Raw genomic sequence first — 144,179 nt, 5'->3', positions numbered from 1 at the left:
TCCTTCCAAAGAAATCCCAGGGCTGATCTCCTTCAGAATGGACTGGTTGGATCTCCTTGCAGTCCAAGGGACTCTCAAGAGTCTTCTCCAACACCACAGTTCAAAAGCATCAATTCTTCGGTGCTCAGCCTTCTTCACAGTCCAACTCTCACATCCATACATGACCACAGGAAAAACCATAGCCTTGACTAGCCAAACCTTTGTTGGCAAAGTAATGTCTCTGCTTTTGAATATGCTATCTAGGTTGGTCATAACTTTCCTTCCAAGGAGTAAGCGTCTTTTAATTTCATGGCTGCAGTCACCATCTGCCCTGATTTTGGAGCCCAGAAAAATAAAGTCTGACACTGTTTCCACTGTTTCCCCATCTATTTCCCATGAAATGATGGGACCGGATGCCATGATCTTCGTTTTCTGAATGTTGAGCTTTAAGCCAACTTTTTCACTCTCCACTTTCACTTTCATCAAGAGGCTTTTGAGTTCCTCTTCACTTTCTGCCATAAGGGTGGTGTCATCTGCATATCTGAAGTTATTGATATTTCTCCCGGCAATCTTGATTCCAGCTTGTGTTTCTTCCAGTCCAGCGTTTCTCATGATGTACTCTGCATATAAGTTAAATAAGCAGGGTGACAATATACAGCCTTGATGAACTCCTTTTCCTATTTGGAACCAGTCTGTTGTTCCCTGTCCAGTTCTAACTGTTGCTTCCTGACCTGCAAACAAATTTCTCAAGAGGCAGATCAGGTGGTCTGGTATTCCCATCTCTTTCAGAATTTTCCACAGTTTATTGTGATCCACACAGTCAAAGGCTTTGGCATAGTCAATAAAGCAGAAATAGATGTTTTTCTGGAACTCTCTTGCTTTTTCCATGATCCAGCGGATGTTGGCAATTTGATCTCTGGTTCCTCTGCCTTTTCTAAAACCAGCTTGAATATCAGGAAGTTCACGGTTCACGTATTGCTGAAGCCTGGCTTGGAGAATTTTGAGCATTACTTTACTAGCGTGTGAGATGAGTGCAATTGTGCGGTAGTTTGAGCATTCTTTGGCATTGCCTTTCTTTGGGATTGAAATGAAAATTGACCTTTTCCAGTCCTGTGGCCACTGCTGAGTTTTCCAGAAAGAATGAAGGGATGGAGCCAAAGCAAAAAGAATACCCAGCTGTGGATGTGTCTGGTGATAGAAGCAAGGTCCGATGTTGTAAAGAGCAATATTGCATAGGAACCTGGAATGTCAGATCCATGAATCAAGGCAAATTGGAAGTGGTCAAACAAGAGTTGGCAAGAGTGAATGTCAACATTCTAGGAATCAGCGAACTGAAATGGACTGGAATGGGTGAATTTAACTCAGATGACCATTATATCTACTACTGTGGGCAGGAATCCCTCAGAAGAACTGGAGTAGCCATCATGGTCAACAAAAGAGTCCTAAATGCAGTACTTGGATGCAATCTCAAAAACGACAGAATGATCTCTGTTCGTTTCCAAGGCAAACCATTCAGTATCACAGTAATCCAAGTCTATGCCCCAGCCAGTAACGGAAATCAGTCCTGAATATTCATTGGAAGGACTGATGCTGAGGCTGAAGCACCAATATTTTGGCCAGCTGATTGGAAGAACTGACTCACTTGGAAAGACCCTGATGCTCGGAAAGATTGAAGGTGGGAGGAGAAGGGGATGACAGAGGATGAGATGGTTGGATGGCATCACCAACTCTATGGGCATGAGTTTGAGTAAGCTCCAGGACCTGGTGATGGACAGGGAAGCCTGGGATGCTGTAGTCCATGGAGTCACAGAGTTGGACACGACTGAGCGACTAAACTGAACTGAATTTGCTTTATAAAGTTGTGTTAGTTTCTGCTGTACAACAATGTGAATCAGCATCATTTTAGGCATTTTAAATATACAGTTCAGTGACATCAGGCTTCCTTGGTGGTTCAGGTAATAAAGAATCTACCTGCGATGCAGAAGACCTGGGTTGAGAAGATCCCCTGGGGAAGGAAATAGCAACCAACTCCAGTATTCTTGCCTGAAGAATTCCATGGACAGAGGAGCCTGGAGGGCTACAGTCCATGGGGTCACAAAGAGTCAGACACAACTGAGTGACCAACACATTGCACATCAGTGACAGTAAATATATTCACATTGTTGTACTTAATGTTGTGCTTAATTGTTGTACTATCACCACCATCCATCTCCAGAGCTAAACAACAACTCCTTAAACACTAATGCCTCCTCCTGGCAACCCCCATTCTACTTTTTGTCTCTATGCAGGTCAATCCTTTGTAATTCTACTTTTTGTCTCTATGCAGGTTTATCCTATGTAAGAAAGTGAATGGTTTTTTTTTAAGAGACTCTTTACAAGGTGTGGATAGGATTTAGAAGCAGTGAGGCATGGGCCATGGCCTGGGGCTGGTAAATCAAATACTGTTTTCTCTTTGAGAGGTGATGGCTGGAACTACCCTTGGCTCAGGGAAAGGGTGGAGGGTGGAGGTAGAGGATCTATGCAAGATGCTGAGCTCAAAGCCTGGGGAAAGCCTCCAAGCTGTTCATAAAGACACAAAAATAAATCACAGAGGCAGTTTGTATATTGTTGGAGAATGACAATGGGAAGGTGTAATGAGTTCCCATTTCCTGCCCAATGCACCCTACCCATTTCTCTCACTCAGTGATTTGCTGGCAAATTTGTTTTGCTTTGTGGCAGTTGATTTGCAGGATGAGAGGTGCTCCCCTGCCCCCCAGTGTCGGATACTTCACTCCAATCACCAGCGCCTCTCTCAATTCACAGCAGCAACTTTGCCAACTTCAGCCTGCCCCGTCCTTCACCCTCCCAGAGAAGCAGAGACACTGGGATATTGGTGAAGAACAAGCAGAGTAGAGGAGGTGTTTCCTAATTACCCTCACTTGGGCTGTGGAGTCTTAGCTCTGCCCACATGACTGACTCCTCACTGAAACCTCTGCGCCACCTCTGTATGTGTGTATGTGTATGTGTGTATGTGTTTCTCTCTCCATCACCTCTGTATGTGTATGTATATGTGTGTGTCTCCATCACCTCTGAATGTGCGTGTGTATGTATATATGCATTTTTCTCTCCTCCTCTCTTTCTCCTCTCATTTTCTTCTTCCATCCTTCCATATTCTAGGCTCAGCATATCCATCAGTGAACTCTCCTCCCCCTCGGACACTGTGTTGCCCAGTGCCTTCCTGCATCCACCCCTGAGCTGATGGGTGAACTCTGACTTCTTATGTCTGGGGAGAAACCTCAAGAAATCCCAATCCCTTACACCCCTAACTGGGACATGGGAATAGGGGATGCTTAGGAGGGAAGCAGTCAGTGTCAGAGGCAGGAATTCCTGTGTTCCACCCGGTTTTCACTTTCTGCTTATGTTAAAAAAAAAAAAAACTGTCATTGTGTTGATTACTCTCTGGGAATTTTGCACATATTTATAAACTCACTTAATTATCACAACAACCCTGCCCGGAGGCTTTATTCCCATTTTTCAGAGGAGAACTTTGAGGATTAGAGGTCAAATGACTTCTCAAAGGTTGCACAGTTGTCTGTCACAGAGACTTGAATGTAGGTAGATCTGTCTCCAAAATGCTTTTCAACCAGTTCAGGAGGTAGTGAGTTCCTGGTCTCTGGAAGCATGTAAGAAGTGTTGGAATTGCCCCCTGTCATGGAGAGAGCACATCCAGGAGGGTTTTCCTTCCTGTCCTGAGACGCTGACACTGTGACTAGATTTAGGTTCTGACTTGGATTTCCTCTAATTGACACGCGTCTCTTGGGAAGCAGTGTTGGGCCAGGCACCTCAGTGGGGTCTGGTCACACAGGGAGACAGGCATCCTGGGTAAAGGGGCAGGGAGAAGGGGCGGGAGGGCAGAGTGCTTGCGAGCAGTAATTGCGGAAATAAGTTCTCTCTCCTTCCTGTCCTTGCTTGTTGCCCTGGGCTGATTTTGGAGTCCAAGAAGGGCAAAATTTAAAAATCTATTTAGTTTTGAACCAAAGTGTCACCAGGATTGCGATGTGCTCTTTATGTGTTGGAAAGAAACAAGCCCAGGGCAGGGAGCAGAAGTGCTGGCTTTGATCCTGCTGCTGCTGCAGGTTTGTGGTGTGATTTTGGGCAAGCTTCGCCATGTATTTAACGAGGACTTGGGGAGGCAGATGGCTGAGGACCCTCTGGAGTCTGATGCTCAGTCCCTGGGAGGGAAGCAGCCTTGCAGGTGTGCCGAGCGGGGGCTGTACTGAGGGGCTCCATAGCATGCAGAGTGTGGTCAGTGTTGACTCAGTTTCCCCTGCTCTTGCCAGCCCCCAGATTCCCATTCCAGCTAAGATCCTCAAAAACTGAGATGATAAATGTGGTTTTAAGCTTTTTTGGGGGTAACTTGTTATGCAGCAATAAACAACTGAAACACTCACACATCTGTGATCATATGGCAAAGATGGTCTTACTTACATGCCTGGTGGGTGGCTGGCTGGCTGGCTGATGGCCTGGGATTCTTCACGAGGGGCAGTCCCAGGCTTCCCAGAGCAGTGAGAGAGGCCAAGTCACAATATGTAAGTGCTTTTTAAGCCTCTGCTTGCATCACATTTGCTAACAGCCACTGGCCAAAGCAGATCACTTGGTCAACTCATGTTCAGAGGGTGAGGAAAACAGTCTCCATCTCCTGCAGGTTGGGGAGGAACTTGTGGCCATTTTGTGAAACTGCAGAACATGAAGCTCCTGTACTAAATATCCCTTCCTTCTCCACTTGCTCACTTTTGAACAGACTGTGTTTTGTAAGACTGAGTCTAAATCAACTCTTCCTGAGCATCCGTGATGTGGCAGGTGTTTTCACCATCATGGCCTTAATTAATCCCAGACAATAGCCCTTAAAAGGTAACCCACTGTGTGGATGAGGAACGCAGGTTCAGAAAGGCAAGGTGGTGGCCTGCAAAAAGCTGGTTAACTGGCAGAGCCAGGATCCAGTCCACATCTAGGAAGTCCAAGTTTGGCATTAGTTTTACTTTCTCTGTCAAGATGCCCAGAACTTTCCATTTAACTTGGTCTTTTCAGGTATACACAGGCAAAATATGTGGAGACTTGTCCTGGTTGGGTTCTCCCCAGGAATCCCTGTTCTGTGATGACTGGTCAGGGCTGAAGGTGAAAAGTCTGTCTGGGGCAGAAGTTTGGGCAAAATGAACAGACTCTAGGGGGCGACAAAGGCCAAGTCGCCTTCTCATTGCTACCCTATGCTCCATTCCTTGGAGGAGAGAGACGCTGGCAGTTAGGAGAGAAAACTGTCATCTTTAGGCTTTAAGAAACCATGAGAGGGATGGGAGGAAGGAGGAAAGGAGAGAAAAGAAGAGGAGGAAGAAAGAGGAGGGAGTAGAGAGAGGTATAAGAAGGTAAAAATGGAGGGAAAATAATAAAAACACATAAAGAGAATGAGGAATAAGACAGGGACCTGGTGAAAAAGAGCAAAAAGCGACGGGCAGATAGAAAAACTCCTAAGAATGGGGATGGAGAGAAACAGAGACAGGGAGACAGAGATGCATGGAGAGATAAGGGAAATAGAGAAAGGGCAAAGGGAGAGAGAAAGGAAGTCGGCAGGGTGGTGGAAGAGGGAGGAGGCGGGAGAGGGGAGGAGAAGGCTTTAGTCATGCCGTGTGACCTTGGCTAGGTCAGGTCAGCTCTCTGCGTCTGATAAAAAAGGACTGACTGCAGAAGTAGTGGCGCGAATGACCTGAGCAAATACTCATGAAGACTTCAGAAACTCTAAAGTGCTAACAAACCTACACTGCTCCTACTGGAGTATTATCATTCTCATGCTATGGTGGGAGATGCTAGAAAAGAGTCAAAACAGGGGACATGTTTCCCGCCTCTTCTCTAATGAGAGGCTTGGTGTCAAGGGAACACTGGAGCTTCTTGATACTAAACACTACTGCATGTAAGATGTTATGGTGGGAGAATGCAATGCTAGAAAAGAGTGTCAAAACAGGGGACATGTTTCCCGTCTCTTCTGTAATGAAAAGCTCGGTGTCAAGGGAAAACTGGAGCTTCCTGATACTAAGACACTACTGCATATAGGACGCCAGATCGATTTAAGTCCAATTTAGGGTGGTGGGAGAGTTGTCGCATTATAGGTACATAATTAAGAAAAATAACTGAGAGCACATAGTTGTTCCTACAACTGCTCGCTTTTGTTTTTCAGGATCATAGTCGACATTTGAGTGGACACTAGAACTTCTATATGATACACTGTAGATCCCCTTTAGGTCATCAATAATTACGCAGAATGTCATGGTGATGATGCTGCCTTTTTGCTCATGTAAATAGACTTAATTTTCTTTTTAAAAGATTAGCAGTATAGGGACTTCCTTGGTGGTCCAGTGGTTAAGATTTTGCCCAAGCAGGGGGTGCAGGTTAGATCCCTGGCTGGGGAGCTAAGATCCTGCATGCTTTGTGGCCAAAAAGCCAAAACATAAAACAGAGGCAATATTGTAACAAATTCAATAAAGACTTAAAAATGGTCCATATTAAAAAAATCTTTTAAAAAATGATTAACAGTATAATGTCAGGACATATTGAAGACCACTGGTGTTTCACATGAATTTCTGCTTTGGATAAATACACAATGTCCCTCCCCTCTCCATGAGCTGCGCCGCATGTTGCTGGAGGTAAAACAGCTTTTTTTGAGATTTAACTGGAAGCTTTTGACAGGTAGGTGTTTAGTGTCTACGTTATAGGACTTGATGGATCAATTTGTCAGACCCACCTCACACCACTCAGAAAATGCTCTGATTTATTTGGGAAGACTGGGCAATTTTTATTGCCGGTAACTGCACTGACTGGGGGGTGGCAGGCCATTTCTTGCATAAACAGTAACTTTAAAAAAAAATCACCATGAAATCTTTTTGAGGACATTTAAAGCAGTATTTAGGGATCCAAATTTAAGTTAATAACCAACTCTTTCATTGAAAATTACACATCTGAAGTAACACTGCATAAACATGTCAACTACCTGACTACTTATTCCTCCTCTTGAAGGTTGACCCATTATTATAACACACATTCTGATTTCAGAAATTCTAAAGTGTAAAGAAGAACAAATGTAGGAAATGCTAGTGGTTAAGAACAATGGAAATGACCTAATATAGCTTATTGATAAGAGAGAACCAAATGTGTTGACAATGTCCTGATTATATCTAATGTATTAATTCAAAATGGCATACTTCTGCCTCTTTTGAGTGAATGAGATACTATGCCTGCAATACTCAATGCTGCCACTAGGTAGTGGTATTGTCTTCAATGGCCTTAAGTATCTGAACTTCCTCCATGCGGTCTAAGTGTCAGAGACTTCTGGCACTCATCTAGCCAATCACCTCCCCGCCCCCACCCCCCAGCCCCCATCCCCCAACCTAAAATAAGTCTGGTTTGAGTTATGGTTCTGGCACTAACTAGCCATGAGGCCTTAGGTAAGTCAGCTTTATCACTGGAGAGGAGGGGGATAAAGTAGTGCCATCCAGGCCTTCGGCATTTTATATCTGTAGAGCACTTCTCATCTTGCCAAGAACCCTCAGACCATGTCCCTCTAGGTGCCTAGACAACCTGGCATGAGGTTGATGGTTACAGCTGTGAGCTGTGTAGGGCAGGGAGCATAATTTATAACTGGACTAAGCCCTTACCTTGGTACATGTATCAATTCATACTTACACAATAGCAGTGTCATGTACTGAGTGCCCATCTCGATACCAGTTCTTTTAATCCTCACAGCAACCCTATGAGGTCAGTATCATTGTTATGCCCATTTCATGGAGGAGGAAATCCCCAGGGTTGTAGGAAGATTAAATGACTTAATGCATGAAACTTGCTAGCATAGTTCCAGGACACAGTGCTTAGGATTTACAGGGATTACTATTAGCAGATGAGGGGATCAGGCTCATAAACTGGGGCATATAAAGCAACAGTGTACAAGGGGCTGTAGAAGCAGAGAGGAGGGGACAATTGATTCTTCTTGGGAAGGGATCCAGGAAGGTTTTGCTGAGGAGGCAACATGCAAGCTGGATGGTAAAGGACAAGGAGGGATGGCAGAGTATGTTACTTGTTTTCCCAGTTCTGTTTATCTCCTCTTCCTTTTGGTAATAGAAATACCCTTCCTAGTGAAGTTGCTTCCCATGGCTGGAATGAGGATGTGGTGTAGATAGATGAGTTGGGCCATGAAGGGATGGCAGAGCAATACAATAGAAGGAACCTGGGTCCCTAAAGCACAGCTGCCTCATTCACCTTGGATCACACACCTATCTCCAAACCACTGCGAGAGAGAGACATGAACTTCTATCTTGTTTGGACCACTGTATTGTTGGTTCTTTTATCTAAAGCCTATTACTTTGTCTGAAGCCTAAATTGTGCAGGTAAAAACAGAGGAATATTTACAAGGCAGAAGGAATCGCATGTGCCAAGACATGAAATATGAAAGAAGTTAGAAAGCTTTAGGAAACCATCTCAGAGTATTTCTGTGGCTCAAGTAAGATAAATGTATATACTTTGTATAGTACATTCTAATTGCTCACTAAGTGAAAGCTGCATAATGATGTAAATGTACATCTGATGTAAATGACTTCTCAGGGCTTCAGCTGTAAAATAGGAGTAATGCCACCTGTAGGATGAAAACAGAGGTCTGGACCTTTCTGTTCTAAGAGGGTATGAATAACATGGAGAAACTGTATTGGGAATAAGATTTAAAAGAAAAACAATTACTAAAGGGTAATGAGTACCCTGCGTTCCCACTGGTTTAAATAATTTACTAAACAAAACCTCTGATGCTGTCTCATCATTCCAGTTAACACCTGTCCTGCTCAGTCAGTCAGTCAGTTCAGTGGCTCAGTCGTGTCTGACTCTTTGTGACCCCATGAATCGCAGCATGCCAGGCCTCCCTGTCCATCACCATCTCCCGGAGTTCACTCAGACTCATGTCCATCAAGTCAGTGATGCCATCCAGCCATCTCATCCTCTGTCATCCCCTTCTCCTCCTGCCCCCAATCCCTCCCAGCATCAGAGTCTTTTCCAATGAGTCAACTCTTCGCATGAGGTGGCCAAAGTACTGGAGTTTCAGCTTTAGCATCATTCCTTCCAAAGAACACCCAGGGCTGATCTCCTTCAGAATGGACTGGTTGGATCTCCTTGCAGTCCAAGGGACCCTCAAGAGTCTTCTCCAACACCACAGTTCAAAAGCATCAGTTCTTCGGTGCTCGGCTTTCTTCACAGTCCAACTCTCACATCCATACATGACCACTGGAAAAACCATAGTCTTGACTAGATGGACAGTGGGCCCTAAAAAGTATAAGCAGCTCCTTGAAGGGGTTCTGGATGGCCAGTGCTCCATACTTTTCACAGGCAGGTTTCTCAGTTCTTTCTCCTCCCAGGTAACTCCTTTACTTTACTTCAGAAGACTCTGTACCAACATTACATCTATTGAGACCTACCTTGACCTTCCCTTCTGGGAAGATCTGCTTGATTCTCTGCCTCAACATAATAAGCATCTCTATTGTGGTTTTATTCCTTTATTATTGGTTCAGCTGCCACTTTCCCCTGCTGGGTTGTGAGCTCTCCCAGGGCAGAAAACATGAGTGTTTCACTTTTGTTTCCTCAACACCCAGCCAGAGTAGAAGCTCCATTCACATTCACTGAATGAATGAGGTGTTCTTGGGTAGATATGCAGGGTCAGTTGAGGGGGTGGATTTAAGGGATGTTAGAAAGTCAGATGTGAAAAACAGAACAGGTTTCTCATCTACACAATAACATATGAGCATTGCTGTTTAGGCATTGCTATTGCTTTCGTGGTATTCTTAAAATGCTGTTTACAGGTGGTGAGAAGTCTGCTGTCTAAGAGGTGGTTTGGAAGAGTGAGGGAACATTGACTTGGCCGTCAGATCTAGGTTCTAACTATGGCTCTGCACTGACCTGCTGAATAAACTTGGGCAAGGGCCTTTACCTCCGGGATTCAGCTTCCTCAGCTGTAAAATGAAGCAATGAAACCTATCACAAGAGTGTTGAGAGAAGTAAATAAATGTGTAATAGCAGCTCATAGGTTTTTGTAGGCATATTAGTGCTATTAATCACATCCCTTAAGTTGCCTTCATCCTTGCCTTCTCCCTGTGAACTCCAGATTGTATGGTGATCATCAGTACTGTGGAGTTTTGAACCAAACTGCGTAGGTTACCTATCACTTCCTAGCCACTGACTTCAACAAATCAGTTCACTTCTCTGGGGTCGTTTCCTCATCTAAAAAATGATAAGCACGGACCTTAAAGAGTTCCTATAAAGATTATATGTGGCTTCCTGGATGGTACGGTGGTGAAGAATCTGCCCTCCAATGCAGGAGGTGCAAGAGACATGGGTTCACACTCTGGGTTGGGAAGATCCCCTGGAAGAGGAAATGGCAACCCACTCCAGTATTCTGGCCTGGAGAATTCCATAGACAGAGGAGCCAGGCGGGCTACAATCCTTGGGGTTGCAAAGAGTTGGACATGACTGAGCAACTGAGTGCACACATACACACACCCAAAGATCAAATAAGCATTATTTTATTTGTATTTCAAATAGTTCATTATCTATTAACATAGTTCATTATTATCTATTAATAGTGAGTGTATATTAATAGTTCATTATTATCTATTAATATAATATCTCAGAAGGCAATGGCAACCTACTCCAGTACTCTTGCCTGGAAAATCCCATGGACGGAGGAGCCTGGTAGGCTGCAGTCCATGGGGTCACACAGAGTCGGACACGACTGAAGCAACTTAGCAGTATATATATATATATATATATATATATATATATAAAAATATATATATAACATACTAGTGCCTGGCATGAGGGAACCACTGCCTAAGTGTGTGTCAGTATTTTCTCTCCTTGTAGAAGGTAGGAAGCTCCAGGCAGCTGAGAAGATGGGGGGAGGGGTTCAGCAGAGAGGGAGGCTAAATGGGAGTTGGGGTCACTGAGGGCAAACTCCCTCCAACAGATCTTACTTCGGAATCTGCATGTTGGACTCACATGCAATCTGCTGCTAAAAACCAATGAAAGAACCAAAGTTCACAATTTTCCTTTTTCTTTTAAGAAACCCAGAGGAATTCCAGGTCACCTCTCTGAAATAATGCTCTGCAACTCCCCCCAACCCCTCCCCCCGGCCGCCGTGTACAGTGCTTGCTTGGGCCTCGGGAACAGGCCTGGGGCCCTGTACACACTAGCCATGCAGCCCGGGGTTACCTGCTACAGCGCCTCACTCTGGACCCTCCTGAAGCAGTCAACCATTGCTTTGTTTGTGCTGAGGGAGAAAAATGGCTGAGAACTCCTTGAATGGATAATGCCAATCCCCAGATAATCCCAAATTCCATATTAGCCAGTAATTTTCACTTCCTTCTCTGCAGCTGAACCTTTACCAGAGCTTCCTGAAGGGGGTCGGGTTACCTTGCCTGCCTTTTCCTGGCAAGGACATCAGCCTGCACGTTCCCTGGCACCAGGTGGGTACTCGGGAACCATTTGCTGAATGACTGACAGGACAAGTTGATGCAGCACTGAATCCTGCAGGTGTCATTGCAGACAGGACTACACCCTCTCTCTCATGTTCTCATTTCATCTGTACCATAATCCAAGGAGATGGAGATTGTTCTCCCGGTTATACAGATAAGGAAACTGATTCTCAGAGAGGCCAGCAGCCTAGTCATGGCAATGGCAGGCTCAGAAAACTGTGCAAAGCTTGGAAAGTACTGGGCCAATTAGGGCAGAGGACTTCAGGGATGTCAGAGTGTCAGATGTAAAAAAAGAAGCTTTTCACCCACAAAATTATGCCGGGACTGCCATTTAGGCATCATTAGAGGGACAAGAAAAGGCAGTTTGGTAGAATGTAAACTACCCAGTTTGGAGAAGGCAATGGCAACCCAGTCCAGTACTCTTGCCTGGAAAATCTCATGGATGGAGGAGCCTGGTGGGCTGCAGTCCATGAGGTCGCTAAGAGTCGGACAGGACTGAGCGATTTCACTTTCTCTTTTCACCTTCATGCATTGGAGAAGGAAATGGCAACCCGCTCCAGTGTTCTTGCCTGCAGAATCCCAGGGACGGGGGAGCCTGGTGGGCTGCCATCTATAGGGTCGCACAGAGTCGGACACGACTGAAGCGATTTAGCAGCAGCAGCAGCAAACTACCCAGTTTAGGAAACAGGAGGCCTGGCCTCCCAGCAATCTTGCCCAGGATGCATCTGTGTGACCCTCTTAAGTGTCTTTACCTCTCTGAGCCTTAGTTTTGGCCATTCCCTTTCCTGTCTTTTATGAACCTGAGTCTTTTAAGTCACTAAGACTAAGTGACTAAGTCTTCTAAGTCTCACGTCTAAGATTCCTAGAGCCCGCAGTGGAAAAAAAAAGGCTTGGCTCTCTCAGGGGCCCAAAGGATGACTTGCTACCTTCCGTTAGCCCGAGATGGCGCTGCCCACCGACCACTGTCCCTCCCCTTCCTCTGTATTCCTCGTCTTCCTCCTACTCCTTCCTCGCCACCCTCCCCTCTCCTTCCCCCGCCGACCTCCCCTTCTTCCGTACCTCTTCCCTCTTCCTCCCCTCGCTCCTCCTCCCCTCCTTCCCCGATCCGCGGCCGGGGCGCGGGCCGGGCGCGCGCTGGGTGGTCCGGCGGCCGGGGGCGGGCGGTAGCCTGCAGGCGTAATTGGCATGCACGCCGTTGTAGCTGAGACCGCTTAATAAAGCATTACATATCTCACCGCTTCCATATTTCATTACCTCACGCGGAGCCTGTGAGAGGGCCCTAATGGGAGTCAGCTGTGTTTTTACTTTCTGTTGTCGGCCGGGGACGGGTTTCTCTGCGGATTCTTTGAAATGAAATAATGTGATGCACGCCGCGATAAGGGCCGGCCCTGTAATGAGGCCCAGGCCGCGGGGCGGCTGCTATTGCTCCAGGTGTCGCGTATTTGGGCTCCGAGGACAAGGAGGAGGAGGGGGCGGCGCCGAGGAGGAAGGGGAGGGGAAAACGGGGGGCGGGTGGGGAGGGGAAAACGGCGGGGGGAGGTGGGGAGAGGAAGGGAGGAGAGGGGAGGGGGTTGAGGGCGGTGGGGCTGGGGCCCCCACTGGCGGAAGCCAGTGAAGGCGGAGACAGCAGCGGGATGTGGGCCAACGGACTGATTCTGGGAGAGAGAGCGTGCTGGGGGCCCGGGTTCAAATCCTGATTAGCTTTTGGCCGTCAGTGCGAGTCAGTCTTTTGCCCCATAATGCTCATCTCATAGTGTTGTGCTGACAAATATGAAAGGGATTTGTAAATTGCAAAGGGAAGTCTCACGTGGAAGAAGTGGAATCGTTTATTGAGAAAGGATCTGATGCCCTTTGAGCAGTTCCTCTGGGCATGGCACCTGCCAACAATTTCAGCAGCCTTGCTCCCCTTCACGGAGGAGACTGAGGGTCAGAGAGGTTAGGGACTGGCTCCAAGGCACCTCATAATAGGCTGGGGGCAGCCCTGGGCATGGAGCCAGAGGAGACAGCAAGAAAGGAGGAAGGAGATAAAGCTGGAAGAAAGCTGGGCAACTGCCCTATGATTTGTCTAAGCCCCTCCCCACCCAGGGAGCAGGGCTTTCTCCTCCAGCCTGTCCTGTGGGTCTCCTTGCTGGGCCTGAGACCTTTGCTTTCCTCACTGGGAGGGAGAGGAGGATGGGCAGGCTTATGGGAAGGGGACCCGGGTGGAGAGCTTTGTAGTTGGGGCAGCAGCTGGGTGTGATGGGTGGGACCTCAGGAAGCCCCTCTGTTCTGAGTTCTCTGCTCTGTTGAAAATCCCATAACTACAGTCCTTTGAGTTAAAGATGGCTCTTTGTGCTTTGGTCATCCAGGTTTAAAGTCATCAAAACTGTCTAGTTCTTCCAGGTCCACTCTCTTCATCTCCGTTTTCTTCTCTAAAAAGTGAAGGCTCTTTGAAGAGTCTCCTTGGTGTCTCTCACACCCACCCACTTCTCCCTGTCCCTCCTGGCATGGGGCTCAGTTTACTTGCGCCTGGGTTAAGCCCACAGCCTGGCCTCTTGCCCTGTAGGACTCTTCCTAAGATGCTGATCCAATGCTGCTGCTGCCCTGCGGGGCTCCCTGCTAGTCAAGAGCTTCCCTGACGCGCCCCATACATCCTCCCCTCCCTCATCTTGAAGACCTGCCTCCACCTCCCAGCTCCCAGTCTGCCACACTCCAGCACAGACCCTGACAGACCAGGTGACTTGTCTTCTTCTACGTTCATCAGTGACATCTGGGCACTTGCTCATGCTGTCCCTCTGCTCGATATGCCCTTCCCATCCAGACCCATCTTCGCAGTCCTGCTCACTCTCCAAGCAAGGCTCAGCACAATGGCTGGGCATTCCAGGAAGGCTTCTCTCCAAGAACTCTCTCTGCCCTCTGCTTCCAAGCTGGTCGTGATCTCTTCCTTCCTGAGCCTGCATTTCCCCGTATGTACAATGATGGGCTAGGGGCCTGATCCCTGGGCCTCATGGTCTCATGAAATGACCTTTACTGGGTGGTGAAAAGAAAGTGAAAGTGACTCAGTTATGTCCAACTCTTTGAGACCCCATGAACTGTAGCCTGCCAGGGTCCTCTGTCCATGAGATGCTCCAGGCAAGAGTACTGGAGTGGGCATCATTCCCTTCTCCAGGGGATCTTCCCAACCCAGGGATCGAACCCAGGTCTCTTGCATTGCAGGCAGATTCCTTAGCAGCTGAGCTACCAGGGAAGCCCCTATTGGGTGGTAGTTTCTTCTTAAAGACAGCTTGAGTGTGTTGATGTGTTGGATGATGATAACCGTATTTTGTGTGTCTACTACATGCCGGGCACTTTGTATGCAATAGGTACCTGCTTTGCTCAGGCTCCTGCAACAGCAAATGGAAAAGCTGGGGTCTGAAGCCAAATCTCTCCGATCCCTGAACATGTGCACACTTGCACATATGGATGTGTCTGTGTACATGTAAAACAATGGCATACAGTATTGGTGGAGCACTTTAACTTTCTCAAAAGTTTCTTACCTCCAAGAGGGAGCCCTTGGAGGCAGCTAGGGAAGGGACAAGAGGGATATATAGACACACAGAGATGGGGCAATTGCCTGAGTTACACAGCTGTTGGGAGGAGACCCAGGGAGCAGGAGACCTGCCCTGGCCCCGGGAACTGAGCTGGACCCTCTCGGGACAGGATTCTTCAAGCTTTGACTTCAACTTGACTTTGCCAGTATTGTTTCCCAAATGTTTCTGTACATCCCACCTTTCTGCATACAGGGCTTGCTTTAGAGCCTTTGCTTGAGCTGGTCTGTCCATCTGGAAAGCTTTTCCCTGGTGCCTGCCTGTGGACATTTTATTCATCCTTCAAAACCTGGATTATATCTCTCCTCTCCACAGAACCCGCTAGAATCTCTAGGCAGGACCATCTCTCTCTCTGTGTGTCTGTTCCAGGCTGTGTACACACTTCTCTGGCCCAGCTTATGGTCTCTCAGCTCAGAGCTTCTTCGTTTCAGGACCCTGAGTTCCTAGGTCAAGGGTTGAGCCCCACTCTTGATCAAGAGAGAAGTAGCTGGGAATGAGCACAGAGAATAGGCTGTGAATGCCTGGCTAAGCAGGGTGTGCTTTGAGGATGGCTGAGAATGTCTGCAAGTCTCCACTCATAGAAAACCCTTGATAAATGGCAGCTCGTGATATTGTCATGATTTATCCCTGGGCTCTTGCTTTGGGTCAGGTTTTATGTCACAATCTGTATTTTATTTAAATCTCACAGCATCTTGATGAGACTGCTGTTATTACCCCATTTTACCAATGAGAAAACCGAGGCTCAGTCAAGCTAAATAAGTTACCCAAGACTATAGAGCTAACCAGGGGCAGAGCCAGAGCTCACGTCCAGTTCTGAGTGCCTCCCATTCCGTCCTTTCTGCATGCCTCACACACATCGTATTGTGAGCTGCTTGAGTTCTCTGTGCCTGTCAGACAGGCTGCTCTCCTGATTAACATGCAAATGGTTTTTGGAGAGAGGGCTTAAGTGTAGTTGGTCCCAGCCAGCCACAACTGAGCTTTGCAACCCAAGCTCCAGTCCTCACCAAGGGCTCTGCTATCAGGTTTTCATCTCTAGAGTGATTGACGGGTATTTTTTTCCTTCCATGACCCAGAACGCCAGGCCTCCAATACTACTGAAATGTTTGCACAATCTTGAAGCATTTATTTAAAAGTTGCTTTTCCCCAAAGGGCCCGGCCTCAGCCAGATCCTGAGCCAGATCCAAAAAAACAAACAAATCCTATCTTTACAAGCTCCTCAGCTGGGCTGCGTGGGGAGGGTGGGGGCGGGGGTCCCCTGGGTCCTACCTTTCCCTTGGCTGGCTGACAGACCCGCCTCGGGGGCAAGGAGCCCGCTCTGGCCTGTTTATAGCCCTTTCCAATTCACAGGCCAAACAGGAAAGGGTGGGGACTTGGGGAGAGGGCGAATGTCAGAAATTACAAATAACACAGTTGCTCCTCAAAGCAACAGGAGGTAGAGATGTGATGGGAACGTGACTGGGTGGCTTTTTTGAATGTTCATAGGGCCAGAATGAGATCCTGTCCACACTTTGTAGGTCCCAGCTCCAAGTGCTCAGCTCCCCACCCCAACCCTGTCCCAGCATCATGATCAGGGCAGAGGTCCTGAGTGGGTGTCAGAGAACTTCAGTGGTCTGCCTGGCTGGGTCTGCATCACACTCTGCGGGCTTGGAAGAGCCCCCTTTTCTCTGGCTTCCACCATCCTAGGACCACATCTGGGATCAGAGGTGGCTGATCTGCAGCCCCGAACTCTCTGCTGCTGAATACTACCCGTTTGAGACTTTTCTCGTGGGCAGAGCAAGGGGAAGAGGACAAAACCCCCATTTACAGAGGGCATTTTATGTGCCTGGCACTAGGCTTGGCACTTTTTGGAGATGGTCTCATTTACTTGTCACAGCTACCCTGAGAGGTTTTTGCTGTTAACCCTTTCTGCAGGTGAGAACTCCAGGCCAGGACTGGAAAGCCAGGTCTGTCTCTGACTCCCTCCTTTCAGCTCCTGGTACCTCCCGGCAGAGCACTGGAGCCAGGCTGGGTGGCAGGTGTTGTCTGTGTAGAGTGTGGTGGGGCGGCCTTTGTGTGTCCTGTGATGGGACCAAGGGGGCGGTAGTACTCTGCAGAAGGGCACGCTGAGGTCTGGGGGAGTGGCATCTCTCACCCAACTTCTCATCATCATAGAGAGGCCCTCTGGCCACAGATGGTTGCACTGAGGCCTGTGACTGGGAGGGCTCAAGTCAATCCGCTGAGGTTCTGTCAAAGAAGTGGGGCTCAAACATTTTGGTTGTTTTTTCCAAAGCCCCCCTAATGTGTAGTCCTCAGGGTGCCCAGTGGGTATTAGCCACACCTGAGGTTGGCTCTGTGCTGCTGACTGGAAAAAAACAAGTCTTTAATGGCCTCCATGCACACCTCCTTGCTATAGCCAAGGCCCACTACTTAAGCTTTGGGCCATTTCTCACGTAGACTGGGCATTCGTATATTTCTAGTTCTGCTTTCTAGAATATTTCATGTCTCATCCTGGTCAAGTGACTTCAGTTTTCTCATCTTCAAAAGGGGGATCTTATGTAGGAGTGGATATCACAGTGCTTTGTGACCACGAGTCCAGGCTAATGTCTGAGGGCTCGCGGTCACTAATGCTGTTTTCAGTATGCTGTTCTAAGTCTGACCAGGAACTGCTGTTGAATGACTGCTGAATTGATTGGCTTCTTCTCACTCCAGCCAGCTGCTTTATGAGCAGTTTGTGCCTGAGTTCAGTCCTTAAAGATGCTCTGGAACAATTATGGGCACAGACAGGGTACTCTGGGAAGAGGAAAAACAAAGAAATATTTTGCTATCGTTTCCCTATAGCTGGTCCCCAAACTGTGAACATGTGCCATGGGAGCATCCTGGAGGAGTGGAATGAGCAGATCAGGCTCCACCTCTCCCCAGATGGGAACCCTGAAGGGGGACCATTCTGATTTCTCCTTGTATCTGCAGAGTCCAGGACAGAGCCTGAGACTGAACAGGCATCCACTAGATACGTGTTTACAAATGAACAGAAACTCGGGCTAGTTAGCTCAGAGCCTCAGTTTCCACATCTGTAAAGTGGGGATAATATTCTGAGTTAACTCATAGGTTCATTGTAAGGATTAAGAATAACAATCCATAAAACGTACTTAGGATATTGACTTGTGATCATAAGGATCTGATGTGCATGGAGAAGGCAATTGCTTTGCTCAGTATTACACAGCTAGAAAGCACAGATCTAGGAATGGAACTCAGGGTTGTCTGATTCCAGAATTGGAGATATTGGCCACTGTTGTGTATCACCTGAGGTAGAGATTACTGGTTGACCCACAGCACCCTTTCTTTCCCTATTTCCAATGAATAGAACCTCCAAGTTTTAGTTGAGCACATGGCCAGCTAGCATAGACTACGTTTTCCAGTCTCCCTTTCAGAGACTGGGTTGTGTGATCAAGTTCTGGTCAGTTAACTGCAGTTACATGTGGAAGTTACCAAGAAGTGTCCTGAAAAGGGGGGGGGCATGTGCATCCCCTTCCCTTCCGCTTCTTTGATGCTTGGGATTGTGACCTAACAGCTGTAGCACCCGCCATCAGGCATCTCAGATTATGAAATGACAGAGAACAAAGCCATACGTGGTGGAAGGAAGGAACCTGGATCCCTGACAATATAGGAGTCATCACAGCAGCCTGTTCTGTAAGTCAGAGAGAAACATTAATCTGTTTCAGCCACCATTATTTTGGGTATGAAGATAATCCTAACTAATGCTTCTCCATGGTAGACCATCAATAACTGTGCCTTACCATCACATCGATCAGACTGTGGCATTAAAAAATTTTTCTGTCTGTCTTTGGCAGAAGATTAAACTCTGTGATGACAGGGACCCTGGTTTCTCTCTGCTGGATCTCTACTGACTGGTTCCCTGCCAGGCACCCAGCAGATTTGGTGGTTTCTATCATGTCAGCTCAGCTAAGCTGGAACCCTATTTCCCAGAATGCCTTTCCCTCCATAATTCTAGGTTAGCAAGGGTTGCTTGCGGAAGTCTTTTGCTTGAGATCTGGAACGTGGCAGGGAAGCAGCAGTCATGTTCCTTTCATGCTGGAAGATCAGGGATGGGCCTGAGGTCATGTTCTTTGTAATGTCTCTGCTGGCTCACCTGTTGACGTGCGGCCACAGCCAGGGCCCTGGGCTCTTACTGCATCTCTTCCTTCACCTTCCCTGAGTTCTGGCCCCAGTATGTATGCAGCTCCATAACAAAGGGACCAGATTCTCCTGGAGAACATTCAGTCATCAAAGTTAGAGGCTTAGAGTAGGGAGAAGCCTTGTGGTTCCAGTTTGTCCTTCCTTCTGTACATTATCTTCTCTTCCTCACTGCCTGGCCTATGGACTTTTAAGACCAGACACGGAAGCCTGCAGAATATCTCATTCCCACTATTGCATAAGATCAAATCCCTATAATAAACCCATCATTCTACATATCACCTGGTGGTTCCACTTCTCTGATCAAATCCTGATTGACCCAGAGATATTCTATGAATACTTAGAAAGGGCTTATACAATTGGCCCTCTGGTAAGTGGTAACTGCCAATGGGCATCTAGTTCTACCTGCTTGGAGGCTGGAACAGGTGGGAGAAGGACTTGGGGTCTATCTCTAAGACCACAAGTTTCCCAGTCCTTGTGGACACAGCATGTCCAAGTGGAGTTAGAGGGGGCAGAGAACTGTTGAGAGCTGGCAGAGAATTTAAGAGGGGATTTGGGGTAATTTCTTGGGAGGCCTGGATGCTGGTCCCAGTCACCAGACAATACTTACCTCTGTCCCGGAATGGGGACCTAAGGTCTCGGGAACCTTTCGTTTTTCTGATCAGCCTTTTCACAGTAGACAGGGAGGAATACCTAAGGTCAATACCCCAACTCTTCCATCTCCTTTTCACTTAGAGCACTCAAGATGTTGGTGGCTCCTTTTGATGCCAGAGAACCCTCTACCCGCTCTTTGTCAGGCTCACGATAAAGGTCAAACCTCTTAAATCTGTGCAAGACTCTCTGTGACCTGATTACTGCCAACTGGAGTTCTCCTAGAGCCCAGCCTGTATAATAATGTCCCTCATCTGGGCTTTACCTCAGTGAAATTGAAAGAGTCAAGATTTTCAGGTCTGTGCACCTATAATTTATTGTCTGGGTCATCAAGAGCCTCAGTTTTTTAAAACTTATTTTTTTTTTTTTCCCAGGTCAGAAGATTCTTCCTAGAGGTGGGTTCCAAAATTTATTTTCCTTAAAGGAGAGATACTGTTTGTCCATTCATTCATCATCCATCCATTCATGTAACTACTTACCATCTATCCGTCCATCCAACCACTTATCTATCTTTCCAGAATGCTCTGATTCTACTCTGGACCAGGTCCTGTGCTGAGAGCTAAGGATCCAGAGATGAATCAGATATATTCCCTGCTCTCCCAACAGCCCACAAGAGGATAGACAGAGATGATGCAAATAGACCATAAAACAATAAACATCTGAGTGCCATCTTGAGAACACTCAGGAGCTGTAGGAGCACAGAGGAGGCCTTCTGAGTCCCGAGCCATGGGATTCAGAGAAGGCTTCCTGGAAGAGAGGACACCAAAATTGGCCTTCGAGGACAAGATGGCCTTAGCTAGTCAGAAAAAGAATGGAAGTCATGCAGAAGGAAGAGCATGTGCAAAGGTCAACTGTGTGTAGTAGGGATGGTGGAGGAGGGTAGGAGAGACATCAGAGCTACAACCAATCCACATCTCTGAATCTGTTCCAGATTCTTCTGGAAAAAGTGGGCAGCTGACAGGGAGGAAGGTAGGAGAGAGGTCAGAGCTACAACTAGTCCAGATCTCTGAATCTGTTCCAGGTTCCTCTGGAAAAAGTGGGCAGCTGACAGGGAGGAGATGCAGATGGAGGCCCCACAGAGCTAGTGTGGCCAATACTTGGCAACTGAAACCAGATGTGAGTGAGTGCTCACAAAGGGTGGGGTCCTTGGGCAAGAGGGCTGAGGAGGCTCAGTTTCAGGCCATCCCACCAGTCAGATGTGCATGAGGCATAAATTGTAGAGACAGGCAGAAGGGGCCAACTCTTGACTCTTTGCAGACAAGTAACCTTGGACAGATCTCTTTTCTGAGCCTCATTTTCCCATAACTTGCTAGGGTTATATCCTTAACCCATAGGGCTGCTGACACTCAATAAACATTGCTTTTCTTCCTTTTCTTTTCCTTTCAAGATGACTCCACATTATAGTTTTCTAGTTGAGCACCAGGCAGATCCCCTTCGGTACCCAGACTTATTTTCAATAACCAGTTCATCTTGGTCAGAATGCTTTTTTAAAATACAGCTTTGAATGTGTCATCTGCTCCTCAAGGGCATTTCGGAGCTCCTCAGTCACACTGCTTGTGGAATAAAACATAAATTTAGTAGGTCAGTTCAGAAATCCCAGACTTCTTGATAATCTGTCTCCTCTCCATCCATCCATCCATCCGTCTGTCTGTCCATCCATCTCTCCATCTAGCTACTTGTTCACTCGGTAAACACCCACTTCTTGCCTTGCCCTCCTCTATTCATTTTTTCTCCTTATGCTCAGTTTCTGAAAATGGTCAGCTTCTTTTCTTTCATGCCTGTGTGGACAGGTTCTTGCCCCTGTTCAAGGGGTGGGGGCTGTTGATCCCTTTCTTTGCCTCTCACTTCATACTTTTTCTTCAAGGCCAAACTCAAAGGTAACTTCCTCCATGAAGTCTCCTAGCCTGCCAGTGGTCCTCTCTCTGGGCTTGCACTTCCAATAGCTTGTCTTTTTATGGGACGTGTATTCATATCACTGTTTCTGGGTGTCTGTTACCCACTGGCTTGCACCCCTACCTCAACCCTCTATGTACAGTTGTTTAGGTTGTACACTGCATAAGAACCACCAGGGAGCTGCCTCTGCCCAGAGAAAAGAGTGCTTTTTTTTCCTTTCTAATTCATACCAAGGCACCAACTCCAAGTGATAGGGTCAAGTGGCTGAACCCACCTGGAGGGGACACATTTTTTCCATTTTCAACACAGGAGTTATTAGAGCTAGTGGTGGCCCTGTCCTGATTCTAAGTTCTTGGAGGTCAGAACCATGTTGGGTTCATCCCTGTCCCCTCAGCTCCTAGCACAGCAGCACCAGAGACCTCTGTCAATGCTCTTGAGAAGAAAGAAGGAGAGAAGGAAGGAGAAAGGAGAAGGCTATCAGTAGCAAATTTTATTTCTTTGGCCTCAGAGGGACAGGACTCATGCTTACCTCGCTGAGAGAGGAGGCTTCTGGGCTGACACAGTGGAGGCGGCAGGTTTGTTTGGAAATTCCCCAGTAAGTGGAGTTCTTGGGCCCGTCACCCAGGGACACAAGAGCTTGTTGGAGGACCTGCAGACCAGGGCTCCTCCAAATATTGTTTTAAACTGATTGATACCATGCCAGGCAGGGAAGGGGCGGGCATTTTTCATACATGAAAACCAATACATTCTAGGGCCAAAGTGAAATTATTTTACATTTATGCAATCACAGGCAGGGAGACAAAGACGATGTGTGAGGACGTCTAAACCCTCAAATCATTAGTCACTGTCCCGGCGGGCTGCACAAATGAACGATCAACGCACAGAAAAACAAGGCCCCCGAGGCGTTTGCCCAAGACCACTTATGTGTCAAACAGGCTTATTAGATGTGGAGGGAACGGTTATTTGTACAAAGTGAGATGAACATGTGCAATAATACTGTAAAATGTTTATTAGTCTAGAGTGTGCTGAATGTTCCTAAAATATATCAGGTTCTCAGCTTGCATTTAATGTACTGTTATAAATGATATCACATCCTTCCAAGCCGATTTTCCGCTTAACGCTAAGCTTCTTTGCTGGGGAAATCGTGTTTTCAGATCTCAAGTATGAAAACACTGTGGGGTTAAACTCTTCCAACTACTCCCCACCCCCAACCCAATCAGTTCCCTCCCTGTGAAACCTGTCCTGGGTCTGGCTGGGAGGGATGGGACAGTTGGTCAGGCCAGATGTCAGCTGAAAAAGGGTGAGTGAGCTGTCATGGCTGGAACAATGCCAGAGACTCAGATTTCAGAATCTGCTCACTGAACCCCTGCTGTATGACCTTGGGAAAGTCCCTTTCCATCTCCCATCATCTCAATCAGAAAATGAGAATAATATCTAAAGAGACTTCCAGAACTAAACATTTGCATGTTCTAAATCCCCTGCTTGTTGAGTTATGAGTCTGGAAGGCCAAACGAAACATGGAAGTGAATAAATAAAGAGCTATAGAAAAATTGTTAGTTTTTCCCTGATGTTGGCAAACTTCTACTCATCCTTCAAGGCCCTGCCCAAATGTCCCTCCTCTGACCCCTAAGAAGTCTGTCAGTATGTCTTTTTTGCTCTTAACAGCACCTAATCCTTGTGTTCTCTATTGATTTCTCACCTCATCAGCCTGGGGTGTCTCCGTATCTCTGCCACCCAGGCCAGGCATAGAGTCAGTGCTCAGGGAATGGTTAGTGGATGCCAGACAAGGGGGAGCAGAGCTGGGGTGGCCTTTAGAGGTGATCCCTCACCCGCCCTGCACTTTCAAGTAGGAGTCTCAGCCCTGAGTAGGGGGGGTACTGGCCCAGTTTGTCCCTCAGCACTGTCAGAATCCTAGGGAGGGAGAGGGGCTGCACAGCCTTTCTGGAGAAGAATCAGGTGGAACATTTCCTACAACTGTCACACCCCACCTGTTGTGGACTGCATGTCTGTGTTCCCCAGATCATGTGTTGAAATGCTAATGCCCAGGGGGATGGTATTAAAGGTGGGGCCTTTGGGATGTGATGAGGTCGTGAGAGTGGAGCCCTCATGTTGGGATTAGTGCCCTTCTAAGACACACCAGAGAGCTGGTTTCCCCACCCCATCCCCACCAGGTGAGGACACAGGAAGAAGGTCCTGCCTGTAAGTCAGGAAGAGGGTACTCGCAGAATCTGGTCAGGCAGGCACCCTGATCTTGGACTTCCCAGTCTCCAGAACTGTGAAAGATACGTTTCTGTTGTTTCACCTCCCCAGTCTGTGGCAGTTTGGTATAGCAGCCCAAGCTGACAAGAGACCCCAAGAATGGGGGGCACAGAGGAGCCCCCACAAGGAACTGGAGTCCTTTGTACTTGACCGGCTGATGGGGGCAGAGGTATAGGGGAGAGTGTGAGGTGAGTTTCCTGGCACAGGCCTGTGGGTGCAAGAGGCAAATTAGCACCCTTATTTTGAAGGCTCAGAAAGGCTGCCCTCCTTGCCTGGGGTCACGCAGCAAGTGGGTAGCCCAAAACCTGTGTTTTGGCTTAGAGCCTATGCCTCCCATCAGGAAGCAGCCCAGCAGTATCAGCCTTACCCTCCATCCCTTCCCAGCCCAGGATTCCTTCAGACCCTTCCAGTCTCCACCTGGTGTTAGAGGTCACCAGGGACCTGCTTGTTGCTGTCAGATGGTGGTGCCTGGAGGGTGAAGCCAGGTCTCTGCATCTCTGCATCTGCCTCAGTGGACAGATGGAGCATGGTCTGGGCCTGGCACAGGGGACTGAACCCATGAAGGCTGAGAGAAGGGGAGTGGAGGACAGAAGGAGTAAGTGAGTGAGTGCGTGACTGAATGTGGGCATCTCCTGAATGAAAGGATGAACTTCCCATGCCATTGCCAACTGAGCTCCTGAAAGAGTAGCCAGCCCCCACCATGCTCCTGATGATTCCCTCCAGTGGCCTCCCACTGCAGGCAGAATAAATCCCAGTTTGTTACCTCAGTCCAGACACACTGGCTGACTCTGACCACTGTGCTGACCTGTGTACCCCTCCAGATGCTCTCTGCCCCTGAGGCTCACTGACCTGTGTGCAGTCCGTCAGTGCTTCCCTTACAGTCTGGTCTCCAGCTGGCTTGGTCCCTGGGAGGCACCTGCAGGAGATCAGATGGGGTGAGCAGAGTGGGGTCTGGGTGTTTATTCCCACGGCTCTCTCCCTGCGAGTGTCCTGGACTGGTTGTGTCCCTGACTGGAGGCCATCCCTTGTCCCAGGGACCTGCCTCTAAGTTCCTGCAGCACTGCCCCTTCTTCCTCGTAGGATGGTAACATCTTTGCTGTTCCTGGCCCCGGCTTCTGCTCTGCTCTGCTCCTGTGTTTCCCTATATCCTCTCCTTTCATGGTAACTTCTCTGCAAAGAAAATCTCCTTGAATCCTGCTTCCCCCCTTTTATGAATATTTATTTACTTGGTTGCGCAGGGCCTTAGTCGCGACCCTCGGGTTCTTTTAGTTGCAGCATGTGGGATCTAGTTCCCTGACCAGGCCCCCTGCATTGAGACCGTGGAGTCGTAGCCACTGGGCCACCAGAGAAGTCCCTGAATCGCCCTGTTTTGTGTGTGCTCCCTGTTTCCTGTTGGGATGCTAACGGATGCAGCACCCGTCTCAGGACCTCCGTTCTTGCTGTTCCCACTGCCTCGTATGTTCTTCCCCCAGGTTTCTACATGAGCAACTACAGTACTTTTCTGACTGGTACCTTCTCAGAGAAGCTTTCCTGGAGAGGGGTCTCTTCCAGCCGAAGGGGCCTCCTCACCCTGGTCAACTTCAATCCCTTTACCCGGAATACTTTTCTCCATTGAACTCACAGTGCTTGAAATGTTTGTCTAGCCTCCTCCTCTGGAATGGAAGCTCAGAGAGCAGAGGCTTTAGCTGCTTTGTCTCCTTCTGTGTCCCCTGAGCCTCAGACAGTGCCTAGGACATAGTAGGTGCTTATTACAAATGTTTACTGAGTTTATAAGTGAAATGGATTTAATGTTCAAACCAGTGAGTAGCATGAATGAATGAATGCATGGATTGGCAAGTAAATAATCTGAATTTGAAGATGAATGAATTGGGCAAATGTGTGACGAATGAATGGATTGTGCAGACATGTGAGGGAAGGAAGGAGTCAGTGAATGATACAAGAATGAGTGAGTGGATTTGTCTGGGGAGTCAGTGAGGAACCCAGTGTTTCTGTCCCCTTGGCAGCAGGACAGTGGCATTTCGGAACCCAGGAGGTGAGGTGGAGTCCTTGATATGTATGTGTGTGGGGTGGAGCTCTGTGGGGGATAGACCCCATATTTCCTGATGAAGGTCAGCGTGGATGACCTCCTGTGCCCTGTGAGCGGTGCCTGCCAGTTTTAATTTCGGGCCCTTGCTTCCCTGCCTCAAAGTGGCTCCTTTTCCCATGTCAGACCTTCTCATGGAGATAGGGTCTTTAAAAAAATTCTATTATTTTATTTTAAAAATATTCATTTATTTTTGCCATACTGCACAGCGTACAGGGTCTTAGATCCCCAACCAGGGGTCATACTTGTGCCCCTTGCAGTGAAAGCACAACTCTTAACCACTGTGCTGTCAGGGAAGTCCTGGAGATAGGGTCTCTATAGATGCAACTCAGTGAAAATGAAGTCTTTAGTGAAAAAAAAGTGAAGTTGCTCAGTCGTGTCTGACTCTTTGCAACCCCGTGGACTGTAGCCTACCAGGCTCCTCCATCCATGGGATTCTCCAGGCAAGAATACTGGAGTAGGGTGCCATTTCCTTCTCCAGGGGATCTTCCCGACCCAGGGATTGAACCTGGATCTCCTGCATAGTGAGCAGACGCTTTAACCTCTGAGCCACCAGGGAAGCCCAAGTCTTTAGAGTGGGTCCTAATTCAACATGACTGACATCCTTGTAAGAGGGAAACTTGGAGATACGTACACACACACATACACACTGAATGTCACGTGAAGGGGAAGGTGGAAATGGAGGGTTGGCTTCTAAAAGCCAAGGAATGTCCAAGGTTACCAGTAAACCCCCAGAAGCCAGGAGAGAGGTGTGGAACACATTCTTACTCAGCCTTTGGAAGAACCAATCCTGTGACGTCTTGACCTTGGACTTGCAGCCTCCACAAACTGTGAGACGATAAAGTTCTGTAGTTTAAGCTCCCCCCTGCCCTCAGTTAATGGTATGCTATTACAGCAGCCCGAGACAACTAATGAAGCATCTCTGGGCTGCAAGGTTCTATTTAGAGGTGATGACCTACTACGTGTAGGCTTGGAGAGGCAGCACCATGTGGTGGAAAGAGTGAGTCGCGGCTGGGGACAGGGACTAAGCCCACATCTGCCATTGATTGTTGGGCTCAGTCTTCCTGCCTATGAATCAAAGACATTAGGGCCCCAAGATTTGTGGGGTCCCTCCTAGCCTTGACTTTCCCTCCTTGAGGAGTGGTCAAGAGGAGGCCCGGTGAGATCAGGGGCCCAACTGGGGTCTCCCAGTGTGTTAGCAGGGAGTGGGCCCAGGCACTCAGTCTCCGCCTCTTGCATGGTGATGGGTCCTTTGACCTCAATGCCTCTTAGCAGAGTCCCTGGTGAGCTGAACCTTCTCCCTGGACATCTCTTCTGAGACCCTGGGTGGCCTTCATGATGTGTGTGTGTGGTGAGGCCCTGGCTGTTTGGAAAGGCAGCCTCCTGCAGGAGGGGGTAGTGTGTGCCCTGCTGGTGCCCTGAGTTCCAGCACTGCATGCGCATGCTGCCTGGATGCAAGGCCTGGGTAGGCTGCAACCCTTGAACTCACTGTGCAGAAGCATAATATGTCTTTGTCTGGCCAGGGCTTCTGAGGACCATGGAGTCTGATCACATGCCCCACCAATATTTTCTTGGGGTCCCTAGTGGGAAGCTTGATGCCCTGACTGTCTTTCTGACTTCCCTTCCTGTCTGCCTCCAGTGTCTTCTGAGAGCTAGCCTTGGGACTCAAGCCACTCAGTGCCAAAGGGACAGCAGCATTCTAAAGCCAGCAATTTGCAGTTGTAGATCATTACACAGTGGTTCTCTGCCTCTTTGTCATTCAGGGCTTGAAAGGCTATAACCAAGAAAGGTCTCCAGTGAGGTCCTGCACGTCTCTGCCCTTATCCAGGGCTGCTTAGTATACTCTCAGCTGGTAATGTTAATTTCATGGAGCTGGAAAGGAGAGTGGAGATGCTGGCTGGCAGAACGAGAATTTACAAAGGTTCAGTGTTTGAAAACATCGGTTTGAAAAGTGACAGCCTGAGTGTAGGGTAATGGGGTTTGTTTCAGAGTTCTTTGTATGAAAAGAGTCTGGAGGTCACAGTGGTACCCAAGTTCAGTATAAGTTGACAATGCCAGGCAAGGGAACACACTTGAGGCTATATTCATGAAGGTATGGCTTCCTGAGCAAGGCGGTAACAAGTCTGTTGTTTCTGACTCATCTGACTCCCTGTTCCTTAAACATGGGAATTCTGCCTAGAAGCCTCCAATGACAAGTTGTCTCTCTCTCTTGAGGTGGCTCTGTCTTTTAGGAAGTTTTTTTTTTTTCCTGTATTCTATCTTTTGTAATTTTATTCAGTAATATTTGTCAAGTACCTATTGGGTGCCATACTATTTTTTTTCTCTGTTCTCTGACACTCATTTAGTTTATCTGCTCTCTTATCCTCTGAAGGTCTTCTGCATTTTCCAGACATTAACCCCATCTTTCATGTCTTCTCTTCTCTGGGGAGAACAGTCCTTCTTCCTTCATCAGTTTTTCCCAGGACATGGCTCTCAGAACCTTTTCTTCTTGATTGTGACCCACTTTATCATTTGCCCCTTAACCTTGATCTTGAACTCCTTGTGGAGCCTAGTGAGACCATCACTCCCTTGTTCTGATGATAATACTCCTACTGATGCAGCCAGGGATGGGAGGCCCTGTACTGCTCAGACTCAGTGACCAGAGCTTGTGACCCTGAATGTTTCTTCAGCAATGATTCACTCATCCTCTCCTGAAGGGACCTGCGTTAAGTCACACAGTGAGTTCAAGAGCTGTTTCAGATGCATCCTGGCTGCAGCCTTTCCTTTCCCTCCTCCCCTTACTATCGCACCAGAATGGACATCTTCCCTAAACTCCCTGATCAGGCTTTCCAATTTCAACCTGTCTACACTGAGAAGGGTTAATTACTTGGCATGCCTTATGGCCCAGCTCATAAAGTCCTTGTCTCTCTCTAGAACTCAGTTTACCCTCTATGAAATGAGATCAGTCCAGCTCCCTTCTAGAGGCCCCCCTCCCCCGCCCCCCCAGCAACCCGGCCCCGATATCCAGTGTGCTGAGTACATAATATGGGCACTTCCGCTCCCATGACCCGCCAGCAAGATCAAGGCTTTGTTGGCGCCACTCACATCACACATGGTGTAGGCGGTTCAGCTGAAGCCTCCTTCAGGAAGCCAACGGGGAGAAAAGTCCTCCCTCAGTCATCCGTGGATTTTAGGGAGAAGCCCCCACCCACCGGGAGAATAGACATTAGTATCCGTGTGGTCACTAGTTGGAGGTACACAGATTAGGGCTAATCAAAGGCAGGGAGATGTGTGCTTTTGTCAGTGAATCCCCGTGGTCTGGGAGCAAATCTCCATCTTGGCAGGAGGGACTCTTACTTGATGGGGCTGAGTTCTACGAGCGACTGTAAATTCTCAGTAAAACAGCCCCATTGGGCCTAATTTCAACCACTTAACCCAGAGGTTGCATTCTTGAAGTGTTCTGCCAAATGCATTCATCTCCTGGCTCGGGAGAGCACAGCTCCTGAGCACTCTCGCACGCAGCAGCTGCATTGCCACCAGCCTTTCTGTTCTCACCTGTCTGAGCCCAAGCTCGAGACTCAGGGTCCCCCAAGTCCCTTTTCCACATGAGGGAGTCTTCCAGAGTGGCTCCTCTGAAAATGCAGGTCTGTGTTGCCCACTGCTGCTCCTGTCTGTTTGAGACCAAACAGTTGGGCAGCTCAGTGAAAACCTGGTCAGCTTAAGAGACCCTGTCTGAATGCCTATTTCAGTGAGCCACAGAGTCAAGTTGGTCAAATGACAGCTGAAACGATCAAGAAGAGCCCAAATGCCTGGTCAACTCAGTTAAATCAGTCACTGGCCCCAGTAGTGCCAAACAAGCCACCATCGTGGCCCAGGAAATGGGTATTTTCAAAACAACTGGGTTAAACCTTGACAACACATTGCCTCAGTTTGAATAATGACTCAACTTGTTCAAATAATACAAAAGCAATTGTTCAACTTAGCCAAACAAGCAATCAGCTTGATCAAACAATTCACAAACAACCTGTCTTTAGAGTTAAACAAAGCGAAAACACCGAACCAACTCAACAACTAGCCATTAGGTCAGACAATGCCAGAACGACGGGTCAGCCGGGTCAGATGATAGCAACACACCCAGTCTGTTGTAAACAGCCAATCGACTGCCTCAAACAATGTCAAAATATTTGGATTAATTCACTCAAACATCCAGTCAGTTCAATCAAACCCAGCCCGCCTGGTTAATGAATGCCAAAACACCCACCCAACTTAAACAGCCAGTCAAATGGGTCTAACTGTGATGGAACAACTGGTCAACCTGGTGAAACCACCAATCACCGCAGCCAAACAAGCAGTCAGCCGGATCAAACTAAGCAAAAGCCACAGGTCACCCTGGTCACCAAGCCGTAACAAAACACCCACTCCGTTCTGTCAAACAACCTCTCAAGCAGGAGAGGCTGTGTCTAAACATTCAGTCACTTCTATGAAGAGCCAGTTGCCTCGATAACCGTGAAACCAAAACAACCACTTAACTTGGTTGAATTAATGACAGGGCCAAGTACTTAGAGAGCACCTCTGCTCTGTCCAGCCTTCCTAGGCAAGCGACGCCAGAAGAGGTGGTCGACACAGCCCAGAGAACTGTTCGCCTCTTTATACTTCACCAAATGCCCATCAGTTCAGTCTCAAATACCCAGAAAGAAATCAGACCTGCCACTCGGTTGGATAAATAAACTCTCCAACTTGGAGATTGGGTTTCTTGGAGAGCATGGTTGAGGGTGGAGGGGGAGAAGATTTGTGAGAGCTGTTTCTGTCCCTTCCCCCAGCCTGAGGCTGAGCGGGAGGAAGACCCCTCCAGTGTCCCTCATTGCAGAGTATTTGGGATGGAGATCCTTTACTCCAGAGGCCAGACTGTGAGGGGTGAGGCTGCTCATTGCCTGCAATGACCTGGTGGTTAGCCTACTGAACTGTGTGTTGGGTCAGTTAATTCTTAGAGCAAGGCACTAGCCCCACAGCACAAGCCTGATATCTGAGGCCTGAGGCCCTCACTGGAACTAGAACTCTCCTAAAGTGCAGGAGCTCTGGTTGTCATCATAGCACCATTGTTCAGAGCTTGATAATGACAGTGACCTTACTGAGCTTTTACTGTGTACTAAGGACTGGGCTAAGAAGCCCTTTTCGTACTTCATCACGTTATCTTTCAAAACTCGACGAGGTCAGCACTATTATTATCTCCATTTAATAAGTGAGGTTTATGGGGACTCACAGAGGTGAAGAGAGTTATCTAATATCACAGGAGTATTAAGTAAGAGGCAGGGCCAGGGTTCAAAATCAGCTCTAACCTTAGGAGCCAACTGTGTCTTCAAAATACTTATTGATAGAAAGGATGAAGTAACGAACTGGCCTGAGCCGCAGTGCACTGGGTGCAATGGTGCATAAGGAGCCTCTGTGTGTGTCTGCTTTGTGGTGGCTCTGAGAGAAGAGGCACTTCATTCTGGTGGAAACTCAGGTGTAGACAGGTTGGAAGCCTAAATTTCAGTAAAGCACACTCTCAACTTAGATTTCACCTTGGTGCTAAGCCCTCTTGCCCAGGAATGCCAAACAGGCGTTACTCATTCCCCCAGAGGCTAGTGGGCTCTGGGGTACCTGGACCGACAGGCCACCTCGAGGTCTGGCTTACAGGACAAAGGTTCAGGCGACTTCCTGAGCTCTGCCCAATCCTCCCCACTAAAAGCCCCCTAGGCGCCTACCTCCTGGACCAGCAGTGGGTCTGAGCCACCATTGACCACAGTCGACACCCTCCCTTCATTCAAGGAACGGTTGGCGTGGACTCACTCCCGACGTTCGGCACAGACCATTTTATTGAACGCTAACGCAAATCACCGGGGCAGGAAATGTCGTAAAGAGAAAAGTAATCTTCTGACGGAAAAATAAATTATCAGCCGTGTTCCGAAGGAAAAGAAACATTCTTAAATAATTTCTCTTGCTGTTGGTATTGGCTGGCAGTGTGGGCCAGCCAAGCAAATGGTAATTTCCAAATTAGATTATACATTATGTCATATTAGTTTTATGTTAGAAAAACAAACGGGATCAGAGGAGAAGTGCCAAGGTTGGCGGGCCATGCTTGCCACGTGACCGGCTGCGTTTCCACTGCAGAATGTTTAATGATTCCGGGGGAGGTTGGGAGAACAAACATTTGAACCAGAATGGGGCGGGCGCGATTGGCTGCAAGGAGGGAAGGGACCTCTGTGAGTGTGGGTAGCCGCTGGGGTGGGAGGCAGGGAGTACGTTCAGAGCACATCCCCTACTCTCTGGGGATCTGGCCCCTCCCCAAGGGGCACTGTGGGCAGTAAATGTTCATGGGAGCGGCAGGTGGAGGTGCCAGTGTGGGGTCCCAAGAGGGGACGACCTGGTGGGGCCCTGTTGCTGTCCCCACTTTCCTATAGAGCTGTCCTTGGGCCAGAGGACAGATATGTCTGTGTCTCCCAGAGCACAAAGCCAAGGTAACCTGAGGCGGTGGACTTTGGCTTGGAGTCATCCTGCAGTTCACCTTCATGGGGGCCTACTATGTACGGGGTGATTTACCTGTACTCACTTTACTCCTCACGTACAGGTAGAAATGGAGAGCTGTAGAGGTTAAATTGCCTGGGATTACATGACTGGGAAGTGGCAGAGCCTGCAGGGCCTGAAGCCTTAACCACCAACCACTGGGTGATACTTTTGCCAACAAGAAACATGATGCCTCCCTGATGGGAATGCCTGTGAGGGGTGGGGAGGGGGGATAACGATCGGTCAAGGGTCCCCACAGGTGTTGAAGCACCACACCCCTGACCTCTGAAGCCCCCTTTGTTTCTAAGACTGTAGCTGAGACTTCTCCCATTGTTTGCCTGGGAATTTGGGCAAGCAGCTTTCACCAAACTGTGAGCTTCTTGAGGGCAAGGATCTTGTTTGATTATCTAATGATACTTTGTACACAGCACAGAGCTTTGTACTGCTGTCAGTGTTCACAGAGGAGGCAGGAAAAACAGGAAACTTAGATGGCTAGAACCGGAAAGGAGTCAGGGGCTGTAGGAGCCTGGGTCCAGGTCTCTGACCTCTGCTGTCCCCCAGGTTGCCTCCCGGCCCGTGACAAGCATCACTTATCAGTTATAGGTCTCCCGCCCTTATAGTTCTTCTCAAGCAGTCACTACCAGGTCATCAATGTTGGCACTGAGAGGAAGCCTGTTTGCCCTCTTGAAATAGCCCACCTTCTAGTCTGCAGTTGAGAACACTGACAGCATAGGAAGGGAGAGATAACACAGCCAGTCATGGACAGGGCAAGATTCGAGGCCACCGTCCAGAGCATGCAACGAAGACTTAGAATGGATTAATTGGCAAGTATCCGACAAGTAAGAGCACATGGAGTCTGGGTGAAGAGATAAGACAGAATGTGGGGAACCAATCAGGCAGCAATGCAGTTCATCAGTTTGGACCCTCTCATTCTCAAAATATTTTCCATCTTCCTCAGGGCATCTGGGTTCTGCTTCCAGCTCTTTCCTTTGGCAGAGCTGGAAGGAAGCCTACGTCTTGTCTCTGAACCTCAATTTTTCCATCTGTTAAATAAGGGCAGGCATGGTGCTCAAGCTCCCTAAGATGTAAAATCTTTCTGGCTGTAACTTGCCAGGATTCTGTACTCCCAAATTCATCTCAGATTCTCCCATGACTTACTTGAGGTGAATCAGGGCCACAGGAAGCTGCAGTAACTTGCTCAGACCACGGAGGGGAGAAGGAGGGTTCTGCATGATTCCTGCTTAACTTCGGTACTGACCCCCTGGTAGCCTGGAGGTTAACTGCAATTCCTGACTTGCTCCCTGTGTCTTCCTGGAGTTCTCAGCTCCTGAGGATCATCTGATGTAAAAACATGTGTATTTACTCATCAAATAGCATTCGAGTCTCTCCTCTGGACTGGGCTCCTTCTTACTGAGTGCTGGGGATCCCATCTCTGCCCTTGGAAGAGCTCACAGTCCAGTGGTGGAGCAGTGGTGGAAATGCATGGAGACCACCCCAAAGCACCATGTGCTGTGACTAGGGTATGTGTGTCCCGTGGGAGTACAAAGGCACCTTCCTGGTAAGTCTTCATGGAAGGAGGGGTGTCTAAGCCAAATTATGAGGGATGAGGCAGACTTTGGCAAGAAGGGTGGGGGTGGGGGGAGGAGGAGTGGAGGGGGGGCGCTGTGCTCCCAATATAAGGAACAGCACAAGGGAAGGTCAAATTAGAGGAGAAAGAGTGAGTCACAGGTAGAGAATGGGGTGGTGCTGTGGACTGGAGGCCAGACTGTGAGTGTGAGCTGCAGGGGAGGTGAGCAGGGACAAGCATTCTTTTGCTCAAAAGCATTTATTGACTATCTACTGAACACCAGGTTAAATTGTGAAAGGCCTTGAATGACATTTCCCAATCCCAAATTTCCCTTCCTGGTCCCTGACCTGTGTGCCCACAACATTTATGATAAGAATTTGTTTCTAAATTTACTTAATTATGTTTGGCTTCCTCTGTCTCCCCTTGGGGATAGATAGCTGCGCTAGAGGGAGTTGGGACAGGAAACTGGCCTCGAGACTGGGACCAGCACAGGGACAGTGCAGTTCAGGACAGGTGAGATAACAAGGGCAGGAGCCAAGGTCACACCCTGGCCAGCTGGCCTCTCTACCTAGCCTTCTCTCTTTCCTTGGCTTCCCATGTCTCCCTAAGGGCACGAGATCCAGGAACCTCACTCTGCTCAGAGCTGCCCTCTTCATCAGTCTCTGAGGTTGGTCCCACATCTGGACATATTTGTTCCTGAGGCAACACTGTTCAGAGGTTTGGAGCCAGGGTCGTTCTCAGGAGTGCATGGGGTGGAGAGCAGGGGTTGGCTGAGTGCAGAGGCTGGAGGGGAGTGGCTGGAGGAGCTGGAGGGCAGAGAGGACCCCTGGGGCAAGAACTTTGTGAAGGAAAGTCCTACAAGAGGAGGGAGGTGGTGTTTCAGCCAGGAGGCAGCCCCAGAAGTGCAGGGCCCAGACTCTGGGAGAAGCAGCCCTGGTGGAAGGGAAACAGGAGGGAGTCCTCATTAATAGCAAGATTCCAGTGGGCTGGGAGCTTTGCTCACATTCTCTCATAAGATGTTCCAGTTACCTTGTGAGGGAGGGTCATGTCTGCATAGCAGGGTTGGATTTGATAGAAATGGCATAAGCACAGAGAGGTTAACCAAATTGCCCAAGGTCACACCGTCAGAAAGTGGTGCCACTGGGATCAGAACTCAGTCTGCCTGGGTCCTGGATCACTTCTTTTGGTGGTGCACACTGTGATCTGCATTTCTTCTTTCCTCTTTCTGCCTCTCTCCTTTCCTAGATTCAGTGAATCTCATCCCTCCCTATCTTCACATGCTGTTCTCCTGTCTGGAACACCATCTCTTTTGTTCATCTATCTTACCTGGTGATATTCTCATATTTTTTAGGTCTGGTTCTTTTGTCCTTTGTAAAAGTTCCTTGATACTTCCAGACAGATTTTTATTTTTTTATTCTTTTTTTTTTTTTTTTTTTTTTTTGCCTCACCATGTGGCTTGTGAGATCTTAGTTCCCTGACCAGGGAACTAACCTGGGTCACCGCAGAGAACGTGCTGAGTCCTAACCATTGGGCTGCCAGGGAATTCCTAGATTTAATCATATTTTATCCACCTATCTACCATTCATCCATCACTTTATCTCGTCACTTGTTGCAGAAGGATTTATGGCCTTCTGGATAGAGTCAGTGGCTGCCTCCTCTTGTGATTCCACAGCACTTTATCAAACAGGTGAGCACCACCATACTTGACTGCGTATGTTTGTTCACGTGTCTGTCTTTCCACCAGCCTGGGAGCTCCCTGGGGGCAAGAGTGGTCTGACTCTGCTCTCAGCATTGCCCAGCAGACTCTGCTTCCTGTCCACCTCACCCTGACTCTTCTTTTGCACAAAGGCTTTCTCAAATTTGGTCTGTTCCTCAAAGAGAGAACAATGTCTGCAGTGACTTTGGGTTGAAATGGAGAGTTTTTGTTGTTGTTTTTGTTTTTCTGATGTCAAGAGAGATTCTTTCAAAGCACTGCTGTGAGATGGGAGAACTGAATGGGAGGTGCTACTGAGAAATGGTTTCCTTTGCTTTTTCGTAGAACCATGGGATGACACTAGAATTGTAGAGAATTTTGGACATTTTAGGGACCCTACGCTTCCCTAAGCAGCCTGGGTTGGGCAAATCTTTGCTCAGAAGTGGGGGAGGCCTGGTGGCTCCGTGAGTCCCTGGGGGCTCAAGGCGGGATGCTGGGGTATGAGCCAGTTCTGGATGGGGATGGACTGAACATTAGTCAGTTTTTTCTTGGTTATGTTGTGGTAACAGACACACCATAGCAGGCCCCAAATAGGGGCTTTACAATAACAAGTTTACTTTTCGCCTACATTATACTTTGTCTGTGGTGGCTGTGGGTTGACTGTGGCTCTGCTCCATGCATCCTCTTTATCCCAGGATCCTTGCAAAGGAGCTGTGACATACTCAGGACAGAGAGCAAAAAGAGAAAGGGCTGAGCCACACACTAGCTCTTCACTCATATCTCAGGACAACGGCTGAGTGCAGTGAAAACTCTTCCTGCAGGAGGTGCTGGAAGCTGCTTGGCAGTGGGTAGGTACATAGAAGCCTCTTACAGGGAAGGGGAGTGAATAACCAGGACCAATAGCACAATCCATCAGAGCAGAACCATCTGGGGACTCAAGCCAGATCCCATGCAGAGAGCTTTCTCATTTCAGAGTCCAGTTCTAAAAGTCACCTCCTCTAAGAAGCCCTCTGGGACTGACCCTCTGAGTCAGGATTGGTGCTTTTCCTCTGTGCCCACATGCCGCTTTGTGTTTCTCACTCCACACCAGTCACTTTGTGCGTGATGTCTGTTACTGTGTATGAACCTCCAGGCAGCAGTGGATGCTGGAACTGGCTCTTGAAAGTTGATGGCATGCATCTCTTCCCAGCGGCATGGTCAGAGGCATCATGTGAGCAACTCGAAATTGGCCAGGTTAGAGTATTTACATCACAAAAAGTAGCTGCTGCTGCTGCTGCTAAGTCACTTCAGTCGTGTCCGACTCTGTGCGACCCCATAGACAGCAGCCCACCAGGCTCCCCCGTCCCTGGGATTCTCCAGGCAAGAACACTGGAGTGGGTTGCCATTTCCTTCTCCAATGCATGAAAGTGAAAAGTGAAAGTGAAGTCGCTCAGTCGCGTCCGACTCCTAGCGACCCCATGGACTGCAGTCCACCAGGCTCCTCTGTCCGTGGGATTTTCCAGGCAGGAGTACTGGAGTGGGGTGCCATTGCCTTCTCCACAGAAAGTAGCAAGTGCTACAAATAAGAACTATTTTTCTTCTGCAGAGGTAGCTAAACACTGGCCATTGGCCACTGTCCTGGAGCACGGACAGACGGAGGGCCAGGTGTGCCGTACTCACCTCTACCTTCTGATAGGGCCTGGCGGGGCGTCAGCTGTTCACAAATGATGACCGACAGCCTGAGTGGAGGAATGAGTGGGCTCACGTTTGGGTAGTGAGACAGAGCAGTGAGTGAATGCATGTCTGTCTGCACCGGAGTTCCTGTCTGTGCCTCTCTGCTCTTCCCTGGATCTCCTTCTCCTCCCAGTGCTCATTGCCCCAGGGAAGGTATGCGACAGGCAGAACACCAAAAGCCTGCAAACCTTCCTGGTCTTTGTTCTCCAAGTCTCTGAGCTTGTGGAATTGAGAGAGTTTACAGAAGAAGTAAAGGGATCAACTGAGTGTCTTGAAGAAAGATAAAGAGGAGAAGTGCAGCCTGGCCTGTATGTCGTAAATGACTTTGCTGGGAGGTGATAAGAGTCTCAAGAGGAAGGGCTGTGGGGTGCAGCCAGGACACAGTGCCATGCAGGGGGTAGAGGGTGGCCAGACATGCAGTGTCACCTCAGGGGTCTCAGATGCAATCAGTGCGGGCCAGTGCCCTGTCCTTACCCCACACCTTGATACCATGTAAGATCCCCAAATTGCGGAATGACCCCAGAAATGTGGGATAAGAAATTAAGTTATAGGAAACAAAGAAAGTGACATTTCTTGCCCCCTTACTCCCATGCTCATTCCCAAGATTGAGACCTGAGGGTTATACTTGCTGCTCATGAATGATGTAGATCAGAGGTTGGCAAGCATTTTGTTTTAGAGGACCATATAGTAAATAATCTCAGCTCTGCGGGCCCCACAATCTCCATCACAGCTGTTTAACTCCGCCCTCGCAGTGAGAACACAACTATAGGCATATATAAATGAACAATGTGGCTGTGTTCCAGTAAAACTTCATTTATAGATGCAAATTTGAATTTCATATAATTCTCATGTGTCTTAAAATATTCTTCTGACATTTTTTCCCCAACCATTTAAAAATGCAAAAGACAGGGGACTTCCTTGGCAGTCCAGTGGTTAAGACCTCGCCTTCCAATGCAGGGGGTGCAGGGTCGATCCCTGGTCAGGAATTTAATATCCCACATGATGTGCAGGTGAAAAATCAAAACATTGAAAAAAAAAAAAGCAATATTGTAACTAATTCAATAAAGACTTTAAAAGTGGTCCACATCCAAAAAGATCTTGAGGAAAAAAAATGTAAGAGTCAATGTTCATTTATAGGCGGTGCCTGGATTTGGCCTGTGAACCATAGTGGACTCTGATCCAGACTGACTAAGTGCTGTGAGGAGTCAGTTGTCCATCATAAGTCGGTAGGGTGGACACACCTGGGCAGAGGGGGTGGAAAGCAGACTTGTTTGGAGGTCATAGCATGAACCTGTTTGGAGGCAGGACACCCCGTCTTCTCTTTCTCTGCACCCCACCTCCCCTCAGCCCTGCTCTGGGTCATTCTGCAGCCTTCCATGGCGCCTGCCTGCAAGAAGCTGGGCCCTCCTTGGGCGGGTAGCCTGACAGCTGGACTCAGCAAGGCGGGCGGGCCGGCCATGTTCAGTCTCTGGGAAATGAGTGTGGACACGGCTTGGGCCCCATGGGGCAGCCCACCCTGATCTACCCAGATCAGGTTCCCGGCGGCGTCTGAACGCTGTAAACACAGCGGCTGGACAGGCCACCTCTCCAGAGGCCCACTGAAGGCGGCCCTGCCCAGGAGGAAAGGATTGGGGCTGACAATTTGACATAAACCACGGGGCAGTGTCCGGCGGCTGGGGAAGCTGGGCGACTCCCTCCCCAATGCTCCCACGCTCGCTCTAGTGGCAGCTGCTCCCAATTACCGTCTCCTGTGGAGCAAGGGGTCTGTAGAGTGGGGTGGCCCTTGAGAGATCCCCCTAGCTACCCCTTCTGGCAGAGGTAGGGAAACTGAGGCCCACAGACACTTGCTTAAGGCCAGGCAGTCATTGACAGACAGAGGCTAGAAACTTGGTCCTCCCAAGACAGGGCTCTGGATCTCTCCCAGGGTGATCTAGAGAAGAAAGAAAGTCTCTTGAGGGGCACCTGGGACCCTGTCCCTTAGCTTTCAGCTGCCCCCTGGTGGGGAGGGTGTTTTCCTTTGGACCCATCCAGAACACTGGAGTAGGAGTCGGGGACCTGACCATCACGCCCAGCACTGACCCTAGAGGTTTAGAGTGCTCATTTCCAGCTGAGGAAACAGCCTAGGAGTGTTGAAGTGACTTGCCCAAGGTCACCCATCTAGTCAAAGGGAGAGCTGTGATTTGAACCCGGGCTGTCAGATTTCTAAGTCTGTGCTCTTTGTCAAGATGCCTTGCTCCATCCCCAGCCCTCAACTTGTGGGGCCATGCAGGCAGGTCTCTGCCTCTTCGGATGCTGTGGGTGGTCTTCAAGGGCTCTCCAAACTCGGGATGCTGAGTTTGCTTCCCATCTGAGGGTACCTCTGCAGCGGCTGAGCCGGTTATCCAGATGCCCTTAAACAGACCCCCACCCCTCTCCTAGTCCCTCTGACATCGTGGGAATCTCATGTCTTGGGCCCCAACCTTCCGCCCAGGACCAAGTGGACTCAAACAGGGCAAGGCTTAGTTCCCTTTCCTGTCCTGCCCCAGATCCAGCGACTGTCATGGTACCTCAGTCAGACACAGTCAAAGCAGACACATGGGCAAGTATAGTCCATCCATTGACACCTACAGGGGAGTGTATGTGGGAAGTACAGGTGATGGGCACCTACTGTGTGTCAGGCTGGTAAATGCTTAACCCATGCCATCTCTCAAGCATCTTATAGCTGGGCAGCTGTTCCCATGGAACCCATCCATGGTAGATGGAGGCATGTGCATGCTGACCTGAGTGTGCAATCACGTGCATGGAGACACAGGCACGTGTCAACGCTCCTGACCGCTAGACATGCACACCAGCTCTTGGGTCCAGGTATGAGGATGCACAGCACCACATTGTGCTCTTTCTCATCCCTTTCCACAGGCAACTCTGGCAGGCACGGCTCTACTCAGACCTGGGATTCACAGTCTTCTCTGGGGTCCCTCACCATCTTGTTCTTGACATGTTTCAAAGTTCTATTCAGAGTTAGTTCTGAGGGCAAGGGGGCTGGGAGCCCTGAGAGTGGAAAAACAGGCGATTTGGAAAATTCCTGTCATTTTTGAGCTCTGTCCAAAAACACCCGTGGGAGCCACAGTGGAGTCTGCCGACATCCAGCCTTGGGTGGGCCCAGTGCCCCAGGGCAGGCCTCCTGCCTCCCCCAGCCCAGCCCAGCCTGTTTGCTGACACCAAGCCTACCAGACTCTAGTTGCCTCACCTCCATCAAGGGTTCCTGCTGGAGAGCCCTGTGCATGCCCTCCTTGGACCAGGTCTTCCTATCCATGCACGCCCTCCTGTAGGCTGACAGTAACAGCAAGTGACTCCTGGTGCCAGCTGACTATGCACTTTATTTTTATAACAAATCTATACAGTATGAACTATGGCTATGTCCATTTTATCAACAAAAAAGCGGAGGCACAGAGAGGTTAGGCGGTAAAGCAGCTGGCCGTTAGTCACACAGCAGGAAGTGGAAGAGCTAGGCTCTACATCCCAGTGAGCTGGCTCCAGCATTAGCGTCTTGTCCGCTCTACTCCATGGTGCTGCCTCTTGAGACACAAGGTAGGTTCACCTGGAGAAGTGCCAGGACCTCAGAAGCTCAGGGAGGACCAGAAGGAGAGGACTCACACCTCTTGTGGGCTCACTGTGTGCCAGGCCTGTGCTGGGAGTGCCCACTGGCCTCCCTGCCCCCAGACTCCCCCCACAAGCTGTCCTGGACACAGCAGTTGGAGGATCTTTCTTAAAGCCCAGGTTGGTCCCGGCTGGCCCAGCCCCTCTGGACGCTGTGGTCTCCTTCAGGGTGCCGGGCTCCCCATTACAAGTTTCCATGGGCAGGGCTGTGAGTGAGAAGGCAGTGCTGACAGTCAGTCCTCTCAGGTCCTTCAGCAGCATAGCAGCAGCCCCAGGAGCAGGCGCATCTTTGTCTCCGACCCTGCCTGCCTGCCCTCCCGCCTGCCATCCACATGGTGGAAACGCCAAGGAACAAGGGCCTTCCTGTCTTCCTCTCGATCCCCCTTTTCTAAAAATAAGCTGGAACCTTCCCTTCATCTGCCCCCAATTTTCTCCTGCTTGACCCCCATGACCCTACACCCTCAGAAGAGGCCACATGTGTGCCCACTGCTGGACAGATAGGCCAACACTGCAGTGCAGATGGTGGGAGCGGGGAGCCCGCCCTGGCCTCTGCCCCAGTCCAGTTAGCCCCTCCAGCTATGCCCAGAACAAAGCACTGAGCCAGCCCCTGATCTGCAGGGTGGGGTAAGGGAGACCTTGTTTATAACAGGAAGTTCCACCAGGGTTTTATGAGCTGTCATGATAATAATAATCAACGCCCACATTTGTATACACTAAGCACTTTCACATCTGTTATCTCCTTTAGTGCGTGTGGCGAGTCCTTGAGATTGGTATTATTGTTACTACTTAGGTGGAACAGATGAAGAGACCAGAGAGGCTAACTGACTTCCCTAAGGTGGCACAGCTGGGAAAGAGCAGGGCCAGGATTCAAGTCTAGATCCTCAGATTTGAAACTCTGCCCCTTGATACTTCCCTCCTGCTTGCTGACATCTGTACCAGGCAGCAGCTTTGGTGCTTTGTGCCCAAGGATCTTCACACTTTCCTTTTAGCTGTCACTTATGAGGGTCTTTGTGTGTGCTGGCCATTGCGTTCGGAACTCCACCACAACTAGGGAGGAAGGAATTATGGAACCTCATTCTGAGGAGGAGGAGGAGGCTGAGACTCAGAGACGTAACTCAGCTTGCCAAGGCCCTTCTGCAGTAAGAGCTGGCATCAGAGTTAGGATTGAAGGCTGCCTGACCCCGAAGTTTTTCTTCTGCAAAATAGTTCACAGTAGCTGGTACCATGTCTTTCATTTTAATTAATTAATTCAATAGAACATCTTCCAGGTGTCTGCTCTATGCTAAGCCTAGGGACACAAGGGTGAACACAAGACACACAGGTCCTACCCTCGTTGGCTTCGTGATCTAGTGGGAGATGGACGTGAAAACGGCAATTATGGCGCAGGGCGATAAACCATTATTAGCCATAATAGCTAGCTTTGCACAGTGTTTATAGCTCACTGAGGGCCCCAAATGGAAATCTGGTCATTTCCATGTCTGCTAAAAATGGCCTAAAGGCTTCCCTGCTGCTGTAGCATCACATCTGAGCCTCCTGGCCTGGGACTCAAGGTCCCTGTGATGGGGTGGAACCCACCTCCACACCCCGGTCCCTGGAGAGCCCCCTGCCCCACTTTGTGTTCCAGCACCAGCAACTGCTAGAAGTTCCTCCCACATGAGGGTGTTTCTCCCCTCCACGGCTTTGTCACTCAGAATCTCTGCATTCTTCCCTACTCCCAACCTTCTCCTGGTTAACTCCTATCCTGCAAAACTCAGCTCAGATGGTACCGCCTCCTCAGGCTGGGTGGAAGGGAGTTTCTTGTTATTGGAGATGTCTGAGCCAAGGATGGAAGATCAGGGCAGGGAGGCAAATCACTTAACCTCTGTGGGCCTCAGTTTTTCTCTGGAAAATGGGCCCCCAAATAAGCCTAACTATAGGAGGATAAAGGCCTTGTTAGAGGGGGAAGCACACAGCCTGTGGGGGCTAAGAGAAGGAATAAAAACAGCCTGTGGGGTCAGAAAAGCTTCCTGGAGGACTCAAACAAGGGGAAGACTCAGATGGGGATATTTTTATTTGTAGCGAATACGCACATGGTGTGTTTTTATGCAGAGAGCTGCTCTAGGCCCTTCCTATGTGTAACGTCATTGAATCCTTGTGATGGCAATATGAGGTGGCCACTGTCATTATCCCCATTCTACACGTTAAGAAACTGAGGCACTGGGAGATTAGGCAAAATGTTTGGGGGCATCCAGCTAAGAGGGGCAAAGCCTGAATTCTAATCCAAGCATGTGGCTCCAGTGTTCACTCTCAAATCACCTTGTCATTACAAGGAGAGCAACAGGAGTGGAGGATGGGGGTCCACTTAAACTCTGGGGCAAGCATCACTGTACTTGGTAACACAGAGTAGCGTGAATGTCTTTGTCCTCCAGGAAACAGGCATGCCCTCTGGACCCTCACAGGCCAGGGAACTCTTGCTTTGACTCCACTCACCCAAGGGAAGGGAAGGCCTCTCAGTAAGGTGTTCACCCAGGTGTCTCCTGCTCTGCCTGGATAATGAGGCTTCGTCTGGGGGGCAGTGGCTGGACTGGCACTGCCTCCTGGTAATAACCACCCAACGCAGGCAGAAGAAACATTTTTCTCCTCCTTTCACAGGTGAAGAAACTGAGGCCCAGCGAGACAGGAAAGGATGGGGAAGTCTCTAAAAAGGCAACTCGAAGCTGAGATTCTGGCCTCGGAGGCCAGAGGATCTCCTTAGCAACGGTGGTACCCAACATCGCCATTTGTGGGGGATTGCTACGTGGTGTGCATCAGATGGGAAAACCTTTGTCAGACGTCTAGTGCTAGACCTGCCCGTGACACCTGCTCAGTCCCTGGACATTCCCCTTCCTTCCCTCAGGAAATGAGTGAATAGATGAGTGAAAGATTGTAGAAGTCACCTAGAAACTGGCAGGAGGTGGGGGAAGCTTTCTTGCTGCTGTGAACTCTTCTGGCTTCTGCCCCACTTGCTGACCTGGGCAGCTAGAGCTGGTGGCATCTGCTTAGCTCTGCCCACTCTCCTTGCTGCCTCAGAGGCAAGCCCTGCATGTTTATTCTTATTCATCTCACACTCCATCCCCCTCCCCTCAACCTGGCAGCTCACGCTGATGTGGGCATCCGGGAGTCAATGGGGATCGTTCTTCTGATCTGACTGAAGACCAGTTCTTCATTTCTGGCTGGAAGCTAGGGGGCAATGCTCAATCTGTGCAGATCCGTGAAAAAGCTGACTCCCCATCCCCCTCCTCCCATTTGTAGGGGCTTTTCCTACTTTCTCATCACTTTTCCTACCTGTGACCTAGGGATATTTTCACAGCCCATTTTATCAGAGAAAAAGGCCAAGGAAAAGGAAATGATTTGATCAAGATCACAGGCCATAACTCAGGATCTTTGCCGCAAAATCATGATGGTTCCCTGTCTCCCTGTCATTCTCCCTCCCCCTCCTCTGTCTCCTTTCTTTTCTTCTTAACACAAACACTTATGTGGAGGAGGAAGGGAAATAGGAGAAGAGAATAGGTGGGCATGATGGAGTGGAAAGAGTACTGGATAGGAGTCAGGGGCCTTCAATTCTGGTCCACACTAATTTACTATGTCACCTGAATAAGCCGCTTTCTCTCTCTCAGCCTCAGGTGTTTATATTAATCATCTGGGGCAATGTCACTTCCATCCTTATCCTTGGGAGAATTGTTGTAAGAATAGATTCAATGAAGCAGTATTTTGTTCTCACATCTGCTCACCCACCTGACTAACCAACATCCATTCATCCATCTATCCTTCCACTCACTAATCCACTTATCCATCCATCCACTCCCCCATTTACCACCCATCCACCCATCCATCCATCCTTTGTGTCCCTACTGTGTGGCACGTACAATAAGAGAAAGACCATGCTCTTTATGGCCTGGCACAACCGCCATCTCCTCCAGGTGATTTCCCACCTGTGAAAACTGACTGCCCACCCCTATTTCGTCCTGGACGGTGCCTGTCTGTTTGTCACAGTGAGTCCTTAACCAGACAGGGAGGCCTCTCCAGAGTCACCAGACCTGGCTGACTGGGCTGGCGCTTTCTTTCCTGGTTCTGGCCTGCTGCGGCAGTCCCCAGCGCCACTCTGAGTCAAGCATCCCCTCAGTGCCTGCAGCATGTCACTGGTACCTGTGAGCCCCGCCCCTGCCCCCACTCCTCAACCAGCCTCTCTGCACCCAGGGTGGGTTCCTGCAGGGAAAGTGGGCTTGCTGTGTGGGCTGTCAGCAGAGGTGGTCTCACTTTTCCCCGCTCCCTCCCTAAGAGTCTCTCCCAAGCTGTCAGCCACATTGGAAGAATTAGGGGCCTCTGGCAGAGGGAGGTGGCTGGTCCCCGTGGTGGGGACGGTACATAAGTCCTGACACATTGGCACTGTGTGTGCACTGGCTGTGGGCAGTGAGCTCTATCCATGTGGACGCTGTCTCACGAACTGTGTGCAGGGCCTGCCCAGAAAGTCTTTCTCCCTGATTGGCCCTATGACTTTTTTGGACCAGGGAAGGGCCTCCACTATTTTTTTATTTTTGCGTTTGTTGTAGATCCTGCTTATCACACATGGAAGGCTCTCCTCTGGGACCTCATTGTTGGGTCCCGGGTTAATGATTCTCTGTGTGACTTTGCGGGTGCCCGTTCCTCTTTGGGTTTCCATTTGCTTGTGGGGCTGCTGTGCTCCTAAAAGCCATTGAGTGGACTGCCCGGGACTCAGATCTTCATGTTTATGAGGGTCTGCTGTATACCTGATCCTGTGGGGCTGTGGGATTAAGTGGGGCCCATGGTTCTTGCCCTCATTGAACAGGGTCCAACGAGTAGTGAGTGCCGCCAGATGGGGTCTCCTGTACCTACAGGAGTGATCTGGGCTGCTGGGACCTGGGGAATGGGCACAGCCTGAATCCCTAAGGACTGCACTGCCAGGGATGGGGGCTCCAGACAAGGACAAGACAAGGGACAGTGCTGAGGGTGACCATGATCGTGTTGACGCCCCTCTGTCTGCAAAACTCCAGGAACAGACTTGCTGCCCCCCTCCCCTTTTGTGATAACTAAACAAGACATCTGTCCCTCTCTTTATATCATTAAGAAGTAATAGTAACTAAAAATGTCCAGCATGCCAGGTCCTTGCTGTGTCCTGTGCAAAGCCTTTTATACACATGTTGTTGTTGAAACCTCACAACCAACTATTATTAGTGGTTATGACAACTGACAACAAAATCCTATTATTATCTATAATATAGAGAGGAGGGGATGGACTGCGTGGGGTGGAGGCCCTGGCTTGAGGTCTTAGAGCTAGAAGTGGCCAAACAGGGATTTGATCCTGTGTCTGTGGGGCTGTGTTACTTTCTCAGCACCAGGCCACTTCCTGGGGCAAGCAGGAAGAGCAGAACCGGTTTGTCCCAGCTCAGCTCAGGCAGGAAGCAATCAGATGGGCCTTGTGGGGCCTGGGAGAGCCTGGGCCAGGACATCAGGCATGCCCGCACTTCTCTCGGGTTCTCAGTCAGGGTTCTTAGTCGGGTTCTCAGTTCTCTAGTCCAGTAGGCTAATTTCTAGTGCTTCCTGGGAGGCATGGAAGGGCTCTGAGGCATCTAGAGTCTGGCTCACGAGAGAGTGAGGCAGGCAATTATGGGTCCAGCCCATCAGGAGAGGCAGGACCGCTCCAGTCTGGGCGGGGTCTGCATCCTTTGGTGGCATCAGGGCATCCAGCGTTCACCTCACAAAGCGCCAGGCCCGGAACTGGCGACATATGGATTTGATTGTTTGGGAAATCTGCTTGGGGGGCCTAGGGTAGGGGAGCAGGGGTGGAACAGCTGATCGGCCTAAAAATAGCACAGCCTGGAATGCTGAGGGGCTTGAGGGTGCCCCATTCCAAATTTGGAAGTGGCCCAGAGTGTTCTTGGTCGCCGGCACCCTACGTGGGTGGCTCGTCAGTGCTTCAGCAGCAAGCACTGGGGAAGGGACATCAGAGGTCGGTCCTGGCATGGCCTCTCGCTGGCTGAGCAACCTGGGCAGAGAAACCCCTACTGCGCCTCGACTTTGGCTACCTGATAATCCCTGCCTGGCCACCTGGCAAGCTGGTTAGGAGGGTGTATTTGGACAAATGTAAAATGGTTGAGTGTTGTATATGTGTCCGCTCTCACTGTGAAAGGGGAGGGAACCCTGGGGGAGGGCTGATTTCACAACAGTCTCTGGGTGTTGACAAGTCTAAGCTCTCTCTGATGAGGTTCACAGCTTCCAGAGCTTTCCCATGGCTCCCAGCCTCTTCTCATAGATGTGTCTTGTTGCTTCTTCATAGAAAATGCTTCCTTTGCATGAGCTAAAATTTGGAGCATTCCAACCATCCGATGAGCTGTATTGATAGGAGGTGAGCTTTCTGTCACAGGAGGTATTCAAGACAAAGCCAGACAACACCTGGCAGGGAAACCATCTATGACTTAGACGAGATGCTGCTGAACTCCCTCTGACCCTCAGAGTGCAGCCATTTGTCCACAGGGACTACACTCCACCCTCAGCCACAGAAGCGCCTCGTCCAGATCTGAGGCAGACACTCTACCCCTGGCCCTTCTGCACTGTGTCACCCCAAACTCAGCACCCTCACTGACTCTCACTGCTCAGCGTCCAGTCCTTGCCACGCCTGAGCCTCCTTATCTGGGCATGTTCTAGTTCTCTGGTCATGTTATCCCCAGGGCCTCAGTCTCCCCATTTGCAAAATGGAGATGCTGATGTTTGGCACTTCTGCTTTGCAGGGCTGAGCAGGGACAAGATGACATCAATTCACAGGCACCTCATATACCACACAATCCGATTCCCCTTCAGGGAGTCTCCTCGTCTCTAGAGGACAGACCGGGGCCTTGGGAGAAGGGACTGCTTGAGGTCACAGGTGAGACAGCCCTTGAATCTGGTTTCTCAGTGTCTAGCACTGTCCTCGGAGCTCACTTGAGCACGAACGGGTCTGATGTCACCACTGTGAACCCGAGTTTGAGTCCTGCCACTTGCTGGCTGTGAGGCTTGGGGTAAACGACACCCCTCTGTGCTTTAGTTTCCTGTCAGTACATTATCGTGACACCTTGCACAGTTGCTGAGGGGATTGGATGTGATCACATGGGGGAGGAGGCCAGACTCTAAGGCAGGGGCTGAGGGAGGCAGCGCAGCACGGCTGGCTGGGAGTTCCCGAGTGCTCGGACACGGGAGTAGAGGAGGGTGGGGTGTCAGCAAGGCTTCTTGGACGGAGAGGGAACAATGTCTTCAGCACGCCTCCTTGTCCATTTCCTACTCATCCCGCAGGTCTCAGCTCAAAGGGGCCTCTTCCAGAAGTCCTCCTTGAGCCATGAGCAGAGCTGGCGCCCAGGCTCCCTCGCACTTTGTGATTCCAGTTGACAGTTTCTTGACATTGTGTGGGAGACAAACGAACTTGGATTGGAATGCCTTATTAGCCGAATGAACTTGAGCCTTGTTTTCTCAGCTGTGAAATGGGCACCGACGGTCAGCCTCATAGATGTGCTGTGCATATGAAGTGTTTGGTTTAATATTGAGGATGTGCTTTTGCACAAAGATGATGATGATGGCCTTTGTTCATTTATTAATTCACTCATTCATGTGTTCAAAAGCCTTGGATACATCCTTCTCTGAGCTCCAGCTGGGCATTAGAGACACAGCAGGTGATCAAATAGTCCCTGACTCCTGGTGGCTCAGAATCTAGGTGAACAAGCTGCACACTCACCATTCTAAACCTAGTACAGTGACAGTTGCTGTAGGTCCTCTAAGACTCAGAAGAAACACAGAAGGAGCCTGCCTCCCCTGCAGGCTACTAGCAGGAGTCAGGGAAAGCGTCACAGGGAAGGAAGCACTTGAGCTGAGATTGAAGGGTGAGTTGAATTTGGTCAGGTAGGCAAGCTGGGGAAAGGCTGCCCAGGCCTAGGGCACAGCATATGCAGCAACCCAGAGGTGGGAGAGGTGATGGGGACCCCTAGGCAGACCATGGTATCCAGAGCATCAAGTGAAACCCTGGGCCCAAGATGGATCCGAAGTCGTGGGACCATCTCCTCACTCAGTCATCCATAGAGAGTAATGACCACAAGGACCCTTAGGAGAGGCAGGTTTTGACTGATGATGCTGATGGGGAAGAGGACAGCATCTTCATCATTGATGAAGTGATTGATCATTAATGAAGTGACAGTGATTGATTTTGTGGCTGGCACTGTTCAGGCCCTGTTCCCCACAGACTGCTGCTTGTCAAGGGCTGGCACACACTCCCTCCGGTCAGGGTGTACAGGCACTGGGAAGTGATGACACTCAAGGCTCCAGGTAAGCGGGAAGAAGCTCTACAAGCAATGACGCTCCCTCCCCGCATTCCAGCCTGGAAAGGCCCTGAGTTTGCTGACTTCTCCACCGTGGGGCTGTGTCCACCTCTGCGTCCCCTGTGCCTAGCACAAGGTGGCCCCAAGCAGGTATTCACAGGTGTCAAAGAATCGCGTCCCCGCATGGCCATTCAGATGGAGACTGGGAGGGTCACAGCGAGACAAAGGGTCTCCTGTTGGCCTGCACCTACTGGCCTTCTCCATTCCATCCACTCGATCAGTCCTGTTCCCCTCCAGTCTGATGCTCGGAGTCCGTCCTGGGAAGACCCTGGACAGGCTGGGCTGGCAGTCACTCTGCCCTTCCCAGGATCTGAGCCCTGACCCCGGGCACCGCCCGTGGGCAGGCGGCAACCTTCCGAGGGCTCCTCGAAGCCATCCTGTCTTCTTGACGAAAGGCATCTGGGGCCTGCCAGCCCCTCCTCCGCCCAGGCGGGAAACACAATACGCCGATAATGATCTAATATTTATACAACGCCTTTCTACCAGATGCATCCCAACAAAGTTTACAAGCTGTCCCCGCTGACGGCACAATGTATTCCAGATCCTCCCCCGGGCCCCTGCCCGCCCCCAGCCTCCCGCCCCGCTCATCCGGGCGTCCCAAAGGCCAGCAGAGCTTCCTTCATCCACCTGAGGGATGGAGAATCCAGCTGGCTGGAGGGACCGCCACTCCCATACCCTCTCTGGGCACTGCCCTGCGGGGCGATGATCTGTGCTCATAACCGGGGGTGTGGAAATAAGCTGTCCAGAGGAAGGCAGGGCTACCCCAAGGGTTTTGAAGTTTGGCCAAAACTCACAGCACCCCTCGAGCCTCCCCCTAGCCCTCCACAGCCTCAGACCCGCGGGAGGGACAGGGGAGGGCCCGGCTGCCCGCGAGAATGTGCCTCCTCAGTCACTTCCTCCGCGGTGGCTCCATGAATGAGGACTTGTGTTCATTCCCTCCCATAAATTGCCCCTGGTCACCAGGGCCATGTACTGTGTCAGAGTCCCTGACCACCGGCCTCGGACAAAACCTGCTTTGTGAAGTCCGGGTGGAAGACAAACAAATGCTTATTACCTTCATGTATCCCCTCCCCCACCTTCTTTTCTTGGCCTGGAGTTAAGACCTTTTTTCTCTGTCAACAATCTTGACTTTGTTCCCTGAGAAGGAAACAGCTCCGGGAGGGACTTGCAGAGATGCTGCTTGCAAGAAAACCGTTTGGGAGGGAGGGTGAAACAAGACAGAGGTTACAGGAAATGGCAGACATTTTTTGTTGAATTAAACCATTAGGAGTGACCCCCAAACCAGAGTGAGGCAGAGGGAACAACTGGATACATTTAGGTCAGGACAAGCAGCCAAGTGAGGAGCTGAAACCAATTACCATAAATGAATGTTTCTCTTTTATTCACGACCACCGTGCCTGTTCCCAGGATGCTCTTGGGCCTCTTATAAAAACAGATGAACTCTCTGGTTTTGTTCGGGGAGTTATTAGCTAATGCAACTGTTGGGCAATTTATCAAACATTAGCACATGCTACGATTAATGACCAAAAGAAGTCGTCACTGGCTGGTCCGAAGCCACTGGGGCTGCCCGGACTTCAGGGCAGAGAAGGGTCTTCTCCTTGGTGCGGCCATTTACTTAAGATGCTCGTAACATCTTAAAAAGTTAACAGTCATTCTCAAAACCTGCCCCTCCTGAGGGTCCTTGTGGCCATGACTCGCTATGGACAATTGGGTGAGGAGATGGTCCCTAGATTTTGGTTCCATTTTGGGCCCAGGCTTTCACTCGATGCTCTGGACACCACAGTCTGCCTAGCAGTCCACATCACCGCTCCCACCTCTGGGCTGCAGCATATGCTGTGCCCTGGGTCTGGGCAACCTTTCCCCAGCTTGGCCACCTGACCAAAGTCAACTCATCCTTCAGCTCAACTCAAGTGCTTCTTTCTCTTGTGAAGCCTCCCCTGACTCCTGCTGGCAGTCTGGGGTGGTGGTGGGGTGCTCCTTCGATGTGTCCTCTGGGTCTTAGAGGACCTATTGCAGCTTGCACTGTACTGGGTTTAGAATAGTGGGTATGTAGCTCGTTCACCTAGATTCTGAGCTGCTAGGAGTCAGGGACTGTTTGATCCTCTCCTGTGTCTCTAGTGCCCAGCCGGAGCTCAGAGCAGGGTGTGTCCAGGATTTGCGAGCAAATGAATGAACGATTCCATGTATAGCAGTGCCCTTCTGTGACTCCTGTGGTCTTAGGCTGTCTCTCTGTCCACTGAAGGAACAGGATCGTGATTCTTCCAGAGGTGGACTCTGGGAGAGCGCACCGTGGAGTGCAACTCCAGTGTGGGGTTGCAGGAAGCTGGCTTCTAGCTGAGCCACACAGAGGATCACATGGGGAGGGGGAAGACCTGGGCTGTGGCTTGGTCTTTCTCTCTGCAGTCCTCAGTATTCTCATCTGTGAAATGGGCTAATTAACTCATCTCCGAAGCTTCTGGAAAGAAAAGCTCCAGAGGATTACATGTCCTTGGGGGCATTTCCAATCCCAAAGGGGAGAGAAGGCAGCAAAGGGAATTGAACCTGCCCTCCCACTTCCCCTGAATAACTCTGACTTGAGGAAAGAAAGGGTTTAACTTCTTTACAGACTTTTGGCTAAAAAGACCTTCTGTGTGTGGGGTGGAGGGAAAGAGCTCATCTTCAGAATCAGAAGGAGCTGGGTCCAGTCCTGCTCAACTGTGTCTTTGCTGTGTGACCTAGGGCAATTCACACCATCTCTTGGAACCTTGGTTTTGGTTCTGAAAAATGGGACAATAATGCTTGCCACCCTGGGGTGTGTCAGTGCCTGACAAGTACTGAGTCTGGCTCCTGGCCCAGAGCAGGGACTTACTACATAGTAGCTTCTCTTATTGTCATTAATTCCATTAACAAATGCCATCAGCAGGAGAGAGGCGTGGAGGAGCAGACCTCAGCCTGTTGTCTTCTCTGTTTTTTTTTTTCTTGCCGGCAGTCTTAGTGTTGCAGAATTAACATTCTTCCTTTCTGCTAATTCCACTAAAATGTGTTTCCAACCTAGCAGCTACCCTGTCCCCGGCTGGCTGGGGCTGACATCTGCCAGAGAAGCAGACCACCTTCTCGGATTTTCCATTTGCAGCTGGGAGGGCGGGCTGGCAGAGCAAATTACAAAGCAGGCTCCGGCTCCAGCTCCTGCTTGGGCGGGGCTGGCCCCTCGTGTGGTGGGTGAGGCCTTGCCAGCAGCTGGCTCAAGATGGGCCTGGAGCAGCAGGCGCCCACACGTCTGGGCGAACAGGAGTCCCCATGTGTCCGTGGGCCAAAAAGGAGAGCAGGAAAGGATTCGGGCAAGGTGATGAGGGTCTTCCTGGCTGTAAGGAAGGATTCGGGTAGGAGTCCTCTCTCTGGGATTCATGCAGGTTGTTTTACCCTTTTCAGACTTAGTTTCCTAGATGGTGAAGGACAGGGAAGCCTGTTGTGCTGCAGTCCATGGGGTCATAAAGAGTCGGACACAACTGAGTGACTGAACAACAACCAGTAAAGTGGGAAAAAATGGAGGTGCACCATCCCTTATCTGAGCTGCTTGGGTCCAGATCTGGTTTGGAGTTCAGAATTTTTCAGATTTTTAGAATGTGACGTTGTTTTAATATTATACTTTATTAAGCTTTTCACTTTCATGCATTGGAGAAGGAAATGGCAACCCACTCCAGTGTTCTTGCCTGGAGAATCCCAGGGATGGGGGAGCCTGGTGGGCTGCCGTCTACGGGTTTCGCCCAGAGTCGGACATGACTGAAGTGACTTAGCAGCAAACACCCCCAGCAGGGTAAGCAGAGCTGCTTATAAGCAAACAGGTGATTTCTGGAGTGGAATGTGTGAATATTCATATTAAGTGGGAATAATAAAGACCATAAATTGTATCATGTAGGTTCAGCTTGAGTTTTTTGACGCCAAATGAATTTCTGCCAATTTATGGAAAAGCTCTCCTTTTTCAGAACTTCTTGGACTTCAGAGTTACGGATAAAAGACTGTTGCAACTGTCATATTCTGTGGGCTAGAGTTGTAAAAACGGTGCGAGGTAGTGAAAATAAGGTGGCTTGTGGATTTTCAGTAAGTGGGAGGTACTGGTTCTCCTGGACCAATACCTCCAGTGATTCTCAGCGTTGGCTACATATTGGAACCACCCAGGGGACTTTAAAACTACTGATGCCCAGACCCCACCCCAGGCAGCTTTAAATCCAAACCTATGGGGCTGGAGCCCTGGCAGCTATGTTTCAGAATATACCTTGGGTGATTCCTTTTTGTTAATAGCTTTACTGAAATACAACTCATGTATCAAATAATTCATTCATTTACAGGATACCATCCAGTGGTTTTTAGTATATTCACAGAGTGATGTAACCATCACCACAATCAATTTCAGAACATTTCATTATCTCACTCAACCCTCCAGTCCTAAAAACCACAAATCTACTTTCTGGATCTGTGTATGTGGGTGTGAAAGCACTTCAGTTGTGTCTGACTCTTTGTGACCCCATGAACCGTAGCCCACCAGGCTCCTCTGTCCATGGGATTCTCCAGGAGAATACTGGAGTGGGTTGCCATGCCCTTCTCCAGAGGATTGTCCTGACCTAGGGATTGAACCCAGGTCTCCTGCATTGCAGGCAGATTCTTTACCACTGAGCCACCAGGGAAGCAGCACTTTCTATCCCTATTCATTGCTTATTCTGGATATTGCATATATATGGAGTCATAGAATATGTTGTCCTTTGATTCTGGCTTCTTTCACTTTGCATAAAGCTTTCAAGGATCATCTTATGTTGTTGGGTGTACCAGTACTTCATTACTTTTTATGGCCAAATAATATTCCATTGAATAGGTATACCATATTTTGTTTATCTACTCACCTACTGATGTAAATTTGATGTAATACTGCTATGAACATTCATGTACAAGCTTTTGTGATGACATATGTTTTCATTTATCTTGGATCTATGCTTAGGAGTGGATTTATTGGGTCAAATGAGAATCCTATGTTTAACTTTGTGAAGAAATGCCATACTGCTTTCTATACTGGCTACACTATTTTATATTTCTACCTGTAGCAGATAAGGGTTCTGATTTCTCCACATCCTTTCCAACACTTGTTAGTATCTGACTTTTTCATGATGGGCCTGATATTGGGTAAGAAGTGGGTGGTATCTCATTATGGTTTTGATTTGCATTTCCCTGAAGACTAATGATGTTGAAAGTCTTTCTAAGTGCTCATTGGCCATTTGTATATGTTGTTTGGAGAAATGTCTTTTCAGATCCTTCACTGATTTTAAAATGAGTTATTTATTTATTTATTTAGAGTTTCAAGTGTCTTTATGTGTTCTAGATACTAGTGCCTTATCGGTTATATGATTTTCAAATATTTTCTCCCATTCTGTGGGTTGTCTTTTCACTTTTGATGGTGTCCTTTGAAGCACAAAAGTTTTAAATTTTGATGAAACCTAGCTTATTTATTTATTTATTGTTTATTGCTCGTGTTTTTGGTTTCATATCTGAGAAATCATTGCCAAATCCAAGGTCAGGAAGATTTGCCCTATGTTTCTTTCTAAGAGTTTTATAGTTTTGCCTTTTACATTTAGATCTTTTTGTATCCTATTTGAGTTAATTTTTATGTATGATGTGAAGTAAGGGTCCAACTACATTCTTTGCAGGTGGCTATTCAAATTGTCCATTCTTGAGTAATATGTATAGAGTTTGAGAGTCACTTCTGTGGGATGTAAGCCCCAGAAAGGCTGAGTTCATGCTTGCTATGTCCTTGGTATTGACCAAAGACATATCAGTTCAGTTCAGTTCAGTCGCTCAGTCGTGTCCGACTCTTTGCAACCCCATCAATCGCAGCACACCAGGCCTCCCTGTCCATCACCAACTCCCGGAGTTCACCCAGACTCACGTCCATCGAGTCAGTGATGCCATCCAGCCATCTCATCCTCTGTCGTCCCCTTCTCCTCCTGCCCCCAATCCCTCCCAGCATCAGAGTCTTTTCCAATGAGTCAACTCTTCGCATGAGGTGGCCAAAGTACTGGAGTTTCAGCTTTAGCATCATTCCTTCCAAAGAAATCCCAGGGCTGATCTCCTTCAGAATGGACTGGTTAGATCTCCTTGCAGTCCAAGGGACTCTCAAGAGTCTTCTCCAACACCACAGTTCAAAAGCATCAATTTTTTGGCACTCAGCCTTCTTCACAGTCCAACTCTCACATCCATACATGACCACAGGAAAAACCATAGCCTTGACTAGCCAAACCTTTGTTGGCAAAGGAATGTCTGTGCTTTTGAATATGCTATCTAGGTTGGTCATAACTTTCCTTCCAAGGAGTAAGCGTCTTTTAATTTCATGGCTACAGTCACCATCTGCAGTGATTTTGAAGCCCAAAAAAATAAAGTCTGACACTATTTCCACTGTTTCCCCATCTATTTCCCATGAAGTGATGGGACCGGATGCCATGATCTTGGTTTTCTGAATGTTGAGCTTTAAGCCAACTTTTTCACTCTCCACTTTCACTTTCATCAAGAGGCTTTTGAGTTCCTCTTCACTTTCTGCCATAAGGGTGGTGTCATCTGCATATCTGAGGTTATTGATATTTCTCCCAGCAATCTTGATTCCAGCTTGTGTTTCTTCCAGTCCAGCGTTTCTCATGATGTACTCTGCATATAAGTTAAATAAGCAGGGTGACAATATACAGCCTTGATGTACTCCTTTTCCTATTTGGAACCAGTCTGTTGTTCCATGTCCAGTTCTAACTGTTGCTTCCTGACCTGCATACAAATTTCTCAAGAGGCAGATCAGGTGGCCTGGTATTCCCATCTCTTTTAGAATTTTCCACAGTTTGCTGTGATCCACACAGTCAAAGGCTTTGGTATAGTCAATAAAGCAGAAATAGATGTTTTTCTGGAACTCTCTTGCTTTTTCCATGATCCAGCGGATGTTGGCAATTTGATCTCTGGTTCCTCTGCCTTTTCTAAAACCAGCTTGAACATCAGGAAGTTCACGGTTCACATATTGCTGAAGCCTGGCTTGGAGAATTTTGAGCATTACTTTACCAGCGTGTGAGATGAGTGCAATTGTGCGGTAGTTTGAGCATTCTTTGGCTTTGCCTTTCTTTCGGATTGGAATGAAAACTGACCTTTTCCAGTCCTGTGGCCCCTGCTGAGTTTTCCAAATTCGCTGGCATATTGAGTGCAGCATTTTCACAGCATCATCTTTCAGGATTTGAAATAGCTCAACTGGAATTCCATCACCTCCACTAGCTTTGTTTGTAGTGATGCTTTCTAAGGCCCACTTGACTTCACATTCCAGGATATCTGGCTCTAGGTCAGTGATCACACCATCGTGATTATCTGGGTTGTGAAGATCTTTTTTGTACAGTTCTTCTGTGTATTCTTGCCATCTCTTCTTAATATCTTCTGCTTCTGTTAGGTCCATACCAAAGACATATAGGAGTGAATAAATGGATAAATTAATGAATGGATGGTTGGATGTGTAACGTCTATACCCTCAAGACTGCAATGACGGCTGATGTGTCATGACTCAGAGACTGTCAGGTCTGGCTAGGTACTGATGGAGACCAACCACTCTCCTGGGGAGAACCCCCTCTTGGAAAGGCATGGCTTATCTTGGCCTCTTTTGACATAGCTTTGGTGTTGGGAGCTCTTTCCTTACAGAGCTGGTCTCTGGGGAGAGATCTCTTTGGCCTGAAGGAAAGTTCTTCCTCATACAAGTGGAAACTTGCCTTCTCATAGCTTCCTCTTTGTCCCCAGCCCCAGATCTGCCTTCTGGGACTCACCTGGGGTTTCAGTCTCATCTGCTCTAGGCTAGCCCTGGGGATTGTGTGAGGATGAGGATGGCTGCAGCTTCCTCTCCTGCTGACTGAGCAGCCCCTGCTCCCCACAGGAAAGGATCCCAGCCTCTCACATTCCAGCTGCCTCCTCTGTGTCCATCTCAGCTACCTCTGTTCTGCCAAGGAGCAGGCCAGGACTGGACACGGTCCACCAACTGGGGTCTAACCAACCAGCTCAAAGGAAAGCCGGTCCAGTTCCTCCCTTCTTTTGTACCCTTGACCTCTATTAATTCAATCTGGGCTCACATTAGCTCTTTTTAGTTAGACCCAACACATTGCTTACTCAGATAATTATTAACATAATATAGTATGTATTGTTATTTATTAATAATATATTAGTATTATCGATAACATATTGGAATATATTCATGATGATGAGTATCACCTACTGAAAGCTTGCTGTGCACCAGTATTATGCTCATGCTTTATAAACATTGTCTCACTTGATCCTCTATTAGTCATCACTGGACCCATTTTAGAGAAAGCTGAAGTTTGGAGAGGTTAAGTAGTTCATTCAAAGCCACGAAGCTTGAATTTGAACCTGTGTTTGTCTGACTTCAAAGCCCCCGATCATAAGCTCTGTTAGTCTGCCTCCAGGTGACTGTCCTCTCTGGGGGTGGGGGTGGGGGTGCAGCCCTGCTCTGCCCTCGTATGGCTGGTGCCGAGCCTGGGCTACACCGCATCCTAGTCCTTGCTCTGTCCTTGGATTCTGCCATCCCACATTCTTGCTGTCCTCTCTGTAACTCTGGGCCTCCCTCCACGTCTCCAGTCTGCCCTTTATGTTCTTATTGACAAAATTCTGACCAGGCACGGATGTGCAGAGGCAGAATCCTTCATACTCACTTGTGACCCTGCCCAGCTTAAGAAATAATCCCTCTGCTGTCAACTGGGAGCCCCGCTGATGTGCATCGTCACACCTCCCCTTGGGATGAAAGAAGCGATCCCTGCAGCGCTTTCCCTTTCCTGGAGTTTGGTGTATCTTAGAGCATGACCACCTGGTTGAGGGCATGTGGGGTTCACTTCTGCATTCTGAGGAGGAACAGGCTGGGAGTATTATAGACTCTGAGACCGGCTGGAGAAGGAGCTGGTCACGGCCCTGCAGGCTTGCCTTATGCTCTCCTCCAAGAAGGCACTCCCTGGTCCCACCCCATCAGCCTGGCCAAGCCCCTGTGGCTGTGAGGGAGTTGAGTGCAACCTGCAGAACCCTTGCTGCTGCTGCTGCTGCTAAGTCGCTTCAGTCGTGTCCGACTCTGTGTGACCCCATAGACGTCAGCCCACCAGGCTCCCCCATCCCTGGGATTCTCCAGGAAAGAACCCTTAGGGACCTCTAAAAAGAAGGGAGGCCCTTGAAACCACCCCGCAAAGTTCATTAGACACATTTTCAAGCTACTAAATGGGCTCTAGGAAGTCATAGAAATAGCTGGTGGTTTCTTACCAGCCAGTATAGTTTGACCACTTCATTTCACTTCACCTCACTTTACTTCAATTCATTATAACAGATAAACTAGTCACAATCCTCATGTTCTTGTCCACTCATTCATTCATTCATTCAGTGATTCCTCATTCATTAATTGCTGTATTCATTGAATTATGATTAATTATTATTCATGTGGTCTGATTGTGCCAAGCACCAGGAGAAGAAGTCATTTGGCTTCCTTATCCATCTCTGCTGTCTTACATCCTGGGTGTTTGTGAGATGTGGCTTCTTTGTGTGGATGTAGAAAAGGTGAAACAATGAAAGACCCACCCATGAGCCTTTTATTTATTTATTTATTTTGGCTATGGTTAGCATGGCTGTGGTTAGACCAGACTGAGAGATAAAGTATTAGTGTTTGACACTTGGGCCTGATTGCCTCCAAGTGAGTATCTGCCTTTTGAAAATTATAGATAAGCCTGCCCTGGAATTTTGAGCAAACTTCAATCACAGCATCAAAGCTTTGGATTTTATGCAAAATTATAGCCAGAAGAGGAGGAAGAGGGAGAGGAGCAGCTGGGAAGACTTCCTGGAGGAGGAGTCTTTGAAGGACCCTTCCCTGGTAGAGGGAGCAGGCCTACCCTGCAGGGCCCCAGTGGGAGAGAATAGGGAGGCTGTTCTAAAGCATGAGGAAGGACCCTCTTAGAGTCAGATTTTTCCAAGGATGGGATGGTTCGACTTGGAAAGTAGTGAGCTTCTTAATCCATGAGGTGTGTGAGCAGCTGCTGAACAGCCAACTAATAGGAAGACTGCACAGGGGCTTCCTGTTCTGGGTGGGTAGTTGGAGTGAACTTCACCTTTGAGGTGCTTCCATGATTTGTATCCTAAGCTACTAAAGAAATGTCGAGATTAAACATGTCACATCATTGCCCCTCCCTAATGCTGAGATGCTCATCCCCCAAGGACCCAAAGTCATGACTTTAAGGATGGAAATTATTCATAGGTCATAATAATAGTGTTCCAACTAATGAATTTACAATAAAAAGACAGAGTCTGGTATCACCCACCATTTTGTAATATCCAACAAATGAATGGATCTCGGCATTGAGGATCAGTGGGTGCTGACCATCCCAGAAAGAAACGCAGCCAGACTTTATATATTTCTGGCAAAACAGGACAGCCCCGTCTGTCATCTTGTCAAAGGGGTTTGAGCCAGAGCCTGATCTACTCTCTGGATCCAGCCACCGATTTGAAGGAAGGGCAAAGAACAAACATACATGGTGAATGGTGCTGTGAATATTCAATCAGCAAAGTCCAGAGTGTGGATTCTCTGCAGGTCACGGAGCTGGGGTTCTTCAGCTGACAGATAAACTGTCCGGAAAAGTAAGAGATGGAGGTGGAAAGCTGGGGAGTAGGAGAGATCTAAAGGATGTACCAAATATAGAAAATGGGCACAACTATATGGCAGTGTCTAGAGACGTACATTTGAGTGATAAAATTATCAGGAAAAGCAAGAGGGCAATAATTACAAAAGTTAGGATTATGGTTAGTTTTAGGGAAGGGAGAGGACTGTGAGTGGGATGGGTTGCCCAGAGGGGCTCCTAGAGGGGGCTGGCCCTGCTCTACTTGATTTTGTTAATCTTACAGGCACGTTCACCTTACAATGATTCATTATGCTGTCTGTTTGCTTTGTGTGGTTTCCTGTTATTTTATAATAAAAAGGTTAAAAAAAGAATAAGTCACATATGTACTATTTTGGTAATCCTCCTTACATGCCAATATGTTGGCAGCATCTCTTCTGCTCTCAGTTAGGTGACCTTGATTGGTGGTGGGCCTCTTACTTCCAGCCTCCCAGATGTGCTGAAATGTAGAGATAAAAAAAGAATGAGAATGGAGAAAAATGGCTGAGATGGAGAAAAACCATTGCTTAAAAACACCAGTGACAGCCAGAACAAGAAAGAGGCCCATCTGCAGAGCTGTAGGTCTCCAGTTAAGCAGATGGGTCCCTTCCTAATTAATCCCTATTTGGTTGAGAACTGGTGTGGGTCCAGGTTGGGGAGGGGGGAGATGGTGGTGGGAGCTGGAGGCCTGTGAGAAACCTAAGGCTGTCTCGTCCTTTCCATCCCAGGGGACCCCCATGCTTTGAACAGTTGCCCTGGGAAGCTCGGCAGGTCCCCTGGGCCCCTCAGCCTCCTGGGACAGGTGCTAATCCATTTCCTGTGAGATAAGCCAGAGGAACATATTTAGATAAGAACAAAATCAAACTGAAACTTCCTTAGGGGGTGGTGTAGAAGGTTCTGGTTTACAGTCTGGTGAGCAGGGAGCCTGATCCTTGTCCTGTGCTGGAGGCAGCATCAGGCCACCAAAATAATGTGTGTGTGTGTGTGTGTGTGTGTGTGCATGCTTGTGTGTTAATGAGTGTGTGTGCCTGTACTGGGAGCCCTGGAAGAGATGGACCTGACTCCTGCCCCCAAGGGCTCAAATAAGGGTTCCCTGGGATGGGCCAGGCAGGGGGTGCCATGGAGAAACTCAATTCTGGAAGTTGGAAGGTCTAGCGCTGTCCTCAACACTGTCCTCAATACCACGGAAACTACACAACTCCTCCGGTCCTCTGATGTCTCACACGAAAAATAGGGGGTTGTAATAAGACGACCTAGTGGTCCCCCCTAGTTTTAACAGTGAGGGACTCTAAATTGGAGGATTTCTCAGGCTCATATTTCTTCGATCTTCATCCTGGGCACCAAAGAGCTTTCTTTCTATGAAAAGCCTCCAGCCTGTGCTTACACCTCCCTCCTGGGGGAGTGGCTGAGCTGCCTTGACACCCAACCTTCTCATTTCTTAGGATCTTTGAAAATAAGGCACATCTCAGCTTTCTTGACTTGTTCCCAAAGTCAGTGGTGCCCACACACCTTGTGAGAGTTAGAGAAGGTACCCTAGAGCGGGCACAGCCCAGGGTGCTCATCGTTCAGTTGATGGAGAGGGGGTAGTATAGCTATGCAAATTGGACAGGGGAGCTCTTTTTTCCCCTAGAAGATACAGCCTCATGGCAGCACACACAGCTTGGAGAACAGAGCAAGGGCTGAATTTCAGCCTCCACTCATCCCCTTGGCAGGGTGTCTTGGTCAGTGAATGACCTGTACAACTGTACATGGTAGACCGTTTTACTCTCTTGTATTCCTGAAGGGGCCAGACCTTCAATCTTACTCCCCAAAAAGAAAACAAACAAGCAGAGAGGAATCTCTAAAGAACTTCCCACGTGAGCTTCAGTGCTCAGCAGAAGGCTTGGGAGAGAGTAGAAAGCAAAGGGTTTCATGGAACCCTGGTTCAGTGACCCATTGGCAGGCTGAAGTCCTAGCAGCGGACTGCTCCTAACCTCCTATTCATGGAGAAACAAGAGTCCAGCACATCGGGTCTCCCTCAGCTTCCTGCCCCCAGAGCTAGGAATCTAGTTACATCCCACCCCAACCACACTCCTCCATTCTCACCCTCTCCAGCTATGCAGCCCTTCTCTGCGTTTTCTGGATTTCTTCCCCTGCCCCATTTCTCCCTCAATCTAAGTCATCTATATTCACTTTCAAGTCTTCTTGAGCATATCTTCCAGGGCCAAGGGGAGGCTGAGACAGGACTTCCCTGACCCCCAACATGGGAAAGGTCTTCCTGTTACAAATTCCCATCACTTTCTGCACTTCTTCATGGCACTCCATGGATTGCTAATTTACTTCTTCAGTTTCTCTTCTTGCCTGATAGACCACAGGCTGTTATGGGCAGGGGTGGTGCCCACTGTGTTCATTTGCTGCAGCCTCAGTGCCTGGGCCCTAGCCTGCACGTGGACAGGGTGTGGGGGTGGGCAGTTGTGGTCTATGACTGAATGGATCAGTGTCCTTGCAAGGGAACAGAGGGATAACTGAATTTGTGAGTGAATACTTCAAGCTCCTGTGTCTTGCTTACCTGCAGCGTGGATCCCTGGATTCCTCAAAGGTGAGAAATGGGAGAAGATACAGCTCATCTAGGTTTATCCTGCTACTCTACAGCTTAGGAAACTGAGACCCCAAGAGTGTAAAGGAGGAGGAGCCTGCCTAAAGTCACTCAGCCAGGGAATGGCAGAGCCTGGGTTTCATCCTGGCTCAAGGCCTGTGGGAGAGAGTGTCTAAGTGACAAGATCTTACCAGCAGCTCCCCCAACATGCACAGCACTTTACAGTTTTCAGAAAGCCATCACACCAGGTCTGTAAGGCAGGCAGGCCACGCACGCTGGGTTATCCTCAGTGTTCAGGTGGAGAGCCTGAGCTCAGTGTCTCCTGTGTGTGACTGGGGTTGCTTCTTCCCTCCCAGCTCCCTGGAGAAGAGCATCTCAGAGGACAGTGTGAGCAAGGGGCTGTGAGACCTAGGCATCACCAACCTAGTGCTAAATCTGCTTTTGAAAATGTGTGTGGTGTGGGTGCATGTGTGCCTGTGTGTGTGCATGTGTGCGTTTGTGTGTGTGTGTGAGCGCGTGTGAAATGGGGGCAGCGACCGCCTCAGCTGAGGTGGAAGGGGGAGGTTGAGCCAGGCATGGTGGGACTTAGAATCCAGGAGAGGAGGCTGGGTTTCCCCAGCAACCGAAGGGAAGCCATGGATGGCGTTTGACCCAGGGGGTGACACGCTCAGAGTGGGTTTTAGGAGCAACATCCCACTGGTACAAGTGAGGACTGGTGGGTGTGAGTCTGAGGCAAGTGCTGGGGGAGATGTGAGGATGGTTTCTCTCTTTTGTTGGGTGGGCGCTGGCAGGTTGCCAGGCAGGACAGGAGGAGGGGTGGCATCTCCGAACACCACCAGCCTTTGGCTTGTGGAGGAACAGTGAGCTCCTATTTTGGAGCCATGAAGCAGCAGGCCAGCATCTGGCCTGGGACCGGGCTGCGCAGCTGCACACTCTGCTCCCGCATCAGTGGCAGCCGTATCCACCAGGGGCAGCCCCTGCAAAGAGAAGAAGGCCAGGCAGGGCCAGGGGCAGGGAGGGCACGGCTGGAACACATGTGGAGGCTGCGGAGAGGTCTCCAGGGTCACCCTTATCAGTGCTGGCCATGGGCACCCACGGAAGGTGAGACAGAGGGGTGCCCAGAAGAGGTGTGTGAACAAGAGGATGTGTGTGACACTGAGTGTAGCTGAGTGGGAGATTATGAGACCACACATGCACAAGCATGAAACTGTGTAGTGATTGTGTGTGTGTGTGTGTGGTGAATGTGAGCACGTGTGTGACACCCTGTGTGGGCAGCTGTGAGACTCTGTGTTGTGTGTGTACACCCAGGAGCAATGCAGGGGCTGGGCGGGATGGAGGTGAGGGGCCAGCTCTGAGCCCAGAGGCCCCTCTTAGGGGTCAGAGAGTGTCAGTGCTGTCAAAGCCCTCAGAACTCCTTCCTCCTAGACTAACGCTGACCTCAGTCTGCAGCAGGACCATGGGGGTCCGAGTCAGCCCTGTGGCGCTGCCTCCCTGCCAGGACTCTGTCCTCTGCACAGGCTGCCAACCTATGCTGCTGCCACCAGCAGCTGGACCCAGGATGGGGGCAAAGGGACTCCAGAAAGCCTCGCCAAGCCAGCGACTTCAGGAGCTGGCGGCAGCTCTGGCTGTTGGCTTGGGCAGGGACTTCAATTCCAATTTGGCTCTCTGAGTGAAGGAGACAGCCCAGTGCTCATAGCAAAACAAAACAAAACAAAGCCTTGACTGGAGGGCAGGAGGCATGGTCCTAGAGGCCCAGCTCTGTCACAGACCTGCTGTGTGACCTTGAGGAGGCCCTTTGCCCTCTCTGGATGATGGATTAACATGAATGCCTCTCACTTTGAGCTCAGAATGAACAAAGGTTTATCTGATCCCCAAACTCCGGAGGAAAAATCCTGTGATTCAGTTGAACAAGATTATCTCTAAGCTCCTGAGGACAGAGGAGCCTGTCCAGGCTACAGTCCATGGGGTCGCAAAGAGTCGGACACGACTGAGCAACTAAGCACAGCACAGAGGGCAGGTACTGAGTGGGGCCGGCACACAACAGGGCCTCAAGAAGTGCCTGATGAGCTGGAGTGGTGAGTCCCGCCCTCTCGGGGAAGGCCGCTGGGTCTGCGCTCCAGGGGCAAGGGCTGGGGACAGACCTCCACCCCAGGCTGTGGGGAGTCAGGGAGACGGGGAGGCCACTCCCCTGCGAGCCCTAGGGTATCTTTGTGCCAGCTAGAAAAGACGCCCCCTAGGGTTGGCGCATCATAGCAACAAAGGGACCCGTGAAGGTTCTGCTAGCACCTGCCAGGTGTCAGGGAAGGCCCGGGGCGCTTTCCATTAAACCCCCACCACGGCCCTCTGATCCAAGCGTGGGGGGGCATGATCAGCCCCCGGCGGAGGGATGAGGGAGTGGAGGCTCCTCCGGGAGGAGCGCGAAGGAGCCGGCCTCACACCGCACACCCCGGCGGCCGGCGAGCAGCCGCAAGCCAGCGCCCTCCCGCCCCGCGTGCGGCCGCCAGCCCAGCGCTGAGCTGCCCGGGCAGGGCCGAGGATTTTCACAGCGCAGTTTCACGAGAGAGAGAGCGAGAGCGAGCGAGCGAGCGCGGGATTAAGAGGAACTCCTCGGGTGGGCCCTAGCCAGGGGCCAGGGGGAGGCCGGGCGGAAACCCAAAACCTCCGCAGCTGTTTCCAGTTTGCCGCGCGGCCGGGCGGAGTGGGGCGCAGGGAGGACGGCGCGCACCTCCGAGCCGCTCCCGACCGTCACTGAGGGTCCCTCTCTTGTCCTCCGTCTCCGTGACTCTCAGGCTGTCCCCCGTTTTCTCTCACGTTTCTTTCCCTCGCGGAATCCAGGAAATCATTGAGGGCTCTGGTCCCTCCTTGCTCTCCCCCTCCTTGCTCCCGGCTCCTCCATGGTTCATGCCCGGCCTGCCCGAGCAGGCTCTGCTGCCAGGTACGAAGTGGCTGAGAAAGCCCAGGGCTCAGATCCCAGCGTCAGGACGGTAGAGTGGTAGAGTGCCTGCACCGGAAGACATGCCAAGGGCTCTGGGGACATGCTTCACATCCTGGCCTCGCTCTGCTCCTCCATGCCCCACACCTTCCTTTCCCGGTCATCTCCACCACCTTCTTCCATCCTCCCCACCCCCCTACCTACCAGCCTCACAGCCTGGGAGTGTCCATGAGGGATGAGGTTCCAGCGCTGACTTCACACTCCAGGCAGAAGGCAGGAAACCTCTGCTTCCCAACGATCTCGAGGCCTGGTGTTCAAGAGTCCATCTGTGGAGACATGTCAGATAGTGATGAAGGCAGTAGGGGAGGAGTGAGAACCTGGGCTCTGGGGTTGGGACAGAGCTGGGCATAAATGCAGCTTCACTGCTTCCTAGCTGCTCTCCCTTGAGCAGGACACCCTGAGCCTCAGCTGTAAAATGAGTAGTCCTGGGCAGGGAGCAGGCACAGCGCCTGGTGCTGAATAGAATTTAGGTTATAGGATCTGGTGCTCCATCCCTCTCCAGCCCGGTACTCCATATGATCTCAGCACCACTCTCATGTTCTAACACTCTCTGTGGCTCCCCAGCACCTATAGAATCAACCTCACCCTCCTGCCCCACCTTTTGCAGTCTAAGCTTTCCATGATGACTGCCAAACCTACCTTTGAAGTTCTTATCTTGTAAGCACTTGAGAGAAGCTGAAACAACATATTCGCAGTCTCCCACTGCCTCCCCCCGACCCCCACTGCAGCCTTCCCTGGGAGCCCTTTCCACTGCCTCCCACTGTCCTCATATTTATGTCACTTAAGTTCTGTAACGCCTTCCATGATGTCTTCTGTTGCCATTCAGCCAGAAGAGGGGCATTTAGTCACTGCTTCACTTGACCTTTTTGGGGCTTCCCTGCTGGCTCAGACGGCAAAGAATCTTCCCACAATGCGGGAGACCTGGGTTGGATCGCTGAGCTGGGAAGATCCCCTGGAGAAGGGAATGGCTACCCATTCCAGCATTCTTGCCTGGAGAATCCCATGGGCAGAGGAGCCTGGTGGGCTACAGTCCACAGGGTCGCAAAAGGTCAGACATGACTGAGCGCCTAACAGTTTTTCTTCACTTTTCACTTGACCATGCAGCTTCACAGAGAACCAACTTGGTGCCAGGCCCTGGGCACAGAGAAAAGAGCCAAAACAGCCATGCTCCAGTGTGGGGGCTGGGGATGAGCTTCACTTGTGGCATTTGAATGGGAGCAGAAGATGTGCCAGGAGAGGAGCACCAGGGAAGGTAGAGCTGAGGGCAGTTAACAGGGGCTCCCAGTGGGTCCACTTCTTTCCCCTGCAGGCCTGCCCACCCAGCCCTCATCACTTTTCAGCTAACTGACAGTGTACTTCCCTGGGTAAGCTTAGAGTTTAGATTCTAAGCTACAGGTCAGGTGCCGAGGCCTCCAGTCACCACTTGGAAGGCTTATCACAGGCAGGGGTCACCAGCTCTCACTTGCCAACCTCCAAGTCAAGGAACTCAACATTACCAAAGGAATAGGGAAGAGTCAGTTGCAGCTGTATTGGAGTGTTGCTTTTATCACTTCCTAGCTTTTAAACCTTAATCAGTTCTTCTTCTTTTTTTTTTTTTTTTTTTTTGCTGTACTGGGTCTTCACCTAGAGCCAGACATCCTGGAATGTGAAGTCAAGTGGGTCTTAGGAGGCATCACTACGAACAAAGCTAGTGGAGGCGATGGAATTCCAGTTGAACTATTTCAAATCCTAAAAGATGATGCTGTGAAAGTGCTGCATTCAGTATGCCAGCAAATTTGGAAAACTCAGCAGTGGCCACAGGACTGGAAAAGGTCAGTTTTCATTCCAATCCCTAAAAAGGCAATGCCAAAGAATGCTTTTGAGCATTCACAATTGCACTCACCTCACACTCTAGTAAAGTAATGCTCAAAATTCTCCAAGCCAGGCTTCAGCAATACGTGAACCGTGAACTACCAGATGTTGAAGCTGGTTTTAGAAAAGGCAGAGGAACCAGAGATCAAATTGCCAACATCCATTGGATCATCGAAAAAGCAAGAGAGTTCCAGAAAAACATCTATTTCTGTTTTATTGACTATGCCAAAGCCTTTGACTGTGTGGATCACAGCAAACTGTGAAAAATTCTGAAGGAGATGGGAATACCAGACCACCTGACCTGCCTCTTGAGAAACCTATATGCAGGTTAGGAAGCAACAGTTAGAACTGGACATGGAACAACAGACTGGTTCCAAATAGGAAAAGGAGTACGTCAAGGCTGTATATTGTCACCCTGCTTATTTAACTTATATGCAGAGTATATCATGAGAAACACTGGGCTGGAAGAAGCACAAGCTGGAATCAAGATTGCCGGGAGAAATATCAATAACCTCAGATATGCAGATGACACCACCCTTATGGCAGAAAGTGAAGAACTAAAAAGCCTCTTGATGAAAGTGAAAGTGGAGAGTGAAAAAGTTGGCTTAAAGCTCAACATTCAGAAAACTAAGATCATGGCATCCAGTCCCATCACTTCATGGCAAATAGATGGAGAAACAGTGGAAACAGTGGCAGACTTTATTTTGGGGGGCTCCAAAATCACTGAAGATGGTGACTGCAGCCATGAAGTAAAAGGACGCTTACTCCTTGGAAGAAAAGTTATGACCAACCTAGACAGCATATTAAAAAGCAGAGACATTGCTTTGTTGACAAAGGTCCATCTACTCAAGGCTATGGTTTTTCCAGTGGTCATGTATGGATGTGAGAGTTGGACTGTGAAGAAAGCTGAGCACCAAAGAATTGATGCTTTTGAACTGTGGTGTTGGAGAAGACTCTTGAGAGTCCCTTGGACTGCAAGGAGATCCAACCAGTCCATCCTAAAGGAGATCAGTCCTGGGTGTTCATTGGAAGGACTGATGTTGAAGCTGAAACTCCAATACTTCGGCCACCTCATGCGAAGAGCTGACTCCTTGGAAAAGACCCTGGTGCTGGGAAAGATTGAAGGTGGGAGAAGGGAACAATGGAGGATGAGATGGTTGTATAGCATCACTGACTCAGTGGACTTGAGTTTGAGTAAACTCTGGGAGTTGGTGATGGACAGGCAGGCCTGGTGTGCTGTGGTCCATGGGGTTGCAAAGAGTCAGACACGACTGAGCGACCGAACTGAACTGAGGTCTTCATTGCAGCCCAAGGGCTTTCTCTAGTTGGTGCTCTCAGGCTTTGTTGCCCTGAAGCATGTCAAATCTTTTTAGTTCCCTTGCCTGGGATTGAGCCCACGTCCCCTGCACTGGAAGGTGGATTCTTTACCATGGGGCCACCAGAGAAGTCCCCTTAATCTCTTTAAGTTGAAGTTTATTCTTTTTGGAAAATAGGGATAAAAGAGATAATAAAGAACAACAGTTCTGAAACTCTAGTGTGCATCCCCCTGGGTGGGAGGGGAGCATATTAAAACAAACTATTGGGCCCCACCACACAAATCCTGATCTGGTCAGTTCAGTTCAGTCACTCAGTCATGTCCGACTCTTTGTGACCCCCTGGACTGCAGTACACCAGGCTTCCCTGTCCATCACCACCTCCTGGAGCTTACTCAAACTCATGTCCATTGAGTTGGTGATGCCATCCAACTATCTCATCCTCTGTTGTCCCCTTCTCCTCCCACCTTCAGTCTTTCCCAGCACCAGGGTCTTTTCCAAGGAGTCAGTTCTTCACATCAGCTGGCCAAAGTATTGGAGCTTCAGCTTCAGCATCAGTCCTTCCAATAAGTATTTAGGACTGATTTCCTTTAGGATGGACTGGTTTGATCTCCTTGCAATCCAAGGGACTCTCAAGAGTCTTCTCCAACACAACAGTTCAAAGCACCAATTTTTCAGCTCTCAGCTTTCTTTATAGTCCAACTCTCACATCCATACATGACTACTGGAAAAACCATAGTTTTGACTAAACAGATCTTTGTTGGCAAAGAAATGTCTCTGCTTTCTAATATGCTGTCTAGGTTGGTCATAACTTTTCTTCCAAGGAGTAAGTGTCTTTTAATTTCATGGCTGCAGTCACCATCTGCAGTGATTTTGGAGCCCTGATCTGGTAGGTCTAGGGTAAATCATTTGCTTTTCTAATACACTCTCAGGTGATGGCTGTTGCTGCCAGTCCACAGCCTGTGCAGCCCTGCCTGGCACTGATATGGAAAGCATGGGCCAGCACTGTCATAGTTGCTGTTTTAGTGTTACAGGTGTCTGGTGCTCTCACTCAGCTGCCCTCCTTGGGGCAACCCTGGTTTGTCTCTTTCATTCTGACTTGGCCCGTATTACCTGGCTGGGCTCTGGGCAGCAGACACTCTGCCAGCGCCAGAATAAAAAAAAAAATATTTTATATGGCTACACTGTGCAGCATGTAGGATCTTAGTTCCCAGGCCAGGGATCAAACTCACACCCCCTGCATTGGAAGATGAAGTCTTAACCACTGGACCACTAGGTGAGTCTGTTTTTAAGATTTTTTTTTAAAGCAAAATCTTTTGTCCCTGAAGCACCTTTATTCTGTGAAGCTGTGAAAATTGCATGGATGTTTATTTAAAATTTGGCAAAGGAAATACTGTATGTCCCCAGTATGTGAACGTTCAAGTTGCGAGCTTTGAGAGATGCGATCGTGTTTGCCCTCTGTCTCCTATTGCTGATGAGCCTTCAGCTCCACCATCTCCCACCTCCTCTGCCTCCTCCAGTTAGTAACTCTTCTTGCTGTTTTCTTGATGCCAGTCCCTGTTGCCACTTGTTGTACTGTACTACTGTACTATTCAAGGTACGGCACTATAAAATTTAAAATGTTTCCATTTTTTGTGTTTATTAGTTTTATGTATTATTTGTGTGAAAAGTATTACAAAGCTATTACGGTACAGTACCATGTCATCAATTGTGTTAATTGGGCACCTAGGCTAACTTTGTTGGGTTTGCTAACAGATTGAACTTGCAAATGCCCTCTTGAAATGGAACTCGTTCATATGTAGGGGACTTAAAGAAGACTCCGTTTTTGTTCAGAAAAATATGACCCCAAAATGTCTACAACAAAAGACATTTCAGTTCAGTTCAGCTCAGTCGCTCAGTCACGTCCGACTCTTTGCGACCCATGAACTGCAGCACGCCAGGCCTCCCTGTTTATCATCAACTCCTGGAGTTACTCAAACTCACATCCGTTGAGTTGGTGATGCCATCCAACCACCTCATCCTCTGTCATCCCCTTCTCCTGCCTTCAATCTTTCCCAGCATCAGGGTCTTTTCAAATGAGTCAGCTCTTCCATCAGGTGGCCAAAGTATTGGAGTTTCAGCTTCAGCATCAATCCTTCCAATGAACACCCAGGACTGATCTCCTTTAGGATGGACTGGTTGGACCTCCTTGCAGTAAGCATCAATTCTTCAGCTCTCAGCTTTCTTCACAGTCCAACTCTCATATCCATACATGACTACTAAAGTCACTGTTAAGCTTATAAGTTTCCCTGTCTCAAAGGCCAGGCAGAAAAATGTGTCCTCAGGGCTCAGGGATGGGTGAAGCCTACCTAGGTGCTCCCCTCCCAGGGAGTTTCTAGATTAGGGTTCAAGGCCTATGGCTCTTGTTCCTGTGTTTTTATTAATTGAGGGAAATGTGTATAAGAATGGTGTTGCCTTGTGTGTTTGTGAGTCAGAGTGTGAGTGGGTGTGTGCCATCGTGAGTATGCATGTGTTTGTGTGTGTGAGATACCTGGTGGGTGTATCTGACTTTATGCAGCATATGCAGGGTTGACGTGGGTCCTGAGAGCCTTTGGAAAGTCGTGAAGCCCTGTGTGGGTTACAGGCCTCTTTTGGGAGTTTGTTGTGGGTTTGTGGGAGGCTCTGTGAGTTGGGACTCTGTTGCAAAGCTGACTGGGTCCTGATTAGCATGCTAAACAAATTTAAGAAACATCTGATCCTCTTATGACCCCAGAGTTGAGGTTTGGGTTGATTAAAAAGGCAACAGTTGGAAAACAGACCATCAAATGAGGCCATCTCTGACCACTTTTTCTTTAAAAAGAATCCAGGCCCAAACGACAGTGCAATTAATGGGAAAGTTCTAGCTTTCACAGGGGACATCTCTCTCCAGGGAGACAAGCACTCAGAGCTGGCCCCAGAGTTAGGCTCCGCTCTGGTCTCAGCCTAGCAGCCCCCATGGTCAGGCTTTGCTGTGATGCCCTCATGTGCTGGAAAGAGCATGGGCCCTCGTGCAACACAGATCCGGGTTCAAACCCCAGCTGTGTTGTTCACTTGCTATGCGACTTTGGGCAGGTATATTCCTCCTTGGCCTTAGTTTCCTACCTGCAGGCTGGGCAAGGATATCATCTTGCAGGGTTATTAAGGGAATGAAGGACCCAAAGTGTGTGCAGCACAGTTTCTGGAACATAGCAGGCATTTAATAAATAGATGCTCACTCACTGAGCTAGCTATTTTTTTCCCCCCACCCTCTCTATGACTCTTCCCAGTCCATCCTCTCCTTTGTTCTGTGCCCCAGGAGTTTGATGTTACCAACTGTATTACCTGAACTGCCTTGTCTCAGGACTTCCTGTTGTATTCAACCCATGGAAGACTCCAGCAAGAATTGGAGGGCTGGGGAGAGAAGGCCAAGGTATTCATTGCTTCCCTCCCTGTCAAGCAACCCCTCTCTCATGCCTGTATCTCTCACTGGTACCTCCTTTGAGGGAATAGAAATGGTCAAGTCTGGTCCCTGGAGACTTCACCATATCATATTGGTTCCTTGACACCTGCCCACACCTCTGTAAACAGACCTTCATTAAATCCCCAACAGTTAACCCTCTGGTTGAGCCATCTATTTCCTGCAGGGAACTTAATGGACACATTCACTCATCATTCATCCTGGTTTGGTCTGTACTTTATCCCTTAAGGAGCTGCAGAAGAGATAAAAATGAATTCAGTGGATTTGTGTGAGCTCAGATCATCATGATTGAAATCTGGCTTCTCATTTTGCCAGTGGGAGAAAAAGAGGCCCAAAGCAGGACAGGACAAAGTCATATCTCAGAGAAAGAGAGTGACCAAATGGAGTGAGAACTTAGGACTCTTATCTCCCTAACCCCACGGACCCACTGATAATAGCTTCAGTCTTTTATTAGAAGGCAATGGCACCCCACTCCAGTACTCTTGCCTGGAAAATCCCATGGACGGAGGAGCCTGCTAGGCTACAGTCCATGGGGCCACTAAGAGTTGGACACGACTGATCGACTTTACTTTCACTTTTCACTTTTATGCACTGGAGAAGGAAATGGCAACCCACTCCAGTGTTCTTTCCTGGAGAATCCCAGGGACGGGGGAGCCTGGTTGGCTGCCGTCTATGGGGTCGCACAGAACTGGACACGACTGATGTGACTTAGCAGCAGTAGCAGCAGCAGCATATGTATTACTGCTTACTTGTGTCATGAGTTTAGTCTCTGACAATATTGCAACTCATTTAGGGCAGAAATATTGACATATATTCTAAATAAAACCAAAGCCTCACAGTGCTCCCTTCATGCAGTGACACTCAATGCATGTTTTGTTTAATTAACAAATACCTCTGAGTATTGTATTATAATAGCTATCATTTGTTGAGCACTTCCTATGGGTCAAATATTAAGTTAACTATTTTATGGAGAAGGCAATGGCACCCCACTCCAGTACTCTTGCCTGGAAAATCCCATGGACGGAGGAGCCTGGTGGGCTGCAGTCCATGGGGTCCCTAAGAGTCAGACACGACTGACTCTTTCACTCTTTGACTTCACTTTCACTTTTCACTTTCATGCGTTGGAGAAGGAAATGGCAACCCACTCCAGTGTTCTTGCCTGGAGAATCCCAGGGATGGGAGAGCCTGGAGAGCTGCCGTCTATGTGGTCTCACAGAGTCGGACACAACTGAAGTGACTTAGCAGCAGCAACTATTTTATATACATGTTCTCATCTAAGTCTCATTTTGTAGACAGGAATTCTGAAGCACAGAGAAGTAAACTAGAAGTAAACTAACTTCCTGAAGTCCTGGAGTTAGTAAGTGGCAGACATGGGGCTGTTCAAAGCACTTTCCTCCCCTATCTCCTTACGATATGTCAAAGTCTATGTCAGATGTGAGAATTCAAGGCCTTGTCAGACGTGGCCTCTGTTCTCAGGGAGTTCATGACTGAATGGGGGAGGTGTTTGAGTAGATATCCTGGGAACAAACCAAACACACAAACCCAAACACACCTGATATCTGACAAGAGGACCAAATAAGGCCAGATGCTGCATCCTCCCCCAAACTGAGCCTTGAAAAGGCCACAGATTCATCGAGATATGGATAGTTTTCAGATGATAAAAACTGTGAGAACCCCCTGGGGATATATTAAGAGAAGGTGGTAGGTCTTGGAGGTGTGAGGGGTGGGTAGAATCCTGAAGCAGGGGAGTGCAGGGGCCATGGATGGGGGCAGGCTGGGGAGAAGATTACATAGCATCCTCGAGTCGCTCTCGCTGGGACCATGTCCCGGATGGTCACTGCCCATCCTGTTGCCACTGCAGAATAGAAAACACCAGTGACAGTGATAACAACACGTTTCAGGATTGGCCCCTGAACACTCCTTCTCCTTAGTCGCTGCCAGGCCTAACCCTGAGATGTAGATGATTGCACCAGAGGAAGACAGTAAATGGACCAGAAGGATCAAGAATTTAAAATAAACATGTAAGTGTCCCCAAAGAGATAAATTAGGATATAGGGGACATGGGGTAGGTTCAAGTAGTTGTTAGAGGAGAAACAAGGGGAGATCCTAGATATGAGGAAGTTTATCACCAAAAATCTTCTGCAACACCTTCTAAAGGAAATATTTGGGAAGAAAGATATTGAACCCAGAAGGAAGGAATGTGTTGGGAAAAAAAAAGCTGGAAAAAGAAAAGTAAATATGAATTTATACACTGTCAAATAATAATTGTATAAAGTTAAAGTTATTACCAATTTAGGGGTAAAATAAAGGTAGAACACAAATTCTATATAGTAATATCATTTAAGAAAGGAGAAAGAGTGATTTAAGTTGAAGCAGTCTAAAGTCTTTGTAACTAGAGGGGAGGGAAAAAACTTCAATATAAAATTTTTTAAAATAATTTTAGCTTTTAAAAAGTATGCATATTAAAATTTTAAGAGTGACTAATAAAAAAAAAAGTTGGAGAAGGCAATGGCAAGCCACTCCAGTACTCTTGCCTAGAAAATCCCACGGATGGAGGAGCCTGGTAGGCTGCAGTCCATGGGGTCGCTACCAGTCGGATGCAACTGAGTGACTTCAATTTCACTTTTCACTTTCACGCAATGAAGAAGGAAATGGCAACCCATTCCAGTGTTCTTGCCTGGAGAATCCCAGGGACGGCAGAGCCAGATGGGCTGCTGTCTATGGGGTCGCACAGAGTCGGACACGACTGAAGCGACTTAGCAGCAGCAGCAGTAAAAACAGTAAAAATAAAAAACCTATTAATCAGTAAAGAAAAAAAACAAAGAAAAGCATTGATTAATTCTAAAGAAGAAAGAGAAAATTTTAAAAGAAGCAGAGGAGAAACAAGGAAAGCAGGAAGCAGAAAATAATGTTGTAGACATAAACCCAAATATAGCAGGAACCCCAGTAAATGAACTAAAATCTCAATTAAAAGGTAAGGATTTCATGTTAGGCAAAAATGAAGAAAACAACTCCCTGGCCATACCCTGGCTGTGTGCTATTTATCCAAGATACCTTTAAAACATGCAGACTCAGAAATAGTGAAAATAAAAGGTATTAAAAAGATGTTGTGAAGATAGATAAGATTGATGAATGGTTCCTGAATTGCCAAATCCATCAATATTTATTAATGACACATTGTAATCAGTTGTGTCGACTTCATTAATGCAAAGATGGTATAGCATTTTTAAATCTACTAACTCAATCTCAAATATTAGGAAATTAAAAGTGAAAATAATGATCTTAATGGACTTAGAAAAAGCATTTGGTAAAATTTTGTACCTATTTATGATAAGAATCTCACTAAACTATTATAGGAAGGGGTATTTCTTAACAGATAAATGACTTCTACCAGGAATTAGGCAAGGATGTTTGCTCTACAACTTCTATTCAACATTGTACTAGAAGTCCTAGGCAGAACATTAAGGCAAGACAAAGAACTATAAACCAGACCGTGAGTGATTACGGTAGAACATAATGATCTATATAGGAATCTAGAACATCTGCAGACAAACTATTAAAATGAACAGGAGCTCAGCAGAGTTTCTGAATAAAAATAACACCAATATACAAAAATCAGTTGTGTCCTTATATGCCACAACAAACTATTAAAGATGAAATTTTAAAAAGGTTGCATTTATGATGTGAACAAAAAACAAGGTACTTAGGAATAAATCTAACAAAAGATATAAGAGATACTTTAGTAGATAATTATGAAATTGAATTTTGAGGTAATAAAATCCAACTAAATGGCTTCCCAGGTGGCTCAGTGGTAAAGAACCCACCTGCCAATGCAGGAGATGCAGGAGACATGGGTTCAATCCCTGGGTCAGAAAGATCCCCTTGGAGGAGGAAATGGCAACCCACTCCAGTATTCTTGTTGAGATAACCCATGGACAGAGGAGCCTGGTGGGCTATAGTGCATGGGGTCGCAAAGAGTTGGACACAACCGAGAGACTGAGCACACACACACACACACACAAATGGAGAGTTATGGAAACAACCCCAGGGTCCATCAATGGATGAATGGATAAATAAAAGGTAGTGTGATATGTGTGTGTGTGTGCTGCTGCTGCTAAGTCGCTTCAGTCGTGTCAGACTCTGTGCGACCCCATAGACAGCAGCCCATCAGGCTCCTCCGTCCCTGGGATTCTCCAGCCAAGAACACTGGAGTGGGTTGCCATTTCCTTCTCCAATGCATGAAAGTGAAAAGTGAAAGTGAAGTTGCTCAGTTGTGTCTGAATCTTAGGGACCCCATGGACTCCAGCCCACCAGGCTCCTCCATCCATGGGATTTTCCAGGCAAGAACACTGGAGTGGGTCGCCATTTCCTTCTGCAATGCATGCATGCATATGCTAAGTTGCTTCAGTCGTGTCCGACTCTGTTCGATGCTATGGACAGCAGCCCACCAGGCTCCTCTGTCCACAGGATTCTCTAGGCAAGAATATTGGAGGGGGTTGTTATTTCCTTCTCCAGTGTGTGTGTATACATACATTAAAAGAAAAAGTAATCTTGACATTTGTGACAGCATGGGTGGCATTATGCTAAGTGAAATAAGTCAGATAGAGAAAGACAAATACTGTGTATGTGTAGTCCAAACAAAACACAAACAAACTCAGAGATACAGAGAACAGACTGGTGTTTGCCAGAGGTGGGGAGTTGGGGAGGAGTGCAGTGGGTGAAGAGGATCAAAGACACAAACTTCTGGCTATAAAATAAATGTTATGGGGATTTAATGTACTCCATGGTGTCTATAGTTAATAGTACTATATTACATGTAGTAATATATTACATTATATTACCAGAGCTTCCCTGGTGGCTCAGTGGTAAAGAATCTGCCTGCCAAGCAGAAGATGCCGGTTTTATCTCTGAGTCAGGAGGATCCCCTGGAGAAGGAAATGGCAACCCATTCCTGTATTCTTGCGTAGGAAATCCCATGGGTAGAGGAGCCTGGTGGGCTATAGTATGTGGGGTCGCAAAAGAGCTGGACATGACTTGCTGACTAAACAGCAGCAGCAGCACTATATTACATATTTGAAAGTTGCTAAGAAAATAGATCTTAAAAGTTCTTCAGTTCAGTTCAGTCGCTCAGTCGTGTCCGACTCTTTGTGACCCCGTGAACTGCAGCACACCAGGCCTCCCTGTCTGACACCAACTCCCAGAGTTTACCCAAACTCATGTCCATCGAGTCAGTGATGCCATCCAACCATCTCATCCTCTGTCATCCCCTTCTCCTCCTGCCTTCAATCTTTCCCAGCATCAGGGTCTTTTCAAATGAGTCAGCTCTTTGCATCAGGTGGCCAAAGTATTGGAGTTTCAGCTTCAGCATCAGTCCTTCCAATGAACACCCAGGACTGATCTCCTTTAGGATGGACTGGTTGGATCTCCTTGCAGTCCAAGGGACTCTCAAGAGTCTTCTCCAACACCACAGTTCAAAAGCATCAATTAAATTCTTCAGCTCTCAGCTTTCTTTATAGTCCAACTCTCACATCCATACACGACCACTGGAAAAACCATAGCCTTCACTAGATGGACCTTCGTTGGCAAAGTAACGTCTCTGCTTTTTAATATGCTGTCTAGGTTGGTCATAACTTTCCCTTCCAAGGAGTAAGCGTCTTTTAATTTCATGGCTGCAGTCACCATCTGCAGTGATTTTGGAGCCCAAAAGGATAAAGTCAGCCACTGTTTCCACTGTTTCCCCATTTTTTGCCCTGAAGTGATGTGACTGGATGCCATGATCTTAGTTTTCTGGATGTTGAGCTTTAAGCCAACTTTTTCACTCCCTCTTTCACTTTCATCAAGAGGCTCTTTAGTTCTCCTTTTTTGTAACTATGTATGTGACTGATGTTAACTAGTCATATTGTGACTATTTCACAATGTACACAAATAACAAATCACTGGACCTAAAAATAATATAATGTCATGTGTCAATTATATTTCAATTTGAGAAACATAAGTTTGGAAGAACAACATATAAAACAGACAAACCACTTTCTAAAGCTGCCCAAATTTTATTTTAAGGTATTAAGATAAATAAATGAAAAGACATATCATATTAATGGATACGAAGAGTCAATGCTATAAAAATATCAGTTTTCTCTAAATTAATAATAAATTTGTTGAAATTAAACCCCAAAGCTCAACATCGTGTGTGCATGTGTGTTTTAATTTTTTGGCTGTGCCACGTGGCATGTGGGATCTTAGTTCCCCGACTAGGGATTGAACCTGCTCCTCCTGTACTGAAAGCATGGGGTCTTAACCGCTGGACCACCAGGGAAGTCCCTGTGTGTGGAATTTTTTAAAAGCTTGCTCTAAAACACATATGGAAAGTTGAGATTTAGAAACAGTTAAGAAACAATTGAAGAAAATGAAAAGGCAGCTAAGTTTTCCCTAGCAAAAAGTAAAACTTATTTTAAAACCTTTGTAATTAAGACATTGTGTCCATCTGGAATAGATATGGCTGTGTAAAGCAGCATTTTTTCTCCTTCTCCTAGAAACCATCCAAAATCAACAAAAAGAGTGAAAAAATAAACACTATTTTTGGCAAAACTTGAGGACAGGTATTATCCAAGACTCCAAAATATGTGTAAGAACAGTCCAAAGAAGCTGAGATTAGGAAGAAAATAAATAGGAGGAAATGAAGAGAAAGCAGCTCCGAGGAAGATTCCTTTGATGAGATAGCCAGGCAAACATATCCTTCTGAAAAGTAAGGGATATATCCAGAGAGGGAAAAACTGTATCTCCTGCTTTCAGGTGCAATGACAGGAGTAAAACGGGACGGGGGAAAGCCTTCTTGGACCTGAGTTAGTTTAGAAAAGCTAAGAAGCCAGAGCTACCCAAGAAGCATAAGGATGAACTCCTTTGTGGAAGCAATTTGGCTTTGTGGCAGCAGAGAAGAGACTGTTTCTTGTGAAAGCCAGCCATGCTGGGATTCTATCTTGCTACCTCCTTTCTTCCCCTGACCAAAGCATCTTTCTGTTCATGGAAAGTCCAAGCAAGCTGACTCCAACTCATCTAGTTCTAACAAGGATTTTTGGTGCTATAATAAGGAGGAATTAAAAAAAAAAAGTCTAACAAAGTATCACTAAAATGATATTATAGGAAAAGAAGAGAAAAAACTCAGAAAAGTTTATTAAATGGCAAAGACTTCTCCCTAGAGAAAGTTACTGCAGAGCAGATGAAAACTGGGAGCAAACATTTTATCATGAATTTTAAAATCGTGATAAAGCAATTATTTCTATGAAATATAACAGCAAAGCAAAGATGAAAGAAGCTGGAGAAGAAAGGACAAAGTCATAGGAGAAAATAACACATGAACTGGCAAAATTCAAGAAAGGAATAGAAGAAAAAAAAAAGTCATTCAGAAATGAAGACAGCTTAGAAAAAGCACAAAGGAGAATAGATGTTGAAAAAAATACAGTAAGTGACCTAGGGAATAAAGAAGAGAAAAAGTAAACAAAATTAAACAGAGATATATTTTTTAAAAAGGATTTAGAGAAAATGACTAATATAGAAAATAGACAATGAAGATCCAATTTATGTACTTTTGGAGTCCCCAGAGCTGAAGAATTTCTTGATGAGAGTAAAAGAAGAGAGTAAAAAAACTAGCTTGAAACTCAACATTAAAAAAACTAAGATCATGGAATCTGGTCCCATCACTTCATGGCAAATAAAAGGGGAAAAAAGTGGAAGCAGTGACAGATTTCATTTTCTTGGGCTCCAAAAATCACTGCAGATGGTGACTGCAGCCATGAAATTAAAAGACACTTGTTCCTTGGAAGGAAAGCCATGAGAAACATATGACAAACACAGCATGTTAAAAAGCAGAGACATCACTTTGCTGCCGAAGTCCATTTAGTCAAAGCTATGGTTTTTTTCAGTAGTCATGTACGGATGTGAGAGTTGGACCATAAAGAAAGCTGATGCTTTCAAATTGTGGTGCTGGAGAAGACTCTTGAGAGTCCCTTGGACTACAAGGAGATCCAACCAGTCCATCCTAAAGGAAATCAACTCTGAATATTCACTGGAAGGACTGATGCCGAAGCTCCAATACTTTGGCCACCTGTTGTGAAAAGCCGACTCATTGTAAAAGACCCGGATGCTGAGAAACATTGAGGGAAAGAGGAGAAGAGAGAAATAAAGGATGAAATGATAGGATGGCATCATCAACACAATGGACTTGAGTTTGAGCAAATTCCAGGAGATAGTGAAAGACAGGTAAGCTTGGCATGCTGCAGTCCATGGGGTCACAAAGAATCGGACACTTAGGAACTGAACAACAACAAAGCAAGCAACCAAATTAATTGCACCTAATAAATAATTAAAAGTTTAACTCAAGAAAATTTTTCATAAGATAAAGTCAATTTGATTCTATATTTTTATCGAGAATGAGAAAATCAGGGCATAGCTTAGTAAGTTTATTCTACTTATAAAGATAAAGAGGATTTGGTAACCCAGGTAAGTTTGGGTCATGTATAAGAGGAAAAAAGATCTGAATAGACTGAGACTTATTCAAGTTAACTTTTCATGGTGTCAGGCAGTGGAATGATATCTACAGAAAAGAAAATAACACCTTCAAAGAAAGAAAACGAGGCCCCCAAATTGTTTTATACATCCCAGCTAACCTTCAATTAATAGTTCTTTAATTTTAAAGGCTACACAAGCAATTTAAATGTGCATGATTTCAGGATGACCAACCAATGGTAAATTAAAACTATAAAACTAAAAACTGTGACGATTAGGCCAAAGAACAAAATACACTGCATTCTAAAATTATAGAAATGACACAACTTTACTGTTTGTAAACTGTGCAGAGAATAGGAGTAAAAGGATTGGAGGCAAAGTATTTGCTGTTTGTCTCTACTTTTATAAATGACAGTAAAAAAGCATATATTCTTTAGCTGAAAAATCTAATAATTGAAGTATATGCATATTTAACTGCACAGAAAATGATAATATTATTAACAAAAATTGAGGAGAAGAGAAGAGGAGGGAAGAGGGGAAGAAAGCAACACACAATTTTTTACCATTGTTCATAGGAAACAGCTGGTAGATGCTGTATAAAGAGACAAAGAACCACAGGAGTTACGTAAGAAGAGGTGGCAAGAATACACAGAATAACTATACTAAAAAGATCTTCATGACCCAGATAACCACGACGGTGTGATCACTCACCTAGAGCCAGACATCCTGGAGTGCGAAGTCAAGTGGGCCTTAGGAAGCATCACTACGAACAAAGCTAGTGGAGGTGATGGAATTCCAGCTGAGCTATTTGAATCCTAAAAGATGAAGCCGTTAAATTGCTGCACTCAATATGCCAGCAAATTTGGAAAACTCAGCAGTGGCCACAGGACTGGAAAAGAAACACAATGCCAAAGAATGTTCAAACTACTGCACAACTGCACACATCTCAGTTCAGTTCAGTTCAGTTCAGTTGCTCAGTCGTGTCCGACTCTTTCTGACCCCATGAACTGCAGCACGCCAGGCCTCTCAGTCCATCACCAACTCCCAGAGTTTTCACAAACTCATGTCCATTAGGTCGGTGATGTCTTCCAACCATCTCATCCTCTGTTGTCCCCTTCTCCTCCTGCCCTCAATCTTTCCCAGCATCAGGGTCTTTTCAAATGAGTCAGCTCTTTGCATCAGGTGACCAAAGTATTGGAGTTTCAGCTTCAATATCAGTCCTTCCAATGAACACCCAGGACTGATCTTCTTTAGGATGGATTGGATCTCCCTGGTTGGATCTCCCTGCAGTCCAAGGGACTCTCAAGAGTCTTCTCCAACACCACAGTTCAAAAGCATCAATTCTTCAGCGCTCAGCTTTCTTTATAGTCCAACTCTCACATCCATCCATGACCACTGGAAAAACCATAGCCTTCACTAGACGGACCTTTGTTGACAAAGTAATGTCTCTGCTTTTTAATATGCTATCTAGGTTGTCCATAACTTTCCTTCCAAGGAGTAAGCATCTTTTAATTTCATGGCTGCAATCACCATCTGCCCTGATTTTGGAGCCCAAAAGAATAAAGTCAGCCACTGTTTCCACTGTTTCCCCATCTATTTGCCATGAAGTGATGGGACCAGATGCCATGATCTTCGTTTTCTGAATGTTGAGCGTTAAGCCAACTTTTTCACTCTCCTCTTTCACTTTCATCAAGAGGCTTTTTAGTTCTTCTTCACTTTCTGCCATAAGGGTGGTGTCATCTGCTTATCTGAGGTTATTGATCTTTCTCCCGGCAATCTTAATTCCACATTGTGCTTCATCCATCCCAGCGTTTCTCATGATGTACTCTGCATATAACTTGAATAAGCAGGGTGACAGTATACAGCCTTGACGTACTCCTTTTCCTATTTGGAACCAGTCTGTTGTTCCGTGACCAGTTCTAACTGATGCTTCCTGACCTACATTCAGGCTTCTCAAGAGGCAGGTCAGGTGGTCTGGTCTTCCCATCTCTTTCAGAATTTTCCACAGCTTGTTGTGATCCACACAGTCAAAAGCTTTGGTATAGTCAATAAAGCAGAAATAGATGTTTTTCTGGAACTCTCTTGCTTTTTTGATGATCCAGCGGATGTTGGCAATTTGATCTCTGGTTCCTCTGCCTTTTCTAAAACCAGCTTGAACATCTGGAAGTTCGTAGTTCACGTATTGTTGAAACCTGGCTTGGAGAATTTTGAGCATTACTTTACTAGCATGTAAGATGAGTGCAATTGTGCGATAGTTTGAACATTCTTTGGCATTGCCTTTCTTTGGGATTGGAATGAAAACTGACCTTTTCCAGTCCTGTGGCCACTGCTGAGTTTTCCAAATTTGCTGACATATTGAGTGCAGCACTTTCACAGCATCATCTTTTAGGATTTGAAATAGCTCAACTGGAATTCCATCGCCTCCACTCACTTTGTTCGTAGTGATGCTTCCTAAGGCCCACTTGACTTCACATTCCAGGATGTCTCGCTCTAGGTGAGTGATCACACCATCATGATTATCTGGGTCATGAAGATCTTTTTTTGTATAGTTCTTCTGTGTATTCTTGTCACCTCTTCTTAATATTTTCTGCTTCTGTTAGGTCCATACCATTTCTGTCCTTTATCGAGCCCATCTTTGCATGAAATATTCCCTTGGTATCTCTAATTTTCTTGAAGAGATCTCTAGTCTTTTCCATTCTATTGTTTCCCTCTATTTCTTTGCATTGATTACTGAGGAAGGCTTTTTTATCTCTCCTTGCTATTCTTTGGAACTCTGCATTCAAATGGGTATATCTTTCTTTTCTCCTTTGCTTTTTGCTTTTCTTCTTTTCACAGCTATTTGTGAGGCCTCCTCAAACAGCCATTTTGCTTTTTTACATTTCTTTTTCTTGAGGATGGTCTTGCTCCCTGTCTCCTGTACAATGTCACAAACCTCCGTCCATAGTTCATCAGGCACTCTGTCTATCAGATCTAGTCCCTTAAATCTATTTCTCACTTCCACTGTATAATCATAAGGGATTCAATTTAGGTCATACCTGAATGTTCTAGTGGTTTTCCCCATTTTCTTCAATTTAAGTCTGAAATTGGCAATAAGGAGTTCATGATCTGAACCACAGTCAACTCCTGGTCTTGTTTTTGCTGACTGTATAGAGCTTCTCCATCTTTGGCTGCAAAGAATATAATCAATCTGATTTTGGTGTTGGCCATCTGGTGATGGCCATGTGTAGAGTCTTCTCTTGTGTTGTTGGAAAAGGGTGTTTTCTATAAGTGCTTTCTCTTGGCAAAGCTCTATTAGTCTTTGTCCTGCTTCATTCTGTACTCCAAGGCCAAATTTGCCCATTACTCCAGGTGTTTCTTGACCTCCTACTTTTGCATTCCAGTCCCCTATAATGAAAAGGACATCTTTTTTTGGATGTTAGTTCTAAAAGGTCTTGTAGGTCTTCATAGAACCATTCAACGTCCGCTTCTTCAGCATTACTGGTCGGGATATAGACTTGGATTACTGTGATATTGAATGGTTTGCCTTGGAAATGAACAGAGATCATTCTGTGATTTCAGAGACTGCATCCAAGTACTGCATTTCAGAGTCTTTTGTTGACTATAATGGCTACTCCATTTCTTCTAAGGGATTCCTGCCCACAGTAGTAGATATAATGGTCATCTGAGTTAAATTCACCCATTCCAGTCCATTTTAGTTCACTGATTCCTTCTTTCTTGCCATCTCCTGTTTGACCACTTCCAATTTGCCTTGATTCATGGACCTAACATTCCAGGTTCCTATGAAATAATGCTCTTTACAGCATCGGACCTTGCTTTTATCACCAGTCACATCCACAACTGGGTGTTTTTTCTTTGGCTCCATCCCTTCATTCTTTCTGGAGTTATTTCTCCACTGATCTCCAGTAGCATATTGGGCACCTACTGACCTGGGGAGTTCATCTTTCAGTGTCCTATCTTTTTGCCTTTTCATACTGTTCATGGGGTTCTCAACGCAAGAATACTGAAGTGGTTTGCCATTCCCTTCTCCAGTGGACCACATTCTGTCAGACCTCTCAACCATGACCAGTCCGTCTTGGGTGGCCCCACAGGCATGGCTGAGTTTCATTGGCTTAATTTCATTGGCACTCATCTCACACGCTAGCAAAATAATGCTGAAAATTCTCCAAGCTAGGCTTCAACAGTACATGAACCGAGAATTTCCATATGTTCAAGCTGGATTTAGAAAACGCAGAGGAACCAGAGATCAAAATGCCAACATCTGTTGGATCATAGAAAAAGCAAGAGAATTCCAGGAAAACATCCACTTCTGCTTCATTGAAGCTTTGACTAAAGCCTTTGACTGTGTGGATCACAACAAACTGTGGAAAATTCTTAAAGAGATGGGAATACCAGACCACCTTACCTGCCTCCAGGGCTTCCCTGATAGCTCAGTTGGTAAAGAATCCACCTACAATGCAGAAGACCCCAGTTTGATTCCTGGATCAGGAAGATCCACTGGAGAAGGGATAGGCTACCCACTCTAGTAATCTTAGGCTTCACTTGTGGCTCAGCTGGTAAAGAATCCGCCTGCAATGTGGGAGACCTGAGTTCGATCCCTGGGTTGTGAAGATCCCCTGGAGAAGGGAAAGGCTATCCACTCCAGTATTCTGGCTTGGAGAATTTCATGACCAAGTGACTTTCACTTTACCTGCCTCCTGAGAAATCTGTATGCAGGTCAAGAAGCAACAGTTAGAACTGGACATGGAACAACAGACTGGTTCCAAATTGGGAAAGGGGTACATCAAGGCCGTATATTGTCACCCTGCTTGTTTAACTTATATGCAGAGTACATCTTGCAAAATGCTGGGCTGGATGAAGCACAAGCTGGAAGCAAGATTGCAGGAAGAAATATCAATAACCCCAGATATGCAGATGATACCACTCATGGCAGTAAGTGAAGAGGAACTAAAGAGCCTCTTGATGAAAGTGAAAGAGGAGAGTGAAAAAGCTGGCTTAAGGCTCAACATTCAGAAAATTAAGACCATGGCATCTGGTCCCATCACTTCATGGCAAATAGATGGAGAAACAATGGAAACAGTGACAGACTGTTTTCTTGGGCTCCCAAATCACTGCAGATGGTGACTGCAGCCATGAAAGTAAAAGACACTTGCTCCTTGGAAGAAAAGCTATGACCAAACTAGACAGCATATTAAAAAGAGACATTACTTTGTTGACAAAGGTCCATCTAGTCAAAGCTATGGTTTTTCCAGTAGTCATGGATGTGAAAGTTGTACCATAAAGCCAGCTGAGTGCCAAAGAATTGATGCTTTTGAACTGTGGTATTGGAGAAGACTCTTGGAGAGTCCCTTGGACAGCAAGGGGATCCAACCAGTCAATCCTAAGGAAATCAGTTCTGAATATTCATTGGAAGGACTCATGCTGAAGCTGAAGCTCATCAATATTTTGGCCAGCTGATTAGAAGAACTGACTCATTTGCAAAGACCCTGATGCTGGTAAAGATTGAAGATGGGAGGAGAGGGGGACGACAGAGGATGATATGGTTGGATGGCCTCACTGTTTCGATGGACGTGAGTTTGAGCAAGCTCCAGAAGTTGGTGATGGACAGGGAAGCCTGGTGTGCTGCAGTCCATGTGGTTGCAAAGAATCGGACACAACTGAGCAACTGGAATGAATGGAACTGAACTGGTGAGTGTAATCACAAATACAAAAATAAACCTTTTTTTTCTAGCTATCAGAATAACTTTACTCACAGAAAATAAAGCAAAGAGATCACATAGTAAAGAACTTTAGAATAACTTCAATATGGAAAAATGTGCAGAAACCAAGACTAAACGTATCGCTCATATCAACTAATGTGAACAGGCTAAAATCACCTATTAAAGGAAAAAGATTTTGGGGGGACTTCCCTGGTGGTTCAGGGGCTAAGATTTCTCACTCCCAATGCAGGGGGCCCAGGTTTGATACATGGTCAGGGAAGTAGATCCCACAAATCACAACTAAAACGTCACACGCAGAAACAAAAAAGCTTCACCATTCTGCAGTGAAGACTGAAGATTCCACTTGATACAACTAAGACCAGGCACAACCAAATAAATAAATAAAGAATACTTTAAAAAATTAAAGAAAAAGATTTTCAGACTGGATCACAAAGAAAAAAAGTTCTACACAGTGTAAAAGAGATATGCCTAAAGCAAAGCAATTCAGGAAGGCTAAAAATAAAAGTTTTGGCAAAAATACATCAGGCACAGAAAAAGTAGACATAATCAGACAAGAAGGACTTCAGGCCAAAAAGCATTAAATGAGTTAAATATTATATAAGCACATGATCATGTAAAGTTTGCAATGTACAAAGAATACATTTATTAGTTATCTATGGGTGCATATCAAATTACCCTAAAGCTCAAGAAGTTTAAAACAAACAGCATTTATTACCACATAGAATTTCCAAAGATCAGGAAATCTGGAGCAGCTTAGCTGAGTGGTTTTGGTGGAGAGTCTCTGAAGAAGCTGCAGTCAAATGGTTGGCCCAGGGCTGCAGGCAGCTGAAGGCTTCCCTGGTACTGGCAGATTCACATCCAAGCTCATTCACCTGACTGCTGGCAGGAAGCTTCAACTCCTCATCACATGGGCCTGTTCAAACATGCAGTTGGTTTCCCCATAGCAAATACAGGGTGATGAGGGGTGGGTGGAGAGAGTGGGTAGGGGTGGCATGGGGAGGGAGAGAGAGAGAGGAAGGGATCAAGATGAAAGTCATGAGATCTTTCATAACCTATTCTGAGAAGTGATGTGTATCATCATTTCTGTCCTATTCTGTTGGTTCTGTTGGTCATGAAGACCATCAACCTTGGGTATACAGTGGGAGGGACTACACAAGCGTGTGAACACCTGGAAGCATTGTCCATAACAGTTATGAAGATCTATCTATGCACAAAATAATATAGCATCAACATTCATGAAACTGAAGCTACAGGAAACATGAGGACAAATAACTTTGAATATACCAGTAATGAGAGATTTAATGTAGCAATCTTAGCACATGATGAGGCAAGTGAATAAGGAATAATTAAGGATGGAGAAGACTAAATATTACTTAAAATGCATACTATAATATAGATAATTCACCAATTTTATTCAATTGCTTATAAAGTATTCATTAAAATTAATACTAAGTCCCAAAGAAAACCTTGAAAAACTACAAAAAGTAAAAAATTGTTTGAACAGTATTGTTCAGTTACAATAAGTCTAAATTAGAAATTTAATTGTAAAATCAGCAAAGAGTCACTCTACTTGGAAATTAAAATAAAACAACAATAATGAAAACCTTGGGTCAAAGAAAAAACCTAAAATTGTAGAATATTTAGAAAATTAATTCTGATAATGCTGCATATCAGAGCCCATGACATACAGCTGGTGATGCTGCAAGGCCAGTGCTGCTTATAAATGAGTGGTAAGTCAGACAGAAGCCACATTTTCTAATATCTAAATTTTATCAGCAATAAAGTGTATTTGGCCTCTTTCTGTGTTATTTTCAACTGGTCCAGAATTTGGGCAAGGAAAGGTATTATTTGCTCGGCTTTCCCAAGACCTCAATACCACTAGATGAGGCAATGGGACAAAGTTAAAAAAATGAGAGTTGTAAAAGCTGGAAAAGAGACGTCAAGCTATCACTATTTGCAGATGATTGTAGTCCTGGAAAACCTAAAGAACCTACTGAAAAGCTATTCCCAGGAGCAAGAGGATTTAGTAACATGGCTCTGTAAAGTTAATAAATAATCAATTACTTTCTTGTATAAATATAACCATTGGGAAGATACACTGAATGAAAAGATGCCATTAACAAGAACAATGACAATAACAACAACAAAAACAATGAAATCAACTACTTTGCAATGAAGTTAATAGGTAGGAGCAAGACCAATACAAAAAAAGCTGAGACACTTTCAAGGAAACAACGAAAACTTTGTAAATGCAAATCCTGAAAGATGATGCTGTGAAAGTGCTGCATTCAGTATGCCAGCAAATTTGGAAAACTCAGCAGTGGCCACAGGACTGGAAAAGGTCAGTTTTCATTCCAATCCCAAAGAAAGGCAATGCCAAAGAATGCTCAAACTACCGCACAATTGCACTCATCTCACATGACAGTAAAGTAATGCTCAAAATTCTCCAAGCCAGGCTTCAGCAATACGTGAACTGTGAACTTCCAGATGTTCAACCTGGTTTTAGAAAAGGCAGAGGAACCAGAGATCAAATTGCCAACATCCATTGGATCATCGAAAAAGCAAGAGAGTTCCAGAAAAACATCTATTTCTGTTTTATTGACTATGCCAAAGCCTTTGACTGTCAATCACAATAAACTGTGGAAAATTCTGAAAGAGATGGGAAGACCAGACCACCTGACCTGCCTCTTGAGAAACCTATATGCAGGTCAGGAAGCAACAGTTAGAACTGGACATGGAACAACAGACTGGTTCCAAATAGGAAAAGGAGTACGTCAAGGCTGTATATTGTCACCCTGCTTATTCAAGTTATATGCAGAGTACATCATGAGAAACGCTGGGCTGGAAGAAGCACAAGGTGGAATCAAGATTGCCGGGAGAAATATCAATAACCTCAGATATGCAGATGACACCACCCTTATGGCAGAAAGTGAAGAGGAACTCAAAAGCCTCTTGATGAAAGTGAAAGTGGAGAGTGAAAAAGTTGGCTTAAAGCTCAACGTTCAGAAAACGAAGATCATGGCATCTGGTCCCATCACTTCATGGCAAATAGATGGGGAAACAGTGTCAGACTTTATTTTTTGGGGCTCCAAAATCAGGGCAGATGGTGATTGCAGTCATGAAATTAAATGACACTTACTCCTTGGAAGGAAAGTTATGACCAACCTAGATAGCATATTCAAAAGCAGAGACACTATTTTGCCAACAAAGGTCCGTCTAGTCAAGGCTATGGTTTTTCCTGTGGTCATGTATGGATGTGAGAGTTGGACTGTGAAGAAATCTGAGTGCCGAAGAATTGATGCTTTTGAACTGTGGTGTTGGAGAAGACTCTTGAGAGTCCCTTGGACTTCAAGGAGATCCAACCAGTCCATTCGAAAGGAGATCAGTGTTCATTGGAAGGACTGATGCTAAAGCTGAAACTCCAGTACTTTGGCCACCTGATGTGAAGAGTTGACTCATTGGAAAATACTCTGATGCTGGGAGGGACTGGGGGCAGGAGGTGAAGGGACGACAGAGGATGAAATGGCTGAATGGCATCACTGACTCGATGGACATGAGTTTGAGTAAACTCCAGGAATTGGTGATGGACAGGGAGGCCTGGTGTGCTGCGATTCATGGGGTTGCAAAGAGTCAGACACGACTGAGGGACTGAACAGAACTGAACTGAAAGACCATGCTTTTGGCTAAGAAGCCTCATCATCATAAAGATGTCAATCCTCTCTAAGTTAACTTCTAAATTTAATGCCATCCTAATAAAATACCAACAGTTTTTTTTTTTAAACCCAGATAAGCTGATTCTAAAGTTCATGTGAAAAATAAAGAAACTAAATATTCAGGGAAACTCTGAAAAGGGAAGTAATATCAAGGAACTAACTCTACCAGATATTATATTGAAAGTCTCAATCATTGTAATAGTGAGGAATGGACAGATGAATAGCAAGACAGGCTAATCAAATAATAGAAAGTCCAGAAATAGAAATGAATACACATATGGGAGCTTGGTACATAAAAAAACGGGCCTCTAAATCAGTGAAGGAAATGATTAACTATTCAACATGTATAGTTAGGGTCCTGGTTGGTCATGTGGGAAAAAGATAAAAGTTTGGTTCATGTATCCCATGCTTTGCACCACATACCAGAATAAATTCTAAGTGGATCAAAGATTGAAGAGTAAAATAATGCCACAAATATGCTAGAAGTAAACATGAGTGAATCCTTTTATAATCTTGAAATAGAGAAGATGTTTCAAATAGTGACTCAAAATAGAGATGACGTTAGAGCAAAGATAGAAAAATTAAGGTGCATTAAGGAAATCTTTATGCCAAAAGGCAAACAGAGTCGAAAGATAACTAAATGGAAAATATTATCTGATACTTTTATTTTATCAAAGGGTTCATTTCCCCAGGTTATAAGGTGGGCCTAGAAATCAGTGAGAAAGTACTAGATGCTCAATGGAAAACTAGGCAAAGACTATGAACAAATGAGTCACAGAAAAAGTTCTGCCTCATGCAGAATAATAGAAAGGCAGATTAAAACTATACCAAGGTATCATTTTCTTTTAACCTGTCAGAATGATAAATATGCTGGAATCTGAAAACCTGCTCTGTTGACAAGGCAGAGGAAGCCACATTTGTAGGTGTGAATTAGTACAGTCCTTGTGGAAGGCAATCTGGCGAAAACCTATCCAAATTACAAATGTGAATGTTTTCTGTATTAGGGTTCTCCAGAGAAGCAGAACCAACACAATATGTTGTTGTTCAGTCTCTATGTCTTATGTATATCACTAGACTCTTGAGAGTCCCTTGGACTGCAAGGAGATCAAACCAGTCAATCCTAAAGGAAATCAGTCCTGAATGTTCATTGGAAGGACTGATGCTGAAGCTGAAATTCCAATCCTTTGGCCAGTAGATGCGAAAAACTGACTCACTGGAAAGATCCTGATGCTGAGAAAGACTGAAGGCAGGAGGAGAACAACAGAGGACAAGAGGTTTGGATGGCATCACTGACTCGACGGACATGAGTTTGAGCAAGCTCCGGGGGCTGGTGATGGACAGGGAAGCCTGGTGTGCTGCAGTCCCTGGGGTCGCAAAGAGTCAGACACAACTGGGCGACTAAGCACACACGACAGCACACGTAAGTCTCTAAGTGATATATAATATATATATATATATGGTGGTTTGGTCATTGAGTCGTGTCCGACTCTTGTGACCCCATGGACTGTAGCCTGCCAGGCTCCTCTGTCCATGGGATTCTCCCGGCAAGGACAGTGGAGTGAGTTGCCGTTTCCTTCTCCAGGGGATCTTTCTTAGCTAGGAATTGAACCCGGGTCTCCTGCACTGCAGGCAGAGTCTTTACTGACTGAGCTACAGGGGAATTCCATATATATTTATTATAGCAATTGACTTGTGGAAGCAATTGACTTGTGGAAGCAATTGACCAATTGACTTATGGAAGCCAAAAAGCCCCATAGTCTTGGCCTTCTGCAAGCCGGAGAACCAGGAAAGCCAGTGGTATAATTCAGTTGGAGTCCAAAGGCCTGAGAACCAGAGGAGCTGATGGTGTAACTCCTAGTTTCAGGCTGAGGGCCTATGGACCAGGGGTCTACTAGCTTAACTCTCAGTGTCCAAAGGCCCAAGAACCAGGAACAGGAAAAGATGGACACCTCAGCTCAAGAAGAGAGAGAGGGGACTTGCCCGTCTTTCATCTTTTTATTCTATTGGGCCCTCAATGGATTGGGTTTTGCCCACCTGCACGTGATCACCTGAGGGTCATCATCTTTATTCAGTCCACTGAATCCAATGCTAACCTCCAGTATTCTGGAAAGGTTCTCACAAACCACCCAGGAATAACGTTTTACCGGATATCTGGGCATCCTTCAGCCCAGTCAAGCTGACACATAAAATTAACCATCACATTCTCTGACCCAGCAATTCCATTTCTAAGAATCTACTCTAAAAATAGAGCTGTACATAAAGGAAATGACATATGCCGAGTTATTTGTAATAGAAGATGGAAGCAATCCAAATGTCCATCAATAGGTGAATGACTTTTAAAAACTTTGTCACACACGTTATTTCTACACAAGGGAACTCATAAAACTGTACAAAAGAGTGAGGAAACTCTCAATGTACTGACATGGAATGGTCTCTAGAACCTAGCGTCCAGTGAAAAATCTTGTGTATTTGGTACATTGGCATTTGTATAAAAAGATGGACAGCGGAATATATGTTTATATTTGCTTGAATATACATAAAAAGCCTGTGTCTATCTGTTCAGAAGTGGGATGGGGATAGATGTGGGATGGAGACATTTTGTCCTATATCAGCGTGTTAATTATTTAAATAATTAAATACTTTAGTGAAATTTTAAATTTTTCATAAGTGAAAAAAATGTAGTACTCAGCACAAATTTAGATAATGGAACAATGGATCAGAATAGAGAGACTAGGAACAGACCCCCAATTATATGGAAAGTAACATGGTAGAGGGAGCATTCCAAAGAAGTAGAAAAATGATGGTTAATTCTATCCATTGTGTTGGGAAAATTGTTATCTACCTAGAAAAGTTAAAATTGGACTGCTTCCTCTCACTCTGTACAAAAATTAATTTTAGAATCAGTATGGGAAAACATGCAAACAAAAAACTTAACATTTTTAGAAGAAAATATAGAAGAATATGTTTATGACCTCAGGGTATAAAAGGATTTCTTAAACAATTCACATAAAAACACAAACAGGATGGGAAAAGATGGATAGATTTGACTACATTAAAACTTAAACATTTATGTGCTTTCAAAGACAAAATAAACAAAGTAAAAAAGAGAAGTCACAGATTGGGAAGAGATATTTGCAACCCATATCACCAAAAATGTAACAAGTACTCAGAATGTATAGAAGGACCTACAAATCAGTTAGCAAATGTAAAGAACCCTACAGAAAAATAAAGTACAGGAAGAGTCAGTTCACAGAAAAGGAAACCTGAAGAGCTAATACATTTTTGAAATGGTGCTCAAATGTACTACTAATTAGTGGAAAGCAAAATAAAATCATATGGTGAATATATTAGGTACACATTAGATTTGCAAAAACACGAAAGCTTGATAATTTCAAGTGCTGAAGGAATTATAGAGCAATGGGCGTGCTCATATGCTGCAGATGAGAAGGCGAATCAGTAAAACTACTTTGAGTGCAAGCTGGTATTACGTGATAAAGACACACACATTTCATATATATAATTCATGTTTCATATATATAATTCATAGTTCTTATATATGTATATACTGGGAAAGATAAGGTGGTCTGGTATTCCCATCTCTTTAGGAATTTTCCACAGTTTGTTGTGATCCGCATAGTCAGACCACCTGACCTGCCTCCTGAGAAACCTGCATGCAGGTCAAGAAGCAACAGTTAGAACTGGACATGGAACAACAGACAACAACAATTGGGAAAGGGGCACATCAAGGCTGTATATTGTCATCCTGCTTGTTTAACTTATATGCAGAGTACATCATGAGAAACGCTGGGCTGGAGGAAGCACAAGCTGGAATCAAGATTGCTGGAAGAAATAGCAATAACCTGAGATATGCAGATTGCACCACCCTTATGGCAGAAAGTGAAGAGGAACTAAAGAGCCTCTGGCTGAAAGAGGAGAGTGAAAAAGTTGGCTTAAAGCTCAACATTCAGAAAACGAAGATCATGGCATCTGGTCCCATCACTTCATGGCAAATAGATGGAGAAACAGTGGAAACAGTGAGACACTTTATTTTCTTTTTTATTTTTATTTTTTTTAAATTGAAACTTTATTTTCTTGGGCTCCAAAATCACTGCAGATGGTGACTGCAGCCATGAAATTAAAAGACGCTTGCTCCTTGGAAGAAAAGCTATGACCAAACTGCTGCTGCTGCTAAGTTACTTCAGTCGTGTCCAACTCTGTGGGACCCCATAGACGGCAGTCTACCAGGCTCCCCCGTCCCTGGGATTCTCCAGGCAAGAACACCAGAGTGGGTTGCCATTTCCTTCTCCAATGCATGAAAGTGAAAAGTGAAAGTGAAGTCGTTCAGTCATGTCTGACTCTTCGCGACCCCATGGACTGCAGCCTACCAGGCTCCTCCATCCATGGGATTTTCCAGGCAAGAGTACTGGACTAGACAGCATATTAAAAAGAGATATTACATTGCTGACAAAGGTCCATCTAGCTATGGTTTTTCCAGTAGTCATGTATGGATGTGACAGTTGGACCATAAAGCAAGCTGAGTGCTGAAGAATTGATGCTTTTGAACTGTGGTGTTGGAGAAGACTCTTGGAGAGTTCCTTGGACAGCAAGGAAATCAAACCAGTCAACCCAAAAGGAAATCAGTCCTGAATATTCATTGGAAGGACTCGTGCTGAAGCTGAAGCTCCAATTCTTTGGCCAGCTGATGTGAAGAACTGATTCATTTGAAAAGACCCCAATGCTTTTTTGGGGAAAGATTTAAGGTGGGAGGAGAAAGGGATGACAGAGGATGATATGGTTGGAGGACATCACCAATTCGATGGACATGAGTCTGAGCAAGCTCCAGGAGTTGGTGATGGGCAGGGAAGCCTGTCTTGCTGCGGTCCACGGGGTCGCAAAGATTCGGAAACAACTGAGCGTTTGAACGGAACTGGGAAAGATCAAGGGCAAAAGGAGAAGGGGGCGGCAGAGGAAGAGATGGTTAGATAGCATCACTGACTCAATGGACATGAGTTTGAGCAAACCCTGGGAGACAGTGGAGGACAGAGGAGCCTGGCATGCTGCAGTCCATGGAGTCACAAAGAGTTGGACATGACTTAGCAACTAAACAACAACGTAGTTCTCACAAGAGGAGGCATGCCCAGAAATACGTCTTACAACATTGTTTAAAAGGGTAAGAAACACGTGGATACGACTTTAAATGTTTATCAAGAGCAGAAATGGTGAGTCAATTGTGTTATAACTTAAACTGGAAAGCACTATGTGTCAGTAAAGATAAAAGAGCCAGAGCTACATAAATCAATGTAAGTAAATCTCCCAAACATAGTATTGAACAAAACCAAAGCAATCCAGAAAAAGCAAATTGCAGGATAGATAGTATGATAGCATTTGTATAAAGTTTAAAGACAGGCAAAATAAAACTATATAATGTTTATGTTCATATGAACTTGACATGTGTGCAGGGGTATAGTAAGAGTGTAAGCACATTCATAATAATGTACACAGTAGGCATTTATCATATTGGTGACCTCTGTAGGGCGGGAGAGGAATGGGAGTTGGCAGAGGTCCCTAGACATCTTCAACTGTATGTTTATTATTTCCAGTCTGGATGGTGAGTATGTAGGGGTTTGTTTTCTTATTTTCTGAACCGTTTGATGTCAGTTTCATGTTATAATTGCAAAAGATTAAGTGTTCCTTAACAACAATAGTAATTAACTAGAAAATATCATAGTGTATATGATACCTTTAGTTTTTTTTTTAACGATAGCAGCAAAAGCTATTATATGTCTGGGAATTAACTTGTCAAGAATGTATAAGATCTTTATGAAGAAAAAAATTAAGTTTTACTAAAAGACCAGAAAAGAAGCCCTTAATGAAAGAATAGATACACCACATTGATGGATTGCATAGCTCTTATTTCTCTCCAAGTTTATTTATAAACTCAGTGTAGCACTGAATGAAATTTCCTTCTCCCCGCACCCTCACCCCATTCTTTGATGATAACAACTATGTTTTCTCAGTTTTACGAGTTGACATGTGAAACAATGGGCACAGTGTCCCTCACAGAGCAAATGTGGGTTAAATAGGATCAGTTAGGATGGTTCAGTCCACCACCCCACCATAGGGTCTCTGGAACTTTGAGTTTGTTGGGGGTTTGTAAAAGGTTAGGATACCATGCATGTCAATGGATAAACCATTTATTTGGCAAGTCTCTGTGTGTGTGTGTTTATTTACAATTTACAAAAAGAGAAAATTAGGCCTTGTCTCATCCGTGTGCATTCAGGTCAGTGGCTGGGGCTGGGCTGAGAAAGAGAAGGAGGGAAGGACTGAGAGGAATGGGGAGAAAGAAAGGGAGGAGGGGAGAGGAGAAGAGAGGAACGAAGGCGCAGCGCGGCACAGAGAGGGAGGCTCCATCGGGATAGGTCTGCTGGCTCGCTGGTGATGGGAACAGAAAGTCTCTTCTTCCTCACTCAGGAGGACACCTCCACCCCCTCTTCTGGGGAAGCTGATTTGTCCATCTTCATGGTGCTCTTTCATTTTCCCAACCCAGTGATGTCTTTGTCTCTTTGGTTGAGCACTTTCAACCCTGATCTCATTTCTCTTCATTCTCATGGAAAACCATGAGGTCCTAAGTGGTCCCCAGTACAATCTTGGCCCTCTGGGAGTTTCCAGGAGGAGAATCTTGCAAGTGTGGTGAGGGGTGAGTGCAGGGGCCTTTCCCAAGCCTCACGTGATCCCCTGCAGAACAGTGTCATTGGCGGGGGGTGTGGGGGGCGGAGTGGGGTCCCCAATCTGGAGAGGGTCAACAAGAATTCTCAGGGCTCATGGGAGGGCTCTCTGCCCTGTGGTCCATTTCACCTCCCCATCAGTTAGAGAACAGCTTCTTCTGCACTCACAGGAAGTAAAGAACAGTGACTGGGGATAAGGTTGGAGACTTCTTGATGGAAAATACCACATCCCTATGGAGAGAACAGAATCATAGATGTGAAGCAGACACATTAGCTCTAGGATGCTGAGGACTGCCTCTCACCAGGAGAGATGGGGGCTGACCAGAAAGTAGGAGAGGGTATTAGTTTTCTTTCTAAGTTCTGGATTCTATAGTGGGTAATCTTCACACCAACTCTACCAGGTGGATTTTACTAATTCCAGATCACAGAAGTGAGAAGAAGATCTCGGAGTGAGGCTCCGAGAGGTAAAGTAACCTAGCAAAGAAACATAGTGGGTCTTTGGGGCTGATGGTGACAGAGACAGGACTTGAACACAGGGATAGCTGGTTGCACAAGTAGCTCTTTCTGCTCATATGCCATGATGCCTCGTGCTGAAATCACAGGGGAGAGAATGGCATTAGAATTATTGTCTGAAAAAGGGACGTGCAGAATCTGGGGGAGAAGGCTAGGCTCCAGGAGCAATGAGGGAGTCCTGCAGCAGGATCTTGGAGACTGCTTAGGAAGGACTGGAGGAGCTGCCTGCTCCAGGTCCAAGTCAACAGGCTGTGGACTGTCTCAGAACCTGGGGTCGTCTGGTCTTGTCTCCAAGTTCTTCCTCCAGGTTGTGAGCACTCACGGCCATGAGTCCCTGGAAAATCATTTCCTCATATCTCTGCTGGTGTCTCAACCATCCCGACCATCTTCGCCCTCTGGGAGGGGACCTTGGCCTGTGCCATGGCTGCTGACCCCGCCTCAGGCATGGGCATCCTTGGTCCCCACACTGAACTCCTATGAGGCAGTGGCCAATTTCCTCAGCAGACAGGGATGGAAATACTCAAGTGGAATGCTGGCGAGGGGCCAGGCCTCCAGGTCCAGATGGAGGGGATCCTGCTCAGGGGAGCCCAACCTAGGATCTGTTAAAAGTCATCATCTCTAGTCCATGATTTTCACACCTGTGTTCCTGCCTCTGGTGCCACATGGGTGTGTGTATTCGTGTGTGTGTGTCTAGCATGTGTGCATGCATGTATGGTTGATGTGTTTGTGTTCACAGTGGGTTTGTGTATGTGATTTTTCGCTGTGTACAGTGACCTCATTCTTCCTTATCCTCTTGCAGTCGTTCTCTAAGTCATACAATCTGACAGTGAGAGCCACAGGCTCTTCCATGGACCCCACATGTGTGGGGGACAAAGTCTGATCCTCTGTAGAGTATACTGGCCCTCCCCAAGCTGGCCTCGGTAGCGCTTAACCTCTTCTCTTGCCATTCACAAGCTCGGTCCCTGCTACCTCTTTCCCTGGGTGTTTGCCATTCTCAGCGTGTGCTATGCTTACTTATTTCTATGCTTTTGTACATACTGTCCCTCTGCTTGAATGTCCTTTCCCCATCCCATATCTGGCCAATACAGTCAAGGACCACTTTCTCCAAGAAGTCTTCCCTGACCTGACCAGGATGGCTTGGCTGTGTGAACCTCTGCCACAGAAATTTCCCACACTCAGCCATGTCCTTGTCTTGCCATAATTACATATTGCTGTGTCTGTAATTCTTTCCCTAGGCTGTGACCTCATTGGAAGACCTGGGTCTAATCCATCAGTGCATTTCTAGAGTTCCTCCCAGGACCAGACACAATGTAGGTGTTCAAGGAGTGATGAATGAATGAATGTGGGACACAGTGTCAGGATTGTGAGTGCTGGCCCTGGGCTCCTGCTGCTTGGATTGGAATTCCAGTTACTGCACTTAACTGTGTGCAGCTGTGGACAAGTTACTAATCTGTGTGTGCTTTATCCCCATCTGCAAAATGGGGCTAAATAGGAGTTCCTACTTCATCAAATTACTGTGAGTCAATATGTGAAAAGCATTTCAAATGGTGCCTGGCACATGGTTAAGTGGTATAGTAAATATTAGTTATAATTATTATTGTTGCAACTAAATTATTTGTTCATTTATTCAGTCTTCACTCATTTATTTTCCATAAAATATTTCATCTAATGCCTTTCCTATATTAGGCATTAGACTGACTGCTGGAGTCTCAGATACAAATCAAATAGCTTTAGTCTTCAACACGGGCAGGGATCAAGGGGAGATGAACCTAGGTACTGGTAATTATATCCCTGGGGAGGGGTGCCCAGTGCTCAGTGGGGCATGGCTCAGGGTTAGCAGACAGAGGCTCCTGGCCTGCGCCAGACAAACCCCTCTCCTCTTGGGGCTCACCAAAGATTCAGTGGCTCTAGGGAGAAACACCATGTAAATGAAAGCTTGACCTGGGAACCTCTGCTCAGCCTTCATGGATAGCCAGGCCCTAAAATCCAGGACCTTTGATATGTCATTGATTAATGCTGTATTTCATTGACAGAAGCTTCCAGTTAAAACAGATGAGATTTTAAAAATAAGTCTAATTGATGCCCTCCCTAGAGTTCAGATCAGTAGCTCTTGCACCCAGCCAAGATCAGAGTAGGGTGTGTGTGAGCGTGTGCAGCTGAGGGTAGGCATGGACAGATGGCGACAGCAGCCACCCTTCAAACACCCCCCATGCACCTGTACCAGTGCTAGGCCTCTCGCTAGCACTTGATTTCATTTGGTCTTCACATCACTAGGCATAGGACTTTCGTTAGCATCATTTTAAAATAAAGAGACTGGAGGGCAGAGAGGTCAAGACACCTGCCCAAGATCATAAAGCTGTAAGTGGTAGAGTCAGGGCTTGATCTTGGTTCTTTCTAATTTCAAAGCAACACACGGTGAGGGATGACAAGAGGAGTGAGAAGACGTGAGAGTCATTGGGCTTATTTGACGAGGCAAAGGATCCAAGAGGTATGTGATAAGAACAAAAATAATAGTGACAGATGCCCTCTGGTGAACCCACCCACTGAAGGCACTGGCATCAACAATTTGCAACACTAAATCCTCACATTCTTTCAGTAAGTGCTATTAGTCCCATTTTCAGATAAGGAATTTGAGGTTCAGAAGAATTACGAGGTCTTCCAAAGTCATGTCATTAGTAAATGTTTCTGACGTGCAAGCCTTCCTTTTTTTGTGGCTATTGCATATGTTATGTGCACATGTGTGTGTGGCAGGGAGGCATGAATCGTGACTATTCCTTCAAAACTGTGCTTTGAGTCCTCACACTGGAATTACGAGCTGCTGCATTCATTCATCAATTCGGTCATTCAGTGCCTGTCCTGGCCCAGCCCTGCCGCTGAGAACACCTGAGCACAGGAAGTCAGGGTGGAGAAGAAGATGGGCAACGTGTCTGTTGGCCAGGAGCTGTAACAGAGACAGACACCAAGCCTCTGAAACAAGACATCAGGAGAACTCCAATTGACTGGAGGTGGCTATTTTGGTAGGTCCATTTAGCAATGATGAAGCATTTACGAAGAGAGCCAGTGGGATGTTCTTGGGGAGGAGCATTCTAACAGACCAGGCGGCTACTACAAAGGTCCTGGTACTAGAACAGGTTTGGTGTGTCTGAGTACCAGAAGGAAGGGGGCTGGGGGCAAGCAAGGAGATAAGGACAGGGGGCAGGTGCTTGGATTAAACAGGGCCTGGGAGACCAGCACAAGGAGGTTGGATTATGTTTTAATTGCCAATAGAGAGTTTTTGGCAAGGATGTGACTTGAGCTCATCTACACTTGTGAGGACTGCTCTGCTATGGGGATATGGGGTGGAACATGCTGGGGGAAGAGGCGTGGCAACACAGCAGCAGGGAGTCCTATCCAGAAGCTACTTCAGGGTCCTGGAGACAGAGGGTGGTGACTTGACTGAGAAGTTAGGTGAAGAGATGTGGACAGATGGGGAATATGTTTCTGAAGAGCAAAGCTTTCTGATGAATTGGATGAGGGATGTGAGGGGCAGAGGAATCAAAGAAGATCTTCAGGTGAGCAACCAGGTAGATGGTGGATCCTTTGCCTGAGATGCAGGAAGACAGGGAGGAGCAGAATTTGGAGGTGTCAATCAAGACTGGGAGAGGGAAGTAGGCGATGCCAATTAGATACCTAAGGCAATGCACCTAGAGTTCATAGCTTTGCAGTTAGATTTGGTTGTCCTCAGCATAGAGACATTTAAAGGTAAGAGACTGGCTGAGATCAACTAAGGGAGTCGTTGTTCAGTCACTAAGTCATGTCCAACTCTTTTTGACTCCATGGACTGCAACACGCCAGGCTTCTCTGTCCTTCACCATCTCCTGGAGTTTGTTCAAACTCATGTCCATTGAGTCAGTGATGCCATCCAACCAACCCATCCTCTGTCACCCCCTTCTCCTCCTGCCCTCAATCTTGCCCAATGTCTGGGTCTTTTCCAATGAGAGGGCCCTTCACATCAGGTGGCCAAAGTACTGGAGCTTCAGCTTCCAGAACATCAGTCCTTCCAATGAGTATTCAGGGTTGATTTCCCTTAGGATTGACCCATTTGATCTTGATATCTAAGGGACTCTCAAGAGTCTACTTCAGTACCACAGTGTGAAAGCATCAATTCTTTGGTACTCAGTCTTCTTTATAGTCCAACTCTCATATCCATACATGACTGCTGGAAAAACCATAGCTTTGACTATAATGTGGTCCTTTGTCAGCAAAGTAATGTCTCTGCTTTTTAATATGTTGTCTAGTTTTTCATAGCTTTTCTTTCAAGGAGCTAGTGTCTTTTAATATTGTGGCTGTGGTTAGACCATCCACAGTAATTTTGAAGGCCAAGAAAATAAAATCTGCCACTCTTTTCATTGTTTCCTCATCAATTTGCCATGAAGTGATGGGACCAGATGTCATGATCTTTGTTTTTTGAACGTTGAGTTTTCAGCCCTTCCATGTACAGAGGAGCCTGGTGGGCTACAGTCCACAGGGTCACAAAGAGTCAGACATGACTGTGTGACTAACACTTTCACTTTCACCTAAGGGAGAGTGGAGGGCAAATTTCCAATGAGCCAAGGGAAACCAGATGCATATCCATGAGTTGTCCAGGGTTCTCTCTCAAACCAGCAAGTCCCAAGTTCAGCCTCATGTTGATCTTCCAGAGCAATCATGGGGAAAGAAGATGGGCTTCCAGGGAGATCGGATTTTGATCTCAACTCTGTTATTTCTATCATTTCCTAACTACAGTGACTGCTGTTCACTGAACCTCAGTTCATTTATCTATACAATGGAACAATAATGTCCACCAGAGAATGGATTGAGTTAGTGGTTATGAAAATGATACAAGCATGAGAGACTCAACAGTTGCTTTAGAATGTCCTGTGAAGGAAGCAAGATGGTAGAGTACAGTTACACTGATGTTCAAAACTGGTTTCTCTCAAGATTTCGATAAATCAGGCTTACTGTAGATTCTAACCAACTTCAAATCCATCCTTAAGTGACCTTCTTTTGAGGCTTTCTCTAATCTCCTAAGGATGCTTCTTCTCCTGGATGCTCTCTGTTGAGTAGGGGCAGGGAAGGAGGGACATATCTGATTGTGGAGTTGGGGAGGAGAAACTGGGCTTGAGCAGCTCAACTCCCCCTGCTCCTCAGAGATCAGTCGGCTTGCAGAGCAGCTGTCCAGGTGACCCAGCCTCTGGTCTGCCTCATCCATTGCAGGCTTCCGAGAAGGCTCAGTGATAAAGAATCTGCCTGCCAATGCAGGAGATGCAGGAGACTCAGGTTTGATCCCTAGGGCAGGAAGATCCCCTGGAGGAGGAAATGGCAACCCACTCCAGCATTCTCACTATGAGGGCAGGGAAGGTGCCATAGCCATAGCCATGTGTGTTTCATTGGCTCTGGGTACAGAACTCGATAGGGAGCTGGTCTGCAGATGAGGGACTGAATGAGGCAGCATCCCTGTAGCGGGAGGGGGTATCTCAGTGGGATACAGGAAGTAGCTGCCTGGGACCCAGTCCTGATGGCATGGCCATTACGAATGGCTCTAGGGCTTTCTGAGAACTGTGGGAAGGCTGCATGCCTGGTTACCCCGAATTCTAGGCCTGGAGTTTGAGACACAGGGGACCCACAGAGCTGCCCATTTACGTGGGGAAATTGTAAATGGGAAAGATAAACGTTGGAAAATTAGGCACTGACCCATGGGCTCACCACTGGGATGGGGAAACCTGAGCCGAGCTCATGGAAAAACTATAACTGGAGCAGGCTGAGCCGCACCGTCCCAGAAAAGCAGATGGGGGCAGCCATAAAACCTGACCCCTTTGAGTCAGCCAGGCCAGGCCCAACTCTATTTTTAGATGTCATATTATTTTAAGCATTCCTCCTTTAAACGCCAGCCTCTGCCCCCCAGTGCGGTGCTATGAGGGGCAAGTGGCCTGACTTCCCTGGGCCTCCTCCTCTCTGTCCTCAGACTGGGGTTATCTCTCTCCTATCCTGTCCCCAACATGGGTCTACTTGGGTTGAGAGAGAGAACTTTTTGCTGGAACATTCTAAAACTCTGAGATTTTGATCCCCATCTTCATGTTTTATTCTGTATTGGAGGAGAAAGAATAAGGGTTTTGGAGGAGGCTTGTCAGTCCTCAAATTTTCCTCCTTGTGTGTTATTTACTTCAGGCGTCTAGAAAGGGAGGATTTGGTGGGAGTGGAGGGCCTTCTCCAGCCTCATCTTAATCTACCTTTCTACCCACCTTGTCACTCTCCCCAGACATCCTGTCTTTGTGGGACACCTTGTCTGGAATCCTTCCCCACCCACATTTGCTCCTGCACTCACACTCCATCTGCCGTGGGCCGAGAGATAAGTGTTGGGCTGTGGGGCTCAGCCTGGGGACCCCGAGTGCTTCCCACAGACGGTAGTGCCTGAATGGGGGCTGAGAAGGGAACTGACTCACAGGAGGGCCAACGGAGATGGGCAGGAATTCCAGACCACGGGGTCAGTGTGAGCAAGAGTGCAGAGCAAAGCCTGCGATGAAATCAAAATAAGCACTTTGGTGTTTCAGGATCATCAAGCGCAAGGTGAGGTGTGGATGGAGGGTGCTGGAGAGGTACTTTATGGCCAGAATGAAGGCTCTGCACTTCTGCCTAAGAGTGATGGGGAGGTTTTCAGGTAAGGGAGTGATAGCTAGTGGGCCACCTTCTCTTTCCTCCTGTTGGCCGCAAACTGACTCAGGGCCACATGGACTTTTTCTCTGGCTGTTTCACAGGTAATCCAGTGCCCAGCATGGGTCTTGTTCATTTCCATTCAAGTCCTGGTCCTAACCCCTAGACACCATGTCGTCCTTAAAGGTCATCTGATCCAAACCCCTATTCTGTAGATAGAGAAACTGAGATCCAGAGACGGGCAGATTCAGGAGTGGGTCTGGGTCTTCTGATGCCCATATAGGGACTCTGTCCACCCTATGCCTTTCCTCTCAGAGCCCGAAGCGTTCTGGGCATGATGGGAGAGAGAGAGAACAGGGCTGTGCCTGGTGGGCCACGCGCACTGGGTCACTTCTGAGGATTCAGTCGGTCTCAGAAGAGACCCCTTTGCATCCCATCTCCTCCCATCCATTTTAAGGGCAGGTTGCTTGTAAAACAGTCAAGATTAGGTCATTTATAGCAGAGGAGTTTGGGGCGGGTTATAAAAATGTGTGTCTGGGTGGGTAGGGAAATTGTTTTTCTTTTTCCATTTCTTTTTGGACTTTCTCTTTGAGACTTAAGCTGGAATTGTCTGGAGCCTTGTAAACTCCTGAGAAATGCAAGCCAGGAAGGGGCCAGTTGTGGAAAACTATGGAGAGTGGGCATCACCAAAAAGGCTGGGTATGGCACCCACAGAGGAGGCGGCTGGGAGTCCTGACCCTGGGGTGCCAGGTCTGCGGTCCCAGGAACATCTCTGAGGAGTTTCTCAAGAAGAAAGAGGAGAAGACATGAAAGAAGTCAAGGAGACAGTCAGTGGGGAAGATTCAAACTGGAACCAGAGTAAGAGAAAGAGAGAGCCCCACAGGGCAGGGGTGGGCAGAGGTGAAGGCAGCATGGTGGGGGAAAGCGCTTCCGGCTGGTTGTTGAAAGACTGGTCCAGCCCCCGCTGCATCCTCTGCAGGACTGTCAGAGTCTCCCAGCATCAGTGTTCCCATTCTTCCAAAGCAGAGGCTGCCCCCTGACCAGCCCCACTGGCAACGAGAGTCCAAGGAGATTATGGAGTGAGTAGCATCCTGTTAAGTTCTCTGGAAGAAAGGGAAGCATTCTGAGCATCACTGTTACTGTTCCCAAAGAACAATCGAGCTTGGTCTTGGGCTCTGGTGGAGTCTCTGCGGGGAGCTGGGCTTGAGCCCACTACAAAGCTTTGAGTGCGGCATTCTGCCCCGCTGTCCTGTCCTACACATTCACCATCTGGATGGGTCACTGACCCACTCACGTGGAAATATGTAGAACTGTCAGAGGCACAGCATTTCTCCATGCACGGTCTCCACCCACCCACCGTCTCACTGGGTCCTTGCCCTAAGCCTAGGAACTGGTGGCCAGAGATCCTTTATACCCTTGGAAGGCAACTTGTCCCCAAACCATGCCATTGCTAAGTGGATGAGGCAGGTCTGGAGGCCTCACTACAAAGGCCAGTCTTCCGGCCACTGGGCCTCTTGTTTTCCTAAGGAATGAAGATAGCCTGGACCCACAAACAGCACTGGCATCATTCATGGGCCAGGCTGACATTTCTGAACGCCTGCTCTGTGCCAGGTGCTCTCCTAAGCATTTTAGGAGCAAAGCATCACACCGCCTGGTTTGCATGTCAACCCTGTGAAGAGGGTGGTGTTATTGCACAGGTTATGGTGCTGCAATGGAAGCACATAGCTTCCATTATGAAGTTACATAACTTGCCTGGGGTCAGATGGCCAAGAAATGGCAGGGCTGGTATTTGAACCCAGGCAATCTGGCTCCAAACTCTATGTTCTTAGACACTGCTGCTGCTGCTGCTAAGTCGCTTCAGTCGTGTCCAACTCTGTGCGACCCCATAGACAGCAGCCCACCAGGCTCCCCCGTCCCTGGGATTCTCCAGGCAAGAGCACTGGAGTGGGTTGCCATTTCCTTCTCCAGTGCGTGAAAGTGAAAAGTGAAAGGGAAGTCTTAGACGCTAGCCATATGCAAATTTGTTGGGGGAAAGGTCCTGAGGATATTTCCTGGAAGGAAGTGGCAAGCGATGACTACCTGATTCTTTCCTGAGATTAGGGGGACTGGAAAGCAGGGGACCTGTGGTGGAAAAGCCAGAAGCAAAGTCCCGGCACGAGGCTTGTTGGAATCTCTTGGTCCTGGGGGGCCTCATGTGTCACATGCAGTTGACCAGAGCAGGGCGCCCCCAGCCTCTCCGTTTCCCCAGTTCTGTAAGGGGCACCGTCATCCACCCAGTCTGGAGAGCCAGAAACCTCAGCAGAGTCCTCGATTCCCCTTTGCTCTCCTCCTCCACAGCCCATCTGTCTGCGGGTCCAGTCAGTGTTACTGAATTTGTCCACCTCTCTCTGCCTCCCCTGCCACCATCCTCATGGATTAATAGCCTTCCAGTAGGTCTCTGTGCATTCCCTCTCACCCTTCTACCATCCATTCTCCACACAGCTGCTGGAGGGATTTCCTTAAAATATAAATCAAATCACATCACTCTACAGCTTGAGAACTCTTCACTGTACTTAAATAAAATCCAGATTTTTGGCCATGACCTAGAAGTTCCTGCATGGCCCAGCCCCTGTGAACCTCCTAAACTTCCTTCGTGTCACTTTACCCCTCAATCCCCGTGCACCAGACAGACTGCTTCAGTTCCTGCAGCATACCACGTGGTTTTCCTCCCCAGGGCCTTTGCACATGCTGTTGTCTCTGCCTAGAACGGTTGTCTTTCATTCTTCCCCAAGTTAAGTCCTTCACATAAATATCACCTCTTTAGAAGGGACTTCTCTGGTCACCCTCTTATCAGTTTCCTTTATACCACTTGTTGGGCTTCCCAGGTGGCTCAGTGGCAAAGAATCTGATTGCCAAGCAGGAGACTGGGGTTTGATCCCTGGGTCGTGAAAATGCCCTGGAGAAGGAAATGGCAACCCACTCCAGTATTACTGCCTGGGAGATCCCATGGACAGAGGAAACTGGCAGGCTACAGTCCAGGGGGTCTCAAAGAGTTGGATGCGACTTAGGGACTAAACTACCACCATCACATACCACTTACTATGACTTGGAGTTATTTCAGTTATTTGTCCATGTTTGACATTTCCCTCCAGATTATAAACTCTCCAGGGAGAAGGATTGTGTCTCTCTAGTTCCTGTTTGTATCCCTGGCACCCAGCATCAAGTGGTACATGGTAGAGATGCAATAAATGTTGTTGGATGAATGAGTGAATGAATAAAATCTGAATAATCAAAGGGAGTCTGTGGAAGTCCAAGGCAAATTAGTGATGCTTCTGCTCTGCCAGCCCCCAGAGCCTACCCCTCCACTCGCAGACATCACTCGCCTCTGCCGTGGCTGCCTGTCCTTTCTCAGATTACCTGGATGGCGCATCTGCTCTTATTTCCTGCAACAGCCTCATCATTACTGTCCTGAGCGGGCTCTCACGTGACCAGCCTTTAAGGTAGGTGCTGAGATTACTCCCCTTTTACAGGTAGGAAATGAAGAAAGGCAAGGGCCAGTGCTGGAAAGTGGAGGAGCCAGGACTCAAACCTGGACAACTTGAGGATGAAGCACCTTTGGGTGTGCTGTTCCCACGTGTGGTGCTATTCAGTGACTCAGCGTCTCACCCAGTGGTGTTTCCCAAACTTGCTTGATTTGTAAGGATCATCCAGGTCCCTTCATATAAATGCAGGTTCCCAGGTTCCTTGCCTAGAGGCTCTCTCTTAAAAAAAATCTTTATTTTTTTGTTGTTGTTCATATTAGTGCCATTAAAAAAATTGGAGTATAGTTGATTTACAATGTTGTCTTTGTTTCTGGTGTACAGCAAAGTGATTCAGTTTTTTATATGTATATCCATTTTCAGATTCTTTTCCATTAGAGTTTATTGTAAGATATGAATACAGTTCCCCATGCTCTACAGTAGGACTTTGCTGTTTATCTATTTTATATGTAGTAGTGTGTCTCTGCTATTCCCTGGTGTACAAAAGTTTTAAGGGAATGTTATTCAACCCAGTATACACTGTTTCTTTCTCTATGTGCTATGCCTTCTTTGCTCTTTTTAAATATAATATTTTTTTCTTTGATCTGCCAATTCCAAACTCCTTCCTCTTTCCCCTTTGTTAACCAGAAGTTTGTTTTCTATGTCTGTGCATCTATTTCTGTTTTGCAACTAAGTTCATTTGTATCATTTTTTTTTTTAGAGAGAATCTGCGATTTTAACAATGGCCACAGATGATCCCCAGGAGCCAGCAAGTTTTAAATACACTGGTCTACAAAATACAGCCACAACTACTCAGTCTAACCTGCAAAGCCTTTGATGACACAGCCCTTGTGCCCCTCTCTCGTCTTATCTGTTTCCTGGGCCAGCCTTCCATGCGGCCTAAACGGGCTCCTCACTGTTGCCTGAAGAATACACTTGGGCTCCAGCCTCTGTGCCTTTGCTGCTGACGCACCCTCCCCTCTTCCTGTTACTGCCTCCTCCTCCTCCCCTGATGGCCCTGACCAGCACTGACCCCTTTGGCTGACATGTCCGGTTTCCCAACTAGCTTGTGGCCCTAATGGGCAAGGTCATGCCTGGGGCTTAGAATTCCAGAACCTCAGAGCCGGAAGGAACTTGGAAACCTCACCATCCGACTTTTTTATTTGACAGATGAGGAAATTGAGTCCCAGAAAGAGGCACAGACTCACAGAAGGCCACAGGGTCTTGTGACAGAAGCAGGATGAGGTGGATCTGGGGACTCCCACCGAGTCCAGTGAATTTGTCAGACTTGCTTCTCCATTCAATATTTCTAGAAAAATCCTTTCTCTGGTCGTGAAAATGCAGGGCAAACAGCGGGCTTCTTAGTCACTCACCCAATCGACACTGTGCTTAGTCGCTCAGTTGTGTCCGACTCTTTGCGGCCCCAGGACTGCAGCCCGTCAGGCTCCTCTCTCCATGGGGATTCTGCAGGCAAGAATACTGGAGTGGGCTGCCATGCCCTCCTGCAGGGGATCTTCCCAACCCAGGGAGCTAACCCAGGTCTCCTGAACGGCAGGCGGATTCTTTACTGATTGAGTTCCCAGGGAAGCCTAATCAACACTCAGTTCCTGTTAAGGGCAGAGGGTGGTGTCAGGTCTGCCCCTGGGAGCTCACAGTCCAGGGCAGAGATGGGACACAGGGTTCAGGAAGCCCAGTTATCTTTGCCACCATCATCGTCATCACCTAGTCATAGTATGTATAATGGCTTTCATTGAGTGACTATTATATGCCAGATTCTGAATGAATGTTTTTGCCCCTCACTATAGTCCGGTTGTAGCTTCCCTGGTAGCTCAGATGGTAAAGTGTCTGCCTGCAATGCGGGAGACCCAGTTCAAGCCCTGGTTGGGAAGATCCTTGGAGAAGGAAATGGCAACCCACTCCAGTACTCTTGCCTGGAAAATTCCATGGATGGAGGAGCCTGGTCGGCTACAGCCCATGAGACCGCAAAGAGTCGGACACGACTGAGCGACTTCACTTTGTACTTGGTACTTATAGTCCCATGAGGCGGGCCGTGTTACCATCCACATGTCAAGGCAGCGCCTGCTCTGAGCCTTGAGTCAGGGCCCATGTGTGGGGAACCAGGGAGGAGGGGGAGAGAGGAAAAGGAGGCTGGGGTAGCAGGGGGTGGTGGTAGGGGAAGAGGAGAAGAGGGGGAGCAGCCTTCTTTCTGCTGGCTGGAGTAGGAGAGCTTCCTGAAGAGGGGCGGGGAGCTTGCCTTGAAGTAAGTAACTTGATCTCGAGGATGGAAAGTGGGGAGGCTGTTCCTGGCGGAGAGAACAGCACTGAGAAAAAGGAGGAGGGAGGGATGTGTTTGCAGACAAGACGCGATGGGAGCGGAAGGCGTGTGTGGAGGGCAGGGCCAGGTATGAAGTGCACCTCACTTTTCCTGAGGGCAGGACCCCTGGCGAGTGTCACAACCATGGCCATTATTAACAGTACCTGCAGGGGGGGCCGGAGTGTGTCTGAACTTAGAAATTGGCGTTGGGGCGCCTGGGGAGGCCTGGCAACAGTGACTTTCGGGGGCACGATCAGGGACAGCGTCCTGCTGCTACCCCTTCCTGGGACCACCCTACAGGGGTCTCCTAGGGGGTGAGCGTGAGAAGGAGACAAGCAGGCCTGCCTCCTGGTGTGGCAGCCGTGAGGGTATGTGAGGGCACGTGTGAGCCTGGTATGGGGCGGGGTGTGGATGCGTGTGTGTATATGTTCATGCGTGTTCGCTAAGGGTTCTGCAGTCCGCCTGTCCCTGTGGACAGATGCCTGTGTCTGTGAGTCCAGCCGGTGGGCCGAGTGTGTGTGGCACGCGTGTGGGCTGTGCGTGTGGGGCTGTCCTGTGCACACGCGCTCCCCTCAGCCGGTGTTAAACACTCTTTGGACAGCTCACTAGGTAAACATTCAATAATGTAATTTGGAAACCTGTCCCCAGGGCCCCGCTGTGTGGCCGGGCAGCTGGCGGGGTGGTGGTCGGATTAAGATATTAGCGCATTAATGCCATATCAAAGCGCAGCACCCTGGGCCACGGGAGTGTCTGCTGACAGCCGCGCCGTGCCCGGGCTTCGCGGGCTGGGCAGCCCCCGCCGCATCCCTCTCGGAATCACAAGGAGGCCTTGTGCTCGGAGCCCACTCTGAGAGCCTCGGGGCTCCGCAGACATGAGCTCATGCCTGCCCGTCCCTCCGGGAGGCGGTGGGTGGCCTGCCGAGCCACCAGGCCTCAGACCTGCAGCAGGGGCCAGGCCACGGGAGGGGTGGGAGCTCGGCTTTGGGGTGGGGCTGGTCTTTTGACCTGAAAAAGTAGGTGCTTATGTGTTTGTTGGATGAATAAATGAATGATTCTCTTTCCAGGAGCTCTTTTGAAATTCCACAATAGCAGGTACCAAGTTCCTCTCACCTTAGTGTTCGCAGTGCCTAGCAGCACTTGGTGTACAGCTGGTGCTGTATTATTGCATATTGGATGGATGGACTGCTGGCAGAGAGAAGAGGATTGGGCTGGAAGCCAAGAGCCTAGGGTGTGAGGCCTGATTTTTGCCTTTGATCTGCTTGGGGATAGCTGGTTACCATAAACAGTGATGCTAAGTCTAGCCTTTCGTGCTGGCCTCTGTGGCCTGGGGGTGGTGGCTGAGTCTAACTCCTTTTCCCTGGGAGCCAAATATGTGGAGGGTTCAGAATAGTGATGCCAGTCCTCTCCAGAGGAGGTCCTCAGGACTGACCAGGAAAGGCAGGGGCCAACGCAAAGAGTTCTATGCAGCTGACCGGAGGGAGCAGGGAGGAGCACTGGGCTCAGATATGTGCTTGACGGTGTCTGAGCAGGGTCCATCTCCAAGACTATTTAGCCTGATCCTCTACTTTGAAAACTGAGGCCCAGAGAAGAGAAGTGAAGTAAGCAAGGTCCTCTAGTAAAGCAGTGTCCAAGCCAGGACTAGGACCAGTCCCTGAACAGGGGAGTTTGGCCCTCTAAGTGCTGGCAACCAGGTCAAAGGAAGGGGAGAGGTGTCCTAGGGGCAGACTTTAACTTTCCATCCACTTACCCAGGGTCTACCTGGCTCAGATGGAGAATGACATGACAACCCACTCCAGTATTCTTGCCTGGAAAATCCCATGAACAGAGGAGCCTGGTGGGCTACAATCCATAGCGTCACAAAGAGTCGGACACGACTGAGCAAATGAGCACACATCCTGGCTCAGACGTGAAGAAGCATTTTCTGACAATTAAGCTGCTGAACAATGGCCACTGTTGTCCATTGTCCAATAATAGGAATAGTCAGGGAAATGGGACTGATGATGTCAACAGAAGCCACCTTTCCTCAGGTCTCATTGAGTGCCGGATGTTATGTTAAGTGGTCTGCATATTTTGTCTTATTCATCCCCATAAAACCCTCTCCCCACAAAAATCTCAGAACGGGAAAGTTATCTGCCCCAGGTTACAGTACTGGTGAGCAAACCAGACTCTGACTTCTTTCCCACAAGCTGACACTGTGCCCATGAGATGACACAGTGACCCTTTGAGGGGGTGGGTGTCCTGCCTCTGGCACCTGAGCAGAGGCTGGTGGCTCCTTCAGGGGAGCTGTGGGGGTGGGGTCTGGACCTTGGGGCAGTGAGGATGAGGGAGAAGATCAGACTTGATGACTTGTGATTCTATTTTCCTCTTGTTGAGAGTCTCGGGTTCCTGTGAATCTCTACTCCTGAGAGTCAACTTCTACCAGACATAACAATCGATCATTTGCTCTTCCAACCTTGAAGGGAGCCACTGATAAAAATAAGGAAATAGTCCCAGAGGCCCATGTCCACTTTCCTGCCCAAAGAAGGGTCATGTTCAACAGCAAATGAGGGACAGAATGGAAAGCTCAAGGTCTCTGCTTTGAGGGAACTCTTGATTCTTGGAATTCTATTTTTTCAGAGTTGGAGGGTTCCTTGGTGGTCACTAGCTTGAGGCTTGCCTATATCGCTTCTGTAATTCCTTTTACCCCACTCAGCCCAATTTACTTTTGTTCTATTCAGCTTAACTCAATGCCATGGAACTCATCTCGAGTGAAGTCACTCAGTTGTGTCCAACTCTTTGAGACCCCATGGACAGTGACTCTTTGAGCCCACCAGGGTCCTCCGTCCATGGAATTTTCCAGGCAAGAGTACTGGAGTGGGTTGCCATTTTCTTCTCCAGAGGATCTTCCTGACCCAGGTATTGAATCCAGGTCTCCCGCATTGCAGGCAGACACTTTACCGTCTGAGTTACCAGAGAAGCCCCATAACATGCCACAAATCCAACTCAACCAACACAATCCAACCCAACCCAAACCAAACCAAGTGAATAAAAAAGAACTCAACTCAGACCAGTGAATCCCTCCAGTCAGCTCACTTCAACTCCTTGCAATTCAACTCACAAAGTAGGACAAAGAGCATAAGCAAAGATAAGGAGGCCAGAATGCTTGCCTGGGGGATGGTGGGAAGGTGAGCACAGTAAGCTCGGTCAGTGCAAGGGAACAGGAAATACCAAGATGGCACAGACTGAGAGGGAACTGGGGACCCTCGTGGCTGCAGCTGTCATGCTGGGCTGGGGAGTAGCTTTGCCCACCTTCTCTGGCTGATGTCACGAATTCCTTGGAAGAACTCAGCTCTCTGGAGAGAGACATCCTCAGCGCTCTACTTGGGCATCCTGAGAAGTAGCCACTTCCCGAGGAGGACCTTGTGAAGGAAGTCCAGACCCATCCGTTTCCCCCCTGCCTCCACCACAAGGCTCTCCTGGGGGAATCAGAGCTGGGCAGAATCTGGAAGCTGAGGTTGACTTCCTTTTCCAGGCCCTTCAGAAATGAAGGAAGGAAGTGCTCTGGAGCAGGCTGGGGATGAGCATGCCACCATGCATGGAATCCATCCTGGCTCTGCTACTGGTTAGCACTGTGAGTGGCTCTTCCTGGGTCACACTACTTCCATGGACCTCAGTCTCCACATCTGTCAAAAGGAGCTCCTTCACGGTATTGTTTATATCCGTCGAGGTGGCTTGAACTTGGACCCATGCACAGTGTCTGGCACCCAGCAGCCAATGACCAAATAACAGAGCCCCTACCTAACTTCCTAACACACAGCCAGACACCTGTGGAGTATGACTACCTTGGTGAGCATCCCAGCTCTGCTGCTTGTACCAACTCTGTGATCTTGGAAAAATTACACACTTTCTCCTAAGCTTCAGTCTTCTCAAGTGAAGACAATGCAGCATTTATCTCAGAGCATTGATGGGGCAGTTGAGAATGCTTAGCACAGACCCTGGCACTTACTAAACGCTCAATAAGTGCTTTTATTATTACCAGCCTCCTCCTAGCCTCGATGTAAGTTGCAATGAGGAAAAAGGTTGTTTTTCTCTGTTCTGAGCCTCTACTTCCCCATCTGTCAAGTGGGTTTGCCAAGTTCCCTTTCCTCTGATAGTCTAGGTTTTCCAGGTTATGGTGACTCTTGAGTCTCAGGGTCAGATAAAGGCAGAGGACATGTGGTTGGGAGCAGTTCGCAGTCTACTGGGGTGGGGCCCCTCGCTCCTGTGCCCGTCCCCAGCGCTGCCATGGGAACCGTGCAGGCTGGAGTACGGCAGCTTGTGATAAATATTCATGAATGGGCTTCGGTCTTGCCCCTCCTCAGGTCCATTTGGGGCACCTCAGTGAGCTAATTGAGGGCGGCCATTGTCCCTGCACTCCCATCGCCTGGGCCCCGTTTTCACATTTAAGTGCCTGGCCTTGGTTTAAAGTGGCCGAGTGGCGGGTGCTATTTTATTCAACAAAAGCCCCTTGAGAGGATGGACGGAGAACTCTGTGGGCCAGCCCATCGCCTGAGCCCATTCCTGTCCTGGGCCAGGGGAGGGTGTCACATCAGACCACCTGATCACCATTGAGGCCGAGGCGGCAGGGGGGCACAATGGATGTTCAAGAGGCCTGTTCACCTGCTGGGATGAATAGAGAGGACGCTGTCCATCAGCCTCCCACTAGAACCTGGTATAATTTCCCCCGGGCCAGGGGGAGGGCGAGCTCTCTGGGATGAGAAGAGGCAGGGGAGAGGACAGACAGTAATAAAGCCAGAGGCACTTTGAAACCCACCCCATGCCCCACTTCTCTGCCCCCATCCCCTGCCAGGAAGACCTCCACTTCGTCTGCAGTTGGCACAGTGGCTTTCCTGAAGGGCAGGAGATCCCCGGGGAACACAGGAGAGGGAGAGTGCAGTCAAGATGTAGGGTGTCTCAGCTCCTTCACCCTCAGCTCCCACCGTGAAGGGGCCTTTAGGTGACATGCAAAGAAGAGGAGAAGCTTTCCTTCCTCCTTGGGTGACATTCCCCCACCCTCTTCAGTGGTGGCCACCTTCAAACACACGGGCTAAATGCTGCAGTGGGCCATGGAAGTCAACCCTGTGTTCTGGCTGTAAAACAAGTGTTGCTGACTGGGAGGAAAGCAGAGGGGGTGGGTGGGTGGGAGATGGGGTCGGGGGCAGGTAGGGGTAGGTGGGGGGAAATGGAGTGGGTAGGGGAGCGTGGGGTGGAGATGGGGTGGGAGGGGAGGGTGGGGGGAGATGGGGTGGGTAGGGGAGGGTGGGGTGGAAATGTGGTGGGAGGGGAGGGTGGGGGGAGATGGGGTGGGTAGGAGGGAGATGGGGTGAGTAGGGGTGGGTAGGAGTGGGTAGCGGGGAGATGACTCCATTTCCTCCCACAACAGGGAGCACAAAAGCTGCTGGCAAGGCTGGGTCCTGAGTACTTCTGTCCCAGCATCCTGAAATCTCACCAGCCCACAGGAGATTAGCTCCCCCGCTTAATGATGAAGAGAATGAGCTCAGAGAGTTGAAAGCTCACCCAAGAGCAAGCACGAGAAGGCAACAGAGCCCTGTAGAGAAGAGCGTGGCTTTGGAGGTGCCGGCTCCGGCTGTGAACCCCCGGGCTCAGCCACCAGGTGGGTGGTCAGAGCCAAGGATGGAACCTTGGGGAACTGAATAAGCTTAGAAGTCAGAAGAGGAAGTGGCCTATGAAAAACACTGGAGTAAGCAGTGTCCCAGAAACCGAGAGGAAGGAAAATATCAAGAAAGAGGGAATGGCTAGCAGTGTTCAATTTGTCCCCGCAGGAGAAGACAGGCCATCCCCACCAGGTTTTCTTGGGAACAGCCCTAGCTGTGGCTCTGCCTTTTTATTTCACCCCTGGCTCCTGCTGTTTTTATGAGCTTAGTTCTTCAGTCTTCCCCTTAATTCTGTGGCTCACTCAAAAAAAAAAAAAAAAAAAACCAAGATGGAGATCCTTCCCTCTTCCCCATCTTCTTCTTTCTTTAAGTCAGCCAGACTCAGCTTGTGTTACCTGCAACCAACATCCATGACTGGTTCATTTGGAGACACTGCTAGACCTATGCTGAGGTACTAATTCATACTAAGAGGTGGGTGGTTGATAGAGCTGGGAGGGCCTTTAGAGATTACTAAGTACAGCTTTCTTATTGTGAGGAGTTGGGGAGTCTAAGGTCCTAAGAAGCGAAGGAATGAACCTACACAAAATTAATGTAAAGGCTGTAGCTTGAATGCCATCCAAGGTTTTCATGAATGGTAATCTTTCTGGAGAAATTTTTTGAGGCCTTCTCAACTTTTCCTAAAGAACAATCATTATCATCTTGCACAAGAGTCCTTCATGGGTGGATTTGAGTTGATGGTGGGTATTTTCGGTGCAGGAAGAGATCATGGGGGCACATTTGTGTTGGGCTCTATCTTGTAGAACTCTGCCTACTGGGCCATGGACACAAGGAAGGCCAGCCCATTGTTTTGAGACCAAATTTGGACTGGACTGGGCTTCCCTGGTGGCTCAAATGGTAAAGAATCTGCCTGCAATGCAGGAGACTTGGGTTTGAACCGTGGTTTGAGAAGATTCCCTGGACAAGGGAATGGCTACCCACTTCAGTATTCTTGCCTGGAGAATCCCATGGACAGAGGAGCCTGGCAGGCTACAGCCCATGGGGTCACAAACAGTTAGACATGACTGAGTGACTAAGCATATGCGCACACACACACACACACACACACACTTTGGACTGCACCAATTGTAAATTTTGACAAAAATCCCACAAATGGGAAATTCAGGGAGTCTTATAAAATCTCAGAGATAAAAAAAAATCCAAAGAAAAGATGAAATTAAGAATGTTTTCGAGAAGAAGGTAAGGGAGTCAGGGTGATTGAAAAGAAGAGAGTTGTCACAGATCAGAGAAACTGGCTGTAATCTGTGTGGTGCCTGTGCCCTGTGGGGTAGGATGAGGTGACAGACACGCAGATGTCATACATTAGGAAGAGCTGAGCAGCCAGAACTCCCCCACAGCGGAGCTAAAACTCTTTAGGTAATGAGGCTCCCATCAAGGGAGGTGTGCAAGCAGGGCCTGGTGCCTCTTGGAGTTGTTTACCAGATGGAGATTGGACTAGATGCCTCCATGTTCCTTTGTCAGGATCTAGAATTTTCTGAGACACTGAGAGTGGTTTGGGTTTGCTGAGTGAAGTGAAACCACCTGGAATAGCTTGGCAAATCACCACCAGGGGAAAGGCCGCCCGCTGTGCCAGGCCAGGAGGAACATCCACAAGGGAGCCATAGCGGACGGGCCAGACCGCAGCCTTGGCAAGACCAGTTTATTCCATCACAACTCACAGGCGTTGCTAGGATGGAAGAACTCTCGGGGCTGTTCAAAAGAAACTGGGCCACTGGGATTTATGGCCGGGCAGAAGGGTGGTTCTGGGCATGTCTGGATCCCTGTCACCCACAGGTGGGGACCTGGCCAAGCAGGTGGGGTGGTTGTGTGTGTGTTTAGCAGGGTCTCAGCCTCACCATAATCAATAAGTCAACAAACATTTTATTGAACAACTGTTAGGTGCAGGGCACTATGCCAGGAGCTGGAGGTAGATACCACAGTGCGTGTGTAAAGGCTGGGCGTTGCTCTCAGAGTCCAGCAGGCAAACACATAAGCATGATAATAATAGGTGACCTTACAGAGTGCTTACTCTCTGCCATGGCCTGTTCCAGATGCTTCTATCAGTCAGAATAGGACAGGTATGCTGCAGAAACAAACAGCCCCTTAATCCCAGTGGCTTGAAATGACAAAGGGTTGTTTTTGTTCACATCACATTGTTTATTATGAGTCAGCAGGAGGTACACAGCACATCTCCCCTCATTCAGGGTCCCAGGCTGAGGGAGAGGCAGGACAAGGGGACGTGACAAAGCGCATAGTGTCTCTTAAGACTTCTGGGAAGCGGCACTCTTAACTTGGCTCACATTTCATTGGCCAAAGCAAATGGCACTTCAGAGGTGAGTTTGGTCCTGCCATACACCCAGAGGAGGGGAAAACAGCCCCAAGGACTGCTGTTCACTACAAATTTACACTTCACCTCTACCACTGGGAGGAGGTGACTTTCCTATATCCACTTTACTGATGAGGAAACTGAGGTGCAGAGAGATCAAGGGACCATCCCGAGTTGATAAGTGGCAGAGCTGGGATGTGAACCAGGCAATCTGGCTCCAGGGTCCACAGGCTCTTAACTGCTGTGCCTCATTGCATCAGTGCCATACAGCAAAACAGGAATGATAGGGAAATATGGCTACAAAGGCCCAGGGAAAGGTCAGGGAGTTAAGGGGACCTCGGTGCAGTAAGGGGTGTGTGACATCAAGGATGGCCTCTGAGAAAGGGACCTTTGTCCTGAGTCAGGAGGAATGAGCTTATGCAGCTTGGATGAGGTGAGAAGGGTGGGCCTTTGGGGCTGAGGGAAGAGCACCCATGGCAGCCGAGGGAGGGAGAGAACATGGCACATTGAAGAGCTGTGAAGCAGGAACACAGCAGGTGCAGTGCCAAGACTTGGTGAATAAGGCAGTCATAGTCAGGTGATCATTACAGAGATTTAGTAGAGCTAGAAGTGGGGGCTATAAGAGAACAAAGGTGATTCCAGCCTGGGGGCATCAGGGAAGACTTCCTGAAGGAGGTTACATGTAAGCTGGATAAAAGGGTAGAGGAAGATGAGCATGTTCCAGAAATAAAGAACGGCATGAACAAAAGCCAGAAGGGAGGAGGAGGCACAGAAACCTCAGGAAAGTGTGGTGAGTTCCACCTGCATGGAGCTGATGGAGGGAGGTGAGGCATGGGGGAACAGAAAGCGACACAGCAGAGAGGGTGTCTCTGCTTCTCTTCATCCTGGTTGCTGGGAGGTTGGGCCTCAAGAGGCGGAGAAAGAACTGTCTAATCTGAGACAATGATTGAGAACCTACTGTGTGCCTGCCTTGGACTTGGACTTCTTCAAGCCCTTATCTCCTAACCTTTAGGGCTAGCCGGAGTAGCTGTGTCTTGCAGTCAGTATGCTCTGTTCTTATCTGACTTCCTTGCAGAGCAGCTGCCAAGCAGCTCTGGGACTCAGCCTGGTCTCCATGTCTGACTTCAGGACACCAGGAATGCCCTCTCTGCCCTTCCTGTTCTCTATCTGCAAGGGCCACCAGACTCTTTTACTTGGCAGGCAAATAGAACACATCGAATATTCCATCAGCGAATGAAGCCTGGGCCCTGGAGAGGGCAGCTGGTCCACTGCGTGTCTGCACAGGGCTCCCGGATCCTGCATACTCTGGGTGGACCCTTGTAGGCCTTGGATTAGGCTGCTCCTCCTCTCAGCTTGGGCTTCCCTGGTGGCTCAGTCAGTGGTAAAGAACCAGCCTGCCAATGCAGTTCAGTCCCTGGGTCGGGAAGATCCCCTGGAGAAGGAAATGGCAACTCACTCCAGTATTCTTGCCTGGAGAATCCCATGGGCAGAGGAGCCTGGTGGGCTACAGTCTATGGAGTCACAAAAGAGTCGGACAAAACTTAGCGACTAAACAGCATCAACCTCCCAGCACAGCCTCCAGTCCCATTTCGTGCCTCAGGAGAAGGACCGACTGGGGCTTCAGGAGTGGTGGGACACGTCTGCTCTATCAGGATAAAGAGACACATCACTTCCTTTCACGTGACCGCACAACCACCATGTGCTCTGGCCCCTCCTGAGCACTCGGGAGAAGCAATTGCTTCCTGACTATTCCCCACTCTGTTCCACCTGAAGCTTCAACGTATAATGTGTGCAGAGAAAAACAAATCCTCTCTGGCGCGTACTGGTTACCAGGTTGGAAAGTTCAGAGGAATTTTTAACTCCATTCTCCCCTCCCACATCCAGTCAGCTGCGAAGTCCTGTCAATTCTCCCGCCTAAGCAGGTCCCCAGCCCATCTTTTGATCTTAGCCCATCTATCTGAGTGCAGGCCAGCATTCTCCTGCAGAGTCTGGGTTAGCCTCCTAACTGGTCTCTGCACACCACACTGCAGCTGGGAGACCCTTCAAACATGGAGATTTAATCACGGTTTAATGATAAGTATCCCCTTATAATCTGCTTGAAATCCTTTAACAGTTCCCTGTTGACCTCAGGATAAAGTCCAAACTCATTAGATTGGTATTTGAAACCTTGTCTCGATGCCCAGACTGTCCCTTTCTCCCATGTGAAATTGGCCCAGCACTTATCTTCACTCAACTAAGCCATTCTTGTCATTCTGGGCTCTATTCCAGTCCTCTTCCAGGAAGTCTTCTCAGATCTTCTAGGACTCAGGGATTTCTCCCATCTCCACTAGCCTTCGTGTCCATCCTACTCAGCTCTGTTCCAGATAGCTGTAGCTATTTACCCCTTCCTCCCTCTCATTTGTCTTAAACAGATGTATCTGGTTAGTTAGATACTAGATGCTGGTGAATGAATGAATGGAAATATAGAATGATAATAAGTGTTACAAAAGAAGGAAACTGGGAGGCTGTAGAAACAGAAAGGAGATGTATCTGACTTGTATACAGCAATGCATGTGTGTATAGTCGTGAAGTCATGTCTGACTCTTTGCAACCCTTTGGACTATAGACCACAAGGCTCCTCAATCCATGGGATTCTCTGGGCAAAAATACTGGAGTGGGTTGCCATGCCCTCCTCCAGGGATCTTCTCGACCCAAGGATGGAACCTGCATCTCCTGTGTCTCCTGTATTGCAGGCAGATTCTTTACCCACTGAGCCATCTTATCCAACCAGGGTTCAAGCAGATCTTCCAGAGAAGGTGAAGACTGAACCAAGTTTTAAAAAGGGGTAGATGTTTTCTAGGAGGGAAGAGTTCCACCTAGAAGGAACAGCGTGTGCAAGGCTGGAAGGTGCAGTAAACAGCACACACTTGTAAGTGCATCTGGCTAGATTGAAGAGGGTGATGGCAGAGGTAGCAAGAGATGAGACTGGAGGGTAGGGGGCAGTTAAGCCAAGGCCAGAAGATGGAGATCTTATAGGCCTTAGTCTTGACTCCAGAGGGGGAGATTTTAAGGAGGGGCATGACCTAAACTTTTCTGGGATTTAGAAAGATGACTCCAGCTGCAGTGTGGAGGGAAGGTTGGGGCAGGGCTATGGGCAGAGGCTGCTCTGGTGATTCAGGTGAGTGAACAGATTCCAGAGAGCTTGAGGAGGCAGACATGGCAACTAATCAGATGGGAGTGGGGATGCAGGGGAGAAGGGTAAGTGAATATCATCACTGTGGAAATCCCAGGCCCCTGGGCTCTGACCACAGACCAGAGTAGGCCCTATCAAGTGCCCGGATACTGTCCCTGAGGCTCGCCCCTAATGTGTGAGGCTCGCCCCTTTACACTCAGCAGACCCCCGTGTCTTGTCTGGCCCTGGAGGGTGGCCCCAGGGCTTCATACATTGGAGTGTCTTGGCTGAGATGCATGGAGTTTGAGAAGTGACATCTGGGCACACCACGGACATATCCCTGTCTGCTCCTAGGGACGTCAGAGTGGGCGGGATGGAATGGGGGAAGCTACGGAGGCCAGTGTCTTGTCAACCAGAGAGATAGAAGATACCAGGCAGGCTGACTTCTCCTGAGGGCTTGGAGAAAAAGGCTTATATCAAGGTCAGATTGACAAGCATAAACTGAGCTGTTACTATGTGCCAAGTGCTGTGCTTCATCCAGCCCGGCATTTCGCATGATGTACTCTGTATATTAGTTAAATAAGCAGGGTGATGACATACAGCCTTGAAAAGCAGATCAAACCAGTCCATCCTAAAGGAAATCAACCCTGAATATTCATTGGAAAGACTGATGCTAAAGCTGAAGCTCCAATACTTTGGCCAGCTGATGCGAAGAACTGACTTATTGGAAAAGACCCTGATGCTGGGAAAGATTGAAGGCCAGAGGAGAAGGGGACCACAGAGGATGAGATGTTTGGACGGCATCACTTATTCGATGGACGTGAGTTTGAATAAGCTCCTGGAGTTGGTGATGGACAGGGAAGCCTGGTGTGCTGCAGTCCATGGGGTCGCAAAGAGTCAGACATGACTGAGCGACTGAACTGAACGGAACTGAAGTGCTGTGCTAATTGCTGGGGAGTCAGACAGACACACAGCTCTGCCCTTGGGGAGCACTCAGATTCAAGAAATAAAATGCACTGAAGAGTTTCTGCCTTTTAGCAGCCCTGGAGCTGGCAAAGGCAGCCAGAGGAGGGAGAGAGGGCTCAGGAAAACCGGGGGGCAGCCCTTGCTCTGGCTGTGCAGTCACTCTGCTTCTATCGGCTGAGTCCTGGCTTGCACCCCTCCGCCTCCTCCCCCTTGATTCCCGCCCACTCTGGGACTGACTGCTAACTGCCGGGGGGTTAGCCGCAGGCTGACATTCTCCATGGGGCGCATCCTTCCTCATAGGGCACTACAGAGACCTTCTCTTCCTCTGTCCCACCAGCCCGTGGAAGCCTACCTTCTGGAACTCACTCAGCATGATTGTTGGTTTTATTCTCAGACTTCAGTCTCCCTGCCACTCCTAAGAGCTCTGCCACTGGGCTCTTGCTGATTTCTTTCTCTCATTCATATATTCTTTCATTTGTTCTTTCATTCATTCAACAATCCTGATTATCTTTCCATATGGGCACTTGAGCAGACACTGGGGATACAGTAATAAACAAAGCATTCAAATGCCTGTTTTCATAGAGCTCAGTCCAAGAACGAGCAGACAGTAGATAATAAAATGGAGTGTGAACAAAGCCTTGAGAGCCCAGAGGAGAGATTTGCTCGTGAGTGGGGAATTCAGAGTCTGCCTCTTGGGCCAGGGTTGTCTAAGTGGAGACCCCAGGATGGGTTCCTTACATGAAGTGTGAGGATGAGGGTTCCAGACAGAGGAACGAGCCTTTGAAAAGACACAGAGGCAAGAGAGAATACAGGTATTCAAACACTGAAGGACATTCATAACTGGGGTATTATCAGTGACCCTCTGGGCACGTGGGAGGGTTGCCCTTCCTGGGCCCCTTGTGGCTAAGGGGTTCCATATGGCTAGTCAAGGCCAGTGGTAAAAAAAGTGACCCGAGTCACCTCCAGGCTCGGGCATTTAACTGTCAGTGTGAGACCTTCCACGGCAGTCTTACATACACAGTGAGAGACAACATTCAAGATGACAGCTGTTCCAGGAGCCCAGGGCCTAAGGGACTATGATGAGCAGAGTCCCCTGCTAACCCTCAGTGGTCATGTACTAGGATTGAGAAGTACTGATATTTTCAGCTGCTGAGATTTCTGAGATGTTAGTTTCTGCAGCCTCGCCTAGCCCATTTGGACTAGTACAGAATAGGGACTATTTCTCATAGATAATTAAAAGATTTTAAGCAGAGAGAAGGGCTTCCCTGGTGGCTCAGAGAGTAAAGAAGCTGCTTGCAATACAGAAGACCTGGGTTCAATCCCTGAGTCAGGAAGATCCCCTGGAGAAAGGAATGGCAACCCACTCCAGTATTCTTGCATGGAGAATTCCATGGACAGAGAAGCCTGGTGGGCTATAGTCTATGGGATCACAAAGAGTCGGACATGACTGAGTGATGAACACGTTCACTTTCAACCAGAGAGAAACTGGTGAGATTTGTAGTGTAGAATGATGGCCCAAGCTGCTAGGTAGGGGATCTGGACATTAGTGTGAAGCAGGCTGCAGTGAGCCAGGTACAGGAGGTGTGGAAGTGAGTCATGGTAGTGGGGTGGAGAGAGGTCAATGTTTTGAGGAGTCTGGGGGAGGAAGAAGGGCCAGGGCTCCAGGTCTCAGGAATGTGGAGGAGAGGGCAGGAGAGATGTCAGATGACTCCCTGGTTTCAGGGTGGGGTGCCTTGTGGGTGTCAGTGCCTCCCCTGAGGTGGGAATGCTCTAAGGGGGTGAAGAATGGGAACCGGCTGGGTCTCAGGGGCTGTGAGACATCAAGGAGGGCATTTCCAGCAGACAGCAGGATACATGGGTCTCAACCCAAGAAAGAGGGAGAGCTGGGTTGGGTGTAGAATTCTCCTGGTCAGGAGCATGGAGGTGGTAGCCAAAGCCACCACCAGGAAGCTTGATCTCAGCATGAGCAGAGCAGGGCCCTGGGACAGCTGCCAGGGCAGAGAACAAAGGTCGTGGAGAGGCAGTAAGGACCCAAGGGAAGCACCCACTCCTGTGGCCAGGCAGCATGCTGAGGCAGGGATGCTTGCCCAGAGGCACCCTTGTCTGGGGTAGAGGGCCTCTCTAGTGTCCCAGGGCTCTCTCACGTGCCATCTAAGGGCCCTGTGTGGGTCTCAGTCCCCCAAGTCTCACGGAGCCTGCAGTCCCATCATCACCTCTTCAGCAAATCAGTCTGTCCAAGGCTGCGAGTTCAGCATTCAAGTTTCAGACATTTCCCTCTGTCTCATTGGGAAAGCCCCTGATGCTGGGAAAGATTGAAGGCAAAAAGAGAAGAGGACAGCAAAGGACAAGATGACAGCATCACTGACTCAATGGACATGAGTTTGAGCAAACTCCAGGAAATGGTGAGGGACAGGGAAAGCTGCGATGCTGTAGTCCATGGGGTTGCAAAGAGTTGGACACAACTTAGTGACTGAACAACAATATGGAGGAGGAAGGCGGGAGAAGACCAAAGTTTCTAGGAGCTAAGATTCCAGACCTCTGCTAAGGTCAGACCCTCAGATCTTCAGATCCTGTTATTCTGAGACCCCGAGACTCTGGTCCATGCTCATGCCTTGGAGTTCTGGTGGTCCAGCAGATGGAGTCAGCGGGTTCGGATGGGCTCTGTCTTGACCACACGTGGCCCACATGCGTGAGCTCATCTCTCGCCAGGTTTCCCGGGTGTGGCAGATGCTGCCTTTGCCGACTGTCACCACTGAAGATGCGTGAGCCCCCTGGGGAATATGGGGACTTGGAGAGTCAGGCGTGTAGCGTCCACTCTGTGGCACTGGCTTCAGCATCTTTTGAGCCCCTGAACCCAGAAGGAACCAAGGACCGAAAGGATCTTTGCAAACCATTGTTTTGCAAGCAACTTCCTCTCCAGGGCAGCAAGTGACAGGCTCGGAGAAAAGCCTAGAATTTGACGTGAGTCTGTTTTCTGGGAGGAGGTGGCCGGGGCGTCCAAGAAAGAATAGTGTTGGTCAGGACTCCGACCTGGGGGGCCCCTGGTCTGTCCCTCCTGTCCCTTGACTCTCTGTCTCTGGGGCTCAGGCCATAGTAATGATTTAAAGAACAATTATTATAAAGCTAGGTTTCTTTTTACGAAGGCCAGTGTTCCCTCCTGCAATGAGTTCCAGATGGCGGGAGCTCTCAGTGAGGGAACTGGCTCCTCTGAGGATGGCCTTCTCCCTGCAGAGTGACAGCAGCTCTGGACCAGCCAGCAGTCTCCCGACGTGCGGGCCTTTACAGTTACCCGACCCCTTTCCAGTTTGTTTAAAACCTTTTTCTTTTTCCGTGCAGATGTTCCTCTGGGTGAGCAATCTTTATAGTTTTGAAAAGATTATATCAGTTTTCCATGAGATTGTGTTACTGTATTTCTTGGGCTCCCCCCTTTTTAATAGCACTGGAAAGCCCAACTCCTGCATCAGACGTCGCTAGTGGAATGCAGAGAGCGAGGCTGAGAAGCCAGGCGAGCTGGGAGCACTAAAGCCCGGGGCTCAGAGTAACGCAGAAGGAAAACAGACTCCCAACGACGCCTTCCAGAGGCGGCTGTTATGGTCAGAAAGCTGAGAAACTGCTTGGGCCGCGCATTTTTCGATGATTATCAAAGGTGTTAAAATAGAGACAGAGGCACATGTTTGGCTCGAGGGCGGGAGAGGCCGCCACATAGTTTTGCAGGCTTCAGCTGTCTTGAATCAAAACTATCACTTTGATACTGGAAAATTATTATGAAAATGTTAGTTTTGGGCCTTGCAGCACAAAGCAAAGATTGCTTGGAAGGCTGAGGGCTCTTCATTTAGCATTTGTGTCAGGTCCAAAAATAATCTCTCCCAACTGTTGGATTTCACCTTTATCCAGGCTTAGCGATGGCTCCGTCCTGCCCTGCAGCTTTCCAGGGCGCATGAGCGAGTCGGAGGCCACCTAGATTTCAGGCTCAGCAGAGATAGGAGGGGGCCAGGTCAGGAAAGGCTTCCTGGGTGAGGCACATTAGCTCCAGGCTTTGGAGGGAAAACAACTTACATGGGGCGGGGGAGGCACGAAAGGGGCAACTGACATTTTCCGAGGGCCTAGGCTGCAGCCAGCTGCTTTACAGGTGAGGTTTAGAGTTGTTATGTCACACCCTGGGGAACCTGGTGGAATGAGAGGAGGTTCAACCTGCCCTTGCCTAATCTCGGTGGGCCAAGAAGGAAAAGAGGAGGGGGAGGCCGGAAGTGTGCGGGCCTGGGGGAGTGGGGTGATCAGTCTTTAGTTGTCTGGGTTGCAGTGTGAGCATGGGAGGGGCAGCAGTGACCCTGGTGAGAGCACTGAATGCCACACCAGGGGAGAAGACTTCATCCTATTAGACACTGGAAGACTTAATTGCTCTTCAAATTCTGAATTATTATTTTTTCTTTTTTTAAATTAGAGGATAATTACTTAATAATATTGTGATTTTTTTTTTTTTTTTGCCATACATCAACATGAATCGGCATTAGGTACACACATCTCCTCCCTCTAGAACCCCTCTCCCGCCTCCCTCCCCATCCTACCCCCCAAGTTGTCACAGAGTGCTGGTTTTGGATTCTCTGCATCATACATTGAACTCCCACTGGCTATCTATTTTATATCTAGTAATACATATGTTTCAGGGCTCTTATCTCGTATCATCCCGCCCTCTCCTTCCCCCACTGTGAACAAAATGTCTGTGTCTCCTTGCTGCCCTGCAAGTAGGATCATCAATACTATCCTTCTAGATTTCAAGCTCGCTGTCGCTTCAGTCATGCCTGACTCTGTGCAACCCTATTGACTCTAGCCCCCCAGGGTCCTCAGTCCATGGTTGGACAAAGGGGTTGCCATGCCCTCTTCTAGGGAATCTTCCCTACCCGGGGACTGAACCCATGTCTCTTATGTCTCCTGCATGGGCAGGCGGGTTCCTTACCACTAGCACTACCTGGGCAGCCCTTCTAGATTCCATATATGTGGATTAATATACAATGCTTGTCTTTCTCTTTCTGACTTACTTCACTCTGTGTAATAGGCTCTAGATTCATCCTAATTTTTTCTTTTTCTCATGCTCCAAGGCCGTTTGCTGGACTCTATTCCCAGAAAGGGAAGTGGAAGAGATAATAGACATTTATTGCTTCCCACTGTGTCCTAGGCTCCAGGAAACGGAAACAAGGGAAACACACATGCTGCCTTTAAGAGGCTCACAGTGCCCTTGGAAAAAGCAGAGGAGTGCAGGGGCTACAGGAGCTCCGAGGAGAGGCTGCTCACTCCTCGTGAATCAGAGGAGGCTTCCTGGAGGAGGGCTGGGTGCCTGCCCTGAACTTTGGAGTATGGGAGGATATGGCTGAGCTGAGCCTTCAGGTATGGTAGGTGTGCACCGAGGGAGGAGGCTGATGCGGGCAGGGAGCTGTATCGCTGGGAGGCCAAGACTCTTGGAACTTCAAGGACATGGAGAGAGGGGCCCCCAGTGTGACAGAGCTCTCGAGGGAGCTGAGCCCAGGCTGTCCCAACAGAGACATCATAAGAGAAGTCCACAGGTCAGTGGCCTGTGGACTCTGAGCTGCTCAGGTACACTGAGGGTTCTGTGGCCCCTGCTGGGACGAGCCTCTCAGAGGTAGTGGAGGAACTGGGGCTCTTCCTAGAATGATGTTCACAGGCTTGATGGTTGCACCAGAAGACGCACAGGCTCAGGGCAGAGCTCCTGGCCTTTTGATCTCATCAGGCATGTTTGGGGCAGAAGGAGCAGATGTGCTGTTGGAATGTGGCCCCCAGGGATGGCCTGGGACGGGCTGGGATGGTCATTGTCCTTGGGGTGGTTTACCAGGTGCCCAGGCAGTGGTCTGGTGCTCCCACATGCGCCATCCCATGTCATTCTGCATCTTGCCCAGGCCTTCTGCCTGAGACCCTCTGTTTAGCACCTTGAGCCTCCTTCCTGTCCCGGTCTGATATGACTTTGGTCCCTGAAATCTCCGTAATCCCACATTTGATCTCCATCTTGGAGGCTGCCCATTGCTTTTTGGGCAGAAGTCTCCATAGAGTGCTCACTCTTGAGAATGATCTGATCTAATCTCAGGTCAGAGGACTTGGGGTCAAGTCCACTAACCTGCTACATGACTCATGAACACACTCACTTCTCTGGACCTTGGCTTCCTTAACTGGGTCAGGGAACTGAGGATCCCTGTTTTATCTGCCTCCCTCTCCCAGAGCTGGAAGGATCAAATGAGGTCGAGGATGGTACAAGCACATGGTAACTATCAGAGGCAGCCCAGGGACAGGGGTGGAGCTGCGAATGTCCTGGTACCTGGCACCTGTTGTCCATGGCTAATCCCTTCTCTTCCTGACCCTCAGATCCTGGCAGTTCTTTCAGATCAGAGGTGATGAAGTCTCATCCATGATCTCAACTGGCCACCAAAGTCATCTTGTAAAGCTGGAAGTGTAGACTGGTGTGGAGGTTCTGTTGAAAATACTGTGGGGGCTTCTATTGTCCCCAGACTCACATCTCATGTGGTTGCCTCCTGAGGCCCTGCCTCATCTGTTCTCTGCTACTTTGCCTCATTCCTCTCCTTCTTCCCTCTCTGCTTGCTGCTCACAAAGAGGAAACAAGTTGACTGCTCCTCTGCCTCAGGGCCTTGTCATGTGCTGGGCTTTTTTTTGTTTTTTTGCATGAAGGCCTCTACCCAAACCCTTCCTCTGGCTTACTCATCACTCAGGCCTCAGCTGAAGAATTATTTCTCCAGGGACTTCCCTGGTGGTCCAGTGGTTAAGAATCCACCTCCCAATGTAGGGACATGGGTTCGATCCTCGGTTGGGGAACTAAGAATCCACATGCCTGGGGCTACAAAGCCAGTGCACAACTACTGAGATAGCATGCTGCAACTAAGACCCAACACGGCCAAAAAATAAATATTAAAAAAGAATTATTCCTTCAGAGAGGCCTCATTCAGCCCCTATCCCATTGTAAGCTCTGTGCATCTAGCATATCCTTTTCCAAACATTCGCTTAATTTTTAAAATTGGATATCTACTTGTGTGGAGATTTGTTTTGCCAGTCTATTCTGTAGACTTAAAGCTCTATGAATTCAAGGATAATGTCCATTTTTCTTCACCACTAAATTCCCAGTGCCTAGTCCAGTGCTTGAGCAACAGTAAATGCCCAATAAATTTTTGTTCAACTGAATGAATGACCTATCCTGTCATCTTGGAGGTCATTATTAATGTGCCCATGTTGCTTATAGGAAAACTGAGACTCAGAGAGGACAGGCAACTCAGCCAACTTCTCCTAGCTAGGGAGTATAGTTGGGGCATTAATAAATCCTGAGGGCCTGTACTGGGAACTGGGAGAAAGGGAAGACAAATCTGAAGGGGGCACTGGCCCAGGAGAGGCCTGCCACCTTCCCCTTCAGTGCCTCCACGCTGGGCAGATCAGTAGGGGCTGAACTTGGTAGACAGCCTGGAGCTCTCCTGAGTTCCTGTCGCCTACAGGTGCAGCCCACATGAGCAGGTGAAAATGCAGAGGTGCTGACAGCTCTCAACCCTGCACGCCCTGGGGCATCTGGTTTGGATTTGGTCAGGGTTTTTACTAGTTGTTTTAGAGATACTTAAGCCTGCACATTACACCTTGAGCCCACCGCATGGCTCCTCCAGGGCCTCATCAAGCCACCCAGGGGCAAGGAAAGGGCATACCACAGACCTGACATAGGGAGAAGAAGATGTCCCTGCTAGTGCCCCATCATGGACCAGGCAATCAGCAATTGCTCCTGGCCTCTGGCCATACGTGGGCCATACCCCCCAGAGATGGGGGAGATATGTGCAGAGTACAGCCGCTGAGCCTCTGGGACCTCCATCGTTAGAGCTCAATGTCCCATTCCAGCATCTTCTCTCTCAGTGTCCCTCCATGCCCTTGACACTGGAGACGTTCCCCTCCTTTGAACACACCCTATACCTCCAGCCTCTTTGCCTTTACTGACGTGCTTGTCCCTGCCAGAACTGCTCTTGTTCACTGGGAACAAAGAATTATACATCTTCTATTCGTCTGGCATTTGCAGAGGGCAGAACCAGGACAGGATGCGGAATTCACTCCAGCTCCATCCCGGCAAGACTTTCCTTGGAGCCATCCAGCCATGGCCCACCTGCCTCCTCAGGTTCACCTGGGTTTGGGAAGTCTTCCATTCATAGGGAATGGGGTTGATCAAGAAGGTCTGTGGGCCTTTCTTATCCCCATCAGGAGTCTTCTGCCCTTGATCTTCATATTAGAGGCAGCTTCATACCTCAGCATGGCTCCTGCTATTTGCTCCCATTCTCATTCTTCAGGCCAGTTTCCTCTCCCTAGCACACATCCTGGTTGCTGCCCTGCCCCTTACATAGTACTGGCAACTTCTTTCCTTCCCTAAGATTTGCCTGCCATGGGCTGGTTAACCAGGGCATGAGATTTAGGGACCTCAACAACCCCTGTTGATTCTATGGCACCAAATTTCTAGGTTGGCAAGGTCCTGTAATTTTAGATTCTGTTTGTCTAAACATCTTTTAATTCTATTATGTGATACTTTAAAGGATTCCAACATCCTCAAAGTCCATGACACTAAGTTTGTACGATCATCTGACTCTAGACTGGCCTGTATTTGTAAATCTGCAGGGTCTGACACTTCATACACATTCAATACGTGTTTGATGTAAGATTCTTTGATTGTGTTACTCTGAAATTCTGTGCATTTCCAAATTTTCCAAACTCCTTACTCTACACTTGGCTGTTTCACTCAACAGTGACAGAAACTGCATTTTCCACTTTCCAATTGATTGGTGCAGAGACAGCTTAGAAGAGGTAGTGATGAGTCAGTGTTCTGGGGGCAGGAGGTAGAGAGCGTGGCACACCACATGAATGGACCCGTTTCCTTTCTAACCCATTTCCTCTACTTAGATGTGGACGGTCGGATGGAATCTCTGGGCTCAGCTTTCACTGGGGCGGGCCCGTGTACTTGACGGGGTGTGGCGGGAGTCAGTGTTTATGGCCTGACACCACAAACGCACCATCCTGTGCAGACTGCATCTCAGGCGAGTACAGCTCGAATGGGCTACTTGCCAGCTCAGGCCTTGGGCGAGCTCCTCGGGCCTCTCTGCATCCCTTGGGACTCTCATAAAAGGAGATGGGAAGCTTCAGGGTCTCTAGCTCCTCAAGGGTGAATCCCTGGGTATTTGAGGACAAAAGGGACACTTCAGTGCTTTCCCCAGGGAGGAAACATGAGTGGTTTCTATGTTGCCTTTTCATTCTCATGCTCCAGAGGTGAACTCTGCCCCTGACAGATGAAATTCCCTCTTAAGTTTCAAGGTGCTTTTGATTTTGATTCAAAGCTGAGCATTTGTGAGTGATAGTAAGGCCCATCTCTGGGGTGTAATCCCTTAGGGCAAGTGCGACGGAGTCAGTATTCTGAGAATCATAGAAGGACCCTGCCCAATAGTCATGGAAGTCCTTGGGAGGAGGCCAGCCTGAAAATCAGAGCTCTCCAACTGTGCCACACACAGGGAGTATGCAGGGGGCTGCTGGAGCCCCAGTCCCGTTGCTGGGAAAGGGAGCTTGGCCACAGGACTTCAAAGGTCCCTCCTTGTTGAATGAGTCTATGATGGAATTCAGGATGTTAGAGCAAGAGGGGCCTTCAAGATAATTGCGGGCCACCTTCCTGATTGTGTACAGGAAATATAGGCCCCAGAGAGGAGACGACTCACTGTGTGAGTTGATTGCGGAGCTGAGACTAAATACCCATGAGTTTGTCCCTAGTTACTGTGAGCTTTTCATTATCAGCAACACAGTGAGGTCCAGATATGTGACTCTCATGGTCCCTGGAACAGAATAACTGTAAGTAACAAAACTTTACAGCAAAGAGGATCTGTGTTTGAGGACCAGCTAGACCCTTTAGATGGATGGACTTGGGAAAATTAATCCTCCAGGCCTCAGTTTCTCATATACAAAATGATAATTATAAGAGCAAATTCAGAAGCTTCCATGCCCCATATCTCAAACTGTTTGTGGTGAAATGCTACTTTTTATTCTCAGTCTTTTGCTGACCAGTAATGCTTTTGTGAAATACAATACATTTTGTATGACAATGCCAATGATCTATAAACTTTTCTGACTGCTTTATTTTGATTTCTGCAAATCAGTTGCAAAGTGGTAAGCAAGCAGTCAGGGACTGGCTGGTGCCAGGCCCTGAAAAGCACTTGGAGTAGGGCTGATTCAGACTCTGTGTATGCTGGTGTTTCTTGAGTAAGTTCAAGGCAGAGGGACGAATTGGTGTAAATCACAGAATTCTCATATATTAAGGACCTGCTCAGGGCCTGGTGTCTACATACATTATTCTGTGCTAAATCCCTCTTGCCAGCCTGGGTGGCATGATGACCTCATGCTGTAGCTTCTTTTGGTTTCTTTGTTCCTTCCTCTGAGAGGAACACCCTGGAAGATGATCACATCGTAGTCTTCTGTATTCTCTGCAGTGCTCTGGAATTGGCCCTGCTGGGGTTATTCAGGTTGACAAAACGAACATTTCCTGTTGCTGTTGGGGAACATGTCTCCCTGGCCCTGGTGAGAAGCCCTGGTCTCCAACTGGAGCAGATGGCAGGGCCCAGGGACCTCCCCCAGCTCGAGTGGCAGACCTGACCCACAAGGGGGCTCCCAGGCACTCAACCCCTGGGAGGCTGGGCACAGGACTCTTTGTGTTGGCAGGAGAAATGAATCTATGCCTTGCTCTGCCATTCTGAGTGCACACTGGAAAGGAGATTTATGGTGGCAATCTGGGGGAAGGGATAGTTTATCTTCTAAATGAAAACTTTGGGAAGCCTCTGCTTGGGACCCAGACCTCACAAGGATCTAATTAAAGGCCTATTAGTCAAACTAATTCCCGACATGACATCGGTTTGCATTAGACAAACATCTTTGACTTTTCAAACACTCTCTTGGGAGCCAGGACTTGATTGTGTGACATCTATTGATACATAATCAGGGAATGGCTGACAAGAAATCGGGCTGTCTGATGCCACGGGGGTTGAGTGCTGGAAAAGCATGAGGGCTGGTTTTATTTGGTTGGCAGGTGTTCAGCTCATAAACCCCACGGGGCACCATTTCTCTGCAAGGTGATCCCTCTTGTTGGTTTGTTGATTAAATAAATGATTAAAGATCTGATTGAGCCCTTGTGGCATCTGTGACAGGCCATCGCCTGTTTGTCTCTGCATTCCTGTGACCAGACCAGGACCCAGCACACAGTAGGTGTTCAGGAGTGGGGCAGAAAAGGAAGGCTTGGTGACAGCAGCCTGGCCTGCAAGCAAACAGTCTTCTGTCCTCAAGGAGAGAGGAGGCCATTGAGGGAAGTGTGCACACGCGCAGAAATAAAGTGACAGAGTGCCAATGATGGGACAAGCCTGGGCTGTTAAGGGCTTGTGGAGGCGGTGTCTACCTACGCTTCCAGAGGCAGAAGCTGTGCCTAAAATACGTCTGCCTCTCTCATGTCAAGGATCTGTACATCGCTCCAGGCACCCTGAGACAATGACACATGCCCATTTGGCATCTCCCTCATCCCACAATGATAGACATCTGCTTGTGAGGCCATGGGTCAGGGTCAAGGCCAGTGGTGTCCAGGATCAAGGCTCAGTCTATCAAAGAATTAGGATTCAGACTGCATCTAGGTCTCATCTAGTTGGACATAGAGCTTAGTCTATCGCTAGGTTCAGGACTCAGTTGGCCTTCCAAGATCAGAGGTGAGTCTCTAAGAGGATGGGGACTCTGACTGGATCTGGGCTCAGTCAATAGCCGGAGTCAAGGCTTACGTTCAGGATCAGGGTACAGCCTGTTTTTTCCTTCTGAAAGTTCTTGGAGGCAGAAACCAGTCCGTAACCATCTCTTGTCTCACAATCTTGTCACAGGCTGAGTTCTTAGACTGTATTTATTACACTGAAGTCTGCTGATTGGAATCAAGAATGACTGAAGCTTTTGCAAGATTGTTTTGTGGTAAAGGAAACAAAGGGTATTTTCTGAGTGACCGTCTGTAGAGTGCTGCCCCATAGCCCCTAAAGGTAGTGAGCTTCTTGTCATTGGAGGTGTGCAAGTACAATCATCCCACAGGAAGCTGAGAGAACAAGGTGTTTTTGTTCCAGGACGGGATGAGCCACAGTTCAAGACGTGGATCATGGACCTCCTACTCCGGGACACCAACCAGATAACCAAGAATGTGCACAAACTGCAGCTGCCCAATCCATAGCCAGGGACCAGTCCCGGGCTTCCAATTGTTCCCGTGCCTTCAGCTTGCCAGGGTCAGCTCCATCCATCAGCAACTCTGCTTGTCATCGGCTCTCTGACAGGCCTCTGGCCGCCAGGGTCTGCCGGTTGGTGAAAGCTCTTATTAAAATTAATCTCATTTTTACGACGGCGTCATCTATCTTCTGTCCATTGGGAACTCGAGGGTCACTGTATTTTTGTTTACTGTCAGCCTACTTCCTTTGGCCATAAATTGCCTTCCTTCCCAGCTGAGCTGGAGCCCTAGAGACCAACCCAGTTTTTTTTTTTAAGTCAGCTCTGCTTGGGTTGCCTCACTTCTCTGGCCTCTGCTGCTGCCCTCCATCTGCTCTCTATCTGGGGAGTCAAACGATTTCAGTCTTTCCTGTCTCTAGGTGGCAGCCACCCACACTGTTTTCTGTTTCTCTCTTCTTGAGAGTACAGTTTTTCCTGCAAGTTCAAGAGATGTGGGCTGAGCATCTGCCATGGGCAGAGCTTTGTGCTGAGGGCCCTAGGGAGCATAATCCAGCAGGAAAGACTGAGAAAGTACACATGTGCTGCTGCCATTCCTTCTGCCTGGAGTACTCTTTCTCCTGGAGAACTCCTACTCATCCTTCAAAACCCAACTCCAAATATGCCTGCTCTGGAAAGCCTGTCCTGAATGCTCTCCAAGGTTGAATTACTTGCCATGTCCTCTTTGTTTGCACAGAGGATTTCCTTTTACTGAAGTATTCTCATGCTGTTCTGTAATTGTTTATGTATTGTTCCTTGAAAGTGGAGAACATTTTGGCATTAGTTTTTAGAGTTGCCAAACGCTCTGCTTATTTAACTTATATGTAGAGTACATCATGAGAAATGCCAGGTTGGATGAGTCACGAACTGGAATCAGGATTGCTGGGGAAAATATCAACAACCTCAGATATGCAGATTATATTACTCTAATGGCAGAAAGTGAAGGAGAACTAAAGAGCCTCTTGATGATGGTGAAAGAGGAGAGTGAAAAAGCTGGCTTAAAAAAAACTCAGCATTCAAAAAACTGAGATCACGGCACCTGGTCCCATCACTTCATGGCAAATAGAAGGAGAAAAAGTAGAAACAGTGACAGATTTTATTTTCTTGGGCTCCAAAATCACTGTGGATGGTGACTGCAGCCATGAAATTAAGAGACACTTGCTCCTTGAAAGGAAAGCTGACAAACCTAGATAGCATATTCAAACACAGAGACACCACCTGGCAGACAAATGTCCATATAGTCAAAGCTATGGTTTTTCCAGTAGTCATGTATGGATGTGAGAGTTGGATCATAAAGAAGGCTGAACGCTGAAGAACTGATGCTTTGAAATTGTGGTGCTGGAGAAGACTCTTTGAGAGTCCCTTGGACTGCAAGGAGATCAAACCAGTCCATCCTGAAGGAAATCAGTCCTGAATATTCATTGGAAGGACCGATGCTGAAGCTTGAGTACTCTTCAATACTCTGGCTGCCTGATGCAAAGAGCCAACTTATTGGAAAAGACCCTGATGCTGGGAAAGATTGAAGGCAAAAGGAGAAGGGGGCAGCAGAGGATGAAATGGTTAGATAGCATCACCAAGTCAATGGACATGAGTCTGAGCAAACTCTGGGAGATGTGGAGGATAGAGGAGCCTGGCGTGCCGCAGTCCATGAGGTTGCAAAGAGTCAGACACGACTCAGTGACTAAACAACGACAACAATAATGAAGTACCACAAATTAGGTGACTTGAAACAACAGAGATTTATCTGTCAACAGTTCTGGAGGCCGAGATATCCAAAATGAAGGTTTTGGCAGTGCTATGTTCTCCCTGAGGCTTCTAGGAAAAATTCTTTCCTTGTCTCTTTCAGCTTTTAATATCCCCAGGCACTCCTTGACTTGTGGCAGCATAACTCCAATCTCTGCCTCTGTTATCAGATGAGGTTCTCCGGGTGTGTCTGTATCTCTTCTCTTCTTGTAAGGACAACAGACATTGAATTAAGGGCCCATCCAATTCCTCTATGACCTCATCTGAACTGTTTACATCTACAATGACTCTATATTCACATGAGGGCATGTTTTGAGGTACCGGGGTTACAACTTCAACTTATCTTTTGGGGAACTAATTCAGCCCATAGCCATCTCTTATTGTATTCTCAGCATCCAGCACATCCTTGGCATGTGGCAGGTGCTCAGGATATTATGTTAAACAAATTAATACTTTGTTAAATGACTAAACAAATATACAAAATACAGCTGTAGCAAAGTATATAAGCCTCAGTGAGGGGGATAAATGAGTGTTCCATGCACTAAGTGGAAGAGAGATTAATTCCACCTGAGGGCTTCTGGAAGGGCATTTCCATGGGGCTTTGAGGAATAAGTAGAAGTTCAATGAATGGAAAACTTGGGGGAAGACAATAAAGTTGCAAAGACATGGACACACTATAAAGACTCTTGCCTGGAAGGTAGACTGTGTATTGTGGTTACATGCTAGGAATTGGCAAAAACAGCACTGAAACCCACATCGTTCCATTTCTAGTAAGATTTCCTCCAGTATTGTCTTTCTCTCTTGCATTAAAAATTGAGCTCCTTTTGTGGCCCCTGGAGAAAAGGGAGAAGGAAATGGCAACCCACTCCAAGCCTGGTGGGCTACAGTCCATGGGGTCGCAAAAGAGTCGGACACAACTGAACGACTTCACTTCGCCTCACTTGTAGCCCCTGAGAGACCTGTGGCTCCTTTGTTGAGAAGTTCTGACTTGTCTCAAATCAAAGTTCTGGTTTGCTCAAATAAGCGAATCACTGATGTTTCTCTTTGAGATTTATGTTCTTACTGTGGGTCTATGGGTCCATGTGAGTCTTCATTTTGAAAGCCCACTTTCCAGATTGGCATGTTGAGGCAGAGAGTGCTTTAGTGTCTGGTCCCTTCAGATCACTACGGAGTATAGGGGGACAGAACAGGTTGTTACTTAATCTACTCCCCAAAGTGCCCCACATTCAACAATTCCTCCAGCATCCTAATGAAAATGTGTATTCCTAGGACCATGCATGGCAGGATGGAAATAACACCCATTAACCTCTTTCTTGGGCAAGCCCCGCCAGTAATCAACTTCACTGACTCACATCAGCGAGAGTGTGCGAAGAACAGAGCTGGGTCTGTGACAGGCAGTCAGGAGGAGGGTTAGGAGCATAGACTCCAAAGCTGAACATCTGGGGCTTGTATCTTGGCTTCTCCATTTCCCAGCCAAGGCCTGGGCCTCAGTTTCACCGTCTGTGAGAACTGTGGTCATATCCATCCTACAGGGAGGGACTTCTGTGCACATCGGAAGGGCTCATAGAAGTAAAGTGTTCAGAGCAGTCGCAGGGCAGGCACTGACAAAAGTGGCCACTGGTATTAATGTTACTGAACTGAGGCGAGTTTCACACACAGAATGAGGAGAGACTGAAGTTGGGAGGTTCGGGTCTGTAATTTGTTGTTTATGAGACTGATACCTTTTGGCTGTAGACCTTCAAAAAACTCCGGCCTCGTGTCAGCATCACTGACCTTGCTGGGAAAGGCTGCCTCACGATGAAAGGGGCTGCTGAGAAAGAGTGAGGAGACAGAGTTTCAAAGCAGAGTCTTCCTGAACAAAGGCCGTGAGGCAGCAGGGTGATGGCGCTTAAGGTCTGGGAGAAAACCAGAGATTTAGAAAGTAATCGCTGAACACCAACGAGACTAAGGAAAAATCACCAGTGTGTGCCTATCCTGTGTTTTTATTCCAGTTTTGCTCATCTTTTTAAAATCGCTCTTTATATCTTCCTGTAACTGAGTTTAACTTAATCTTTTAAAATCTGCTGTTATTTGAATATGAAAAATGGCCAATAACTCAAGCTGGGGAAAATCAAGAGGATTCTTTGAGGTCGGCTTCATCTTCACCATCCTCCATGGGAAATCACTTGCCAGATGCCTGATTCTCCTTCCCAGCCTCACATCTGTCCCCTCTCTCCATCCGCCTTGCTCCAGCCTTGTCTGCCTCAGCCCCCCTCACCAGCATCCTCCCCTCGTGGTGGCCGGGTGCTGGAGAGGGCGGGTGTTGGGTCCCTTTCCCCTCCCCATCTCCTTCCCACAGGGAGCAGCTCTGCTGCTTCAGAGCTGGGTGCGTGGAGACTGGCATTCAAGGCCCCCCAGGAACTGGCCCCAAACTTTCTTTCCAAACCTTTTTCCCACCCGGCCTCAAACATCCCCTTCCCTCTCGCCGCACTGGACAGCTCATATGAGAAAAGAAAGGAAAAACCATTAGGCCTCGAGTGCAAAACCACATTAAAAAAAATTCATGTCTCTATAAAGTTTGTGATTCTTTTTTTTTTTTTTCTCACCACGGTTTCCTGAAATGACTTCCCAGCTCTCTCCTCATTCTACCTACCTAACCTCTTTCCTCCACCCCCACCAGTCATCTCAACTTGACTTAGCTGGCCGTTCCACCTTGCCAGGTGGGCCAGAGACATTTACATCTACTCAGAGCCTCTGCAGCTCCTAATTTTTCCATTTATTTTGACTTTTATCATTTTCTGCCTTGTATTCGACTCTTTTATTTATCTATATTTTTGCTCTGAATTCCTTGAAGGAAAAAGTTAATTCTCATCCCTTACCTCATTCATTCATTCATTCCATTGAATGTTCAACATGCCACATCTTTTCCTAGGTTGTGATGATACCAAGACAAAGAAGATAGGTCTTTGCCTCAGAAGAGTTCAATGCTCATTAAAAAATTAAATTAAAAAGCCTGCGGTTCTCAGCTTTTTGAAGTCTTCGATCCCTAAGATATTTAATGAATGCTTTCGCTCACCAGCAAGAGTGTACATGCAGAATATTGGCTAGCACTCACGGTGCTTCCGGACCTATTGAAGTCGTGGGACAGGCTCAGGAGCGCTGGATCTAAGGGAACAGAGATGAACAGAGCACCCACCAGGTACCAGTTCCTGTAGAAGATGCTTTACCTGTGTCATCTCTTAATCAACATGCCCACTGGTCTCCCCAGCACAGGCTGGCACTGCTGGAGGAAGCTTGGGTTGAACAAGCATGTACTGTCTGAGGGGCATGGCTCAGCCAGAGCCCTTGGCCGCTGCTTGGGTCACTCAGGCCTTCTCTTCCCTCCATGAAGGGGTGGAGCGGAGGCTGTGCTCAAAGGCAAATGGCTTTGTGTTTCTCTGAGAAACAGCTTCCTATTTTAGGACTTGTCACTGGAACAGGATGGCCTCTGGCCAGCCAGCCTTGCTGTGGGGAGGTGACTGTATTTGGGAGTTAAAATGTCATAGGCCCATCCATCGCAGGGGAGCCTGTGTCTGGGCCTCCCTGACATTTACGCCTGTGTCTGCTCATTCCAGCCCTGGAGCAACAGGAGTGGGTGAGAGAAGTCGCTCAGACTCACTTTTCCGGAGCCGTGGAAGAAAGGACAAGGGTCAGCTTGGAGGGTGGGACTCAAGTCTCTAAAGGGCCACAGCACAGACACGGGACCCTGGTCCTTGGATGTGGCCATCTTAGAGCATGTTTGCATGGAAGAACAATCTAGAAGTCTCTTCTTGGGCTCTTTTCCTTTTTTCTCCCTCCAGCAGAAGATTTGTGGTATCTGGGAAAAAAAGAAAGGAAAAACTATTAGGTCTGAATGTAAAACCACAGGACTTTAAAAAAAAGTGTTTATTTTTCTGCAAAGTTTGTTTTTCTTCCAATGGGAGCCAAGACGCTCTCTAATGCCGGCCTCTGCTGGCAGCTGGGAGCAGTGGAAAAGATTGCTCTATATGGAAGAAGTTCGCTGATTGGGAAAGAGCAGGCCCAAGTGGAATGGGGGTCTGACTCACCTCTTCCGGCGAGTGGCTTATGTGTGGCAACAGGAGGTCGTGACTGAGTAGAAAGGGGACAAGGAAGACCAGGGGGCCCGTCTTCACCAGAGAGACAGCTTTCTGGACTTGTGGGCAGAAAGAATGCCTGCCAGCTGCCGAGTGCCTGCTAGGTGCCAGCTGCCGAGTGCCCTGAGCTAGGTGCTTTCCATTTGCTCTTAGTCTCTAAACTGAGATGGTGTCACGATTATCCCCATTTCATAACAGGAAGACGGAGGCTAAGTAATGATCTCGCAGCAGCTAAGTAGGACAATGGGATTTTGAACCTAGGCCTACTCTGATTCGCATGCCTTTGCTCTGAAGTTCTATGTCATGCAGTGTCTCTTAAGTGACCTGAGTAAGAGACTGAACATTTCTGTGCCTCAGTTTTCAGATCTGTAAAATGGGTATAATGGAGTTTTTTGAGGCTTCAGTGAGAGGACAAACGTAGTGCACTTGGAGCAGAGCCTTGTGCACAGTAAGTACGTAAGTGTTCACACTCCTAGCAATGAGTATTTTTACATTGTTCACAGGCTTGTGCTTGGCAACTTGGTGTAGAGGGATGGGAAGTGGAACGAGGTTGGCCCCTGGCCTCAAGGGGTGCACTGTGTGATTGCAGGAACAAGCCCCCCATACCCACCCGACCCTCACCCTACCCCGCCTCCTGGAGCTGCCCTCGCATGATGAGGTCCTGAGTGCCAAGGCCTCTGTGATGGAGATGTTTGGTCCTTAGCTCTTCATTCACAGATATGTGCTGTCTGCCCAGTGTGGGCCAGAGCTTCTGTCACTAGGGGCTCAGAGGAGGGGCTTGGATGTAGTCACTGCCCTGGGGAAGTACATGGCTCGCTGTGGAAAACAGAAGGGTCAGCTGGTGATGACAACTCAGGGTGCTTGGTGCCATGATGCAGGGACATGCTCTGACCATGTCTGCCCCAACCTCATGCTGTTGGCTCTGGCCTGGGTGTTTCCTCTTCCTACAATGCCTCTCTGCTTCTCTGTGCTCAGCGAATCCCTCCCTCTCGCAGGATGGACTCAGCTACCATTTCCTCTGAGAAACTTTCCTGACACTCACCTCCCCTTTTCGGGGTTGGGGACCCCCTTCTGTTCTCTCCTCCTTGTGCCCATCCCTGCCAGTTAGAATATCTGTCACAGCCTTGTCTTCATCTCCTCTTGGGTCATGCCCAGGTAGGGACTTAAATGCCTGACATCCTACCTAGCATGTGCTCAGGGAGTCTTTATTTTTTTAATAATTTTTGCTGAAATATAGGGGGTTTCCCAGGAGGCACAATGGTAAAGAATCCGCCTGCCAATGCAGGAGATGCAGGAGACACGGGTTTGGTTCTTGAGTCAGGAAGATCCCCTGCAGGAGGAAATGGCAACCCACTCCAGTATTCTTGCCTGGAAAATTCCATGGACCGAAGAGCCTGGCGGGCTACAGCCCATGGGTCGGAAGGAGCTGGACACGACTGAGCACGCATGAACACACACACTGGCGTATAGCTGATTTACAGCGTTGTGTTAGTTTCGTGTGTACAGCAAAGTGAATCAACTATATATATATATATATATATATATATATATATATATATACCTCCACTCTTCTTTAGATACTTGGATGAATTTCTATGACTCTAAATTTCCCCCCTCAAAAGTCTGTTTGCCTTTTTTCCCGATCACGCCAAAGGAACCAGAGAATTGTGTGACTGGTCAGGGGAAAAGGCTTTTTGACCAGGACCTGGAGCATGCTCCTTGGAGGGGACAAGCATAGATCAGAGACCAAGCTCATCACACTTCCACTGATGTCCTTGATGACTTGTTTAATGTTAGTTTCCGCATCTGTAAAAGGGGTAACAATAGTTACTTCTCAGGCTAGTCAGAAACATAAATGAGATCATAAATATAAAGCACTTAGCACACGGTACTTGGCACATGGTCAGAGCCAAACAAATGTTAGTTGTTGTCATTGCCATTACCAAGGCAATGGTGACAATGGCCACCAATGCCAGCTGGGTTGGGCGTGGCAGCAGTCAACTCGTTTATCTCTTTAAGACTGATTTCTCCCAGACATGCTGATAGAGCCATTGAGGCATCATGCTCCTTGCTGGAGGAAAGAGAAATGCATGTCTCTCTGTAATTGTCATATTTTAAACGCACAGCCCCTGAGTGGGCTCCTCCTCCAAGAAGCTTTCCCTGATCATACCTGCTTGGCTATTCTCTCCTGTTTGTGCTCTCTTGGCACGTAGCATTGAGCTGCCCATTTAGCACTTGATTACAGACTGTCTGGTTTGCTCTCTAATTGCTTTCTCTGTTTATGGGCCTGTCTGCCCAGCGAAATCACAAGATCTGTAAGAATAATGATTGCATCTAATTTATGTCTCTCAAAACACAAAGCTCTGTGGTTTCTAGGTGCCTAGTAGGAATTTAATAAGTGATATGCTGATGGGCGCTTTACCTGTCATAGGAGAAACACTAAGAGTCGAATTATAGAAACAGACATGTAAATGGCCTAGGGATATGAAAAAATGTTTAATCTGGCTTATTAAAATTCAAAGCAAATAAATGAAGTCGAGGTCGCATTTTCCTTATTCATAGGCATCTCACTTAAAAATTATACAACTGCTGGGGATGGCAGTGAGTGAGGCGAGATCTCTCAAATGTTGCTGGTGGGACGGTAATGTAATTCTATGACAATTTTCAGTATGCAGCAAGAGTCTAAAACAATCCCTACCCTCTGACTCAGTAATTCCACTTCTAGCAATCTTTCCCAGGAAACAGAAAGAGATACAGATAAAGACTTACACGCAAAGACTGTGATCACACTGTTATTTTTACTTGGGAGTTTTAAAAGATGTGCTAAATAAACTATGGCAGGGGGTTGCAGTAAGGCACACTAAGATAAGTGTTTTTAAAAATTTGAAGATGTCAACTTCTCTGTCATAATAAGAAAAATGAAAATTAAAACAAGGCATTATTTAAACTACAAAGATAGAAAGAATAAAAAGTTCCAGTAAAACATCATGCAGGAAGATAGACATTTTAACCTACTGTTGGAATAGTCATTATCAATGACAGTTTTGCAAAAGTAAAATTTAACAAATGTGCAAATTTTAAAAGTGAACATACATTTAGAAGTTATACCTCCAGGAATCTAATTTATAGATATACCCACATATATATGCACAGATACAGCACAAGATCATTTATTTTGACTCTCTTTGTAATAGGAAAAAAATTTAAAACTGAAATGCAAATCAGTAGAAGGCTGAAGAATGAGGCAGAACTCAGTTGCGCATAAGTAAAGCATGTCAAGCTACATTAAGTGGGAAAACAGTATAGGGGGAGATCTGTAAGCTATATTGTTAAGTGAACAGTCATTATTGATATATATAACATGCCTTAATTTGTGTAAAACCAACAGAGAGTATCTAGACAAAGATATAAATATAAATATTAATGGAGAGATTTTGGAGAGGCACTATAGTAGAGTCTAAGCAAAGAGCTGACTCATTTGAAAAGACCCTGATGCTGAGAAAGATTGAGGGCAGGAGGAGAAGGGGACGACAGAGGATGAGATGGTTGGATAGCATCACCGACTCAATGGACATGGGTTTGGGTGGACTCTGGGAGTTTTTGATGGACAGGCAGGCCTGGAGTGCTGTGGTTCATGGGGTTGCAAAGAGTCAGACATAACTGAGAGACTGAACTGAACTGAACTGAACTGCAGAGCAGAGATTCTGAAGCAGACTACTTGGGTTTAATGCCCATCTATATCACTTATGAGAGGGCTTCTCTGATA

This window comes from Bos mutus, chromosome 3 (assembly GCF_027580195.1).
Source record: "Bos mutus isolate GX-2022 chromosome 3, NWIPB_WYAK_1.1, whole genome shotgun sequence".
Classification (NCBI taxonomy): domain Eukaryota; kingdom Metazoa; phylum Chordata; class Mammalia; order Artiodactyla; family Bovidae; genus Bos; species Bos mutus.
Note: the sequence above shows the minus strand (reverse complement) of the source record.